The 140281-nt window shown below is 49.7% G+C and overlaps 6 protein-coding genes and 1 pseudogene across 14 annotated transcripts in view; 3 read left to right on the forward strand and 4 right to left on the reverse strand.

Moving 5' to 3' along the window:
- Positions 1-1145: 1145 nt before the first annotated feature.
- On the forward strand, positions 1146-18236 carry RTN4RL2 (reticulon 4 receptor like 2). The gene is made up of 3 exons (XM_016920901.4): positions 1146-1594; positions 8297-8778; positions 16864-18236. The coding sequence occupies exons 1-3, from the start codon at positions 1564-1566 to the stop codon at positions 17611-17613; spliced, it is 1263 nt and encodes a 420-aa protein (XP_016776390.1). The 5' UTR covers positions 1146-1563; the 3' UTR covers positions 17614-18236.
- Positions 18237-25205: 6969 nt separating this feature from the next.
- On the reverse strand, positions 25206-56436 carry SLC43A1 (solute carrier family 43 member 1). Of its 7 annotated transcripts, none has more exons than XM_016920902.4 (16): positions 56093-56422; positions 55756-55850; positions 54607-54773; positions 41818-41995; positions 41654-41709; positions 41445-41521; positions 38419-38511; positions 36697-36830; positions 34625-34803; positions 32405-32551; positions 32280-32315; positions 31913-32051; positions 29930-30071; positions 29595-29668; positions 27771-27894; positions 25206-25922 (listed from the first exon to the last, which is right to left on the reverse strand). In XM_016920902.4, exons 3-16 carry the CDS (start codon positions 54758-54760, stop codon positions 25776-25778), a joined length of 1680 nt encoding a protein of 559 aa, XP_016776391.2. In that variant the 5' UTR covers positions 54761-54773; positions 55756-55850; positions 56093-56422; the 3' UTR covers positions 25206-25775. The 7 variants fall into 7 exon arrangements, with proteins under 7 accessions (XP_016776391.2, XP_063640093.1, XP_016776393.2 ...); XM_063784023.1 differs by having other exon boundaries at positions 41818-42040; positions 56093-56415; XM_016920904.4 differs by lacking the exon at positions 55756-55850 and having other exon boundaries at positions 56093-56436.
- A 12667-nt stretch (positions 56437-69103) lies between these two features.
- On the reverse strand, positions 69104-71386 carry TIMM10 (translocase of inner mitochondrial membrane 10). Of its 2 annotated transcripts, none has more exons than XM_001138330.8 (3): positions 71277-71386; positions 70738-70853; positions 69104-69543 (listed from the first exon to the last, which is right to left on the reverse strand). In XM_001138330.8, the coding sequence occupies exons 2-3, from the start codon at positions 70806-70808 to the stop codon at positions 69342-69344; spliced, it is 273 nt and encodes a 90-aa protein (XP_001138330.1). In that variant the 5' UTR covers positions 70809-70853; positions 71277-71386; the 3' UTR covers positions 69104-69341. The 2 variants fall into 2 exon arrangements, with proteins under 2 accessions (XP_001138330.1, XP_003318032.1); XM_003317984.7 differs by having other exon boundaries at positions 70738-70912; positions 71277-71383.
- Positions 71387-78018: 6632 nt separating this feature from the next.
- On the forward strand, positions 78019-90750 carry SMTNL1 (smoothelin like 1). The gene is made up of 8 exons (XM_508434.6): positions 78019-78128; positions 83120-83853; positions 84103-84235; positions 84348-84399; positions 86364-86519; positions 86716-86830; positions 86984-87135; positions 90449-90750. Exons 2-8 carry the CDS (start codon positions 83122-83124, stop codon positions 90591-90593), a joined length of 1485 nt encoding a protein of 494 aa, XP_508434.3. The 5' UTR covers positions 78019-78128; positions 83120-83121; the 3' UTR covers positions 90594-90750.
- Positions 90751-92111: 1361 nt separating this feature from the next.
- UBE2L6 (ubiquitin conjugating enzyme E2 L6) lies at positions 92112-108807 on the reverse strand. Of its 2 annotated transcripts, none has more exons than XM_003317981.6 (4): positions 108303-108807; positions 100788-100883; positions 94898-95084; positions 92112-92959 (listed from the first exon to the last, which is right to left on the reverse strand). In XM_003317981.6, exons 3-4 carry the CDS (start codon positions 95007-95009, stop codon positions 92808-92810), a joined length of 264 nt encoding a protein of 87 aa, XP_003318029.1. In that variant the 5' UTR covers positions 95010-95084; positions 100788-100883; positions 108303-108807; the 3' UTR covers positions 92112-92807. The 2 variants fall into 2 exon arrangements, with proteins under 2 accessions (XP_003318029.1, XP_521987.3); XM_521987.7 differs by lacking the exon at positions 108303-108807 and adding an exon at positions 108039-108291.
- A 7938-nt stretch (positions 108808-116745) lies between these two features.
- On the reverse strand, positions 116746-117573 carry LOC466589 (small ribosomal subunit protein eS4, X isoform-like; annotated as a pseudogene).
- A 20540-nt stretch (positions 117574-138113) lies between these two features.
- The window catches only part of SERPING1 (serpin family G member 1), a 17233-nt gene continuing 15065 nt past the window's right edge, over positions 138114-140281 (forward strand). Inside the window, exons 1-2 of the mRNA XM_003317978.6 lie at positions 138114-138202; positions 138729-138801. Coding sequence (XP_003318026.3) covers positions 138751-138801 — 51 coding nt within the window. The 5' untranslated portion in view covers positions 138114-138202; positions 138729-138750. The remainder of the gene's footprint in view (positions 138203-138728; positions 138802-140281) is intronic.

Raw genomic sequence — 140281 nt, forward strand, 5'->3', positions numbered from 1 at the left:
GCGGGGCGAGGGGCTTTCGTGCTCGCGGGAGCGGCAGCCCAGGGGGCTCAGCAGCCCCGGCACCGCCGCACCTGCGGCTCCAGCAGCCCCAACCCCGCCAGCGCTGCCTGGCCACCGTACCCGAAGCGGCTCCCCAGAGGGCCCCGAGCCTATCCTACGCCGGGGCGGCTCCGCGGACGCGCCGGGCCGAGTCAAGACCTGGGTCAACCGCCCTGCAGCCTTTGTAGGGAAGTGCCTAGGTGATGGGTCTGCTGATACCGCCTGTGACCAGGCCACGAAGGGCCAGAGGGGCTCCAGTGAGACCATAATCCGCCCCTCTTTAAAAGGGGGTAGAGGAAGTTCACGCGAAGCCAACAGTCTTCTCCCCAGCTTTGGGTCCTTTCCTGCACCCCCGCGGGAGATAAGGTCTCCCCTCCCGGACACATCATACATACACAAAAAAACGCACACACTCGCACGCGCGCCCATCTCGCACCCGCTTGTAAATGCACTAAGGGGCATACACACACCGGGCACATATTTCTTTCCACCCATCCCCAAGATCGCAAGCGCAAAACCTCGCACAGCCTCACGTTTCCCACCAGCTCAGACATGCACGCTGGCGGACTTTCAGCGGCTCACCCGTGTGCACACTCACGTGCCCCCCCGCTTCCCCAAGCCCGTACAAAGGGTAACGGGCAAGCATCCTGAGTCACACCTGCACAAGCATCCTTGCGCGCACGTGCACGCTCATATGCACTCGATCTTGCACGCACAAACTCTTGCATATACTATTCTTATAGTCGCACACTGGGCTTGAGGTCTGGGAGTGGAAGGAAAAGTGGAATCTTGGAGCTGTCCCAGGGGACAGAAATGCTGGAGGCTGGGACACTGGCGCGAGGGACGCGGCTGGGGGCGGGGGAGGGGGTGACCCAGAAGCTCATCTTCTCCTGGAAAGTTGGGAGGGGGGAACAGGACAAGTCCACGGGGTTCCCCTAAACTACCGCATTCCCCCAAGAAGGGATTTCTCTAGAAGAGTGGCGCCGAGAGGACGATCGAACACAGTCCTCCGGGTCGCTTAAGCGGGGGGGGGGGGGGGGGGGGGGCGGGGTGGAGGGGGTTAGAAAGCCGCTCCCGCCTCCTAGTGGTGGAGAAAGGGTTAAGTCGGCAAGCCAGCAAACGAGGGAGGAGCCAGCGAGTGCGGGAAGGAGTGGGGGTGGTTGGGAAGAGCTTCCTCGCTGTCCCCACTCTCCCTCGGCTAGCAGCCTGGGCACACGGACCGACAGACTGACGGACTCTCGAGCGGACAGCGCAGCTAGCGGGGCGCGGGCGCTGGGCGTCGACGGCCAGCCCCAGCCTTCCCCGCCCCGTCGCGCCCCGCCCCGTCCCGTCGGGGCCGATGGCTCCTCCCGAGGCCCGCAGCCCGGGCGGCGCAGGGTAGAGCGCCGCGGCCCGGCCACGCAGCCCGGGGACTCCCGGGCCCTCCCGGAGCCCCGCGGGGTCCCCGCCGTGCATCCGGCGGGCTCAGGGAGCGAGTGGGAGCGCCCTCCCCCCGCTGCCCCCTCCCCCGAGCATCGAGACAAGATGCTGCCCGGGCTCAGGCGCCTGCTGCAAGGTAAGAACGCCAGCGGCGGGAGAGCGGAGGGCATCCTGGGGAGAGAAGCAGGGCGTCCCCTCTTTCAGGGATTGAGGGTGGGGCAGTTGGGGAGGTGGGGTAACCTGGGGAAGGGGAAAAGCTCAGCGCTGGGGCCGCGCCCCCGCCGCCAGGGCTGTTCTCAGCAGGAGGGCACTTGGCTGGGAGCCCGCGGGCGCGTGCGAGGAGCTCGTGACCGAGGTGGGACGCAGGGGGCAGGGGGACCCGGCCCGGAGCGGGGAGGGAGGCTCAGGTTCCGCTGTCCCCGCTCCACCTGCTCCGGGGGACGCTGAGGACTCGGGCCGGCTGGGGAAGCGCCGACTCAGCAACTCCTCCTGCCCGGTGCCTCAGCACTTTCTGGCCACCTGGGAAGACAGGAGATGTGGGTAGGGGGCTGTCTGGGGAGGTAGGAGGCGCAGAGGGAAATCCAAGTGGCCCTCTCTGGTAGGAGAGATGGAGGGCGCTAGAAAGAGGATAGTTCTACTGATTGAGTGACAGATAAGGGTGTGGGCCAGAGATTGGGGGTGGGGTGGGGAGGGGTCAGGGGGAGAGGGATAGGAAGGAGAACTCAAAGATGGAGAAAGTGGTGAGGGAAGCTCAAAGGAGGAGGGAGATGGAGCGGGGGAGGGGGAGAAGGAATAAAGGTTAGACGGGAAAAGCGTGGAGGGAAGTGGGAAGAGGGAAGGAGAGGAAAGACCAGATCAGGGGAGGGATGGGAAGAAGACTATGGACAGGGACCCAGAATCCTGGGATGGAGGTAGCGGGAAAGAGAATCAGGACTGGGACCCTGGGGACTGGAATGGAAAAGGAGAATGGAAAGATCAGAAACCAGAGAAGGATGGGGATGGTGACTAGAGAAGGGGTATCAGGAACCGGAGAAGAGGGTTGGAGACAGGGAACCATGGATGGGAGAGGGGCTGGAGAGGAGGGAAGAGGAGGAGGAAGAGAAAGGCTGAGAGAGAGGGACTGGGGATTGGGGGTGCTGCCCAGGGATGAGACAAAGAGGCTTCTGGTAACCACTTCCACGTGGGAAGCCCTCCATTCCCAAAGCGCCTGCCTGCCACATTTCTTCTCTCAGGGAGTGGCTTGTGGGCCAGATGGGGGGTGCTTTGAGCTCAGGGCCCTGGGGGTGGCTGTGAGGGACAGAGGGTGAGGACTTTGGAAGGGGAGTGACAGCCTCCGAGGGTGGGCAACCAGGCTGGCTCCTGTGCTGCCATTTATTTATCCAGCCCGGACGTTGGATTCTGCAGCCGCCGCCGCCACCACGGTGGCTGCTTATTTTGGGGTGTTACATTCTGGCAGAGTGAGAAGCTGTTTGCAGCAGCTCTAAACCTCCGTCACCCGCGTCAGTGCCTCCCCAGGCCCCTGCGTCACTGGCATCACCACCACCTCCATCCCACTCCTCAGCTCCCACCTCCTCAGCCCCTGCCCCCTCAGCATCTGCCCGCAGGCCCCAGCCCTTCCCTGAAGCAGCCCGTTGGGTGTGGAGCCCTTGCTTCTCGTCTGGGACCCTGTGCCCCTCCTTCCAGAGCGAGAGGCCTCTGCTGCCTTTCCAGGGAGCATCCTTTCCTGGGACCACTCTGCACCAGCGACTCTGCCCTGTGGGTGGGTAGCCTGGATCCTGCCCCCTACTTTGGGTCCAGTTTTCTTCTCCTCAAGTTCCTTCTTCTACAGGGGCCTCCGGCCCAAAGAGTGGCCTGTGGGCTGAGAACTTTGTTTCTGAGCCTTGGTACTCCAAGGTTTGATAGCCAGAGTCCTGGACAGTGGTCCCTCAGTGAACAGATACTTTTGGCTCTGGACACTTCAGCCTTCTGGGATCAATACCATGTTCTGGCCTCTCTTGGCTCCCTCCCCTGGTCAGTTCTGGCCATATCTTCTGGACAGGGGTCATCTCTTCTTGACTCCCAAATGTAATCACTACTCTAGAGCAACCGCAAGCCTAGGAGGTGAAAGTTGCAGAGAGAGCTGGAGTCCCTTCCTTGCCTTGACCCTGAATAGCCAAACAGACTCAGCATTGTGGCTGGCCCAGCCCTAGGCACCTGGGTGCAATTTCTCTCCTGTCTTTACCTCAAGGGCAGTGTCTCACACATTCAGGCGTGGTTTCTGCGGAGGATGTGGCCACCTCTTAAAGAAAGATCAGAGTGTCTCTCTGACATGGGCTTGATGTCCCTCTTTTCCAATCTGGGTTCCACTTTGTACTAGCTGCATGACCTGAGGCCACTGTGTCATGTTTCTGGGGCTCCCTTCCTTCATCTGCAAATTGGGGGCCACAATATTGACCTCCAGGGGATTATGTGTGTTGTGTTCAATGTATAAAGAAGTTAACCTGTACAAATGCAGTGCCTAGGACAAAATAGGTGCTTCTTGGTTTCCTCCTACCCTGCTGTACTCTCCCCTGCAGCTCTAGCCATCCCCTGCTGACTTTAGAGGAGGGGGTGAGCAGAGAGGGTGGGGGAGGCTGCTACAAAGGGCTTTCCTCTGTCCATGAAGTAGTGGAGGGATGAAATGAAGGCTTCTGAGAAAGACAATGAAGGCGAGCTGTAGAGACCTGGTCAGGAGGCCTGGGGTGCTCAGAAACTCACACTTCCCCTCCCCAGCCCTCAACGGTGTTACCTATGATGTGAGGGGTTGGCTCTAGGTGGCCACCGAGGTATCCCCCTTTCCAGCTCTGATACTCTGTGCATCTTGCCCCAGTCTCCACCCGGAATTCACAAAATGAAGGCCAGGAGTGGAGCCGTGGTCCTCGGGAGAGACAGGAGGCCTGGGCCTGGAGGGAAGGAGTGGTGCTGAGGAGGCGTGAGAACAGGGGGTGGGGAAGGGACTTGGCAAGAAAGAAAAGGGCACACACTGCGCAGGGCAGGGACTGAGGGCGGGGGAGAGAGAGAAAGGCACAGCTCTCTAGTCCCCCAACCCCCCAGTCCCACCACCTCTGCCCTGGAGTGCTCGCTCCAGCCCCAGCAGGCCTGGGGCAGTGAAGCCCAGAGCCCCCGACCCTCCCCTCCTCCTTGCCTCCAGTGAGAGCCGCTGCGTGAATTATGGATGAGCTCCTTGGGTTACAGCTGCTTTGCACGGCAGTGGCAAGGGCCAGAAATGGCAACAGAGTCACTGTTATGCAGCAGCTGTTATGGAGGAGCCCCCAGCACGGGGTCGCTCTTCAGAGAGCCTGCAGGGACCACTATCATGGGCTGGGGGAGGTGAGCCCTGGTTGGGGGAGACATGGGAACAAGACGGAAGGAGAGTGGGGAAAGAGAAGAGAAGTAGTCTAATGTGGGCAGGTGGGGAGCAGGAGAGTCTAGGGAGAGAAAGAGGAGTAGGCACCCTTGCCAGCTCCTGCAGAGTTTACCTTCAAGGCCGGAAGGAACCCTGATGCCAGGGGAATGGGCCTTGCCTCTGGGGCAAGGCCTTGCCTCTGAGATTGCACATCCTTCCCTCTGTCTCTCCTGGGGCAGCGGTCAGTCCGGAGGCTGGGGGAAAGCTCTGTAATCCTCCAGGGGCTAGCGGCCATCAGGGCTCACACTCTGGTGAGCTTGTGGATAAGGGGTAGGATTAAGGGATCAGAGAAGGATTTGGCTTCTTTTGGTGTCAAGTCCTTAGGGAAGTGGAGATCAGAGGGTGACTCTGACAGGAAGGGAAGTGCCCTGGCTGGGCATCAAGAGACTTTTCTGGCCCTTTCCCTGCCAACACTTTGCTGTGTGACCTTGGGTAAGTCGCTTGCTCTCTCTGAGCTCCAATCATCACCTCAGTAGAACAGATGCTTGAACCAGAGGAATCGAGGGGACCTTTCCGGCTTTGAAATCTCCAGTTCTAAGCCCCAAACCTCAACCCTCATGAAACCCACTCAGGGTCCCCACTGTGCTTCCACACTCCACCTCTGCCTGGTTCAGATGAGGGGTGAGAGACATTGCTCCTCCACCCCACGTGGGTCTGAGAAACTCGGGAGGAGAAAGTAATCGTGAAACGCCGCACGGGGGAGGGGTGAGAAGGGCCGAGAAACGCGGAGGTGGTGTGAACGAATGGAACAGCAGCCGCTGTGTCACTGAGTATTACATCACGCCCAGCCTACACACGCACGGGGCCCGGCGCTCACACACACGCGGAGGACAGCCAGCACGCACCGACGCAGCACCGACGCAGCGCCAGGAGGGGCCGGGGACACTCACGGTGGGGCCCAAAAGCGAGGAGCGGCACACTGGGAGTGTGGATCTTCCACCCGGCACCTGTGTGCTCCCCCCTCTGGAGGAGGAACACCAGGGCAGCTGGGATGCCAGCGCCACACTCGGGGCCTGTCAGTCCCATGCGTGCACACCTGGCTCAGCAGCACTGCATTTGGTGAGCACCTGGCTCACGCCACTACCCAAAATCACAGATACATACACACATTCACACACACGGCAACCTCAGGAGCGTGACACATCACACACAAAACCACCACTAAGCATGTGCAATTCGTAGCCTTGGAGACCCCACACTCAAAATCACCAACCCCTCAGTCTCTCCCAGGGTCTCTGAACCCCAAGGAGCCCCAGGATGTCAGAGTGCAGAAACAAGTCTTCCTCCCCTCTGCCTTCAAAAGCCTAGGACGTTGCTTGAAGCAGAAGGTGTTCAGTCACTGTGTGCCCAGGGAATGACTGCCTGGCTTTGGGGGTGCAGGCTCCCTTTTTCCCCAGGCAAAACTGCCAGAAGAAAATCCCAGGAGTCACCTGGAAATCATAAGAAAGTGTAGAGGTCAAGCTAGTTCCGGCCTAGAACTTTATCAGCTATAGTGACGGCAAAGGCCAGGGATGATGGGAGGCCCTGCACCCCTATTAAAATATGAGTACAGACACCTGCACTCCACTCTCTAGCCCCCAGGCTCTCTGGGCCTGCTTTTCCATCAGTATCATAATAAGGATGGATCATATCCAACCTTCAAAAGTTACTTTGGGGGGAAAAAAAAAAAAGCTTTGGCTGGATGCGGTAGCTTATGCCTGAAATCCCAACACTTTGGGAGGCCAAGGTGGGAGGATTGTTTGAGACCAGGAGTTTGAGACCAGACTGAGCAACATAGCAAGACCCCATGCCTACAATTTTTTTTTTTTTTTTTTTTTTTTTTTTTGAGACAGAGTCTCGCTGTGTCACCCAGGCTGGAGTGCAGTGGTGCGATCTCGGCTCACTGCAAGCTCCGCCTCCCGGGTTCACACCATTATCGTGTCTCAGCCTCCCAAGTAGCTGGGACTACAGGCGCCCGCCACCATGCCCGGCTAAATTTTTTTTTGTATTTTTAGTAGAGACGGGGTTTCACTGTGTTAGCCAGGATGGTCTCGATCTCCTGACCTCATGATCCACCCGCCTCAGACTCCCAAAGTGCTGGGATTACAGGCTTGAGCCACCGCGCCCGGCCAAAAATTTTTTTAAAATTAGCTGGGTGCAGTGGCACGGGCCTGTGGTCCCAGCTCCTCAGGAAGCTGAGGCAGGAGGATTGCTTGAGCCCAAGTGATCCAAGTTGCAATAAGCTGTGATCGTACCACTGCACTCCAGCCTGGGCGATGGAGCAAGACCCTGTCTCCAGAAGAAAAAAAGAAAAAAGTTTTTAAGTAACTGCGAATGAGGAGAGCCTGGGGTGTAAAATGCAGATTCCCAGGCTGTCCCCCCAGGAATTCTGCATAGTTCCTAGGACTGGCTGGTGGCCTCACTTAGAGACCCAACCCTTAAGGCCCCTCCCGGCACAAAGAGGCTCTGACTCTGCAAGGGCGAAAAGTACAGGAAAGTAAGGGCACTGGGCACCAGTGGGCTGGCAAGACCAGACCCCAGAGTGAGTCCATTTCACATGGGCCTCAGATCTCCAAAGGGTCCCAAGTTACTTCCAGTCATTCTCCAATGGGGTGACTTTGCCCCCCAGGGGACATTTGGCAATGTCTGGAGACATTTTGGTTGTCACAACTGGAGGCAGGGTGCTGCTGGCATCTAGTGGGTAGAAGACAGAGATGCTGCTAAATGCCTTATATAGGGCTGCCCCCACAACGAGGAACTATCCGGCCCAACTGTCAATACTGAGGCAGAGAAACCCTGACGTTAGTCTTTTGACATTAATCTCTAGACAAGGTCAAACATGCAATAGTGAAAACAGGAATGAAGAGATGATCATTCTTCAACCAATTTGCAGTGCTTTCTACAATGGCCTTTTGGCGTTATTTTTTAATATATGAGAAGCCTCAGAAAGTGGAAGTGGCCAGGCCACTTCAGGCTATAACGTTGTCCCCTGAGCCCCCAGACATGGGAGCACCAGGGCTCTAGGCCTTTATTTTTATTTTTTAATTTTTCCCCTGAAACAGGGTCTTGTTGTGTTGCCCAGGCTGGAGTGCAAGGGTGTGATCATTGCTCACTACAGCCTCAAACTCCTGGGTTCAAGCGATCCTCCTGCCTCAGCCTCCCAAGTAGTTGGGACTACAGGCACATGCCACCATGCCTGGCTAATTTTTTTTTTTTTTTTGTAAAGACAGGGATCTCCCTATGTTGCCCAGAATAGTCTCAAACTCCTGGCCTCAAGCAATCCTCCTGCCTTGGCCTCCCAAAGTGCTGGGATTACAGGTGTGAGCCACCATATTCAGCCGGGTCTAGGCCTTTTACCAAGTTGGGCGGCTGGCCCCCAGCTGGCACTCCTGCCCTGGAAGCCCACCTAGTAAGTTCTGCTTCCCCTCCCCACAGCTCCCGCCTCGGCCTGCCTCCTGCTGATGCTCCTGGCCCTGCCCCTGGCGGCCCCCAGCTGCCCCATGCTCTGCACCTGCTACTCATCCCCGCCCACCGTGAGCTGCCAGGCCAACAACTTCTCCTCTGTGCCGCTGTCCCTGCCACCCAGCACTCAGCGACTCTTCCTGCAGAACAACCTCATCCGCACGCTGCGGCCAGGCACCTTTGGGTCCAACCTGCTCACCCTGTGGCTCTTCTCCAACAACCTCTCCACCATCTACCCGGGCACTTTCCGCCACTTGCAAGCACTGGAGGAGCTGGACCTCGGTGACAACCGGCACCTGCGCTCGCTGGAGCCCGACACCTTCCAGGGCCTGGAGCGGCTGCAGTCGCTGCATTTGTACCGCTGCCAGCTCAGCAGCCTGCCCGGCAACATCTTCCGAGGCCTGGTCAGCCTGCAGTACCTCTACCTCCAGGAGAACAGCCTGCTCCACCTACAGGTGAGCCTGCCCTGCCCCCACCCTCAGCCCCTTTCTGGTTTCCTCTCTCTGTGGGCCCCTCTGCTCCCCGACCCTGGCGTGCGTCCCTCCTCTCTCCCCAGGCCACCCTTCCTGCCTCAGCATCTCCATTTCTCTCTGTCTCTGTCTCTTTTCTCTCTTACATTCTCCAGGGGCTTTACTTTTTCCCTTCTGTCTCTCTACCTGTTTAGGTCCCTTGCTGTTCCTCTCTCTCTCTCTCCCTCTAACTCCACAACCTTCACCTCTCTGCCTCTGCCTGTCTGTCTGTCTATCCCTTTCCATCCATCACTGCCTCTCTCACTAACTTGCCTCCCCCATCTGTCTTCTGCCTCTTCTGTCTGTCTCCCTTCACACACCCACTCCGCATACACCCCCATGTCTGTCTGCGTGTGTGTATCTGTCTCTTTCTGTGATCTCACGTGTTTGCCTTCAGGGCACTCTGCCTTCCCCCAGGGTCCCCTGCCCAAAGGCCTTTGCAGCTGTTTTTCTCACCCACCCTCAAGTCTGCCCACATCACGGGGAAGTAGAGAGAGAAGGCAGAGCCACAGCCACTGGCATCCCACAGAAAGTTGCGCTTCTCTCCAATTCACTGGGCAATGGGACGGGAGAAGCCCACACCCCTTCTAGATTCCCGTTTTCCAAACCTGTCATCTCAATGCAGGGGAAGAAAGAAAAGGGTAAATCTCTGTTATGCAGCTGGAGAATGGATGCTCTGAAAATGGAAGGAATACCAGTAATTGTTATTCATTGTTATTATTATTGATCTAATTATTGTTTATTGTTGTTATGCTGACTGTTTGACACGCAAATCATCCCACTCCATTTCCCCAGGAAGCAATAACACACCCTCCAAACCACCCTGAGAGAAAATCTTCCCTTGGCTACAGAGCCTCCGGCTGGAAGGGGGTGAGAATATCCAAATTCTGCCCTCTCCCTACTTGAACCTAGAACGTGCTTCCTCTGCCTCATCCAGGGCTAGTGCCTAACTAGTTATCAATCTGCTAGTTGGAAAATCAGGTCAGTGCTGATGATGCTAATGATAATAACAATAGCCATAACAACCTAACAAACATACTGAGCACCCACTACGAGCTAGATGCTAAGAATACAGTAGTGAACAGAACAGACCAAACCCCCTGCCTTCACAGAGATACCATTCCCATGAGGAGGGAAAGAAGTAAAATGCATGGTATATTGGAAAAAAATATGTCTTATATTATTCTTATTGTTGCCTAAATAGTGACAGTAATAGCAGTAGCCGCCACCACTTAGTGGGTACACAGGGTCAGCCACAGTGCCAAGCACTTTATAGGTATCCACTCTGCCATTTACAAGCGTGTGACATTTTTTTTTTTTAACCTCCTCAGACCTCAGTTTTCTCATCTGTACAATGGGGTAGCAAGAGCACCCATCTCCTAGGGATTTTGAAAGCATTAAATGCATGAATAATTTGTAAAGCACTTAGAATAGTGCTTGGCATACGGTAAGTGCTATATAAATGCTTGTTAAAATACTATTTTAAAAAAAGAAACGAGCCTTATTTAACATTGGTTTCAGTGAAGTGGCCCAACTTGGACTCCATCCTGAAGATGTGGGTCAACTTCAAGGATTATACTAAGGTCATGAGTGAGTCCCAGAAATTGCACCTCACAGTTTATGAAGTGCACTCAGCCACCTCATCTCATTTCTACAGCCCAGTTGGGAGATTATTTTCACCTCCTTGTTAACAATGGAGAAGCTGAGGCTGGGGGCCCTGAAGACCCTATAGAGATATAGTCACCTCCAATCATAAATCTTTTCAACCATTGTCGGTGTGACCGGAGGCTTATGTCTTCTCACCATCATGTAGAGCCTCACAACAACCTGGTGATAGGGACAGTTAGGGGCACTAGGGACATGGGATGAATGTTCCTGAGGCCACACACCCAGGAAGAGCTGGCGCTTGAACCTCATGGTCTGGCTACAAGGGGACAGTACTCTGGAGTACAATTGAGCAGGCTCATTTTTGAAAGCACACAGTTTGGACTCAGCAAGACCTAGGTTCAAATCCTGGCTCCTATATATATGACTTTGGACAAATTACTTAACCTCTCTCAGTCTCCATTTCCTCATCTCTAAAATGGCAATCAGGATAGTACTTAATAATAATCTTTTTTTGTTGTTTTTTTTTTTTTTTTTTTGAGACAACGTCCTGCTCTATCGCCCAGGCTGGAGTGCGGTAGTGCGATCTCAGCTCACTGCAACCTCTGCCTCCCAGGCTCAAGTGATTTTCCTGCCTCAGCCTCCTGAGTAACTAAGATTACAGGCATGTGTCACTACACCCAGCTATTTTTTGTATTTTTAGTAGAGACGGGTTTCACCATGTTGGCCAGGCTGGTCTTGAACTCCTGACCTCAGGTGATCCACTCACCTCGGCCTCCCAAAGTGCTGGGATTACAGGTGTGAGCCACCATGCCCAGCCAATAATAATCCTTATTTAAGAAGTTTTGTAAGGATTAAAATGTAAGGCATTTAGCACAAGGATTAAAATGTAAGGCATTTAGCACATATGGGCACTATAATAATAATTACTACTACTACTACTACTACTAATACTGAGATCAAATACTACTACAAATTGATCATGCATTTAATGCTTTCAAAATCTCCTTATCAATATATATTAGTTATTTAGGAGGAATTTGGAGTCAGAGGGCCTGAGCTTGAATCCCCAATCTACTATTTTCTGACTTATTTAACTTTAGGCAGGTTGCTAACCCTCTCTGAACCTCACTTACTTTATCTGCAAACTGGGAATAATGAAAATAATACCTTCCACCAAGAATAGCTGTAAATAGGAAACGAGTTAGTGTATAGAAAGCCCATAGTTCAGGCCTGGTGTGGTGGCTCATGTCTGCAATCCCAGCACTTCGGGAGGCCAAGGTGGGTGGATCACTTGAAGTCAGGAGTTTGAGACCAGCATGGCCAACATGGTGAAACCCCGTTTCTACTAAAAATACAAAAATTAGGCAGGCGGGGTGGCAGGTGTCAGTAATCCCAGCCACTAGGGAGGCTAAGGCAGGAGAATCACTTGAACCTGGGAGGTGGAGGTTGCAGTGAGCTGAGATCATGCTACTATACTCCAGCCTGGGTGACAGAGCAAGACTCTGTCTCAAAAAAGAAAAAAAAAAAAGCCCATAGTTCAGTGCTGAAGAAATCATGTTATTATGACCCCATCCTCCATTGACTCTCAGGCCAAGAACAGCAATCAGGACCTGAGGTCAGCAAAGGCTTGGGCAGAGGGGACCTCAGGTGGACATTGGGGTCTTCTGAAATGGGAAGTGTTTGTTCTCTACGCCCCTGGCATGAATGGTACCAGGCATCATGGGAAGGAAGCAACTTCACACCTGGCCTTTTATAGAGGAGATGGAAAACACAGCCTCTGCCTGTGAACTGCCTGGTAGGGCTGGGCTGGGAGATGCCACAGGCAGGTGAGGAAACGTGGGCTGGGGTGAGATCCGCAGGGTGCAGGTGTGACCCAAGATGGAGCCAGGCCTGCCCCGAAGGGGAGCTTTGGAGGAAACTCCACCAGAGGACCACAGCTTTTCAGAATGGGGAAGGGCCAGGCACTGTGCCAGGTGAGTTCATTCATCAACAGATATTTACTGAGTACCTACCACATGCCAGACAATGTTCCAGGTGCCAGGGATTCAGGAGAGAACAGAAACAGTGGCCCTGTTCTCCCAGAGCATATTCCCTACTCAAGTGTAGCCAGATGATAAAGACACTTGTTTTCTTTCTTTTTTTTTTTTTTGAGATGAAGTCTTGCTCTCTTGCTCAGGCTGGAGTGCAGTGGCACGATCTCGGCTCACTGCAACTTCTGCCTCCCAGGTTCAAGCGATTCTCCTGCCTCAGCCTCCCAAGTAGCTGGGATTACAGGCGTGTGCTACCATGCCTGGCTAATTTTTGTATTTTTAGTAGAGACGGGGTTTCACCATGTCGGCCAGGCTGGTCTTGAACTCCTGACCACAGGTGATCTGCCCACCTCGGCCTCCCAAAGTGTTGGATTACAGGTGTGAGCCACCGCACCTGCCGACACTTGTTTTCTCTTTCAATCATTACAGTGGCCTGCATGGTTTTTGTTTTGTTTTGTTTTGTTTTTGTTTTTGAGACAGTCTCACTATGTCACCCAGCTGGAGTGCAGTGGTGCAATTTTGGCTCACTGCAGCCTCACCTCCTGGGGTCAAACAATTCCCCCATCTTAGCCTCCCCAGTAGCTGGAACTACAGACATGTGCCACCATGTCCAGCTAATTTTTCTATTTTATAGAGACGGGGTTTCACCATGTTGCCCAGGCTGGTCTTGAACTCCTGAACGCAAGCAATCCACCCGCCTCGGCCTCCCAAAGTGCTGGGATTACAGGCATGAGCCACCGTACACAGCTGGCCTGAATGGTTTAAAAATAGTCTTTATGCTCAAGCAGATCAGATCTCAGTTTGAATCCCAGCCACACCTCTAATTTGCTCTATGGCTTTGTGCAAGTTATTTAACCACTCTGAGCCTCGATGGACCCATCTGTGAAATGGGGATAACCTGTACCTTGGCGAGCAGGGGTTGTGAGGATTAAAGGAGATACTACTGAGCTCACAGCCCAATGTCTGGTACGAAGTGAGTATCCAATGAATGGTAGCTATCCATTAACACCAGGGAGGACACCAACTGAAGCTCAGCAAAATAAAAGCACAGTCCAAGGTCACCCAGCTAGTAAGGAACATGACCTAGAAGTGGCCCAGGTCTGTCTGACTCCAGAGTGCAGTTGTTCAGAGGTCTCTGGAGTTGGAAGCCACGTTCCACTGCATATTAGCTGTTGGACCCTAGGCGAGTCACTTCACTTCTCTGAGGCTCCATCTCCTAATCTCTGAAATGGAGATAATAATAGTATCCACCTCATAGGGTTGTGACAATTAAGTTACTATATAGGATCTGTGTAGCACAGAGCTTGGCACATGGTAAGAGCTCAATCAGTTACCTGCTTGACAATGCTGACGCCGATGATGACGATGATACCCATCCTAGACTGATGAGCTCTGTGAGCGGGGGTGCCTGGCACAGAGTAGACACTCCGTACAGCTCTGTGGAATGAATGAGGCACATCCCAGAACTCACCAATTCATAAAAATCAGATGCAGATGGGATCTTAAAGATCACCTATCCTAAGTCCCTTGTTTCACAGATGAAAAGACCCAGGCCCAGAGAGGTGCTTGGAGCTGCGCAAGGTCACACAGCCAAGCAGCTCATTTGATTAGTGTCAGAGCCAAGAGCTGGGAGTTTGGAGGGAGGCAAGGTTAAGAACAGGATGCTGTCAGGGAAGCGGGCAGGGATGCTGTGTTAAGATTCCAAATGGATGCAGAGAGCTGTGAACCGGCCAGTGGGGAGGCAAGGGAAATGTGGTTTTTGAAATGGAAGAGGATGACTTTAGCAGAGGCTCTCAGCCCAGAGGGAGGGGAGATAGGGAGGGGAGATAGGGAGGGGCGGGGGGAGGGCTAGGGCTGTGAAAGTCAAGAGCTTATTAATGCATAGAGAACGGTTTTAACAGTGGAGAGAGGAAGGACTGGATTTGAAAGCTACATTCAAGGAAGTGGCAACGGGATTTGGCAACAGCTTGGATGGGGGGAGGAGGCAATGGACCCCAAGGCAGAGGCTCAGAGAAGGGAGGGGCAGGACTTTTTGCAGAGAAACAAAAGGAGAGGAGAGGAGGTTAGAATCAAGAAATTCTGTGGGCCAAAACCTGGGGCTGTGGGTCAAAGGCACCTGAATTCCCTAGGATCTCTGGAGCTTTGGTCTACTCTTCTGACCTCCCGAGGTCCCCCAAAATGTGGATTACCCCTGCTCACTCTCCCCCAACCCCCGGCCCCTTATCGATCCTCTGACCATACATCTCTGGGTGTGTCCTACTCTTGCTGACACTTCATAAAAAGAGGAACCCCATTTAGGTGTTTTGAGTGGCAGGGATTCCAAGCCTACCCCCTGGATGGGCCTGGAAGAGAACAAGAGTACCAGGCCATGGTGAGTCAGGCTGAGGCCAGGGAGGTGCAAGGAGCCAGCTGGAGGCCTGAGCCAGGATTTGGGGTGGTGGCAGCAGGGGGCGGAGAATGGTGGTGTCAGAGGCAGCCGAGAAGGTTGAGGGGGACGGATCTCAATGTGGCCAAGAGGAGGGCTCTTGGCACGCTCAGTTCCTGTAGCGAAGAGGGCGGAAGCCAGATGGGAGGGGGCGAGAACAGGCAGGAGCACAGGAAGGTGGAGGCTGTGGGTGTGGGCTGGGAGTCAATGCCCTCCCCCAACCTGAGGCCTCCGACCAGGCTCCTGGGTGGCAGGCATGGGGAGGGAAGCGTCTCCCCAGGCAGTGAGGGAGGGAGAGCCACAGTCAGGGAACAGGCCCCCTGGGTGAACTGGCCTGAGCAGAGTGGATGCTCCTGTTCTGAGACCCAGACCTCCTGGAACCTGCTGACCACAGTGATGCCCTGCACAAGAGGGGAGGACCTCAAGGCAGTGAGGTCAGGGAGCTGAAGTCCTGCTTCCCTCTCTGGCAAGCCCTTATCTCTTTGAGCCCCAGTGCTCTCCTCTAAAAAAGTGAGCTGGGCTGATGGGTGCCAAGGCATTAGCTCCCAAGTCAGCTGATCATCAGAATCCCCTGGTGAGCTGGTTATAATGCAGAGTCCAGGAATCCCCACTGGCCGTGGGCCACACACACCCGCCGCCCCCCGCTGTTAATTCTGAACCATAGTTCCAAGGTCCTTTCTGCACTAATGTGGCCTGATTAGGTGACTCCCTAGCACCAGGCAGGTGGGACAGCGCCTCTAAGGGGAGTAGTAATGCAATGTGGCTTCCTTCCTCTCCTCCCCTGCCGCCTCTGGGGGTGGAGCTGATGCCCCTCACCCCAATACCCAGCCTAGTAGCAGTACTTTGGTTCCCCCAGGGAGCTCCTCTTTTAAAGAAAAGGGACAGGACCCAATTGTTACTGAGCCCCTATTGTCATAATAGCCACCATTTATTGATGGTTGACTATGCACCTGCCAGATACTGTACCCTTAACAGCATTTATCATCCAACCCTCCTTTAGCCTGCTGACGGGGTTATACATAATAAGGAATATTGTACATACTGAGGAACCTGAGACTCCATGAGGTTAAAACTTGCCTAAAATAACACAGCTAGGGAAAAGGCAAGCTGGATTTTGAACCAGGGCTCTAAGTGCTGAGCCTGTGGGCTTCATCATTGGACCAAATCCCTGTGTGCTGGGCACGTGTCCAGCACTTCCCTCATATGATCTTTATGTGAACCATCCTCTGGAATCCTCAGAACAAACCCAGGAAGTAGGTATACTCATCCCCATTTTACAGATGAGGAAACAGGCACAGAGAGATGACTGGCTTGGCCAAGTTAAGAATAACGGCTAACAAACAAAAACAAAAATTAAAAAAAAAAAAGAATAATGGCTAACTCATGGAACTCATAGAACTCCACAAGGAAAGGTGTTGTAAGCACCTTCATACATGCTGCTTCATTTAATCTCTACATTATACAGATGAGGAAACTGAGTCACAGATATCCTGAGTGACTTGCCCAAGGTGGCATCAGTTAATGACAGATCCAAGATTTGAAATCAGAAAGGCTGGCTCCCCAGTCTCCATACTTCACCAAACCAGAAGTTCTGAAACTCAAACTGTGGTCCTGCCAATGGCCACACTGGCTTCCCTGGGGAACCTGTAGACATGGGGATTCCTAGGCTCCACCCCAAACCTCCTGAATTAGAAACTCTGCCCCCCGCCCCACCCCGCTCAGAGATCCGCAGGGGATCCTAATACACCCGAAAGTTTAGGAACCACTGACCTCACCAATACCACTTTTTCCACAGCAAATAGGTTAGAGGAGGCAGAATCCAAATCCAGGATGCTATGAATCAAAAGGTCAACCCTTTCTCTTCTGCCACGGTGCACCCCCTTCCCTCCCCCGGCCAAGGCCCCAGCGGGGTCTGCACCCTGCCTCAGGCCCATTCTCTTCTTCTGTGCCCCACTCCACCCCACCCAGGATGACCTGTTCGCGGACCTGGCCAACCTGAGCCACCTCTTCCTCCACGGGAACCGCCTGCGGCTGCTCACAGAGCACGTGTTTCGCGGCCTGGGCAGTCTGGACCGGCTGCTGCTGCACGGGAACCGGCTGCAGGGCGTGCACCGCGCGGCCTTCCGCGGCCTCAGCCGCCTCACCATCCTCTACCTGTTCAACAACAGCCTGGCCTCGCTGCCCGGCGAGGCGCTCGCCGACCTGCCCTCGCTCGAGTTCCTGCGGCTCAACGCTAACCCCTGGGCGTGCGACTGCCGCGCGCGGCCGCTCTGGGCCTGGTTCCAGCGCGCGCGCGTGTCCAGCTCCGACGTGACCTGCGCCACCCCCCCGGAGCGCCAGGGCCGAGACCTGCGCGCGCTCCGCGAGGCCGACTTCCAGGCGTGTCCGCCCGCGGCACCCACGCGGCCGGGCAGCCGCGCCCGCGGCAACAGCTCCTCCAACCACCTGTACGGGGTGGCCGAGGCCGGGGCGCCCCCAGCCGATCCCTCCACCCTCTACCGAGATCTGCCTGCCGAAGACTCGCGGGGGCGCCAGGGCGGGGACGCGCCTACTGAGGACGACTACTGGGGGGGCTACGGGGGTGAGGACCAGCGAGGGGAGCAGACGTGCCCCGGCGCTGCCTGCCAGGCGCCCCCGGACTCCCGAGGCCCTGCGCTCTCGGCCGGGCTCCCCAGCCCTCTGCTTTGCCTCCTGCTCCTGGTGCCCCACCACCTCTGACTGCGGTGCTGAGATCGAAGAGGCCAGTGTCCGATCCCCGCTTCCCGTCCACCCGGGGCTGCGGCTCCGGCCCCAGTCGCCCCACCTTCCCTGGCCTTGCTGCCTCCCTTTCCCCTCCCAGCTCCTCTCCTCCCCGGGGAGCAGGCCGCCTCTCCTTGCCTGCCCCCTGGGCTGTCCTGACTTGTGGCAGCCCCAAGAGGGCGTGTGTGGTGGCTCAGCCCTGCCCTCCCCAGTTCTGGCCATTAACTCTTCCCCATCCCAAGGCTGGGGTGGGGCCCCCCAGGCAGCCGCTGACCCGCACTCCGAAGGGCCCACAGCGGACACCAGAGGGGCTTTTGTCTGCAGAGCGTCTTCCACCAGCAGAGCCTTTGGAAGCTCCCCCAGGGAGCCCCACCCAGGACCCTTTGGGGGATGCCTCAGTCAGGGCCAGGCTGACCCTGACCCCTGCTTACCCTAGTCCCCTCAACCTCCTGACACTGGAGGAATACTTTTCTCCTAAGTCTACCCTGGACACTTTTTAGGGCACCTGGAGAGAACTTTCCTCTCCACTGTGGCCCCTGCGTGGTGAAGATCAAAAGAAGTTGTTTGGGAAAAAAAATTTATTAAAAAATTCTATTATTTTATCTACTGTAAGATTTGTTGACTTGGGACCCCGAAAGCGGGATGAGGTCTCAGAATGTAAGGATTGCAGGGCCAGGAGGGTTGGAGAAGGGGAGCCGTCCCCCGCCATCAAAGAGCTTCCTGGTGGCTGGAGGTGGTGTGCGCTCCCCCGCCATGAGGAGGAGCTGAAGCCCTGCATTCTAGGTGAGGCGCAGTGTGGCAGCCAAGAGTGGGTGCTGGTGGCACCTCTTCTCTTCATTTGTCCAGGGGAAGAGCTGCAGCCAACCCTGAGTGGTCTGGCGCCTGAGGAACTAAGCCTGGGGAAGACCTGCTGTCTGGTTAACAGCCCTCTTCCAGACCCTGTTCCTTCAGGAAACAAGAGCAGTTCTCCTGCAAGGAGGAGTCACATACACACTCCTGGTCACAGACAGCCCCAATATGGCTTTGGGTAAATGTGAACAAGGCACTGCTCCCTCAGGGAAACACAGCCCCATGCCAGAGCAAACACCTTGGCAAACAGAGACCAAGGCTGGGTTTCCGCGTACACTTGCCTCCTTGGCTAAGTGCCCTTGTGCAGTGCACAGCGTACACACCTGCACACAGCAACCCTGTGGGTATGTGGTCTCTCTCTCGGCTCCTGTGAGGTAGAAGCCATCAGGGATGAACCAGGTCAGAGAAGCAGGTTTCCAAACAGGCTAGAAGAGGGACCGAGGAACTCGGGTGATCAGAGGGACAGGAATCCCAAATTGTGATGCATTACTGGCTTGAGGTACAATCAGAACCTTCATCTTTCTGGCATGTGGAAGAGAGGCTGGGGACTGGGAAGAGCTCAGGCTAAGAAGGACTTGGGTTGGGATTTAGGGGTGAGTCTCATCAGACTGAGCACTTGGAGGGAAGTTTGGTAGTTTGAATTTGGAGCTAAGAATCTAGCTTGGGCAGGGTGTGGTCGCTTGCACCTGTAATCCCAGCTAATTGGGAGGCTGACGTGGGAGGATCACTTGAGGCCAAGAATTTGAGACTAGCCTGGACAACATATCGAGACTGAGTCTCTTAAAAATGTTTTTTTAAGAATCTAGTTTGGAGTGGGGTGTGATGTCTCAACGTCTGTAATCCCAGCACTCTGGGAGGCTGAGGTGGACAGATCACTTGAGGTCAGGAGTTCAAGACCAGCCTGGCCAACATGGCAGAAACCCCGTCTCTACTAAAAATTCAAAAAAATTAGCCAGGCGTGATGGCGGGTGCCTATAGTCCCAGGTACTCAGGAGGCTGAGGCACAAGAATCACTCCAGCCTGGGTGACAGAGACTCTGTCTAAAAAAAAAAAAAAAAAAAAAAAAATCTAGCTTGGGAGGTGGGAACAGAAAGATAGAGGGGGCCTAGATGCTAGGGCTTGAGGAGGCAGGCTGAGGTTCTGTGATTCTGGCTGGGGAGGTCAAATGATCTTGAGAAGAAGAGAAGAAAGGAGAAGAAATCAGCATCTAAGCCTGAGGCAGGTAGACTCCGGTTAAGGGTGTGGGGTGGGTTGGGGGAGAGTGAGAGCAGCTGGTCAGAAACCCAGGGAGCTCGGAGTCTGGGGTCTTGCAGGGGCTTGTGTCAGGCTGGCTGTGAGGAGGTTAATGGGTTGGATTGGAGGGACAGCCAGGCAAGAGCTCTGGTGGAGGAGGGGCTGCTGGGGCCTGGGCAGGGGGAGGGGGGCTGCTGGTAAATTAGAGGCAGGCTGTCCAGGTCATAGAATTATCATTGTGAAATATTCATGGGCCTTCGGTCCAGATGCTATTTCAGAACAGTGAAAGCAGGAGGAGTGTGTGAGCCTCAGGAAGAAGCCTGAAGCAAAGCCACTCTCCACCAACCCCCACCCCTCCCACCACCAGCCCAGACAGACCCACGGACGCCCATCACGTGCACACCCACACTCCCGAGCTCTCACACACACTCGCACCAAGCAGAGCCATGTAGCACGTGCAAGCACACCAACCACCCACGGGTCCCACAAACAGGCAGGTGTCCCCTAAATTCTGACATGCACACTGACATGCACACCCACTCAATCAGGACCCAGCAGAGATCACCTCCAGCGATCTCACATGCACAGACCCCCAAACTCTCCAAACAACCCAGATTCACCACCTTGACCCACACACCCTGAAATAGGAGGGATGTTCAAGGCCATCCAGCCCAACCCCCACCAACGCTCTGATGGGGAAACTGAGGCCATAGAAAGGAAGGGATTTGTCTGAGATTCCTCTATCCCCTGAAAAAAGCAAAATTCATTCACCTCCCACATTCTGAGTGTACCCCCATTCTGCATTTTCGTCTGCCAGACACCCAGCCTAGTTGTAATTAACTCCTCCCTTTCTCTAATTTCCTGTATCTATTCAGTTACCCAGTCCCCCACCCAGCCATAGTCTATCCCTTCCTTCCCATTCTCCCCACCACCTCCCTGCTCCAGCTACTCATTACCTCATGCCTGGAATATAAAAGAAAACTGCGATAACCTCCTCGCTGGTTTCCTACATGGAATCTCTCCCTCCCTCCCACCCAGCCATACCATGGTGACCAGATTCATCTGATCAAAATTTGCATATGTTATGATGTCACTCAGGAGCCTGTAATGGCTTCCTAATGCCTATAGGGTAAAGGTAAAACACCTTAGCAGAGCATCAAAGATCCCTCAGAGTCTGGTACCAACTGCTTTTCTAGCCTTTTCTCTCACAATCTCATCCCAAACCTTCACTCCAGCTAGAACGTTTGTATCATACCGGCCACCAGTTATCATGTATGTGAAACCCACCAACCGACTTTGAGTGCCCCCCTAAAATTTCTCAGTCTCTCCTGAAGTAGGAAACCTCTTCCCCCTCCTCAGATCTCAGACTCCAGAGCCCTTTCCCAAGGCCAAGACTGCACCTCTCTGACCATATACAGGGGTTCTTCAAAGCAGCAGACAGAGGCTCAGGCTCTGGCTCCCTCCAAGCAGACGGCTGCCCCCAACTGGCCACCTTGGGAAGCACAGCCAGGCTTCAGTCGTCTAGAACAGAGAATGAGCATCTAACCGCCTGGGGAGAGGAATAGAAGGACACCAGATGATAAGGTTTATAAGCCCTTAAGCCTCTAAGGTTCTTACACCCAGAGTAGAGGGGGGACGGTTCTCAGCCCTGTTTTCCTAGCTGCGGGCTCCCAATTTTCGATCCCTAATCCGAGAGGAACTCCTCTCCAGTGAAATACAGACTTGGGACTCTCAGGACACTGTGGAAGGGAAATTTCCCAACAGACTCTGGGAGTCCAGGAGGCCAGGGATAGACCAGGTGGCAGGCCCAAGGTCCAGCTGGGGTCAGGTTTCTATATGAATTTTTAATGCTTCCAGATAGACTTGTCAGATGTTCTGAAAACTGAGCATCTCCTTTCACCTCTGTACATGATGCCCTTCTCCAACCCCATTGCCCCTGCAGGAGGGCAGGCCTGGGACAGATATTCAGTGGCCTCTGGAGAAACGGTTTTGGGACAGTAGAAGGGTAAATGACCTAGTTATGTTCCCACTAGTAAGCTGTGTGACCTTGGGCAAGTTACTTAACCTCTCTGAACATTAGAGTTCTGTGGGTTTGTTTTTGTTTTTGTTTTTGTTTTGTAAGCTGGGGACAATAGTGCCAGCCTAAATCAATTTGTTGTGGGGACTCAGTGCAGTAGCCCATGGCAAGGTGACCTACATGCTTGCTGTTATTATTCTCTTTCCTCAAGTTCTGCCTCCCTCTTCCAGCTTTTCTTCCAACCCCAAAGATGTCTCTGGCTATTGCTTCGAAGGTAGGAGCTTTGGTTGGTTCTCCCCTTTCTCTTCAGGCCCAAACTCCCCACCTCAAGATCCTTTGGCCTTTGTAGAAACTTCAGGTGAGGAGGTGGCAGAGAAATAAGAAAGTGTGCAAGGCTGGTGGAGTGAGAGAGGAGGATAGATGGTAAAGCCCTAGCAGAGGGGAGGGAAGTGGGCAGTGGAGAGAGGAAGGGAAGACCCTGCTCAGAGAGAGAAGAGCCAGGCACAGACTCCTTCCTTCCTTCCTTCCTTCCTTCCTTCCCTCCCTCCATCTTCTCCACGCCTGGTATCATCATACAGAAGCAGAGAGGACTGCACTTGGTGAAAGTTTCAATTCTCCTGTGTGGAGAGGTGAGCACTGAGGAAGGGGTGGGGGCTGTCAAAGGAGACTTACCCAATCTTTCCAGCCCACCAATCCCTTGCCCAGTGTTTCTATAAAATAAGGGCCTTTTGCATCTGATTTAAGTAGGAAGCTGATTCCTGAGCCCCTCAGATCTGCTGAATCAGACAGCTAAGGGGGCCCTGGAATCTGCATTTTAGCAAGTGGAGGTGGGTTATGAAGCACTCCAAAGTTTGAGACACGCCTCAAAGGTGGAGTGGTTCTGTGGGGGGCAGAAAGGAAAATGCAAAGGGGGAAGGGGTCACACTTGGGGAAGGTTTCAGACAATACCGAGTGGAAAGGGTGATGCCAGGTGTGGGGAATAACAGATAGAGGAGGCAAAGTGAGTGGAGACCAAGCCAGACTGGGGAGGAGGGGGCCACAGCCAAGGTGAGACAGGTCAGCAGCCAGAAACCGAAGCAGACACTTGCAGGGTGCACCCCGCCCTCTCTTCGTGGCAATCTGAGACCGAGGACGTGGAGACCCTGGAGAGCCCCCCACCTTGTTTCTGGGGCGGGGGTCAGAGAGGAAGCCTCTCATCCCCGGGCACCAGCGGCCTTCCCGGGAGGCTCAACACGCAGATACCTGGATAGGCGTCCATCATTCCCCCGGCCAGAGCCCACCAACGCTCCTCGAGGTCCGACCTTGTCCCTCCTTCTACCCCACAGTCCCCAGTCCTAGCTCATCTGCATAAAGCTCCAATTAACATGTTTTTCCTTTGCTATTTGCGATCCCAGAACTCGTTCCCCACACCGAGCCCGTTTCCCGCCGCCTCCTCGCCCCTGGGAGGGCGGCCCCATTAACCCTCGCGACCCGGGCCGCTCCTGGCGGTCCTGACCCCGCCACCCCGTCCCGCGGTGGGGGTTTGGGGGTGAGGGGCGCGCCCTGGGGCAGAGGATTGCGCGGCAGGGTCTGCCACAGGGCAGAGGCCAGGGCTCTCCGGGAAAAAGGCAGGCGCATATATGCCCCCCTTTCTGGGAAAAGACGGGGAGGGGGGCTTCTCCTGGGAGACTCCAGGCTTCGAAATTCCTCGTTCCCTATCCTCCGGCCCCCGCACCCCTCCTCCTCCCCGCCACGCACCCTCTCCCCTCCCCAGCCATCTGTTCCACTCCGCAGCGCCGCGACAAACACGGCTCCAGCTCGCTTCCGCCCCTGCCCAGCCCCCTCCCCAAGCCCCGGGGAGTGGGGGAGTGAGCAGACGCCCTTCTCCTAGGAGGCCGGAATTTCTGCCTCCATCTCCCACCGGGGTCCGGCTGGCCAGAGGCAAGTTTCGAAACCCCCCACCAACCACCACCACCGTTGCGAGGGCCGGTGAGGCTGCAGATAACGCTTGCAAGGACGGGAGTCGGGGAGGGTGTAGGGCGAGTTTAAAGGACGGGCAGAGCAAGCCCCGGGTAGGGGCTCTGCAGCCCAAGACCCGGGAAGAGGCAGGGGTTTTCCCTCCCGGGTCGCCGCCCCCCGCACCCTCGGAGCCAGCCGCAGCCACGCAGCGCCGCCTGCCGGGCACACCAAGGACCTGGCGCGCACGTGGCGCTTCCCCCCACCCCCGGGTCCGCTCCTGGCTCGCGCTCAGCCTCCCCAGACTATTCGCAAACTGAGGATCCCGGACACAGAGTGCAGAGACCCCGGCAAGCCTACTGAAAGCCAGCCGAACCCGCTGGTGGGTGCTAGCCAATTCTGATTTTGTACTTTGCAAAAACAAAAAAAGTCAGTGTTGGAAGTCGGGAGTCTGGGCTCAGAGCAGCAGGGATCTGCGATGTGACTTTGCCAAGTCTCCAGACCCCTGAGGACAGGTTTTCCTATCTGAAAACGGAGGGGTCAGTCTCTCTTATTAACTTCTCAAGAGAAACAAAGACAAAGGGAGGGAAAATGGCTTAGCTGGAATGCTGTCTTACAGAGCCAACCTTTGGAGGTGGGGGGGATGGCCAAGGCCTCTGAGGTCACTCTTGGCCCCAGGAGCAGCTGAGAACCGGAAAGAAGCTTGGGACCTCCTTTCTGCAGAGCTATCCTTTCCACGGACTGCCGAGGTTCCAAATTGAGCTCCACCACCTAACACTGTGTGCCCTTGGGTGTGTGCCTTAACCTCTCTGGGCTTGTTTCCTACAGCGACAAGAAAGAATGACAACACCAACCTCTTAGGCTATAGTTTGGATAAAATGAGATAGCTGTGTAGAACAGACAGATCCTAAACCAATGTTAGTTTTCCCTTCATTTGGGGACTTGCTCTAACCTCCAGGGCTTATGTCCCAGAGGCACAAGCAGGTGCAGGGCTGGATAAATAAGGTATGTCTTTCTGCAGGATCTCTTGTCCTCACTGATGGTGTCTTCTCTTGATATAGATAATTTTAAAGCTTCACGTTATTTATTTATTTACTTTAAAGCCTCACTTTAATGTTAAAGGTAAATGTAAATATAGTATAACAAGGAAGCTCAAAATTTGCATAAGGTTTTAAGATAAAATAGGAGACTCCAAAAAAGTGTTACTTTCGGCAGGCCCTAGGGATGCTATGGTGGGAAGTTTGAGTCATACCTTAGCATTCTTTCTAAAGCATTCTGTCCTAATCCTCTGTATGGAGAAAAGCCAGCTTCCTGGATGTACCCCAAATCCTGGGAAGTAGGGGGCAGGAGCTGGACTCCCTCCAAGCACTAAGGGCAGGGCATGGTTGGGAACAGGGAGGTGAGCCAGACAGCCAGAGGCGAACGGGCTGGCATGCCAAGCGTCCTAGTTAATGCCCAGCTGAGCCTGGGTGAAGAAGGATGGGGGTGTGGGAAGACACCCCCCACCAACCGCCAAAGACAGGCGCACACCAGCCAGTCTCTCACTTCCCTTTTTATTTCCTCTAAGACTTGCAAGCAGCAGCACCAGAGAGGGAACCTGCCCTCCTGGCCCTGGAAGGGGCCGACCCCCAACCCCTAACCCAGGACACAGCTGGCACCTCAGGCCCCTTTCCTTCTGAAAGGAGGGCTGTGTCTCTCTCACATTCACACATACAGAGACACATGCATGTGTGCACACTCATGGCACATGGGACCTTAAGGGTAGCCTGTTTGCCGATCCCCCCAAGAGGTACCAGGAGGCAGACCCCTAGAAGGAGATAAGAGGCAGCTCCACACCCTGGTCTCCTCCAACCCAAGGAGGAAGAAGGCTCAACCCCTCTAGGATAGGGACTGTCTTCAGTCAATGGAGCGTTGCTTTAGGGGGCGTTTTTGAAGGTTTTTTTTTCTCCTTTTTGCAGTCTTTACAAAAATAGAACTTCTCTTGGTATTTATAAATCTACGGCCATGGCTCTATGTGCATGTTACAGGTAGAAAAGCCATATGGGGCACTCCTTTTGGTTGCTCAGGCCTTGATTGCCTGTCATCCAGGTCCCTTGGTCTCAGAAGTCTATGCGGTCACCTCAGAGCCGCTAAGCACCTTCAGTGGGCCCATCCCATTGGCGGTGTACTCCTTCTGGAGCCGGGCACGGTAATAGAAGAGGTAGGAAGGCAACAGGAATCCCAGGAGTGAGAATAGCAGGAGGCCCAGATTCACCTTTAGGGCAAGGAGAGAGAAACAGAGTCAAGTAGGTAGTCATCTGCCCTTAGCCTCCCACAGGGAGGAGAAGGCGGCCATTTTTCTCCAGGTCCTGAGCCAGAATAAATACAGCTAGTACTTATTATGTGTAGTCATTGTTCCACCAGTATCTCACTTAATGTTCAGCAATTCTGCAAAGTGGCTGAGATGAGACTTCTCGGGTATAACAAGTGGCAGGGCCTGGTGGGTGCCCACACCATATGGCACTCTCTAGGTAGGTATGAGGAAGGCACAGCACTGTAGGAGTCTGGGCTGGTCAGGCTGCTCCCGAAATGGGGCCTTCTGGGCTCACCCCTCTGACCTTTGGAGATGTTAACCAATGGGATCCCGTTCAGGGTGGCGAGAGGAGGCTCTCAGACACAGTTCAAGGAACTGGGATGCACAGCCTGGTGGACAGAAGGCTTGGAAGGCCCAGGACACGCGGGCTCTGACTCGGTTCACATCCCACTCTGCATTACTCACTGTGTGACTTTGGGCAAATAATGGCAATTCTTACTGAGTGCCTCCTTCTCAGGGCTGTTGTGGCGAAGATGTAAGTTAAAAAAAAGTATGCATCATGCTTAGCACATAGCAAGTGCTTGGTAAATAGAAGCAGTTATTTCATCACAATTCTTTGGGAGGAGGGTTTACGTGTGGGTGGCCCCACAGGGCAGATGAAAGATCAGCGTCAGGGAGGCAGATGAGTTCAATGTAAGGAAAAGACTTTCTAACAGCAGCAGGGCTGCCTCGTGCAGGAGTGGGTGCCCTACCACTGAGGGTATCTAAGCTAAGAGGGAAGGGTCCCCTTTCAGGGGTGCTGGAGACAGGATCCCACACTAGGTAGAACTGGATTGGACCAATGGTGCCTGAACACAGGCCCAAGAGTCAGGACTGGCCACTTCACAAAGCACCTGGAGTTTACTAAAAACAGACTCCTAGGAGGTCAGGCACTGTGACTCACGCCTGTAACCCCAGCACTCTGGGAGGCCAAGGTGAGAAGATCATTTGAGGCCAGGAGTTTAAGACTAGCCTGTGCAACATGGCAAGACCCTGTTTATCTGTACAAAATTTTTTTTAAAAAAATTAGCCAGGTATGGTAGCCATCACCTGTGGTTCCAGCTACTCAGAAGGCTGGGGCCGGAGGATCACTTGAGCCCAGGAATCAGAGGCTGCAGTGAGCTGTGATTTTACCACTGCACTCCAGACTGGGCAACAGAACAAGACACCTTCTCTACAAAAAAAAAAAAAACAATAGGGCCGGCTAACGCATGTAATCCCAGCACTTTGGGAGGCCGAGGAGGGCAGATCACGAGGTCGGGAGATCGAGGCCATCCTGGCTAGCACGGTGAAACCCCGTCTCTACTAAAAATCCAAAAAAAAAAAAAAAAAATTAGCTGGGCGTGGTGGTGGGCGCCTGTGGTCCCAGCTACTTGAGAGGCTGAGGCAGGAGAATGGCGTGAACCCGGGAGGCGGAGCTTGCAGTGAGCCGAGATCGCACCACTGCACTCCAGCCTGGGCAACAGAGTGAGACTCCGTCTCAAAAAATAAAAATAAAAATAAATAAATAAATAAAATAAAACAATAAATTAAAAACAAAAACAGACTCCTACGGTCAGGCTGAGATATCCTGATTCAGGGGACTGGGGAATCTGTATTTTTAACACTCCGTGAGGGGTTCTAAAAGGCAGACAACTTGGAAACCTGCAGATTAGAGACCTCTGAGGTGCCTCTGGCTGAGATGAGTGAGGGATGGCACCACATACAAGGCCCTACCCCTGCCCCCAGGAGAGTGGCTCCTGCTCCCCCCACACCAACCCTCGCTCTCACCCAGAAGGGCTCTCCTTTCAGGGGTCCCACCATCGCCATGAAAAGTGGCTGCTGAAGCAAGGCGAACACAGCACTGATGAGGGACTGCAGGCCTGTCAGCGTCCCAAAGTGGTTGGATGGGAACCTGTCCATGAGACGGGGAGTATCAGGGGTGTGTGGCCCTCTCCAGCCCAGGCCAGCACCTCTCCTATCCCCTCCCCACCATGGTCCCCGCTGGCCAGGCAGGGTGGTGCTTAAGCGTTCGGGCTCTTTGCATGGGCTCTTTGGTCCCCATCCTTGAGGGCAAATGCTCCAACTTCAGGGCCACTGAGCTGGGTTCTCACACCTCCTGTATGTGTGATATTGGCAAGTGGCTCAACCTCCCTGAGCCCCACTTCCTCCACTAATAACAGGGATGGCATTGACCTCTCAGGACTGTCCACTGTATTCTGTCAACAAACATTTAGCTGAGAACCTACTATGTGCCAGGCACTGCTCTAGGTGCTGGAGATACCACGATCAAGCAAGTCAACAGATTCCTGCCGTCGAGGAGGTGGCATTCCCATGGAGCAGGTGGCAGTCAGACAATAAGCAAGAGATAGGCAGAGTGTTAGTGATAAACGCTAAGGAGAAAAACCAAGCAGAGAAGCGGGCAGTAGGGAGGTTGCAATTGTACATGGGACAGCCAAGGGAGGCCTCACTGAGAAGAGGACAGTCAGGGAAAGACCTGAAGAAGGAGAGAAGGTAAGATTGGGCGCCTTGCAGATATCTGGAGAAGAATGTTCTAGAAACAGGGACTAGTACATGCAAAGATGCCAAGCAGGGAACACACTTGAGACTTCCGGAGCACTAGGAAGCACTGTGGCTGTGGCAGAGTGAACAATGGAGGAGGGGGAGCTAGAGGGGAGTGAAGTGCTGGGGCCAGAGCTTGCAGGGCTTTTTAGGCCATAGTAAAGCCTTTGGCTTTTACTCTGAGACAGATGAGACAGGACACCACAGAGTGATGTGAAGAGACTTATGTCCTGACAGGTGACTGCAGCCCCTGTGTTAAAAATAGACTGAGACGGCGGGGCCAGGGCAGATGTGGGAGACTAAAGGCTGCCACAATAATCCAGGCTAGAGATGTTGGTGGCTAGGACTGGAGAGGCAGCAGTGGAAGTGACAAGAAGGGTCAGATTTGGGGTGTGTAGAAGCTGCTGCTGGCTGTACTGAGGACGGAGTGAACAGGGAGGGTGAGGGAGAGAAACATCAAGGAAACTCCAGGGTTCTGGCTTGAGCAGATGAAGGAAACAGAGCTGCCCTCTGCCGAGACCGCTGCAGTGAGGCTGAACTCAGGGAGTGATGGTCAAGGATCCTGCCTGCTGCCTGCACCAATGGAGCACTTGATAATGGTTGTCATTTTGTCATCATTATTGTAATGTCCTGTTACTCCATCACATACACAGGGGAGAATCCCTCAGCAGCGCCCAGCAGGGGAAACCAGGAGAGAGATGCAAGTGGGGACTGTCCAACATGAAGAGGAAAATTATAAGGCAAATGGCTGCCCTTGGGAAATTTCTTCAGGGTGGGCATGGAGGGGAGGCCATTCTAGGGGGCGTTTCAAACAGCAGACATAGAACCAAAGTGTCATCAAGCCAGGTATTTCAGCTTCCTCTAAGGGAAGACTCCAACAGGGGGAGTCAATTACAGCAGGATAGGCTGCCTTTAAGGAAGTGAGCTCCCTGCCATCAGAGGGGCTCAGAGAGAGGTGCATTAGGGGATGCCTGGGGCCCTCCCAACCCTTCCCTGGGGTTCTCTGATCACGGTTGCAAAGCTCAGGAAGGCATTTCAGCCCAACAGACTCACACTGCAGCATAGAGACTCCCACAGGCTGAGTGGAAGAAACCTCGAACAATGGTGTGCAGGACAAAGGTCACAAACTAAAACCAAAAAGAGAGAGTGAAGAGGTTAGGAGAGTGTGTGGAGGCTGGAGGAAGGAGGGGTAGGGTGAAGAGGCGAACTGGGCCTCAATTCCCACCCCCTCGCCAACCCAATCTACTAGAAACACTTCCTGGAGAACCCGGAAAATAGATCCAGATCAGAAGACCAGAACTGCGCTTCCTGGAAGGCAGGTGCTGGATGGACCATCCCTTTGGAGGAGCCTCGGGAGGCAGGGAGAGGGGAAGGATGGAGGTGGGTACCTGGAGGTGTAAGTTGTTGATGAGACAGGTGATGCCAAAACCCACAAGCAGCAGGTTGGTCAGGGTGAAGGCATTGATGGCATTGGTGAGCTTTTGGATCTTGCAGTAGCGTGGTCTGATGGATTTGGTAGCAACCCCGTCCCTGAGGAGTACGGGAAGTCACTGGCTGCTGCCTCTACGTTCCCAGGACTCCCTGGTTCTTGGCCTGGCCCCTCCCCCTTCAGATGTGCCTTCGATGTCAGGGCAGCAGAAAACACAGAAATCCATGTTTCTATGGGAAACCCATAGAAACCCACGTTCTCTAGCTCCATGTTTCTCAAAGTGTTGCTCCCCTACCCAATGACACACGCATCAAAGGGGGTGCTTTCTTAACATGCAGATTCACAGGCCTCATCTTGGCCCTCGGAATCTCAGCGGGGATATCTGCAAATCTGCATTTGGACAAATATCCCCCACTAAGTGATTCTCATGCACACTTGAAGGTTTGAGAACCAAGGATGGGAAGGAAGGTGGGAAGTGGGAAGCTCTCACACCGTCTCTCATCAGAAGTCCTCAGGAAGGTGTCCCTGCCCTAGACAAAAGCAGATGCCCTCCTGGGGACAGCAGCTTGGCCTGACTGTCCAGCGCTTCCTCTCTCTGGCACAATCAAGGGCTCTGAGGCCAGCCCAGGAGAGAGGTCAGTAGGCTGGGGTGAGGACAGGCGGCCCATGTGTCCTGGACAGAAGGGCCCTGCTAGGGGACCCTCACCATTAGGAGCAGAGGGTAGAGGAGGAAGGCTCAGTGCCAGGGCCAGGCTCTGCTAGCAGGGAGGGAAGCCACTGGATTTCCTTCTCTCCCAGTCTCTTTCTCCCATCCTCTTAGGATAAACAGGGACTGTTTGGATGAACACAAAAAGAGCAAAAGCAGTCACAGAATCTGGGTTCAAGACTCCATGGTGAATCCCAGCTACTCGGGAGGCTGAGGCAGGAGAATCGCTTGAACCTGGGAGGCAGAGGTTGCAGTGAGCTGAGATCGTGCCACTGCACTCCAGCCTGGGCGACAGAGCAAGACTGTCTCAATAAAAAAAAAAAAAAAAAAACAAAAAACCCTCAATGGTGGTCTCCAGCCAACAAGACAGCCCTCAAGGATCCTGCCTCCTGGTATTCCCCTGCTTTGTCCAGTCTCCTTCCACAGTATATCAGGGTTGCTCTGTGCCTATAATAGAACGTAACAGAAGTGATGGTATGCTACGTCTGAGATTATGTGAGAGAAGATATGGGGTCTCTGTCGCTTAGCCCTCTTGCTCAAGGGGAAAGCAGGTGCTGTGTCCTGAGCAGCCCTATGGAGAGGCCATGGGGGTAACTGAACTGACATAGATTCTCCAACCCCAGTCAGCCCTTCAGATGACTGCAGCCCTGGCTGACAGCCTGACTATGTCTTCATGAGAGACTGTGACTCAGAATCAGCCGGCTGAGTCTCTCCCTGATTTCTGACTGTCAGAAACTGTATGAGATGAGAAGTGTTTGTTGTTTTAAAATGCCAAGCCTTGGGGTGATTTGTTATACAGCAATAAATATCTAATATACCAACTCTACCTATTCTAGCCCTAACAAGACTTTAGCGTGTACCCTTATAACACAGGTTCTGGAGGCTGCCACTGAAAGCTGTGTGATCTTGGGTGAATGACTTAACTGTGCAACCCTGTACCTCGGTTTCCTCAACTGCAAAATGAAGATATTAACGCATCTACCTCAAAGAGGTGTTGTAGGACTAAACAAGGCAAGGTGCCAAGTGCACAGTCAGCACTCTGCATTAGCTATTCTTATTATTAAGCAAGCCAGGTCCCTTCCTAGCCTCAGTTTCCTCATCTGTAAAATGGGGAGGTACCCCTGATCTCCTAGGGTTCTTGGGAGAAAGCAACAAGCTGCTGGATGTAAACGCGCAGAGAAAATGAAAAGCACTGCCTGACCACTTGCTGTCACCATCCCTGTACAGGCAGGTCACCTGGCATCTCCGAGGACAGTGCCCTGAGTTGGGGCGTCCACGCAGTCCTTGATCCGCCAGTCCATGATGTAGCCAATGAGGGGGCAGGTGAGAAGGCACAACAGCTGCATGGCCCCGAAGACGGAGGAGTAGAACCCAACTGGGCAGGATGGGAAGGGCAGTGGGGTCAGGAACTGGCGCTCAGTGGACACTATCACCCCTTCCAGCAGAGGCCAGAGAGCAGCAAAATAGCCTTCCTCTGAACCCAGACTCTTACATCCCACAAAAGGGTTACCTGGGTGGGCCCAGGCCTAGAGGAGTCCCGCCCCCTGAGAAGCGGGTTGCAGTGGGGTGGGCGTGAGCCAGGGCCCTGCTTTCATTGCCCTACCTGTCTCTGCCACCTTTTGTTGCTGTTCATTCGTCTCTGTGGGTAGGGAAAGGTATGGTGAGGGGAGCTCAGCCAGGGTGACCCTCCTGTGCCCCCAACCCCCAGGGGCCTCAGCGGTGCCTCACCATGCTCCTGGCCACCAGTCACAAGGTACTCCAGCATCTTGTTCACGGCAGCCATGTAGAAGATGATCCGCAGCTGGGTCATGCCCATGGTGAGGAGGCTCCACAGGAAAGTGGGGGAGCAGAGGCTCTTGCGTAAGGGGACAGACCCTGGGGAGACAGCAGGGGGCGCCCCTGAGCCCCAGACCTTCCACTGCCCTCTGATTGTTCCAGCTCATGCAGTTCTTGGGGGGAGTGACACTAACTATGTGACTTTGGAGAGAGACTGGTTTCTTCAAAGACGGGAAAGTTCAGATTCACTTGCCTCCAGGCTCTTGCTCAGCTCAGAACATTTTTGGATGTATGTCCTATGCTTCGTGTGGTAAAAATAACTCAGTTAGGTGCCATGGCTCACGCCTGTAATCCCAACACTTTGAAAGGTAGGAGGATCACTTGAGCCCAGGAGTTCAAGACCTGGTGGTCAACATAGCAAGACCCTATCTCTAAAAATATATATATTTATTTATTTATATACAGAAATTATATATATATTTATATATAAATATACATATATAAAATATATATATATATATATAAAATAAGCCAGGCATGGTGGTGCACACCTGTATTCCCAGCTACTCAGGAGGCTGAGGCAGGAGGATTGCTTGAGCCCAGGAGTTCAAGACCAGCCTGGTGGTCAACATAGCAAGACCCTATCTCTAAAAAATATATATATATAAAATATAATATAAATATATATATAATTTATATATAAAAATAATATATAATATAATATATATATAATTTTATATATATATATATATAAAATAAGCCAGGCATGGTTGTGCACACCTGTATTCCCAGCTACTCAGGAGGCTGAGGCAGGAGGATCACTTGAGCCCAGGAGGTCAAGGCTGCAGTGAACTATGATTGCACTACTGCACTCCAGCCCAGGCAACAGCAATACACTGTCTCTATTTTACAAAAAAAAAAAAAAAAACCTGGCAGGGCACGGTGGCTCACACTTGTAATCCCAAAACTTTCGGAGGCTGAGGCAGGATCATCATGAGGTCAGGAGTTCGAGACCAGCCTGGCCAACATGGTGAAACCCCGTCTCTACTAAAGATACAAAAATTAGCCGAGCATGGTGGTGCACGCCTGTAGTCCCAGCTATTTGGGAGGCTGAGGCAGGAGAATTGCTTGAACCCGGGAGGCGGAGGTTGCAGTGAGCCAAGATCATGCCACTGCGCTCCAGCCTGGGCAACAGAGTGAGGCTCCATCTCGGGGCAGGGGGGAAAGAAAAAAAAGAAAAAAACTCTGAAGCACTCACTATGGGCTACATACTTGACATTTATTACCCCATTTAATAAAATCTTACAACAACCCTATCCTTATCACATTTTACTGATGAGGAAACTGCAGCTCAGGAAGTTAAATGACTTGCTCAAGCTCACAGGGCTGGAAGCAACAGGTCAGCCTAACTCCAGCTCATGCCCTTAGCCATGTTGCCCTCTGAGAATCGGCACTGGGGGTAACCACCCTCAAACTGCACACCGTTTTGCACTTTACAACGAGCTTCCACACCCATGGTGTCATTCAATCATCACAACTAACTTTATAGTTTGTGGGGTGCTTTTAGTGCTAGTTTAAGAGGTAAGGAAATCAAGAGCAAGGTTAGGTGATCTACCCAAGTCACATAGCCTATAACTGGAGAGCAGGACTCAAACTCCTCAACTCCCGCTCCTGACTCCAACTCCAACTCCAGCTCCTTCCACTTATCATGGAGCTGGCGGTCCTGGGATCTTCATGTACCCTCCTGAGAAGCAGCCCAGGAAGGTGCTGCAGCTCCTCCTGTGACCAGCAGGGGGCAAAAGACAGCCAGGTGTGGAGGACCCCTGCCAGGAGGCTCACGGGCCTGGCTGCACCTGATGCAATAAGCTCAGAGGTTGCAAGGGGCCCTGAGGAAACCAGCTACCTGACAGGCCCAGAGACCTTGTCCCCATTTTGGAAGCTCCTCCCTCCCCAATCCCAGGAATCCAGCAGGGTAACCCTGAATCTGAACTTCCCAGCGTTAGCTGAGCTTTGATGTGCCCATCTGTAAATGAGGAGCATGCCCCACCTACATCATGGGGTGTTGTAAGGACTGAAGAGGGGTGCGAATAAATACTCAACCATGAGTGCTCACTGAATATGAGGACCCACCACCACTATCCCCCAAGGCCGGCACCTTGACCAGACACTCACTCTCAGGAAGGTTTTCTGAGGTGCCCCGAACATCCTGGGGTGACATGAAGGCATCCGAACCGTCCTCCAGGCTGGGGGCCTTCTGGCTGAGCCTCTGGCCCATGGTGGTCACATGGGTGTAGAAGAGGTCACCTGTCACCTTGTGGTCCAGGGCCAGCCCACTCAACTTGATCTTCTTCCTGCAGGCAGCCAGGCCAGAGTGTAGAGGAACCAGTCACACAGAGCCCACCTTCAATGGCCTAGTGCTCGGCGGCCATCCCAGCGGTTTCCAGCACTCCTTTACCCGGCACTGACATGCTCACAAGCTCCTAATGCAGAGCTTCTGTTTCTGTTGCTCAGAGCTTGGCTCAGGGACCAGCTTAGCACAGATGCCAAGTAAATGAAGAGTGGATCAGCTGTTTTTCACTTGGGCTGTTCCCATGGAGGAGGCAGCATTAACACCTCAGACTCCAGAGTCAGACAGCCTGCGTCCAACCTAAGATTCACCCTCCTTTGAATGGCATGACCTTTGGAAAGTCACTTTGTTCCCTGTACTTTTGTTATTAATGGGGTTAATACCCAATCTACATCATACAGCTGTTTGAGGATGGTATAGGGGCTAAGTACAGTGCCTGGCATAACTGTCAGTTCTGTAATGTCACCTTATGTGCTTGGTGTGGAGTATCACCTCTTGCCTCTGCTGAACTGACAGGGGGCTGGAAAAAGTTGGCATTCAGGTGGCTCCACAAAAGATGGGGTGCTTGATTCTTTTATGTCCCTCTTTTTGGGACCACATGGCATCGAGTGCCATTGCTGAGGTGCCTCCTACTCAGATCTCCTCCTCCAAACCCAGAAAGGATGAAAACAGTATTTGTCATTACTTTTTTTTTTTTTTGAGACGGAGTTTTTGATCTTGTTGCCCAGGCTGGAGTGCAATGGCACGATCTCGGCTCACCGCAACCTCAGCCTCTAGGGTTCAAGTGATTCTCCTGCCTCAGCCTCCTGACTAGCTGGGATTACAGGCATGCACCACCACACCCAGCTAATTTTGTATTTTTAGTAGAGACGGTGTTTCTCCATGTTGGTCAGGCTGGTCTAGAACTCCTGACCTCAGGCGATCCACCCTCTTCAGCCTCCCAAAGTGCTGGGATTACAGGCATGACCCACTGCGCCTGGCCCATTACTTTTAATGGCAAAAACCACAATTACTTTTGCACCCACATAAATAGTTACCATGGGCTGAGCATGGTGGCTCACGCCTGCAATCCCAGCACTTTGGGAGGCTGAGCCAGGCGGATCACTTGAGGCCAGGAGTTCAAGACCAGCCTGGCCAACATGGTGAAACCCCGTCTCCACTAAAAAATACAAAAATTAGCTGGGTGTGGTCGCGCGTGCCTGTAATCCCAGCTATTCAGGAGGCTGAAGCAGGAGAATCGCTTGAACTCAGGAGGCAGAGGTTGCAGTTCACTGAGATCACGCCACTGCACTCCAGCCTGGGCGACAGAATGAGACTCTGTCTCAAAAATAAATAAATAAATAAATAAATATTTACCATGTTTTGACCACCTGTTATGTGCCAACTGTATTACTTAAAAACACCCATGGGAGGCTGGGCACAGTGGCTCACGCCTGTAATCGGGCACTTTGGGAGGGCAAGGGGGGAGGATCCCTTAAGGCCAGGAGTTCAAAACCAGCCTAGGTAACACAGTAAGCCCTGTCTCTACAAAAAATAAAAAAATTAACTGGGCATGGTGGTGTGTGCCTGTAACCCCAGAACCTCGGGAGGCAGAGGGAGAGGTTCGCTTGAGCCCAGCAGTTTTAGGTTGCAGTGAGCCAGGACCAAGACACTACACTCCAGCCTGAGTGACAGAGCAAGACACTGCCTCTAAAAAAACAAACAAACAAAAGCGACCTGTGGGTAGGTAGGAACAGGCTCGTAGTACAGATGAGAAAGCAGAGCTTGGAGGGCTCAAGCGATTTGCCAAGCAGAGGTCCAAGCCGAGGTCTCTCTGAATCCAAAGTTAATTCCGTCTATCATATCACCACAGCCCTCTCTGCCCCAGGGAGAGTCTCTGCCCACTCCAGCCACTCACGTGTAATTGACTTCCTCAGGGGCAGGAAAGGCTTCGATGGGCCAGTTGAGGGTGCAGTTCAGAAAGATAAGGCAGGCCAGGCCAGACCAGGTGAACATGATGACCACGAAGGCCACACCGGCATCGTAGATCAGCTGTGAGAGGAGGGGGCAGGCCCATGGGGGAGACTGCCTGGCCCCAGACCCCACCAAGGTAGATCCCAGGCCTCAGAGGGCTTAAAGAAGTTCTCTTCTCCCCTTGTCCTTGTGCCCAATTTGCAGATGAGGAAACCAAGACCAGAAGTTTAGAGTCAGACTCAGAAGACCCATCATTCCTTTTTCTTTTTCACTTGAGGCCCCCTAGAGAGCTATGAAATAGTCTCCACAAAGCCTGAAGTTGCTGGCCACTGGCTCAAAATATCTCTGAAATTTCCATTATCTTAAAAAAATACATACATTTTTGCCTATGACTCCACAAACATTCATGTTCATGTTCACACAAAAATGTCCGTTTCATAGTATGTACAAAGGAAACTTAGTGCTCTAGGTTTACCGGGCCTAATCGTGTTTATCCTGCCCCTTCCTGGCACATTCCCCAGGGGAAAAGGCAAACCCAGACTGCTCATGCTCAGCCTTTTCTCACCTTTCCCAGGTCCTCCCACGTGCAACAACTGGGGGGGTTGGGGAGAGGGAGGTGCAAGTGCTCTGCCCAAGGGCTCTCAACCCCAGGGCAGGTAAGTTCTCAATTGAATGAGATTCTGTGCAAATGTGTCAGCCCCTCTTATGGAAGAAGCTGGTGCACCATCTGTCCTCTTGTCCTCCCCATACCATCTGACCAGGATAATTAATGTCTGCTCTCCCCTCAGGCTCCTGCTCAAACCTTTTTCTCTGCAGTCTTGGACCTTGGTGCCTTTTCCTCCCTAGGGGCAGGACAGAGCTTCAAAGGGCCACACCCCCAAATGTGTGGAGGTAAGATCTGGCTCTTCAAACACTACTTCAGTTGAAAAGAAGGGAGAACTGCCCACCCTCCATGCCTGCCCACCAGAACAACTGCTGGCCCCCCCACCCATGCGCTCTCTCAAACTCCTTTGGAGACACTGAGCAAAAGTACCTTCTTTAGTACTCTTTGTAAAGTGCAAAACGGTATGCAGTTTGGTACTGCCCACCGTGGAGGTTGAGGAGCATGGCATGGCTCAGTCAAAGGGTCCTTTGATATTTGACAGAGGAAATAGAGGCCCCCATCTTGCACTGAGCTAAAACTTTGGTCTCCTGGCTTCCAGGTACACCAGGTTGACCTGTCCAGGATCCAGCCTGGCATAAACTCACTTTGTGACCTTGGACCAAACCACCCATCCTCTCTGGAAGGTGTGGAAAAATGTGGCCCCAAAGGCTGAATAAAGCCAGAGAGTCAGGGACCTTGAACGCATGTGAAGGGGCTGGACTTGATTCTGTAGGTGAAGCTAAACCACTGAAGGTTTTTCAGCAGTGTGTGAGCCAGTTCCCCATCTGAGAGCTTTCTGGAAGTCACGTGAGTGACAGAGTACAGAGAAAAAGAATCAGAGGCAGGGAGACCAGCTGAGAAAGCTTGCTGTGGCCCAGGAGAGAGGGGGAAGGCCTGCATTGGGATGATGACAGAGAAAGGAGAGCGGAGAAGTCAGACCCGTGGGTCAGCACTAGCTGCTGCTCACTCGGCCCCACCCGGTTCTTGTGTCAAGACAAAAAGAAAACCCAGGTGGCCTCATACCTTGATTCCTGGGAACGTAATGGCAGAAGAGGCGTAAGAGCCAATCATGAGGGCCATTAACGTGGAGCGCAGGTTCCCAAACATGTTGGGCAGCTGAGGAGGGAAAGCAGCACCCATGAGGTGGGGAACCGTGACCCTTGCCCAGCATTCCCATCCCTGCTCCATACAATAGCCCCAGGAGACGCTGCAGAAAAGCCCCAAGGTAAAACAAACAGAAAAATCAATGTGGGAAACTGTACTCTGCCCCCTGCCTACACAGTCACAGTGCCCTTTAGCTTCAAAAAGGCTCCCAGACACCCCTCAGAGAGACATTTTGTTAATTTTGTTTAATTCCAGGTTTCCCAAGTTTGTTACGTAACACCTCTGAAAAACACATGGAATAGGTGCTTAAGAAACACTGATCTTGGCTGGGCGCGGTGGCTCATGCCTGTAATCCCAGCACTTTGGGAAGCCGAAGCTAGTGGGAAGCTTGAGGTCAGGAGTTCAAGACCAGCCTGGACAACATGGTGAAACCCCATCTCCACCAAAAATACAAAAATTAGCTAGGCATGGTGGCATGCGCCTGTAATCCCACCTACTCCAGAGGCTGAGGCAGGAGAATCGCTTGAACCTGGGAGGTGGAGGTTGCAGTGAGCCGAGATCGCACCACTGCACTTTAGCCTGGGTGACAGAGTGAGACTATGTCCCCACCCCCCCCAAAAAAAGAAAAGAAAAGAAAGAAACAGTGATCTTGTCCAACCCATTTGAGATGAGACAATTGAGACCCAGGGAGGAAAAGTGTACTCAAGTTCACAGAGCACATTAATGGCTTTCTCCCCATTGTCGCTGTCCCAGCCCTAACCCAAAGCTGTGACCATGGCTGTGTCCCGGTAATAGGCGGTGCCTCTTAACCCTCTCGGTTGACGTCCCAGCCCAGTTTCTGCTTAATCAGGACAAATCACATCCTGGGAGGTGAGGGTGGAAATAAGGGAGGGAACTGAGCCAGGGCAGACAGTCTCCAGAGGAGGTGGCTCTGACGCAGAGCAGGGTCAGAACCCACACCAGGAGAGAATTTAATTGATCATGTGTTCCACTCACCTGCCTCAGCCAAGCCCTCAGGGCAGGGGAAGGCAAAGTCAGGATGCCCTTCGCACACACCCTCCTCTGGCCCCACCATCCTCCCCAAGTCACTAGATCCCACAGCTGAGAAGGACCTTAGGATCCGTACAAAGCCTAAACACACTCCACAGAGGGGGAAACTGGGACTCTGAAGGGAGGCCTCAATAGCTCTGGTAAAAAAGGCGTTTAGGCCGGGCACGGTGGCTCACACCTGTAATCCCAGCACTTTGGGAGGCCGAGGCGGGTGGATTGCCTGAGCTCAGGAGTTCGCGACCAGCCTGACCAACACGGTGAAACCCCGTCTCCACTAAAATACGAAAAAATTAGCCGGGCGTGGCGGCGTGCACCTGTAGTCCCAGCTACTCGGGAGGCTGAGGCAGGAGAATTGCTTGAACCTAGGAGGCAGAGGTTGCAGTGAGCTGAGATCGCGCCACTGCACTCCAGCCTGGGCGACACTGCGAGATTCCGTCTCAAAAAAAAAAAAAAAAAATGGTGTTTAAACACATATAACTAAATTATCCTTCCCCATTCCCCTGAAGTGGCTGGCTCAGGAAAAACCTCTACCCACTCAGGCATAGGTTTTCCTGCACCCTGCATCCGTGAGGCACCACTGCCAAGGACGCCAGGGAAGGCTACCAGGCCTGGAGAGGGGCAGGGCCCTCTCCCCTCCAAGGGGCCACAAACGCTGTCTGCGCCCAGTACCGTGGGTAGGGCGAGGCCGGCCGGCTAACCCCGGGCTGGCGGCCTTGCAGCGCGCGTGGCAACAGCAGCTGGGCCCGCAAGACTCAGCACGGGACGTCCTGGTCCAAGTCTGGGCCAAGAGCAGCCGCCCAGGGGGCGGGGCCGGCCAGAGGGAGCGGGGAGAGGCTGAGGGGCGGTGCCAGCGCCGGACCCTGCCATTGGCTGGAGATTACAGGAGGCGGGGATATAGCAGGCAGGAGCCGCTGGGCAAGCCCCACCCGGCTGCCAGGGAGGGTCTGAGGTCAAGCGCCGGAGAGAAGGGATTTAGGGCCCTGGGCCAAGTTGCACAGCAGGGAGAAGGGGCTGCGCAGAGGGGCGGGGAGAAAGGGATCCGCTTCCTTCCTTTAGAGCTGTGAAATGTCCCCGGTTGGAATTAAAGGCGGCTGCTGGTGAGAGGTGAAATTCAGCCAAAACCACCCAGTCAGGCAGCCCTTCTCAGAGATAAACAGTCCGAGCCAGCCCGGCCAGGAACCTTCCCCTCCAACCTCCCTAAGCCTTTAACACTCCTAAGCCTTTAACGCGTTTACACACTCACATAAATAAACACACTTTGAGCAACACACATACACCACTCACCACATGTAATAGGTCAAGCCATGTGCACGACGAGGTGTCGACAATTTCATATGGTTCAACCTAGAACACTCACAAACACACCTACCAACTCATGGCTTTCACAGGAACGGGGTCACACACCCACTCTCCCACGACATGGCAAGCGTGCACACGCTATCTCAAGCTGCTGCCTCCCCCTCAAGATCATGTTACCCAGTTTTATTTTCTTCCCAGCACCTATGACAACTGACATAATTTATTAGTTTACTTGTTTATTGGGTTATCTGTGCCCCTCACCCCCAAAATGTAACCTCCAGCAGGGAGGATGACTTGGTCAGTCCTGATTGTGCTGTAGTCCAGGACCTAGAACAGAGCTCCATGGACATTCATGGGCTCTGTACACACAAACACACACATTAACATACACCCCGACACACAGCCTCATCCACACACACACAGCCTCACACCTGCCCTTTGCAGCCACCTGCACAGTTTCTCACACACTCACTTGATCTAGTGATCTGCGTCCACAGGCCCCTCCCCCAGCCCACTCATACTGCCCTCACCCCACTCACTCTGCCCTCACCCCACTCGGGGGAACTCTGCTGCCAGGCCAGGCCTGTGACACTCACCGTGAGTGAAGTGAACGTTAGGCAGATGCCACCAAAGCCATTCAGGGACAGCGCCAGGAATATCAACGGAGACAGAGCTGGAAAGGGGAAAGCAGCAGATGAGGGCATTTGGGGAGCTGTGGGAAGCCAAGGGCGGGAGCTGGGGTAAACATCCGCCTTCATCCCACCTATTCTTTTCTTGTGGGGCCACAAGAGGACAGACAACTCACCTTCCACGTCCCGGGAGGCCAGGGCCATGAGGGTGCAAGACGCAGTGAAGCAGGCACTGTGGAGACACAGGGAAGGGCGAGGGGTTGGCCTGTGAGCACCCCCCCTCCCCTCCCCCTGCAGCACGGTCCCTGTCCTCCCGTTCCCCATAGCCCAGCCACCTCACCTGCCAACCAGCCGCACGGGTCGGGGGCCAAAGCGGTCCATGAGGATCCCCAGTGGCAGGGTGGTGGCGCTGAGCACAAAGGAACCGATGGTGAAGCCCAGGTTGAGCATCTCGTCCTGCTGGTCACAGCCTGGCCACCTGCGCTGCTCATCCTGAGTGGTGTTGGTGCTGCTCTCAGCTGAGGAGGGGGAAGGGAGGGCTCAGCACATGACAGCAGGAACAGCTGGGCACAGGAGACAGCAGCCCACAGTCAGGCGGCCTGCTTTCAAATCCCATGCCAAGTGCCTTTGGGGGTACCCTAGAGTCACATCTCCTCTGATGGGGCTGCTCCAGAAATGGCAGCCATTAGTACCTGACCCTGGGAGAGTCTTGTGCACACACAGCCTGAGGCTTCAACTAGCTCAAATGAAATACTGGACATAAAAGTATTTACTAAGTTGTAATATGCACTCAGTGTCCAAGCTTAGGGGGTTGTGGACCCCCAACAAGAAGTGCCCCCATATCTAGAGGCAAAGGCAAAGGCAGTGAGTGGTACTCTATAACAAGAATTCATTAAAATGGCCCGGCGTGGTAGTTCATGCCTGTAATCCCACCACTGTGGGAGGCTGAGACAGGCAGATCGCTTGAGCCTACAAGTTTGAGACCAGCCTGGGCAACATGGTAAAACCCCATCTCTAAATAAAAAAAAGAAATTTAGAAAGAACACTAAAACTTAGAGGAAGCTTTCCCGATAAATGATAGTCTGATAAAATAATAGCTAATACTTATTGAGCACTTAACTATGCTCCAGGCACTGTTCTAAACACAACAGCCCCATAAGTCAGTTAATAAAGTATCCCGTTCCCCAGGTGATGAAGCTGAGGCACAGAATGAGAACCAGGCACTGCCCTCCAGTCCCCTCTAGAAGTCCACTTGGAGGACTTGTCCTTAATGGTAAACTGCCAACTTGGAGTTGTGACAAGTTAAGGAGAAAAGCTAGTGATAGGAGACAAAGGGTTGCTTCGCTTTACTCAATGCTCAGTGAGTCATGAGGTGGCTGCCCCCAGGCCTCCAAGTTGTCACTTGGCAGCACTGCCAAGGGCAAACTCAGGGTGCACCTGGAGCAGGCAGACAGACCAGGGTCTGAATTCCCACCACCAGCCTTACTAGCTGTGCACCTTGACCAAGTAACTTTCTTCTTGTCTGTAAACCGGACCAAAGAATGCCTAACCCACGACCTCCTTAGGAGGATTAAGTTGGAGACAGTAAACAAAGAGCTTTGCACAGTGCCTGGCCCAGAGAAAGTGCTCCTGAAGGATCTGAGGAAGGGGTAGCTGACCCTCCTGGTGGGTCATGTGGTAAGCACGTACTCTAGGAGCTGGGCATCCACACTACATGAGACAGGAAGTTCTCAGCTCTAGAGTGACAGGTGCTGCTAAAAGAACAAACCAGGCCAGGTGCAGTAGCTCACACCTGTAATCTCAGGACTTTGGGAGGCCAAGGTGGGTGCATCTCTTGAGCCCAGGAGTTCAAGACCAGCCTGAGCAACACTGGGAAACCTTGTCTTTACAAAACAAATTTTAAAAATCAGCCGAGCATGGCGATGCATGTCTGTAGTTCCAGCTACCTGGGAGGCTGAGGTGGGAGGATTGCTTGAGCCCGGGAGGTCGAGGCTGCAGTGAGCCATGATCACACCATTGCACTCCAGTCTGGGTGACAGAGCAAGGCCCTGTCTCAAAAAAAAAAAAAAAGAAAAAGGAAACAAAAAAACCAACAAGGGGACAAGGGGATGTGATAATGCCTGGATACTAGGGGGTGGTAGAGGACATCTGCCCTCAGTAGTGAAAATGACCCCTGACTTTACATATCCAAAGGGCATGCAGGCGGCAGAAGAGTAAAGATAAAGGAATCTGTGTGTTGACATAAGGAAGAACACAAAGGCCTGGCAGATCCTGAGTGTTGACCAGCCATGGAAGGAACTGTCCTGGACAACAGAGAGTCTTCTTCAGTACCAGCTGCCAAGGAGGTGGGGAAAGTGCTCAGACACCTCCAGGAAGCACTTAGGGGGTTGGACCACACAGCCTTTGGGGATCAGGCTAGCCCTATAATTTAGTGATCTTTATGATCACTGTCATTTCTCTACAGGTTTTTTTTTTTGTTTTTTTTTTTTGAGACAGGGTCTCACTCTGTCGCCCAGGCTGGAGTGCAGTGGTGCAATTATAGCTCACTGCACCTTTGACTTCCCAGCTCACTGTAGCCTTGACCTCCCGAGTTCAAGTGATACCCCCACCTCAGCCTCCTGAGTAGGTGTGTCTACAGGTGCATGCCACCACACCTGGCTACTTTTTGTATTTTTTGTAGAGATGAGGTTTCAACTGTTGCCCAGGCTGGTCTCGAACTCCTGGGCCCAAGTGATCTGCCTGCCTGGGCCTCCCAAAGTGCTGAGATTACAGACATGAGCAACTGTGCCCGGCCTCTCTACAGGTTTATCTGCATTGGTTTATTCATTCTACACCCACTTACTGGATATTTACTATACAACAGCACTGTGTTGGGACAATGCGTAAAGCAAGAAGAAATACAAAGATGATTTTAGACCAGAGGCTGCACACCAGTGACCAGCAGTTGCCCCCACCCATGTTTTGCTTTGCTGGCAATGTTGACCCTTATAGTGTTGTAAATTATAATTGGGTGCCAGTTTAAAATCAGGAGTTATCACATAAAAATCCAGATGTCTTGCTTCTCTTTAAAAAGTTAGAAGATCGGCCAGGTGTGGTGGCTCAAGCCTGTAATCCCAGCACTTTGGGAGGCCGAGGAGGGTAAATCACAAAGTCAGGAGATCGAGACCATCCTGGCTAACACGGTGAAACCCCATCTTACTAAAAATACAAAAAAAAAATTAGCCGGGCATGGTGGTGGGCGCCTGTAGTCCCAGCTACTTGGGAGGCTGAGGCAGGAGAATGGCGTGAACCCGGGAGGCGGAGCTTGCAGTGAGCCGAGATCGCGCCACTGCACTCCAGCCTGGGTGACAGAGCAAGACTCCGTCTCAAAAAATAAAAATAAAAATAAAAAGTTAGAAGATCTGGGCATGACTGTAGCTGAGTGGAAGCCATCCCCTTTTGCCAGGGCTTGCCTTCTCAAGGTCATACACGTCCTCACCTCTCTTTTAATTCCCAGACATTGCTATTCTACACCTGCCCTGCTTTACCCAATTATTAGCAAATGCCTGGCCTCAGCTGGTATTTCCATTTGCCGTCCCTGAATTAGACACTGTTCCTGCTCCTAAGTCTTTGATAATCAAATGACAATTTCCCTCACAAACAATCCCACTAGCGTGCAAATTTACACCTACTTTATGCCAATATTTTCTATAGAGAATCCCATTTAATCCATGCAATAACCCTAAAAGGTGAGTACAATGGTCCCCATTTTATAAATGGTAAGGGTCCAAGAACCAAAGCAATTCAGTTAGCCAGCTTCTTACAGGCAGGCTCAGATTCAAACTCAAGATAATCTCCAAAGTCAACAGTTTTCCACTGCACCAAAGGGCCTCTGTGTTACATGGGCCAGTTAGCTCAGTAAGTTTCCCAAGCACACATCAGTGCCAGAAAGGACATGTGCTCTTCCACTAACGGAGAATCCATTCCCGTGAAATGCTAATGACTTAGTGTCAATTCATACATTCATTCCTGTTTTATCGATCAGCCTTTTATGAGTTTGACCAACGAGTTCATTCATAAGGAAGGCTTGATCACTCTGAGTAGTTGGATAAAAATCCAAATTCTGAACTAAAAGGAGAGCCAGCCCAAGATGCCAAGACCTCTTAGAGCTGTGTCCATGTTAATGACAACAGAAAAGGTCTTTGGCATCAACCCCCAACCCCAACATTTATAGACAAATAAAGCAAAGCATAGGATGGGACAGTGATTAAGCTGGGCTTGGAAGCCAGGGAAAGCAGTGTTTCCCAATATGTGGTATGCACAGCATGTGGGCACTCAAGATGGGTTCAGGAAGTAACATGGAGCAGTTTTTCAGGTTTCATAGTTATTCGTTATTTGAATGTGTATTAAAAACATATATTGGCCAGCCACAGTAGCTCACACCTATAATCCCAGCACTTTGGGAAGCCAAGGCAGGTGGATCACTTGAGATCAGGAGTTCAAGACCCACCTGGCCAACATGGTGAAACCCTGTCTCTACTAAAAATACAAACATTAGCTGGGTGTAGTGGTGGGTGCCTGTAATCCCAGCTACTCCAGAGGCTGAGGCAGGAGAATCGCTTGAACCCAGGAGGCAGAGGTTCTAGTAAGCCGAGATCACACCACTGCACTCCAGCCTGGGCTACAGACAGAGACTCCATCTAAAAAAAAACTAACAACAACAACAAAAATAACAAAAAACGATACACGTATATATGTACATATATATGTATTAGAAACATACATGTATATGTATAATGTGTGGGGGTGGGTAACAGCAAACCCGATATTCCAAGAATATTACACTTTAGAATGAAGCTATTTTTTTTTAAGCAGACTGATTCAAAAGGAATTATTAAGTAAATAACACTAGCTATGGCAAAGGGAAATGGTAAAATCATGAAGGTAAACTGCAAATGACTAGGTTTGGGATGGTTGTGAAGCACCTGGAGTCTGGAAGAGCCGGGTTCAAATTCTAATTCCACTAGCTGTGCTGCAGAAACTCTCTGAGGCTCCATTATCTCATCTGGGAAATGGGGACTGTGGTCTCAACCACCTGAGAGGCTGGCTCTGAGAACTGTCACACATACACACACAGCGAACACTCACAAAATGATCCCATTTTCTTTGTCTCCCTGCTCAGCGTTCCTTTCCTAACCCCATGATGCTTCCCTTTCCTGCCTCTGACATGGTCACATTCAGCAAAAACACCTTAGGGGTTGGGTGTGGTGGTTTATGCCTGTAATCCCGGCACTTTGGGAGGCCAAGACAGGAGGATCGCTTGAGTCCAAGAGTTTGAGACTAGCCCTGGCAACATAGTGAGACCCCATCTATACAAAAAATAAAAACATTAGCTGAGCATAGTGGCGCACACCTGCAGTCCCTGCGACTCCAGAGGCTGAGGTGGGAGGATCACTTGAACCTGGGAGGTGGAGGACGCAATGAGCTGAGACCACACCATTGCACTCCAGCTTGGGTGACAAAGTGATACCCTGTCTCAAAAAATAATAAGTAATTAATTAGATAAAATTTTAAAATTAGTCAGGTGTGGTGGTGTGCACCTGTAGTCCAAGCTACTGAGGAGGCTGAGGTGGGAGGATTGCTTGAGCCTGGGAGATCAAGGTTGCAGTGAGCATTGATCATGCCACTGCACTCCAGTCTGGTGACAGAGTGAGACCTTGTCTCAAAAACAAACAAACAAAATCTTAGGATTGGGCTCTCGCTGGTGTCTTGTCTATGGCTGGATTCCCCCAGGAGAGCCCTGGGCCACTGAAGGTCAGGGACATCCACACTATTCCCATGAGTCCCAGTAGAAAGGTTCTGGAGTCCAATGTGAAACTAAATCTTTACTCTGCCCTTTATTTACTAGCTGTGTGACCTTGCACAAGTTACTTAGCATCTCTGAGCTTCAGGTTTCTCTTCTATAAAATGGGGTTAATAAAAATAATACCTGTATCACAGATTTGTAGTGAGGACTAAATATCTAACTAACAAATAGTAAATGCCTAAAGAACTTTAGCAATTGTTTTATTTGGGCACTTATGCTGGATATAGAGTAGTTTGTGATAAATTGAACTGCTTCTGCCTAAATTCTGAGAAACAGAGGCTCCGTTAGCTGTGATACCCTTATAGGTAGGTCAGAGGATGTGGCCAGGTAACCCCAAAGTTGATACTAGTGAATGCTTCAATAATGAGTTCCAGGCCAGGCACAGTGGCTCACATCTGTAATCTCAGCACTTTGGGAGGCTGAGGTGGGAAGATCACTTGAGCCCAGGAGTTCAAGACCAGCCCTGGCAACATAGTGAGAACCTGTCTCTACAAAAAATAAAAAATTAGCCGAGGCCAGGTGCAGAGGCTTACGCCTGTAATCCTAGCACTTTAGGAGGCCAAGAAAGGGGGATCACTTGAGGCCAGGAGTTCTAGACCAGCCTGGGCAACATGGCGAAACCCCGTCTTTACCAAAAATACAAAAAAATTAGCCGGGCATGGTGGCACAGGCCTGTAATCCCAGCTACTTGGGAGGTTGAGGCAGCAGAATCACTTGAACCCGGGAGGCGGAGGTTGCAGTGAGCAGTGATTGCGCTGCTGCACTCCAGCCTGGGCGACAAAGCAAGACTGTCTCAAAAAATAAAAATAAAAAATAAAAAATTAGCCATGCGTGGTGGTACATGCCTGTGGTCCCAGCTACTTAGGGGGATGAGACATGAGGATCACTTGTATCCAGGAGGCTGAAGATGCATTGAGCTGTGTTTATACCACTGGACTCCAGCCTAGGCAAGAGAATAAGACCCTATTTCTAAAATAATAATAATTGTAATAATAATAATGAGTTCCTCATTTGTTGAGCTCTTCATATTTTTGTTAAATGACATCATTTGATCCTTAAATCATTGCTCTTTGGAAGAAAGGTTGACAATTGTCCACTTTCTTTTATAGACTTGGAAAGAATGGAGATCCAGAGAAGATAAGGTCACATAGCAAATAACAGCAAAGCCAGGTTCACAATGTAGTAACAATCCCATCCGTAGTCTGAAATTTTATCTGCTTACCCTCATTTCATTTTCACAACAGCGCTATAAGGTATGGATTACTAGTCCCATTTTACCATATGGGGTAATTGAGGTATTAAGAAAATTAAGTGCCAGGCACGGTGGCTCACGCCTGTAATCCCGACACTTTGGGAGGCCAAGGCGTGTGGATCACCTGAGGTGAGGAGGTCGAGACCAGCCTGACCAATATAGTGAAACACTGTTTCTACTAAAATTACACAAATTAGCCAGGCATGGTGGCGTGCACCTGTAATCCCAGCTACTCAGGAGGCTGAGGCAGGAGAATCGCTTGAACCTGGGAGGCGGAAGTTGCAGTGAGGTGAGATCGCACCACTGCACTCCAGCCTGGGCAACAGAGCAAGATTCCATCTCCAAAAAAAAGAAAAGAAAAGAAAAGAAAGAAAGATAGAAAGAAAATTAAGTAACTGGCTTCAATCACCCAACAGCACATAGCGGAGTTGGAAGCCTGCCTCTTTCCACACACTATGGCAACACAGATTCCTGGTCTGATTCTGTGTTCTTGGGACACTGCAGAGGAAGACTGACACCCAAAGTGAATAAAGTTCCAAGAAGCAGAAAACGGACACTTTTGATCATGCAGCATGACTGAGGCAGATCAGGCAACAGCACCCACAGTCAGCCCGACAGCCTCAAGGATTTTGGCTGGAGTCCCTTGAAGGGAAGAGAGGTAGGTAGAGATAGGCATGTTGTACCCTGCTTGGCAAGAATGGACAAATAAGTCCTGGAAAATTAAAAAATTAGCCAGGTGTGGAAGCACATGCCTGTAATCCTAGCTACTCAGGAGGCTGAGGTGGGAAGATCACGTGAGTCCAGAAGTTCAAGGCTGCAGCAATGATCACACCACTGAACTCCTGCCTAGCTGACAGAGTGAGACCCTATCTCAAAAATGAAACAAAACAAAAAAAAACAAATAAATTCTGAGAAAAGGACTGGGCACGGTGGCTCCCACCTGTAATCCCAGCACTTTGGGAGGTAGAGGCAGATGGATCACTTGAGGCCGGGAGTTCCAGAAAAGCCTGGCCAAAAGGTGAAACCGCATCTTTACTAAAAATACAAAAATTAGCCAAGCATGGTGGTACACGCCTGTAATACCAGCCACTCAGGAGTCTGAGGCAGGAGAACTGCTTGAAACCAGAAGGCAGAGGTTGCACTGAGCCAAGATGAAGCCATTGCACTCCAGCCTGGGTGACAGAGACTCTGTCTCCAAAAAAAAAAAGAAACAAAGAAAAAATTCACTTTGGTCACCTCTAGTAATCCCTAAGAGCCAGATTTAGAAGCATACCCACTTCTGGGCAATTTACACCACCAGGTGGATATCTCACACTATATACAAAATCAACTCAAAATGGATCAAGGATCTAACCGTAAGAGCTAAAACTACAAAACTCTAAGAAAACACAGGCCGGGCATGGTGGCTCACACCTGCAATTCCAGCACTTTGGGAGGCCGAGGCGGGTGGATCACGAGGTCAGGAGATCGAAACCAACCTGGCCAATGTGGTGAAACCCCGTCTCTACTAAAAATACAAAAATTAGCTGGGCATGGTGGTGTGTGCCTGTAGTCCCAGCTACTCAGGAGGCTGAGGCAGGAGAATTGCTTGAACCCATGAGGCAGAGGTTTCAGTGAGCCAAGATCGTGCCACTACACTCCAGCCTGGGTGACAGAGCAAGATTCCGTCAGAAGGACAAAGGAAGGAAGGAAGGAAGGAAGGAAGGAAGGAAGGAAGGAAGGAAGGAAGGAAGGAGGGAGGGAGGGAGGGAGGGAGGGAGGCAGGCAGGGAGGGAGGGAGGGAGGGAGGGAGGGAGGGAGGGAAAGAAGGAAGGAAGGAAGGAAGGAAAGAAGGAAACACAGGTGTAAATCTTTGTGACCTGAGATTAGGCAATAGTTCCTCAAACATGACACCAAGATACAAGTGGCAAAAGAGAAAAATAGAAAATTGGACTTCAATATGAAAAACTGTTGTGCACTAAAGGACACCAAAAGAAAGTGAAAGACAACCCAACAATAGAAGGAAAATTTTTACAAATCATATGTAGGAGACTTATATCTAGAACATAAAGAACTCTTACATCTCAGTAATAGAAAGATAACCTAATTTTAAAGTGGGCAAAGGACCTGAATAGACCTTTCTCCAAAGATATACCAAAAGCCAATAAGCACAGGAAAAGATGCTCAACATCATTGGTCAGTAGGGAAACACAAATCAAAATCACAAAAAAACTTTACATCCACTAGGATGGCTATAATAAAAAAAAGACGGGCAGGCCAGGCGCGGTGGCTCATGCCTGTAATCCTAGCACTTTGGGAGGCCGAGGTGGGCGGATCACTTGAGGTCAGGAGTTCGAAACCAACCTGGCCAACATGGTGAAACCCCATCTCTACTGAAAATACAGAAAATTAGCCGGGCGTGGTGGTGGACGCCTGTAATCCCATCTACTCAGGAGGCTGAGACACAAGAATCGCTTGAACCCGGGAGGCGGAGGTTGCAGTGAGCTGAGATCATGCCATTGCATTCCAGCCTAGGCAACAGAGTGAGACTCCATCTCAAAAAAAAAAAACAAACAAACAAAAAGATGGGCAACGACACATATTGTTGAGGCTACAAAGAAAGTGAACCCTCATCACTGCTAACAGGAATGTAAAATAGGCTGGTCCCAGTGCAGTGGTGTTTACACCTATTGATCAAAACCAGTTCCTTTTCCACTCCCACTGCTTCACTTGGCTAGTCTTAAAAATATATACATATGAGAAATTAAAAATTAAAAAATTAAAATTAAATTTAAAAAAATGTAAAGGAGGCCAGGCACAGTGGCTCACGCCTGTAAATTCCAGCACTTTGGGAGGCCGAGGGGGGTGGATCACCTGAGGCAGGATTTCAAGACCAGCCTGGACAACATGGTGAAACCCCATCTCTACTAAAAATACAAAAATTAGCCGAGCATGGTGGCGGGCGCCTGTACCTGGCAGGCTAAGGCAGGAGAATCGCTTGAACCCAGGAGGTGGAGGTTGCCCTGAGCTGAGATAGCGCCATTGCACTCCAGCCTGGGCAACAAGAGAGAAATTCTGTCTCAAAAATAAAAAAAAATTTTTTTTAAGAATATGAAATAGTGTAGCCACTTTGGAAAACAATTTGGTAGCTCCTCAAAATGTTAAACATAGTTACCCTTGCAACTGACTAGCAATTCCTAAGAAAAATGAAAGCATACCTCGACATTAAAAACTTTACAAGGGCTAGGCGGGGTGGCTCACACCTATAATCCCAACACTTTGGGAGGCCCAGGAGGGAGGATCACTTGAGCCCAGGAGTTCGAGACCAGTCTCAGCAACATAGCATGACCCAGTCTCTACAAAAAAAAAATTTTTTAATTAGCTGGATGTGTTGATGCGGGCCTGTAGTCCCAACTATTCTGGAGGCTGAGGTGGGAGGATCATTTGAGCCCAGGAGGTTGAAGCTGCAGTGAACTGTGATTGTGCCTCTGCACTCCAGCCTGGGTCACTGAGTGAGAGACCCTGTCTCAAAAAAATTTAAAAAAAAAAGTCCAGAAGAACATTTGGGTCTCACTCTGTGGCCCAGGCTGGAGTATAGTGGCACAATCATAGCTCACTGCAGATTCAAACTCCTGGCCTCAAGTGATCCTCCTGCCTTAGCCTTGAAATAAGCGTGGATTACAGATGAGCCACCACACCCAGCCAGACCATTATTCATAATAGCCAAAATGTGAAAACAACCCAAATCTCCATCAACTGACAATGGATAAATAGAATGGTGGTTGATCCATACAATGGAGTATTACACAGCAATAAAAAGAAGTCCTGATACATGCTACAAGGATGAACCTCGAAAACATTATGCTAAGTGAAAGCAGCCAATCACAAAAGGCTACATATTACAAGATTCCATTTAAATGAAATGTTCAGAATAGGTAAATCTAACTTTTATCACAGGCAAAGCTATGACAGGAAATAGATGAGTGGTTGCCTAGTGCTTGGGGGCGGAGGTGGGGGTGAGGCGAGTGAGTACTGCTAATGGTACAGAGTTACTTTTGGGGATAAAGAAACTGTTCCGAAATGGACTCTGGTGATGGTTGCACTACTCTGAACATACTAAAACTGTTAAATTATATACTTGAAATGGGTGACTTGTGAGGCATGGAAATTATATCTTAATAAAGCTGTTTTACATATTTTACATATTTAAAAATGCAGGTGGAGGGATGAGCCCTCTAAAGAGAAGCAGGAGTTTGAGGAGGTTCTAAATATTGTGTGGTGGGTACTGAGGCATATAAATTTGTCAGACCTCATCAAAATGTATGGTGTAATCTTCAAGAAAGTTGATTTTAAAGAAACACCACCAGCACCAGGTGGAGAAGGCAGGAAGAAGTTACACAAGGGGTAGGCCAAGAGTGATGGCTCATGTCTATAATCCCAGCACTGCGGGAGGCCGAGCCGGGTGGGTGACTTGAGGTCAGGTGTTCGAGACCAGCCTGGCCAACATGGTGAAAGCCCGTTTCTACTAAAAATACAAAAATTAGCCAGACGTGCTCGCTTGAACCCAGGGGGAGAAGGTTGCAGTGAGCCAAGATCATGCCAATGCACTCCAGCCTGGGTGACAGAGTGAGACTCTGTCTCAAAAAAAAAAAAAAGTTACATAGGGGACAGCGGCAGGTGTCAAGGGCAGGCAGGGTCTCTCCTATCTCCAGGATAAACTCATAGGGGACTTAGATGCCATGTGGGTCCCTAATAGCCCTCCACTTGGTTCTTGCAGCCACCCTTATGTGTATCATTTCATGTCAGGCCTCTTCTTCCCGACCCACCCAGCCATCCCAGCCTGGCTGCCAACCCCACCTCCTCCAGCCCCTGTCACCCCATAATTGGGGCCAGGAGGCATGGGAGAGTCGCCATCTCTCGGTGCCATCTGTTGCATCTTTACAGATAACCATGGCTGGATGCGGCAGATCCTGGGGTGGAGCAGCCCCTGTTCAGAGCAGTGATCAAGACCTCCCCATCTCCACCCCTCAAGGAATCGGTTTTCTCCCATAGCCACATCAGGTGCTGTGCAGGAAGGAGTTGAAACGAGAAGCCAGGAGCAACCAGAAGGACACTAACATTTATTAAGCACTGCGGACTCTCACAGCACTCCCACGGAATCGATATTATTATCCCCATTCTGAAGACCAGGCAACTGAGGCTCAATGTTTAAGGAACTCACCGAAGTCACCAACTGATAAAAGTGATGGAAGCTGGGATTCAAATCCAAGCTAAACTTCCTTCCAAGCTTACTCCACAACACAGAGGTTGGGGAAAGGGGATAAAAAGAGAGAGGAGCCCAATTCCATTTCCACCCAGCTCCTTAGGCGGAGCTTGTCAGCACAGCTCTCTCCTTCCCAGAATAGGAAGATACCCATCAGAGGCAAGTCCTAGACACCAGCAGTGGTAACTCCCTGCCCCAAGGCAGCTGCAGACAGCCTATGGCTGTAGTTATTGCTCCCAAAGAGTGTTAGAATTCCCACTCCCAGCTTCGGGGCCACTCACACAAGGTGATTGAAGTGGAAACCAGAGACCCTCCACAATGCCCTCCTAGAGGAAATGAGGCTATGTAACTTTGTCCAAATGAGTAATTTGAAAACCTGGGGGCTCCCAGGTCCTGAAAAGGGAAGAATGTGGGGCCCTTTACATTCATACTCCACTTTGTGCAGCTCTCCCTTGTCTTATGATAGCCCTATTAAGAAATTCCTCTCCCAGCACGTCTCCTTCAAAGAGCTCTAGACCTGAGGCTGTCAGAGGCTTAGGACTCTGCCTATTAGTCCCAGGGTCTGGATGACCAGCAGGACACCTGGCATTCAGTGACCACTGGATTAGATAAATGAAACAGTGGGCAGAGTGCCACCCATTCTCCCCCTGAAGTCTGAAGAGGTCGAGAAGTGAGGCTGTCCAACTGCTGACCCTGCTTTCTGTTCACCTGGCCACCTAACCTTTTCTGGCTTCCACCTGCCCCTTTGCCATCCCTCCCCCCAGCCCACCCAGCCCATTTTCAGGCATACCTGGGCACATGCTGGAATAGAAGCCCTCGTTCTTCAGAATGATCAACAGGGAGCCCCAGCCCAGGAGTACAGCAGAGAAGAAGAGGTTCTCCAGCACAGCCGTGCAGGCCATCCACCAGCGCCTCCGGTACGCCTGTTGCAGCGTGGGGGCCATGCTGGCCCCGAGCCTGCACAGAAACAGAGCGCTGGGTGAAGGGCCCCCCAGTGGCCCCAGGGAAGGGTCCTGCATCATGGTGGCACCCGAGACCCCTCGGGCCAGCCCGCGAGGAGCCCCTCATGGAGGCCCCATAGAGCCCTGGGCTTCCCAGCCGGTGCCAAGGAGCTGGCTCCGCGCGCACTAGCAGTGCCAGAGGTGCACGCGGCACGGGGCTCCCGCTGAGCCACTATCGGAAACAAGGAAGGTCCTGTCTGCGCGCTGCAGCTTCCTAGCAGGCTGCCGGGTTCTCCCACCCAGGCCAGGGCGCTCAGGGCCGGGCTGCTGGGGAGAAAGTCCGCATCTGCCCAGGTCCCCAGAGGACAGCAAGGGGCAGAGCGCGCTCTGAAGCACCGCGGGCCCATGTCCGGACTCTCGCGCCAGGAAAGACCCCTAGAAGCTGGCAGGAAGAAGGGCAAGTTCAAGGCTACCCTACGACCCCATCTTCCAGTTGCCCCTCCAAGACCTCTCCTTCCCTCTGGGGCCGGGCGACAGCAAGCCCTCCCCCTTTCCGTATCAGGTGACCCACGACCCTACAGTCTCTCGGGCCAAGCCAACAGCTGCCACGTGGAGGGAGACCCAGGACGGGCTCTCCTCGGTTCCCTCCTCCCCCGCGCGCCCCTCACTCACTCCGCAGGGCTCGGGGCACCAGGCTTTGCACCTCGGAACCCGCTTGCCCCCCTCCAGCCCCGGGAGGGGGCTCGGACTTCGGCAGGAAGTCTGGCGGCTGCTGACTTTATAAGGGCAGCGGTGGCGGATGGGCTGGCGGGCGGGTGTGTTTACCAAAGGGAGGGAAAGAGCCCCAGCTCCCCCCGCCGCGGCCGCTGCAGCCTCGGCGGGAGGAGAGGGAACGCGGGCGGCGCGGGGGCGGGGAGCGACAACTGGGATGAGACCGAGGAAAGCGGAGAGGAGAAGGGCAAGAAAGACCCAGAGAGAGGGGAGGAAGTACCACTCACTTCTTCCAGGGGGACTCGGTATTCTCATCTGTGAAATGGGGCTTTGGATTCAAGCGCTCCAGGAGGTCCGCTGGAACTCTGGCAAACGCGCAGCTCTAAGCAGAGGAAGTGCAGCGAGCGGGGACCCGGGAGGAAGAGAAGAGTCGGAGGGGTCAGAGAAAAGAAAAGGGAAGGACGCGCTTGGCGAGATGGGACACTGTGCCGCGGGACCGCGGGCGCAAGTAACGGTCTTTCCTTGGGAAGCCTGGCAGTGTCGGCGGGAGCCGGCCTCGGTGTCTCTCAGCCGACCCACAGCCGGAGACCCTACGCGCGCCCCCTCCCCGCCCACGCTGCTCACCTCCGGTCACCGGCAAATGAGCAGCCAGCAGCTGCGGACGCCTCCGGGAGCGCAACGCTTTCGCGGCGCGTCCGGAGTCCCGTGGGCCCAGCCCTGAGCCGCGCCCGCGCTAGGGTCTTCTCTGCGTGCAGGACCCGGCGGCCACGGAGCTTCAGCCTGACAGCCCGGTGGCCTCGCCTCCGCTGTCTCCTCGGAAGAAGCGGGGGAACTGGGAACCCGCCGGGCGCCAGAGGTCTGCGAAGCTGGGCTTGGATGAAGTGGATCTGCGGAGTTGATAGTTGTATTTACACGCGTCCGGAGCTGCGCCCCGAGGTGGGGGCGGGGGCTCCCTTCTTTTCCCCTCCCCTTAGGTCGAGTTTCACGCGCACGTGACTCGCCCGCTGGTCCCGGACACTCTCCCTCTGGCACGGCCCCAGCACCTACATTTCCACCCTGGACCCCCATCTTCTCCCCCAAGCCCCCAGACTAACATCAGGCAGCGCCCTCTGTATCCTTGTTCAAAACAAAGTGCGATTCGGCTGAAGCCGACTGACCGCGATTCAGGGCCGCCTTGGGTGGGGTTTTGAACTGTGCAGCTGGAAGCAGTGTTTTCCGAGAGGCAGAGTGGCACGGGTTTCTTTGGAGTTAGTCAGATCGAGGTCTGAGTCTTGACTTTTTAACTGACTACCCTGGGTTACCTAGGGCAAGTTACCTCTCTGAGCCCCAGCTTCCTCCTCTTTAAATTCGGTTAAAATGGAACCTACCTAACTGCCCAAAGGAATCGGGATTGTGATGCAGGTAAAATGCTAAGCATAGCATTTGGCATAGTAAGCATAATGTTAATTGTTGCTGCTGTCATTATTTCAGAAGACCTGGTGATCGGATGCTTCCAGATCAACAATTGATTGACTCCAGGTAAATTTCTCAGCCTCCCTGAGCCTCAGTATCCTCATCTGTAAAATAGACTACTATGGTGTGGAGTAATGAGAAGTAATCTCATTACATGTGAGTTTAATTGTGTGTTAAGAGTGCTGCTAATGCATGCTGAGCTTAATACCTAGGTGATGGGTTGATAGGTGCAATAAACCACCATGGCACACATTTACCTACGTAACAAACCTGCACATTCTGCACATGTACCCCAGAACTTAAAATAAAAATAAAAATTTTTTAAAAAAAGAGTGATACTGGTGGCCAGGTGTGGTGGTTCATGCCTGTAATCCCAGAACTTTGGGAGGCCAAGGCAGGAGGATCGCTTGAGCTCGGAGTTCGAGACCAACCTGGACAACATGGTGAAACCCCGTCTCTACAAAAAAGAAAAAAAAAATAGCCAGGCATGGTGGCGTGCACCTGCAGTCTCAGCTACCCAGCAGGCTGAAGTGGGAGGATCACTGAGCTGGAGAGATGGAGGCTGCAGTGAGCCAAGATCATGCCACTACACTCCAGCCTGGGTGACAGAGTGAGACTCTGTCTCAAAAACAAAACAAGAATGACTACAGAAAGCTCCAAGAAGACCTCAGATAAAAGGGAACCCCTGAACAGATGAGCCACCAAGCCAAGAGAGGAACTAATGGCTACCATAGACAGGGCACTTTCCAAAATAAAAATACTGTTATTAATTCCTCAAGACATCATGGTCCCATTTAAACCTCATAGCTTTTCACAGAGGGAGAAACTGCAGGCTTGAAGCTGGAGCAAGGTTAGAGGTAGGATGCAGAGTCAGGTCGGCCTGGCATTTAAGTACGGCTCCTTCCATTCCTCCCAGAAGGAGAATGGCAAGAGCAAAGGCTTAGCTGTGGGAATGGCACAAGGAGTTCTCGCCGGCCAAAGCACGTCAGGCTCTGATGGTTTAACTTCTTAAAATGCAATACTGCCTCCCAGAACTTCCAGATCAAGGTCAAACTCCTCAGCTCTGCACAGGGGGACCTAGAGTCAACTTTCTAAGCTAGGAGAGTCATGGATCCCTTTGAGAATACAAAAGACAGTGGGCGCGGTGGCAGTGGCTCATGCCTGTAATCCCAACATTTTGGGAGGCTGAGGCAGGAGGATCACTTGAGCCCAGGAGTTCAAGACCTGCTTGGTCAACATAGTGAGACCCCTATTTCTACAAAAAATTCAGCTGAGCATGGTGGCATGTGCCTGTAGTCTCAGTTACTGGGGAGGCTGAAGTAGGATGATCCCTGAGCCCGGGAGGTCCAGGAAGCTGGAGTGAGCCGACATCTCGCCACTGCACTCCAGCCTGGGTGACAGAGACCCTGTCTCAAAAAAAAAAAAAAAAAGAATAAATATGTTATTGATCTACTCTTGACAAAAATGCTTGTGTGAACATGGACACACACACTCATCAACATTCACATTTCAAGGTTTTCATGAACCCTTTCCATGAGACTCTAGTGGTCCATGGACCCCCATGGCTGGAACACTTGCTGTTCCTCATCTCAACCCACATTTCCATGGAGTTGGACTGTCTGCTGCATGAGGACACAGGCCTCATTTGGTGTGTTCATTCACTGCTGTGTATCCCAGCACCCAGAACAGCACCTCACCTAAGGGGCACTCAGCACATGTGCAGTGAAGAGTCAGTCAGCTGGTTTCACACCTCCCAGTCTTTGCACCTGCTATTCCTTCTTGTGGGAATGACAGATTTCCTTCATTTCTTTTTTTTTTTTTGACAGATTCCAGCTCTGTTGCCCGGGTTGGAGTACAGTGGCACGATCTCAGCTCACTGCAACCTCTGCCTCCCAGGTTCAAGCAATTCTCATGCCTCAGCCTCCCAAGTAGCTGGGATTACAGGTGCACACCACCACCTGTGGGCTGATATTTTTTTCTTTTCTTTTCTTTTTTCCTGAGACAGAGTCTCACTCTGTTGCCCAGGCTGGAGTGCAGTGGCGTGATCTCGGCTCACTGCAAGCTCCACCTCCCGGGTTCAAGTGATTCTCCTGCCTCAGCCTCCTGAGTAGCTGAGACTACAGGCACGCACCACCATGCCTGGCTAATTTTTGTATTTTTTAGTAGAGGCGGGGTTTCACCATATTGGACAGGCTGGTCTCAAACTCCTGACCTCGTGATCCGCCCACGTTGGCCTCCCAAGGTGCTGGGATTACAGGTGTGAGCCACTGCACTCGGCCATTTTTTGTATTTTTTTAGTAGAGATGGGGTTTCACCATGTTGGCCAGGCTGGTCTTGAACTCTTGGCCTCACGTGATCCACCCACCTTGGCCACCCAAAGTGTTGGGATTACAGGCATGAACCACTGCGCTCAGCCTCCTTCTTCATTTCTAATGTACTCATCCTTCACAACTCAGCTCAAGTTTCACTTCTCTCTGGAAGCTCTACTCTAGGCTGGATTCAGGGCCTTGTCCACATACCCACCAAATACTCTGCTTACCTCTATGGAAGTCCCCACACTGATCTACAATAATCAGCTTAGTTTTCTGCCCCCATCCCGCCCCATGAGATGTACATCTTGTGGGGGCAGGAACCACCACGTGGTAGGTGATTTGTGTGCCTGCTGCCTATCACAGGGCCTGACGCCTAATAAGCTTGCGGCCAACATTTGTTGAATAAATGAAAAGGGAATGGTGGGAAAGGAAGCTGAAAAGGTAGGCTAAAATCAGTTTGGAATTACCTCTGGGAGGCCAAGGACTTTCAATCTTGCAGGGTAGGTAACAGGAAACTCCTGGATTTTGTTTTCTTTTGGTTTTGTTTGTTTTTAATGAAGGGTAGCGTTATTGTCAGGTTTTTGTGTTTAATTAATGGAGCATATATTGGAAAGGACAGAGACCTTAAAGCAGTTAGGAGACCACCATAATAGTTCACATTTTGCAGCCATAAAAAGGAATGAGGCCAGGCATGGTGGCTCACTCCTGTAATCTTATCACTTCGGGAGGTCGAGGCAGGCGGATCACCTGAGGTCAGGAGTTTGAGACCAGCCTCACCAACATGGAGAAACCCCGTCTCTACTAAAAATACAAAATTATCCGGGCGTGGTGGTACATGCCTGTAATCCCAGCTACTCAGGAGGCTGAGGCAGGAGAATAGCTTGAATCTGGGAGGCAGAGGTTGCGGTGAGCCGAGATCGTGCCATTGCATTGCAGGTACATGGATGAAGCTGGAAGCCATCATCCTCAGCAAACTAACACAGGAACAGAACACCAAACACCGCATGTTCTCACTCATAAGTAGGAGCTGAACATTGAAAACACATGGACACAGAGGGGAACATCACACACTAGGGCCCGTTGGGGAGTGGGGGTTGGGGGGTAAGGGGAGGGAACTTAGAGGACGGGACAATAGGTGCAGCAAACCACCATGACACACGTATACATATGTGACAAACCTGCACATTCTGCACATGGATCCTGTTTTGTTTTAAGAAGAAATAAAGAAAAAAAACAAGAAGAAACAAACAAACAAAAATAATTCCCATTTAAAATAATAAAAAATAGGCCAGGCATGGTGACTCAGGTCTATAATCCCAACACTTTGGGAGGCCAACGCGGGCAGATCTCTTGAGCCCAGGAGTTCAAGGCCAGCCTGGGCAACATGGCAAAACCCTGTCTCTACAAAAAATATAAAACAAACAAACAAAATAGCCAGGAGTGGTGGTGCATGCCTGTCATCCCAGCTACTCAGGTGGCTGAGGTGGGAGAATCACTTAAGCCTGGGAGGCAGAGGTAGCAGTGAGCTGAGATCGTGCCACTGCACTCCACCTGGAGCAACAGAGCAAGATTTTGTCTCTAAATAAATAAATAAAATAATAAAAAACAGAGAAGAGGAAAGAGACCTAAGATATATTTCCATATCTGAATCAATAGGATTTATCAACGTTCTCCTCTACCCCCAAAACTAATTCCTTCCTAAACTCTGTTCTCCTGACACTACTCATAGGTTAAGTATAACAGCATTATCACATTGGCTGTCATGTGGGCTCCTGGCTAGAGGCTGCTTCACAGCTTAATGGACAAGAGCACTGAGACAGGGTGGGTCTAAATCCTGGCTCTGCAGCTGATTATTTGTGTGATTTTGTCCAAATCACTCCATCTCATGAGCCTCACTCTTCTAGTCTGTTAAGTGCTGAAAATAAAAGTATCCAATTCAATTCATTATTTAATGAATTATTTAGCCTAACAAATAGCTATTATAAATATTTAGGCTGGGCACAGTGGCTCACGCCTGTAATCCCAGCACTTTGGGAGGCCAAGGTGGGCAGATCACCTGAGGTCAGGAGTTTGAGACCAGCCTGACCAACGTGGTGAAACCCCGTCTCTACTAAAAATACAAAAATTAGCTGGGTGTGGTGGCATGTGCCTGTAATCCCAGCTACTCAGGAGGCTGAGGCAGGAGAAACGCTTGAACCCAGGAGACAGGCTGCAGTGAGCCAAGATCGTGCCACTGCACTCTAGCCTGAGCAACAGAGCAAGACTCTGTCTCAAAAAAAAAAAAAAAAATCTCTGCATGAAGAATGTACATAAAATGGTGCAGCCATTTCGGAAAACAGTTTGGCAGGTCCTCAAATAGTTAAACATAGAGTTACCACTATAGCCCAGCAATTCCACTCCTAAATATACTACACCCAAGAGAATTGAGAATATTTGTTAACACAAAAATGTGTATACAAGTGTTTATAGCTGTGTTATTCATTACAGCTAAAAAGTGCAAACATCCCAGCAGTCCATCAGCTGATGAACGGAGAAACAAAATGTGGTATACCCATACAATGTCATATTATTTGGCCATAAAAAGGAAGTACTGATACATGCTACAACATGGATGAACCTTGATAATGTTATGCTAAGTGAAAGAAACCAGACACAAAAGACCACATATTGTATGACTGCATTTATATGAAGTGCCCAGAATAGGCAAATCCACAGAGACAGAAAGTAGATTAGTGGTTGCCAGAGACTGGAGGGAGGAGATAATGGGAAATGTGGAATGACTGCTAATGGTATGGGGTTTCTTCTTGGGGTAATGAAAATGTTGTACAATTAGATAATGGTGATCATTGTAAAACTTTGTGAATATACAACACGCTGAATTGTATACTTTATTATATTTTATTTTTTTTGAGACAAGGTCTCGCTCTGTCACCCAGGCTGGAGTGCAGTGGCACAATCTCAGCTCACTGCAACCTCCACCTCCCAGGCTCAAGCAATCCTCCTGCCTCAGCCTCCCGAGTACCTGACACTACAGGCATGTGCTACCATGCCTGGAAAATTTTTGTATTTTTAGTAGAGACAGGGTTTCGCTATGTTGCCCAGGCTGATTTTGAACTCCTGGACTCAAGTGCTCCGCCCACCTCAGCCTCCCAAAGTGCTAGGATTACAGGTGTGAGCCACCACTCCCGGCCTAAATTGTATTCTTTAAAAGACTGAATTGTATGGTGTGCGAATTATATCTCAATTAAAAAAAAAAAAAACCTTTGCGTGTGTCAGGCACTAGGGATTCAATGCTGAATAAGACACAGACCCTATCCTCAGAGAACACAGAGCCCAGCAGGAGAGAGTCACAGATGAATCAAGTGTTACATCATCTATAGGAAGCGCCATGGAAGAAAGACATGGTGCCATGAGAACATACGCTTAGAGAAGGGAATTTCATCTAGACTGGGGCTCAGGGAGGAATCTTTCAGGGTGATGCTTGTGCTCAGAGTTTTCCATGTCAGAATCAGTAGAATTTATCAATCCTCCAGAGGAGGAAAGAGCAAATGAAAAATCTTACAACAGGAGGATGCAGAGACATTCCGAGAGCTGATCAAGGGCTGGTGTGAACAAAGCACATAGGATGCAGAGCCTGTGGTGTGAGGTTGCAGCTGGAAAGGTAAAACACTAATTACATTGGATCTTCTGAGACAATAAAGAGTATGCAATAATCTCAAACGACCGAAACTGACCTTCCTCCTCCCTAACTTGCTTGCTTCCACTGTTGCCCGTATCATAAAAGCACCACCCTCTTCTACCCAGTGGCTTAAGACACGAAACTCAAGTCATCCCAGGCTTTCTCCCCACCTCACTCTCCACATCCAGCCTATCAGCGAGCTTGTGGGTCCTACCACGTAAAGACTTCTCATCTCCAGCTACTACCATCCCCCAAGCCCAGATCACCATCAGCTCAGGCCTGGACTCCTGCAACCCTTCTAACCGGGTCTTCCCAATCCTACCCCCTGCACATGACCCCACTAGCCCATCAGAATGGACTAATCGAGATGTAGATTTGATCAGGCCACATCCCTTGAAAGGCTTCCTGTGACCCTCGGGGAAATGCACAAACTCCCAATGATGGCCCCTGAGTCCTGTGCCATCTGGGTCTGCCCTCTGCCCTCTGTGTTTTTGCCATGGTAACCTCCTTCACACCCATTAACACTCCATGCTCTCTCCTACCTCAAGTTCTTCCTGGGCTGGAACATTCTCTGCACTAGCCTAGCCAACTAACCCTTCAGATCTTTTGTTTGTTTGTTTGTTTGTTTTTGAGGCAGTCTTGCTCTGTTGCCAGGCTGGAGTGCAATGGTGCAATCTATCTCAGCTCACTGCAACCTCTGCCTGCCGGGTTCAAGCAATTCTTCTGCCTTAGAGTCCTGAGTAGCTGAGACTATAGGCATCTACCATCACGCCCGGCTAATTTTTGTATTTTCAGTGGAGGTGGGTTTTCACCATGTTGACCAGGCTGGTCTCGAACTCCTGGCCTCAAATGACCACCCTCCTCGGCCTCCTAAAGTGCTGGGATTACAAGCATGAGCCACTGTGCCCAGGCAACACTTCAGATCTTAATGATCATTTCCTTTAAGTGCCTGACTTCTTGTAGTAACTAGCCTGACTCCAGCAATGAATCCTTTTGCAATGTAACCTATATAACATCTGAGTTTCCCTTTGATAAAACTCATCATATATTTGTTCCTCTGACAGTTCAGAGGGCAAGGGCCTTTGCCCACCTTCCTCACCACTATCCTCTCACCACTTAACACAGAACTCACCACCCACCATGCCTCCTACCTGACAAATTCCTAACCATCCTTCAAATCTCACTCACCTATTACTTTCTGGAAGGCAGTCTTCCCTGAGCACCAAGACAATGGGACACATTCCTTTATACACCCTGCTGAACATCTCTTTTTTGAGGGGCGGGTAGAGATGAGTGTCTCACTATGCTGCCCAGGCTGACCTCAAACTCCTGGCCTCAAGTGATCCTCCTGCCTTGGCCTCCCAAGCTGGGATTACAGGCGTGAGCCACTGTACCTGACTGCAATTGGTTTAGATTTTCTATCTTCTTTGCCCCAGCACCTATGACACCTTGTGTGACAACACAACTTGTCACAAGACTCCTCTTAGGTCAGCCCACAAGAGCTCTTATGAAAATCTCTAAAATTGTGGCTGGGCACAGTGGCTCACGCTTGTAATCCCCGCACTTTGGGAGGCTAAGGCGGGTGGATCATCTGAGGTCAGGAGTTTGAGACCAGCCTGACCAATAAGGTGAAACCCCATCTCTACTAAAAATACAAAAATTAGCTGGGCATGGTGGCAGGCACCTGTAATACTAGCTACTTGGAAGGCTGGGACAGGAGAACTGCTTGAACCCAGGAGGTGGAGGATGCAGTAAGCTGAGATTGTACCACTGCACTCCAGCCTGGGTGACAGAGCAAGACTCTGTCTCAAAACAGAAAAGAAAAAAAAAAAAGAAAATCTCTAAAATTGCATGCAAAATTCTATGTGCATTCAGGAGACAGGCTGTGACTTTTGTCAGATTTTCAAAGAGGCCTAAGATCTGAAAGAAGAACCTTTTCCCCAGATGCTGAAGGAGCTTTAAACAGCGCTGTCAACACAGACTTCTACTATGAAAAACCATCCCCCTCTAGAATACAAGTTCCAAGAGGGCAAGAATCAAGGATCTTTACCTATTTTTTTCTTTCTTTCCTTTTCTTTTTTTTTTTTTTTAATCGAGACAGGGTCTTGTTCTGTTGCTCAGGCTAGAGTGCAGTTTTGTGACGGGGGCTCACTGGAGCTTCAAACTCCCGGGCTCAAGCGATCTTCCCACCTCAGCCTCCTGAGCAGCTGGCACCACAGGCACGTGCCACTATGCCCAACTAATTTTTTTTTTTTTTAGTTGAGACAGTGTCTCACTATTTTACCCAGGCTGGTCTCAACTCCTGGGCTCAAGCAGTCCTCCCACCTGGGCCTCCCAAAGTGCTGGGATTATAGATGTGAGCCCTATGCCTGGCCTCTTTACCTATTCTGTTAATTGATGTATTCCAAGTACCTGGAATGGTGCCTGACACATTCTTGATGTAGGTGTAAAATGACTAAATATAGTCTCAGACAACTGAAACAGTTATGTAGATGGTATATGTATTGGTTATCTATTGCTGAGTAACAAATTATCCCAAAACATAGTATCTTAAAACTACATGTATTATACTCTATCTCAGGAGATAGGGTATAGCTTAGCTGAGTGTTCTGTCTCAGGGTCTCTCACAAGCCTGCAAAGCATCGGCCAGGGCTGCCGTCATCTGAAAGCTCAAGTGGGGAAGGATTTGTCTCCAAGCTCACCCATATGATGAGTGACTCAGTTCCTTGCTGGGTGGAGGCTGCCCTCAGTTCCTTACCACCACATGGGCCTCTTCATAGGTCAGCTCACAACATGGATGCTTGCTAGCTTGCTTCATCAGAGTAAACAAAGGGAAGGACAAGACAGTAAGAAAGTGAGAGAGAGGGAGAGAGAGAGAATGAGAGGAAGATCAAGAGAGGGAAACAAACAAGACAGACTTTACACTCTTGTAATTTAACCTTAGAAGTAGCATCCCATTACCCTTGCTGTGTTCTGTTTATTAGAAGCAAGTATCCAGGTGTAGTACACACTCAAGGGAGAGGATTATACACAGGCATGAATACCAGGAAGGAGGGATCATTGGAGGCCCCAGTGATCTTTGAGGTTGCCTACCACAAGACATTTACAGAATGTTTTCTCATATAGCATCCAATTCATCTGGGCACCCAGAGCAGAAGGCACACACCAAATGCCCACATGTCAAGCAGATGATGACAGCGAGGAAAGACATCAGTGACGGGAGGTTTGGCAGACAACTGAGCCTCTGCCCATCCACCATCAGGCTGATGCCAAGCAGGAATGCAGGTCAACTGTTGTCAGAGCTTCCAAATTTTCTTTTTCTTTTTTTCGAGGCAGGGTCTTGCTCTGTCTCCCAGGCTAGAGTGCAGTGGCGCAATCTCATTTCACTGTAACCCCTGCCTCCCGGGTTCAAGTGATTCTCATGCCTCAGCATCCTGAGTAGCTGGAATTAAAGGCATGCACCACCAGCCCAGCTAATTTTTGTATTTTTTAGTAGATACGGGGTTTTGCCATGTTGGTCAGGCTGGTCTCCAACTCCTGACCTCGGGTGATCTACCCACCTCAGCCTCCCAAAGTGCTGGGATTACAGGCGTGAGCCACCGCTTCTGGCCCAAATTTTCAAAAGAAGCTGACATCCTAATTCTTTGAGACATTCTCTGATTTTTAAAACTGATAAGCAAAAATGCACCGGAGGACTAGCAGTTTATGACTCCTCCCTATGGCAGAAAGTACCTACTTCATTGTTTTGTTTTCTTTTTTTGAGACAAGGTCACACTCTGTCTCCCAGGCTGGAGTACAGTGGTGCAATCTCAGTTCACTGTAATCTCTGCCTCCTGGGTTCAAGTGATTCTCATGCCTCAGCCTCCCAAGTAGCTGGGATTACAGGCGTGCACCACCAGCCCAGCTAATTTTTGCATTTTTAGTAGAGATGGGGTTTTACCATGTTGGCCGGGCTGGTCTCAAACTCCTGGCCTCAAGTGATCCACCCTCCTCGGCCTCCCAAAGTGCTGGGATTAAAGGCGTGAGCCACCACCCCTGGCCGGCCTAATTGTTATTTCTTATACCCTTTTATGTGTGTTCCAGCCCTCCTACTGTCCACTCCACCCCCATCCCACTTGCTCACAGGGATCTAACTCACTTTGGGCACTTTCCACAGCTCTTCGCATGTAGCAGGCCAACAATATTGTTGAATGAAATATGAAACTCGACACATATCTCACTAGGGACCATTTCCCCCAGTCCTAGAGGAGTGGTTAAAAGTGGCCTCTGGTGTCTAAGTTAGAATCCTGGCTGGACAACTTGCATGCTGCATGAACTTAGGCAAGTTACTAGCTTTTGAGAGCCTCAGCTTCTTCAGCTGGGAACAATTGTACCTGCCTTACAGAGTTGTTAGATGGATTAGCTGAAATAATACACGTGAAGAATTTAGCACAGAGCTTAGCACACAATAGCAACCCAACAAATGATTTACTGTCACTCACATCGTCCCCTTTCTCTCCTCACTGGCTTCCTGCCTCATCACCCTTTAGTGCTTTATCTTCCATCTTCTGCCACTGTCTACCTGGCTGGCAGCTCGAGTGAGCCACCAAAACGCAAACGTGTCATTGTCACTGAACGATTTAAACTCTTCAATAGTTTGCTGTTGTCCTTAGTAGGAGAAAATCCAAACTCCTTATCACCGCTCACCAAGCTCTTTTGGAGTGAAATCTGCCCAGCCTCCAAGCCTCATCTTCACCTCTCTTCACACCCAGCACTCCAGCCACACTGAAGCTGAAGCTCTCCTTTCCTGAATGCTCCACCTCCACACTTACCGCCACTTCAACAAAGCCTTTGCAAGTGCCATTGCCTCCAGCTGGAACCTCTAATCCCCACTCCTACCACCCCTTCTAGATGTTCTGGCTATGTGCTAACAGAGAATTCTTGATGTTTCTTGCTAAACCTGAGGGCATGCACAATATCGATTTTCCTCACCTGTCCTCTCTTTCAAGAACAAGGCCAGCAAAGAATAGGCAAATGATAAAATGTGCGGAATTGTCCACAGCAGTGCTGACCATGAGCAGACGGCGCCACCTGTTGACCAAAATCTGCACTTCAGTACCTGGAAAGGAGCTTTATTTCTTTCTACCCTAAAGACTAGTAATGGCTTTGAAGTTTTCCAGTACATCCGGTATCTTCACCTCCCACCAAACTTAGCAATGAAAAAAGGTAATGTTATTGGATACTCAGTGTATGCTAGGCACTCTCCTAAGTGCTTTGGTTATTAACACGTTTAATTTTTGCAACTACCTAATGAGGTGGGTAACCTTACTACCATTTTATGATGGGGTAATTGAGGCACAGAGCAGTTAAAATGCCTTACTCAAGATCACACTGCTAGAAAATTTCAGTAGAAACTCAAAGTTAAGCAGTCTGGCTTGAACCTGCACTCACAAGCCCCAAACCCACTGCCTCTATTCTGTCTCCTTTACTCCAATGACCTAGTTACATCCCAGACACTTCTACCAGGAAGGCCCACTTTGAAGGTACTGCTGTCACAGTGGCACTGGTGTCAACCACAGTCCCATCTGGAGACAGCAAACGCAGCAGTCGGGTCTGGCCTCCATGTTATTGTTCTGCTTGTGTGACCTCCAGCAAGCTTGCTCCAGCAAGCAACTTACCTCTTAAATCCTCAGCTTGCTCATCTGTAAAACAGGATTAGTCAGGGGGCTAACCCTATTTTACAGATGCGGAAGCTAAAGCACACAAAAGTGACAGGTGCAGGGCCACACAAAAAGCAGCAGACAGCAGGCAAACCTAAGCTGTCTTACTTTTTTTTGAGATGAGTCTCACTCTGTTGCCCAGGCTGGAGTACAGTGGCACAATCTCAGCTCATGCAACCTCTGCCTCCTGGGTTCAAGCGATTCTCCTGCCTCAGCCTCCTGAGTAGCTGGGATTACAGGCACCCGCCACTACACCCAGCTAATTTTTGTATTTTTAGTAGAGACGGGGTTTTGCCATGTTGGCCAGGCTGGTCTTGAACTCCTGACCTCAAGTGATCCACCCACCTCAGCCTCCCAAAGTGCTAAGATTACAGGCATGAGCCACCTTGCCCGGCCTGTCTTACTCTTAAACACTACATTAGTCTCCCTCTGCTGGTAGGGGCTGTGTCTGTTTTCTTTACTCTCAAATGCCAAGCACACTGCTTTGCACATAGTAGGTGTCAACAAACTTGTTTTTATATATATATATATACACATACATACACACACAGTCACATTCCAGTGTGACAAATACTCCTTCACCAGGAGACAGTGCTACCACTCCGGGACCTTGAAGACTCTCTACAGAGAGCCTAGGCCTGGCAGTCTTCACAGATGACACCCAACAGGGAGCACGTTTATTAAAGTGGGAAGGGGTGGGGTACACCCCAGGGTGTATACTGACAGGGACCTCATGCAGGCCCAGAGCTCTGCTGCACCCTCTTCATCAGCTCTTCATCCTGCATAGACAACTCTGTCAACTTTTTGCCCATCCGCTCATGGATGTCCAGGTACTTAGAGACACATCGGTCCAGGCACACAGACTCGCCCTTGGAGAGCTCTGCTTCCTTGTAGTGAGGAGGCACACACTTCCGGTGGCAGGCACTGGTCATTCTGGAGGGAGGGAGGGGCAAGGTCATGTCAGCAGCATCCTGTGACATCCCAGGAACCTTGACCATTCCAGCCCGGCTATACTGATTTCACCTTCCCCAAGAAAGCAGTGTAAATTCTCAGTTTACACCTCAACCACTGGAAGGTCCTTGCAAGTAGGAAACTTGTCTAAGTCCATGTATATGACTAACTAAGTAGAAACCATTTGTTGAGGACTATGTGCCAGGCATCATGCTAAGTGCTTTACCTGCATTGTTATGCAATGCTTACAATAACCCTAGGAGATATGTATCCCCATTTTACAGATGAGGAAATTAAGGCAAACAGAGGCTCAGTAATTTTCTAAGGATCACACAGAGCTGGGTTATGAACCCAGGTCATCTGACCTCACAGTCTACACTTAAAAATCCTTCTAATTTATAGCCTTCAGGATAAACCAACCAATCAAGAGAGCTTAAGCCAATAAAAATAGCAGACATTTCACTAAGTGTTGGGCTTGAGGCTAAGAGCTTTCATATATTTTTAGATTTAATATTTATGATGTCCTATGAGGTAGGTATCATTATGTCTTTTTCATAATGAGGAATCCAATTGTCAAACAGTGCAAGTAACATGTCCAATTATACTGCTGGTGATTGGTGGAGCCAGGATTTGTTCCCAAATTTGCCAAATGGTTATGAGCACTAGTTGCAGAATCAGACTGAGGTGCTAGTTCTGGCATTGTTACTGACCAGCTGCGGACCCTAAGGAAGTTACTTAACTTCTAGAAGCATCAGTTTCCTCATTTTAAGACGGGACTAATAAAATTAACCCACTGGATTATTTTGAAGATTAACAAGTGCCTGACACAGAATAAAGGGTTTTAAAATGTTAACTACTAAATGGGCTGGCTATGTGCTATTTGTCAAGAGGCAAATACTCAGCTTTTCTTGGAACCTAACCAGAGCCTGGATTGGAGTTTCTCTTCCTGCTTGGCTCCTGCATTGCCAGTTCCATCCCCACCTACATGCCCAACTCATTCTAGTGACCCTTTACTGCATCTACATTAGGATCAACCTTGAAGGTGGGTGTGGGGAGGGTAAGCATGGGCCTCAGGCTCCCCTACATTCAGGAAGGAATTTGTCATAAGTCATTCACCTTCGATAAGGGCTACCAAGACTTATTTTCCAAGACAGGGTAGCACATAGTTCTCTTTACCTGTTGTACATATCGGCCATCATCTCCACCTCCAGCTCCGCAGCCAGCTGTTGGGCCCTGAGAGGATCCATCTCAGCCTAGCACCGTGGAAGGGATCTCCTTCTGGCCTCCTAATCCTGGGAGCAGACATCACCATCAGCACCCACCGCCGCCGTTCACTCTCAGACCCCTGGGGCTAGAGGATACAGAGGACTCACAAGGCGCCAGACCACCAAGGGCCACTAACCTCAGTGAGCTTAACCACCCCATTTCACGGATGTGGAAACTGAGGCCTAGCCCAAGGTCGCACAGGACGTCCATGGCGAGCCTGGAAATCGAGCCCCGGATCTCTGATGCCCCAGTCCCTGGAGGTCACCTCTATTAAGGAGATCGAGGACCGGAGGAGAACGCTCTAACCCACGAACCTGAACCTCCAGGGCTCTGGGAATGGGATCATACGCTGAACAGAGGCGACCAGGACCCAGCCCAAAGGCTACACCTCTGAAATGGCGACGCCATCATCAGGGCCACATTGAATTCAGAGGTCATGTGTCACTTACCACTGCCTGGGACGGATCACAATGCCCACGGAGACCCCAACTTCTGACAAATACTATAACGTTACCCGCCTCCCGAGAGGCTCCAGCGGAAGCACGTGAGTTACTTCCGGGAGGAAAGTCCCGCCTCTTCTTTGATTCAAACTCGCTTCCGGAATTAAATACCAACGAGACGGCGCCGGGAACTCGGCGATCATAGAGAGGGAGCGGCTGGCGCCGGGCGAAGAGGAAGGCGACTTGCCAGTGCTAGAGAGGACACCAAAGTACCATAGAGGCTTGGGCGGGGTGCAGAGCGTCTGCAACCCGATCAGAATTCAAGTCCTTTGGGATGTCCCCGAGCGGCTTCAGTTTATTGGTTCTGTAGGAAGAGGCGTGGCGACAGACACCTGTGAACCTCACCCCCGTTCCAGACAGCCGACTCCTGAGCGCAAATCAGGCGTGGAGAAGGAAGAACGCCCCCAAACAGCGGTTCTGTTTTTGTTTCGCGTTAAAATCACCTGGAACGTTTTTAAACATCCCAGTACCCAGGACTCACCTCATTTCAATTAAATCAGAATCTCTGGGAGTACAGTTTAAAATTCCTCAGGCAGCAATACAATTTAAAATTCCCCAGGTGATTCGTATGTACAGCCAAATTTGAGAAGCAGTGCTCCACGGGACGTTGTGCGATTACTGCTGTGTGTAGGTCACACTAAGCCCCGTGTGGGGTTGCAAAGATAAGCTAGATAGGCTTCCTGCTCGCAGAAAGACAAGACGTGTAAAATATGTTTTCTTCAACAGTTAGAGGTCCTGAGCCACAAAGAGATTAATAAAAGCAATTTCGGCTGCCACCAGGGCTAATATTGGGTGAGGAAAAGAAGGGTACTGGTGAACTTTCCAACTTTCAAGACTTAATGTGTTCTTCAAACTGCACCATGCACTCATTCCCCACTAAAAAGAAGGAAACAAGGAAACAATACTCAGTCCCTTGATTTGTCACACAATTTCCTGGTAAAATAAATTTACAAGATGTAAATTAATGACGCAAGGGCACATTGCCCATTGGAAAAGATGGGCTAGACATTTTATGTGTGGCCATCATAAGCTTCCCTAATTGTCCAAGACCATCCTAATTTTAAACAATTGACCTTTCTACTGCTTTGAAGACTCATCTTTGCCAAACTTGTGCCCTGATTTTTAAAGATTGGGGTATAACATTCATAAAGTGCATAAAATACACGAATGTTAAGCTTAATTAAATATATATGTATGTATATGTACATTTGTATAACCGCCATCCAGATCAAGATATAAAATACTTCCTGCACCCCAAAAAGTTATCTTGTGTTCCTTCTCCATCAATACCCCCTCTCGAAGTTAACCACTATTCTGACCTCTATCACCATCAATTAGTTTTCCTTGTTCTTGAACTTCGTGTAAATGGAATTATACATTATTTTCTATTTTGTGCCTGACTTCTTTAGCTCAATGTACCTGTAAGATTTCCTCCATATTGTTGTGTGCATCTGTTATTCCTTCTGTTTTATTGCTGTCTAGTGTTTGATTGTATGAGTATGCCACAATTCATCTATCCATTCTCCTGTTGATGGATGTTTGGATTGTTTCCAGTTTTTGCCTATTATGCAATAATGCTGCTATGATACTCTTGTACAGATGGACATATCTTGCCTTGGTTTTTGCCTTTGAAAATATAGTCAACATTGGCCGGGTGCAGTGGCTCACGCCTGTAATCCCAGCACTTTGGGAGGCTGAGGTGGGTGGATCACCTGAGGTCAGGAGTTCGAGACCAGCCTGGCCAACTTGGTGAAACCCCATCTCTACTAAAAATACAAAAAAGTAGCCCGGTGTGGTGGCGGGTGCTTGTAATCCCAGCTACTCAGGAGGCTAAGCAGGAGGCTAAGGCAGGAGAATCACTTGAACCCAGGAGGCAGAGGTTGCAGTGAGCCAAGATCGCACCATTGCACTCCAGCCGGGGCAACAAGAGTGAAACTCCGACCCCCCACTCCCCGCAAAAAAGAAACATTATGGAAAGTTAAGAAACTGCGTGGGAAAAGGAGATGGTTTCTTACAAGAGGAATCTTGCAATATCTACTGGGCCTGATGAAAGTTTGCATACTGTATGATTTCATTTAAGTAACATTCTCAAAATCACAAAATTATAGAGATGGAGAAGAGATTTCTGATTGTCTAGTGTTAGGGTTGATGGGGAGATAGAAGTGTACCTGTAAAGGGTAGCACAAGAGAGATCTTTGTGTTGATGGATAATTCTGTATCCTGATTGTGGTGGTGGTTACAAGAATCTACACAGGTGATAAGATGTCATAGAACTGGCAGGGTGCGGTGGCTCACGCCTGTAATCCCAGCACTGTGGGAGGCCCAGGCGGGCGAATCACAAGGGTAGGAGTTCGAGACCAGCCTTGTTGGTGAAACTCCGTCTCTACTAAAAATACAAAAAATTAGCTGGGTGTAGTGGTGGGCACCTGTAACCCCAGCTACTCGGGAGTCTGAGGCAGGAGAATCGCTTGAACCCGGGAGGTGGAGGTTGCAGTGAGCCGAGATCGTGCCACTGCACTCCAGCCCAGGCGACAGAGTGAGACTCCGTCTCAAAAAAAAAAAAAAAAAAAAGCCAGGCGCGGTGGCTCACGCCTGTAATCCCAACACTTTGGGAGGCCGAGGCGGGTGGATCACGAGGTCAGGAGATCGAGATCATCCTGGTTAACATGGTGAATCCCCGTCTCTACTAAAATAAAAAAAATCAGCCGGGTGTGGTGGCATGCGCCTATAGTCCCAGCTACTCAGGAGGGCGAGACAGGAGAATCGCTTGAACCCGGGAGGAGGGAGGCAGAAGTTGCAGTGAGCCGAGATTGCGCCACTGCACTCCAGCTTGGGCGACAGAGCAAGACTCAGTCTTAAAAAAAAAAAAAAAAAAGTCGTAGAACTACTACACACACACATTGTACCAATATAAATTATCTGGCTTTGATATTGAATATACTTATGTTAGATTTAACCTTTAGTGGAAGTTGGTAAAGGGTGTACAGGACCTCTCTGTACTATTAATGCAACTTCCTGTGAACCTATAATTATTTCTAAATAAAAAGTTTTAAAAATCTCTACAAAAAAGAAAACAAATAAGATTATACAAGTATGAGTAAGAGCTGGCCATAAAGAAAGAAAGAAAAATATTTGTATAAAAGATTGTGTAAGTAAAGTACCTAGTCCATGGTAGATGCTCAATAAAAATAAATCATTGTTTTCATTCTTTTTCATTTTTAGACTTTCATTGGGGCAAATTTATTTTTATTTTTACTTAGGATTTTTGAGGCAGGATCTTGCCTTGTCACCCAGCCTTGAGTGCAGTGGTATGATCAGTGCTCACTGCAATCGCGAACTCCTTGGCTCAAGCAATCCTCTTACCTCAGCCTCCTAAGTAGCTGGAACTAGAGGCGTGAGCCACCATGCCTGGCTAATTTTTTTTTTTTTAAGAGATAGGGTCTCATTATGTTTCCCAGGCTGGTTTCAAACTCCTGGGCTCAAACAATCCTCCTGTCTTGGCCTCTCAAAGTGCTGGGATTACAGGCATGAGCCACCCCATGCCCAGATGGAATATTTAAAACATACAGAAAAGCAGAGAGAACAAGACATTGAGCTTCCATATATTCATCACCAGGACTTAGGAATTGTTAACATTTGTCCATATTTTCTTCATCTATTTTTATCTCTAACAGATAAAGCCCTATTATTTATTTATTTTTTCCTTGAGACAGGGTCTCACTCTGTCACTCAGGCTGGAGTGCAGAGACCCAATCATAGCTCACTGTTACCTTAAACTCCTGGGCTCAAGCAATCCTCCCATCTCAGCATCCTGAATAGCTAGGACTACAGGCACGAGCCACCATGCCTGAGTGGTTTTTAAAATTTTTTGTAGAGATAGGGTCTTGCTATGTTGTCCAGGCTGGTTTCAAACTCCTGGCCTCAAGCGATCCTCCTGCCTCAGCCTCCCAAAGCACTGGCATTACAGGCATGAGTCACTGCACTGGGCCCTGCTTAACAAATTTTTTTTTTAAACGGAGTCTTGCTCTGTCACCAGACTGGAGGATAGTGGCACGATCTCCGCTCACTACAGCCTCTGCCTCCCAGGTTCAAGGGATTCTCCTGACTCAGCCTCCCAAGTAGCTGGGACTACAGGCGCATGCCACCACACCCAGCTAATTTTTGTGTTTTTAGTAGAGATGGGGTTTCACCATGTTGGCCAGGATGGTCTCAGTCTCCTGACCTCATGATCCACCTGCCTTGGCCTCCCAAAGTGCTTTATACACCGCGCCCGGCCAACAAATTTTTAAGTGCACAAAATAGTATTGTTAACTATATGTACCATATTGTACACAGATTTCTAGAACTTATTCATCTTATATAACTGAAATTTTATACCCATTGAACAGCAACTCTCCATCTCCCCAGCTGCTCAGCCTCTGGAAAACCATTGCTCTTATTGATGATGATGCTATTGTTATTATGATTATTTACTATGAGACTGTGTCTTTCCTCTATATGGGGACCTACAGGTAGGAATCTCCAATGGTCCCAGTTGAATTGCTTCTTGTAGAAGACAGTTTAGATAGCCTCAGACTTTGAAGATATCCTTAGACTCCAGATATGTCATCCAAAGCTACTGATCTCTGTCAACACCATGCTGAAACTCTGGCTCTTCATTCTACCCTGCATTCTACCCCTTCCCAACCTTGCAAAGGCGAGTTGTATATTTGTCATTCATCGTGGGTCAGTATTGTCCTCTTGGGTGGGACCCCAGCCCCAGAAGAAGAGATGCAGAGTTTTCATCTAGAATCACTTCAAGTGGTCCCTGACCACTCATGAGAGGTGCAGAGAATACAAAAACAGAGGTTTCCTGTAACCTCCCTTGTGATGAAATGGCTTACGTCATTCTATTCACTTGAAGAAAAAGCTGGCCCTGGCTTATTCACTGTCTGCACTATTACTGTTTCCCATCACTTCTTCTTACCTCCATGGCTGATACTGTGGTCCAAGCCACCACCATCCTGCACCAGGGTCACTGAGTTTGTCTCCTGACTGCTCTCCCCACTTCTATCCATGCTTCTTCACTTTATTCTCAAAACAGCACCCATCCAGAGTATATCTGCCCAAGATTGGCGAGTTTTTCCACATCTCTCTCTGGCTTGCTGGTTTTTTGTTTAAATTCATTTCTCTTATCCTACTGTCATTAGATATTGAAAAGAGCAAAATACTCTGGGCATGGTGGCTCATGCCTATAATCCCAGCCGGCTTTCAAGTATTACTAGAGCTGGCTGGCAACCATTAATATTGGACTATTTCATGACTAGTACCCAAACCTAGATGCACAGAAAGATCTCTCTTTCAGATCATCCCGGGCAAGACCTCCAAGTTCCTGTCATATTTCTGTTAATTAATTAGTTATTTCATTCAGTATGTATTTATCAAGTACCTAATATGAGCCAGGCAATTCTGCTAGGCTCTAGGCATACAGCCATGAGTATAGTAGATAAAATCCCTGCCCTCATGGAGCTTAAAGCCTAGTAAGAGAGTCAGATAATAAGGAAATGAATAAGGTAATTTTAGATTTAGTATTATGAGGACAATAAAAACTGCTGAAATGATGGAGAGGAATTGAAGGTCATGGAAAACCTCTCTGAGGGAATGAAATTTCAGCTAAGTCCAGAAGAATGAGAGGGAGGCAGTCTTACAAAGAGTAGAAGGAAAAACCAGTCCTGAGTCTGAAAAGGGATGGATTTATTTAAGGAATAGGAAGGAGGCCAGTGTGGCCCAGTGGTGGGGCTTGGGGTAGGAGGACTGGGGGGGGTCCCAAGCTTCATAGGAGTGTCCTCTGCACCCATTCTCCAAAAGTAGTGCCTTTCTTAGATTGTAAAACACACAGAGAAAGTGAAGACTTTTTTTTGAGATGGAGTCTCTGTCACCCAAGCTGGAGTGCAGTGACTTGCTGCAACCTCTGCCTCCCAGGTTCAAGCGGTTCTCGTGCCTCAGCCTCCCAAGTAGCTGAGATTACAGGCAGGAGCCACCATGCCCAGGCTTGTTTTGTTTTTTTCTTAGCAAAATGTCAGTTCAGTATAAAAATGTGTTCAGAGCCTACTGTGTACCTGTCACTTCCGCTCAAAATAGAACTCAGGAGTTTTGTATTTTCCAGGCTCCGTCCAGTGATCCGTCAGCTTGTCCCATCACTTTTGCCCTCTCTGCCCCTCCCCCTCCAAATCTCTCAGTCAACTGTGAGCCCCAAGACACATCCCCTGTGTTGGCAGCTGCCCTACTCGCCCCCTCCTTAGCCCAGCCTTAAGCAGCTGCTTTTGTCTGAGGACGAGGGAAAGGGGCTATGTAAGGAACGTGGCGGGGCGGGTGTGAAGGGAGCACAAGAGGCCTCGCCTGGGCTCTGGATGAGCAGCGGAGGCCAGGGCCATGCTCCAAATGGGTCCTGAAGATGGTTGTCAAGGTCCCTAGGGTTAGGAGAGTCCACTGGGGAGAAAGATGACCACAGGACGGATGCTGCCAGGCTCAGGGTGGGAGGGACGTGCCGTGATTGAAAGGTGCCACCTGTCAGATCTTCCACGGGAAATCCGAGCCTCCCAGTCTAGGGTAAAGTGTTGTACCAACAGGCCAGTAAACAATGCTCTTCAGGCAGCCCAAGCCTCTTGAAGTGGGGGTGGGGTGGAAGAGGGAGAGGAAGGGGGGAGGCGGGACCAAAGAGCTGGGGGCTAGAGGCCACTGGGGCTTAAAGGCAGCCTGGGAGTGAGGCCACTCAGCTGGAGGAAAGAGACAGCTCCCGAGCCACAGGCAGAAGCCCCACAGGTAGGAGAAGCCCTGGGACCCTTTCTAAGGGTCCCTCCCCATCTGCCAATTCTCACTCCCACTGTCCAAGGGCCAGAGCCTCCCAGGAGGGCCCCCCACTTGGAGAAATCCAGGCTCCTTTCTAATTCTCTCCACCACAATGTCTACTGTCTTTAGATGCCTGGGGTCTCAGCCCTGCACCAGAGCACCCACAGAGCAGACTGCAAGTGGCCATCCACAAGGAGGCCACAGAGCAGGGGAGGGGACCTTGGGAGTCTCAAGAGTCAAACTGGGTTGGGGGGTAGACTGTCTAAGCCAAGCCTGTCCAGCCCACAGGCTACCTGTGGCCCAGGATGGCTTTGAATGTGGCCCAACATGAATTCATAAACTTTCTTAAAACATTATGAGATTTTTTTTTTTTTTTTTTGCAATTTTTGTTTTAGCTCATCCACTATCATTAGTGTCAACGTATTTTACATGTGGCCCAAGACACTTCTACTTCTACCAGTGTGGCCCAAGGAAGCCAAAAGATTGGATACCCCTAGTCTAAGCAATTGAGGTCGGCCTCTCCAAGGGAGGGCCCCTGGCTGAGTGGGGAAGGTGGAAGCCTTAGGACAACCAGATGACAGATGAGGCTGCAGTGGGTGGCAGACGCATCACAGAACATCCAGTGTTTATACTACTGGGGTTTGGATCTTGGGCTCCTGGGTCCCTTTCCTCCTGGTCTGCCAGAAGAAACAGGAAGAGAGAGGGAGGGGAGATATCTGCAGTGCTGCTTTGGATACAAAACAGGGATGGTTTGGAGACTTCCTGGGGAAGGAAGGAGGAAGGAAAGGAGAGAGTAAGAAAGGAAGGTGGGGGCAGAGAAACTTTCATGAAGGGCCTACTGTGCACCTAGAAGAAAGAGGGAGGAACTCCTCGGCTGAATCTGACTGCCCTTCCCAACTGGTGGGGTGCCCCCACTCTGGGCCAGGGCCTTTGGAGGGACACTGGGCTGAGGAGCTAGTGGGAGCATATATTTGGTGTGAGCTCTGGAGTGGAAGTTGGGATACTTGGATTCTAGATAGGGCCAGGCCATTTGTCCTATAACTTTAGTCAAGGGACTTCAACTCCCTGAGCCTGAAATTCCCATTGGCTCTCTAATGGGGCCAATAACCTATTCTGAAGGGTCGGAGCAAGAAATGACCAAGAGAAAGCAGGGCCCCCGCAGCATAAGCTGTAAACTGCTGTAGGGCTGTGAATGCTGGCGGTGGGTGGTGGCGTCCTGGTTTCTCAGCATTCTGAGCATCTTCACTCCTTTTCTATTTGTGACAAGCCTGGAGGGTGGAAAGCTGAGGTGATAAACACGCAGGATAGCCGAGGTGTGTGTGCGTGTGCGTGCACCTACCCTTCCCCTCCACCACCCTAAGTATGCAGCGTGTAGACAGAAGGAAAGATGGTTAGAGCGGCCAGTCTCAGTGGCTCATACCTATAAACCCAGCACTTTAGGAGGCCGAGGCAGGAGGCTCACTTGAGGCCAAGAGTTTGAGACCAGCCTGGGAAACATAGCGAGACCCCATCTCTGTAAAAAAAAAAACAAACAAAAAATTAGCCAGGTGTGATGGCGCACACCTGTGGTCACAGCTCCACAGGAGGCTGAGGTGGGAAGATCCGTTGAGTCCAGGAGGTAGAGGTCACAGTGAGCTATGATTGAGCCACTGCACTCCAGCCTGGGCAACAGAGTAAGACCCTGTCTCTTAAAAATAAAAGATGACTGGAGCACTCAGCTATGTCTTAGCCAAATACTGTCATACTTTGAGGTATAAAAAGGGCTTGTTATCATCCTACTGGCATTCAGTTCTCTCTGCCTTGACTCACTGATAAATGCCCTGAAGTCTGGGTCAGGACCTTGCCCTGGCACAGGGCTGGGCACAGCCAAACCACACCATACGAGCTGATGGGTGCTGAGTACTCATTCATGCCAAGCATGCCTCTGAATCCTGTTTTGTTTTGTTTTTTTAAGAGCTGAGGTCTCACTTTGTTGCCCAGGCTGGAGTGTAGTGGCTATTCATAGGCATCATTATAGTGCACTGCTTGACCTCCTGGCCTCAGGTGATCCTCCTGCCTCAGCCTCTTGAGTAGCTGGGACCACAGGCATGTGCCTCCACGTCTGGCTCCAGATATTTTCTAAGCATGGGCTTTCTTAATCCTCCACCATCCCTGTGGGATGGGACCTATTGTTGTCTGCAGAAATCAAAACACAGAGAGGATGGATAGCTTGCTCAAGGTTAACACAGTTAGTAACCCATGGGAGCTGAGATCCCATCACAGGAAGACACCAGAATCAATGATTTTCACCGCTAGTCCATGTCACCTTCCAAACAAGAGCAGAGAGAAAGAGGGGAAGGGATTGTGTTAGACCAGCATTTGCCATGCTTTCTTCTGCTGCTAGAGAGAGTGGTAGATGCTCCTCAGGAAAAACAAAGCAAAAAGAAAAGAAAACAAAGGGAGGAAAAAAAAAGTCATGGTCAAATAGGTTTGGAAAAAAGTGAGTTAAATGAAGTTTAAGCAAGGTTTAGGTTTCTTGACTATCTGGTTTCTAAAATCTATTTAAATGCTAATGAAGTTATATATCTGTTTTTGTTTTGTTTTGTTTTGTTTAATTTTACTTTCTTTACTATAGAGACAGAATTTAATATGTTGCCTAGGCTGGTCTTGAACTCTTGGGCCGAAGTAATCCTCCCACCTAGGCTTCCCAAAATGCTAAGATTATAGGCATGAGCCACTGCGCCTGGCTGAAACTGTATATCTCTAAGAGGGTAAAGAGTAGGCTTTTTTGTGGAGCAACCTTAGCCAGAGAATATCCTTTCTCCCAACCCCACAGAAAACCCTATCCATGTCACAGGAGACCCTAGTTTTCCACAGAACACAGTGTGGAGAACCTGATCCAGATGAACCCCATCATTGTCAGTGGAAACTGAGGCCCAGAGAGGGAAAACGACTTGCTCAGTTCTCAGTGGGGACTGGAAGATGCAGGTCACAGCCAGCTCCACAACTTCACAGCTCCCGGCATCTCTGCTGATGTGCGTCCATCCCCCTGGCTCATCTTCCCTCTTTTTTTTTTTGAGACGGGGTCTCGCTTTGTTGCCCAGGCTGGAGTGCAGTGACGCGATCTCTGCTCACTGCAACCTCCACCTCCCGGGTTCAAGCAATTCTCCTGCCTCAGGCTCCCAAGTAGCTGGGATTACAGGCGTCTGCCACCACACCCAGCTAATTTTTGTATTTGTAGTAGAGATGAGGTTTCACCATATTGGCCAGGCTGGTCTCGAACTCCTGACCTTCTGATCTGCCCGCTACGGGCTCCCAAAGTGCTGGGATTACAGGTGTGAGCCACCATGCCCGGCGTCATCTTCCCTCCTACTTTAAGACATTGCTGGAGCCGCTGAACCAGGAAGGGGCTCTAGCAGGAATCAGAGGACAATGTGAGCATCTGTACAAATCCCAGCCTACTTTTACGAAATAGTGAGGGCATCGAATTCAGGAACCCCAGGACTCTGGGTAAGACCCCAGTGGGTGGGGGGAACAGAGCCCTGTCCCTTTCTTCTTGCCTCCTGTCCTCTGCCCAATTACCCAGGTGCCCTCGGTACTATCACTGAGAAAGATGGTACTGCCAAGGGCAGGGGGTATTTTTAGTGTGTGACAGGAGTGTCCACTTTTCTTACTGCCTGAGTCATGCCCTGAGCCCTATTTGGGGATTGTTTTCTTTGTAACTACACCCCCCAAGAAGGGCAGGAGCATGAAGGAGCTAACCCGGGGCCTCCACACTCCTGTTTTTGTAGATCCTCCAGTATATACAGTACTTAAATAGGAAACTCCGAGTTAAGATGTCATAATCTACCCCCATGCTCCCGGGGGCAGTTGGAGAGTCAGATTGCCCAGCAGAGGCCAGGGAGAGTACGGCTCCATTCTTCACTCAAGGAAACGCTTCCTTGCCTAGGCCCACCTTTTCCAAAAACCACAGGCTGGCAGAGCTGGCAAAGCTCCAGAGACCAGTTGGCCCTGGGGTTCCCAAATTTCAGCCATTTTTATACACCACCTCTATAATTTTGCTACATCTGCACCGCCTATATTCCAGTTTCCTGAATTACTTCCTTTGAATCAACTTATTTTTAAGTTCAGTAAATGTATTTTTAAAAGACACTGTATCACTGTTGGAAATGGAAACTCAATATCACTTACCAGAGATAGAAAGTAACTGTAAAAATAAATACAATGGAAACAAAATGGTGTTATTCAATTCTATCTAGATACTTCTGCTTGCCTAGGCTCTCAGGGGAGAGTAGCAATTGTTCCATAGGTGTTCTAGGATGCCAGTATAAAATTGTGACCAGGCGCTGCTCATGCCTGCAATCCCAGAACCTTGGGAGGCCGAGGCAGGTGGATTGCTTGAGCTCAGGAGTTTGAGACCAGCCTGGGCAACATGGCAAAACCCCATCTCTACAAAAAAAAAAAAAAAAAAAAAAAAACCACACACACACACACACAAATTAGCCAGGTGTGGTGGTGAGCACCTGTAGTCCCAGCTACTCAGGAGGCTGAGGTTGGAGGATCACCTGACCCCAGGAGGCAGAGGTTGCAGTGACCTGAGATTGTGCTCCTGCACTCCAGCCTGGATGACAGAGCGAGACCCTGTCTCAAAAAATAAATAATACAATAAAATTGTGAGCACCTCAGTGGCTTAATCAAAAAGAGGCAACATGACTGAAAAGGCATTATGTGATTCAATGTTCTTTAAAGCCAAAGCCAGAACCTACCGAGGGGCATCAGGTGAACACCATCCAACATCATGTAGCCCAACCATCCCAGCTTTGGGGAAGCACTTCTCTCTCCTTCGTGATTGGGCCCCATGTCCAAGTAGGAGCCAAGACTGAACCACGGACTTCCTGACTCCCAGGCCAGAGCTCTCTGAGGGTGGGGTCTTCACCTCATGCTGGGCTGGGGCATGACCAGGTCTGCTTGTCTTCTCTTTCCAGAGATGGAGCAGAAGGAAGGGAAGCCCTCTGAGGATGGGACCACCGTCTCCCCAGCTGCGGACAACCCTGAGATGTCAGAAGGTGGAGCCCCTGCAGAGGAGACCAAAGGCACAGCTGGAAAGGCCATCAATGAGGGGCCTCCCACTGAGTCAGGAAAGCAGGAAAAGGCACCAGCCGAGGATGGCATGTCAGCGGAACTCCAGGGGGAAGCAAATGGATTAGATGAGGTCAAAGTGGAATCTCAGAGGGAGGCTGGTGGGAAAGAGGATGCTGAGGCTGAACTTAAAAAGGAGGATGGTGAGAAGGAAGAGACCACTGTGGGTTCTCAGGAGATGACTGGCAGGAAAGAAGAGACCAAATCTGAACCCAAAGAGGCTGAGGAAAAGGAGAGCACGCTGGCCTCTGAGAAGCAGAAGGCTGAGGAGAAAGAGGCCAAACCCGAATCTGGGCAGAAAGCCGATGCCAATGACAGAGACAAGCCTGAACCTAAGGCAACAGTTGAGGAGGAGGAGGCCAAGACATCCTCTCAGGAGGAGACAGGCCAGAGGAAAGAGTGCAGCACTGAACCCAAGGAGAAGGCTACTGATGAAGAGGCCAAGGCTGAATCGCGGAAGGCTGTTGTGGAGGATGAGGCTAAGGCTGAACCCAAGGAGCCCGATGGGAAAGAGGAGGCCAAACATGGTGCAAAAGAGGAGGCTGATGCAAAAGAGGAGGTGGAGGAGGCGGAGGAGGCAGTGAGTGAGGCAGGAAAGGAGCAAGGAGGCTCTGTCGTCTCCTGCTTCTGGAAGCAAGCCCCCTCTGCTTCAGTCAGTTGGGAAAGTCCAGTCTTCCTCCTGATGATTTCCAGAGCCCAGGGTGGGGGAGGGGGGACAAGGAGTGCAGCACCGTAGTCCCAGGCTGCCTTTCAGAACTTTCTGAAGTCCTCATGAAGCCAGGGCAGGTGCTGTGTGACCATGAGCTCACGCAGATCATGCTCATTCCAGGAGCCAGGCAGTCCCAGCGAAGAGCAGGAGCAGGACGTGGAAAAAGAGCCAGAGGGAGGGGCAGGGGTGATTCCCAGCTCCCCAGAGGAGTGGCCTGAGAGCCCCACTGGGGAGGGGCACAACCTCAGCACAGGTGAGTGAGAGCCCAGGGCCCATGGGATGCTGCAGAGGCCACCTGGGGGAGGGGCGCAAGAAGCATATCATGGATAGCCCCAGCTTCCCTCCCTCCTTTCACTTTCCTCCAGATGGGCTGGGTCCAGACTCTGTAGCTTCCGGACAGACCAGTCCTTCAGCCAGGTAATGTCAAACTCTGGGGCTCCAGCTCCAATTCCCCCTACCTCCTGCTTCCCTCAGCGTCCACCATCAACTCAGTCTGGGCTCCCCCAGCACCTGATTTCAAGATATTCGAGGATTCCTGGCATTCAGCTTCCTATCCCAGGGCAGAGCCCAGGAAACAAAAGAAGCCAGAGGCATGGTCGGCTGCAGTGGCTCACGCCTGTAATCCCGGCACTCTTGGAGGCCGAGGTGGGTGGATTACCTGAGGTCATGAGTTTGAGACCAGCCTGGCCAACATGGTGAAACCCCGTCTCTACCAAAAATACAAAAATTAGCTGAGCGTGGTGGTGGGCACCTGTAATCCCATCTACTCGGGAGGCTGAGGCAGGATAATTACTTGAACCCGGGAGGTGGAGGTTGCAGTGAGCCGAGATCGCGCCATTGCACTGCAGCCTGGGCGACAGAGCAAGACTCCCTCTCAAAACAACAACAACAACAGCAACAACAAAAAACCAGAGGCAGAAAGGAGCGCGAAGGATACCTGGTCCACTTCCCATGCCATGGCTGAAGTCTGCCCTATGGCATCCCTGACACTTCACAGGAGCTCCTTATCTTTCAGCTGAACATGTTTCCATGGTGCCAGTCTTCCAAAAAGCATGATCAGAAAGCCTGAGTTGGGACAATGGTTCTGCCATGTACCAGCTGTGTGACCTTGGCCATGTCACTGAACCTCTTCTCATCTGTGAAGTGGGCATAGCAATTGTATCTACCTCGTAGGATTATTCTCAGGCTTCAATGAGTAACAAGTGCAAAGCACTTTAGCCCAGTGCCTGGTCCGTGGCAGGTGCTGGATAAAATAAGAGGCTTATGCTTGCCATTGCACAACTTCAGTCATTAGAAGGATTATCTGGAACTGAAATCTGCCTCCTTGTCCTCCCCCCATTTTTTTTTTTTTTTTTTTTGAGATGGAGTCTTGCTCTGTCGCCCAGGCTGGAGTGCAATAGTGTGATCTCAGGTCACTGCAACCTCTGCCTCCCGGGTTCAAGCGATTCTCCTGCCTCAGCCTTCCAAGTAGCTGGGATTATATGTGTGTGCCACCACGCCTGGCTAATTTTTGTATTTTTACTAGAGGCGGGGTTTCACCATGTTGGCCAGGCTGGTTTTGAACTCCTGACCTCAGGTGATCCACCCACCTTGGCCTCCCAAAGTGCTGGGATTACAGGCATGAGCCACTGTGCCCGGCCTCCTTGTCCCTTTCTTAGGGAAAGATAACCAGTGAATAGTCACCCAGCAGGCACAGCTGGATGCTTTACATTCACCTTCTTACGTAGGGCAGGTAGGTATTCTTGTCCTCATTTTACAGATGAGGAAGCTAAGGCTCAAACAATGTGACAGTCCCAAGATCACACAGCAAATAAGAGGCAAAGCCATGCCAAGCACAGTGGCTCACACCTATAATCCCAGCACTTTGGGAGGCTGAGGCGGGTAGATCACCTGAGGTCAGGAGTTTGAGACCAGCCTGGCCAACATGGTGCAATCCCATCTCTACTAATAATACAAAAATTAGCTGTGTGTGGTGGCGGGTGCCTGTAATCCCAGCTACTCAGGAGGCTGAGGCAGGAGAATCGCTTGAACCCGGGAGGCGGAGGTTGCGATGAGCCAAGATCACGCCACTGCACTCCAGCCTGGGCAGCAAGAGCAAAGCTCCATCTCAAAAAAAAAAAGAGAAGCAAAGCCAGGTTCCAAACTCAGGTCAGACCTCAGAGGTGTCCTAGCTCTACCCACATGTCCTCACCAGACCACATTCTCCCCCAAGTTAGACTGAGACTCACGATTCCTTCTCAATGTCCTCCCAGTGCTGGGCACAGCTGCACACACCCCCTTAGACTGCAGTGCCGCCCACCCTCCAGCCCCACAGCCCCCTCCCTGTGTCCTGCAGTGCTAGTCCCAGCCTCTCTCACACGTCTTTGGACTTCTCCACATAGTGAGTCTTCACCCAGCGACGTGCCCCAGAGTCCCCCTGAGTCCCCTCCCTCAGGGGAGAAGAAGGAGAAGGCACCAGAGCGCAGGGTATCAGCCCCTGCTCGGCCCCGGGGGCCCCGGGCACAGAACCGCAAAGCCATCGTGGACAAGTTTGGCGGGTAGGACACAGGCCAGGGGCTGGGCTGGGCTTTCCCGTAAGAACTCTGGGTTGGTGGGAGGGTGGCCTCAGGGGCAGTGGGAACAGCCCAGGCCAAGGCAGGAGGACTGACACCTGGGGGCTGGGGATCCTCCCAGTGGGGCCCTTCATGGCCTCCTGCCTCTCTGGCTTGGCCTTGCACCCCTCTCCCCTCACAGGGCAGCTTCCGGCCCCACGGCCTTGTTCCGGAACACTAAGGCAGCCGGGGCAGCCATTGGTGGTGTCAAGAACATGCTGTTGGAATGGTGCCGAGCCATGACAAAAAAATACGAGGTGGGCATGGGGCAGAGCTGCGTGGGTGGGGCAGGGGTCCAGGGAGGGTCCAAGTGGTGCAAACCCCAAAGGGTGGGAGGGTGGGAAGGGGGCCAAGTCCAGGCCATCTGGCTGAGCCTCACTGAGGCCTCCTCTGTGCCCTGCCTGCCATAGCACGTGGACATCCAGAACTTCTCCTCGAGCTGGAGCAGTGGTATGGCCTTCTGTGCCCTCATCCACAAGTTCTTCCCTGACGCCTTTGACTACGCAGAGCTGGATCCCGCAAAGCGCCGGCACAACTTCACCCTGGCCTTCTCCACAGCAGAGTAAGCTACAGCCATGGGCTGGCAGAGCTGAATGGGAGCCTAGGCGAGGACTGGATTCACAGGGGTTGAGTAGTGAGGCAGTTACACCGATGCTGGTGCCACACATTCATGTATCCAACAGACATTTTTTGAGGGCCAGGCACTGTTTCAGGCCCTGGGGATACAGCAGTGGGTGAAAAAGACAAAAATCTCTGCTTGAGTCAAGCGCAGTGGCTCACTTGTATAATCCCAGCACTCTGGCAGGCCGAGGCAGGAGAATCGCTTGAGGCCAGGAGTTCAAGACCAGCCTGGGCAACATAGTGAGACCCCCATCTCTACAAAAAACCAAAAAATTAGCTGGGCATGGTGGTGGATACCTGTGGTCCCAGCTATTGGGGAGGCTGAGATGGGAGGATCACTTGGGCTCAGGAAGTCAAGGCTGCAGTGAGCCATGACTGAGTCACTGCACTCCAGCTTGGGTGACAGAGCAAAACTTTGTCTTTAAAAAAAAAAAATTACAATTTTAAAAAATGAAAGGGAAACTTGCAGTCTGGACTTACAGCTCTAAGTGAATATCAGAAGGGCAAGCAGCTCTGCTCTCACCAAGTGCTCCTGACCTGCAGGCTGTGAACCAACTGTCCTGCTCCTGCAGCTGCCTGGACTCTGGTTCTGAGTCAGGCAGAGCCACTGGAAGGTGGGAGGAGTCATCAGATGACAAAGACAGGCCGACAGGAGGCATCAGGCAGCTGAAAGCCCAGGAGGTCGTGGGGATGTGTGGAGAAGGAGAGAGGAGAATAGAAGCTGAGGTGCCTGGGTTTGAATCCTGCTTGCTTCTCCCTAGCTCTGTGACCCTCGCCAGCTGGCTTAACCTCTCTAGAGGCCCCACATCACAGGGCTTGTTGTGAAGATTAAGTGTGAAGAGGAAAGAGTGTCTGCCACAGCCATCACACCCCACTGCCCGTTCCAGAACTCTCCTCCGATTCCCATGGAGTCCGGGGATGAGGGGAGGGAGTGGCCAATGCTGAAGCCCCCAGTGGCGGAGCCCTTCCCCACCCACTCCCCAGGCTCAATAGGAATGAAGGTTTTGCCTCTCCCACGTAGAGGGACAGCACCCTAACCCAAAACCATGGGGCACTGCATTGGTTGCAGGGAGCTTGTCCCATTCTCCAAAATCCTCCAGTGTGTGTCCTTCCCACAGCTCCCAGTCTGGCGTGGATTTTGGCCCTGCAGTCTCAGCCCCAAGGGAGGATTTCCTCTGGGGCCCTGGTTTCTCCTATGCCAGCACCTATGGCTGGCTTTGGTAGGCAGGGACTGCTGAGACCCAGCTTCAGAGTAAGGGTGCCAGAGGTGTCAGACAGGCCCCCGGGGTTGTGTTGCTCACTTTGGCCTTGGGCAAACCACCAAAACACTCTGAGTCTCCGCTTCCTCTTCTGCTGGCTGAGGATGGAGGGGAGGAGTCTATGAGAATGTCCAAGGGGAAGCACCTGATAAAGCATGAGGTGGGCATGAGGTCCCAATACTGATTAGCTCAGATTATCGGCCTCAGCAAAGCCAGTGGTGTCACAGAGCCCCAAAGGGCAGCTGCGAAGTTAGAAAAAGAGGACTTGTTGCTAAGTGCCAGGAGCTCCTGAAACACACCAAGCATTCCTGCCTCGGGACCCTTGCACCTGCTGTTTCCTCTGCCTGGACTCCTTTCCCCAGATGTGCACATGACTTACTCTAAGAGGCCTACCCTGAGCACCTTATTAAAAAATACCACAGCTGGGTGCAGTAGCTCACACCTGTAATCCTAGCACTTTAGGAGACCGAGGCGTAGGGATCACTTGAGGTCAGGAGTTCAAGATCAGCCTGGCCAACATGGCGAAACCTTGTCTCTACTAAAAATACAAAAATTAGCTGGGCGTGGTGGCACACACCTGTAATCCCAGCTACTTGGAAGGCTGAGGCAGGAGAATCGCTTGAATCCAGGAAGCAGAGGTTGCAGTGAGCCGAAATCATGCCACTGCATTCCAGCCTGGGCAACAGAGCAAGACTCCATCTCAAAAACAAATAAATAAATACATTAAAAATAAATAAAAAATACCAGATCTCCTCCAACATAAGAACATACCCTGTCTCCCTTCCTGCCTTATTTTCCTCCTTAGCACCTCTCACCATCTGATGTACCATCTACTTTGTGTGTTGCTTACTGTCTCCTGCCACAAGAATTTCCATGCCATGAGAGTGCAGAAGTTTTGGTTTTATTCACTGATGAATTCTCAGAGCCTGGAAGAGGGCCTGGCACATAATAGGCTCCTGATAAGTACATAGAGACTGAATGAGTGATGACCCTGGAGATGCTGCAGCTGCAAGCCAGGACTCTGGCTAGGATTTGGTTTCTGTCCTTTATCTTTTTTTTTCTTTTTTTTTTGAGACAGAGTGTCACTCTGTTGCCCAGGCAGGAGTGCAGTGGTATGATCTCAGCTCACTGCAACCTCCACCTCCTGGGTTCGAGTGATTCTCATGCCTCAGCCTCCCGAGTAACTGGGAATACAGGTGCCTGCCACTATGCCCAGCTAATTTTTGTATTTTTAGTAGAGATGGAATTTCACCATGTTAGCCAGGCTGGTCTCAAACTCCTGACCTCAGGTGATCCAGCTGCTTCAGCCTCCCAAAGTGCCGGGACTACAGGCATGAGCCACCGCACCTGGCCCCTTTAAATTCTTCCTGAGGGGCCTGGTCTAACAGAAGCTCCCCGGTTCCAGAGGACAGATACATACGCATGTGAAAGTGGTGGGTTAATGTAGAACTAGAGACCAGAGGGTCCTGCTCCCATGTGAGGACAATAAGTGCAATGAAAATGTGGGCTTGGAATCAGACCCAGCTGGGTTTGATTCTTTTTTTATTTTAATTTTTGTTTTTATTTTTTGGAGAAGCTCCCATTCTCTGAAAAGGTCTCACTAGGTTGTCCAGGCTGGTCTTGAACTACTGAGCTCAAGGGATCCTCCCGCCTTGGCCTCCCAAAGTGCTGGGATTATAGGTGTGAGCCACTGTGCCTGGCCTAAAACTCATTATTGAATTATTCACTGGTGTTGGCTTTGGGGTTACCTGTCTACATCCTGTGACCTACCTAAAGGAAGCCACAGCACCTGGCCTGGGTTTGTCTTAACTCTGTTGGGGCCTCAGTTATCTCATCTAGATATATAATGGGATGATTGGCTTAGATGATCTCCCAGCCCCAACATCCCAGCCCATCCTATGGGCTTCGTCATTGCTGGGCTGCCTGCACCCATCCGCTTGGCTCCCATATCCCTCACCTTTGCCCTTCTGCTCCTCATTCCACCCCATTCCTCAGGAAACTGGCTGACTGTGCTCAGCTGCTGGACGTGGATGACATGGTGCGGTTGGCTGTGCCCGACTCCAAGTGCGTCTACACATACATCCAGGAACTGTACCGCAGCCTCGTGCAGAAAGGACTGGTGAAGACCAAGAAGAAGTGAGGAGGTGACTGGTTCTGTGGGCAGAGATGGGCAGGGTGCCCAGCTCACCAGCCACGGCCCGGGGGCTCCCTTCTGCTCCATGGAGGCACCAGAGCCAGGGGCTTAGGCAAGGGTGTGTGGCGTTGGTTTTAACTGCATTAAAAGTACTTTTGTAAAATCCTGTCTGGCCCCTCAGTGCTCTCTCCATACTTGGCCCAGGAACCTCTGCACTCTGGGATAATAAACTCTGGCCATAGGGGATTCCTCACCTGCTGAGGTCTCAATAACTGCGCAAGGTGTTTGGGAAAGGACAATGGCCTGGGTCCCACCACTAACCAGCTGTGTGACACATACAGTTAACCTCTCTGGGCCCCAGTTTACAGTCTGAAAGGGGATAATGAGAGTTCCAACCTTATGAAGGTGTTGCGAGAGTTAAACGAGATAATGAAATGGGCAAAAAGCTTTGCCCAGTACTGCCACTCAAGTGTTCAGTAAGTGGTCGCCAAAAATAAAAAACTTACATTTTGACTCTGGTGGCACTTCTTCTGGTTATCTTCCCCTCTTTTCACACTTCTTCTCAGGTTAGGGGACTCCAGGGCAGGAGCTGGAGAAGATTCTCTAGAAACTAGTGGGATCTGGGTGACTTCCTTGACTCAAATCACCCCATATTCTATCTCTGAAAAGCCAGCAGTATTCCAGGAGCTTACAACAATTGCAACCAGAAAGGTTTTCTTCTGGGTTAAGTTAATCCCTCTATCTGGCTGAAGTTTTGGCTTGTTTTTGTTTTTCCATTGCTCATGAGATACAAACCCCTGAGCTGATTACAATTTCCTGCTATCTAGTCTGGCTTTATCAGCCATTTGGGGCATGTGTGCTGATGAAAGCAGCTCATGAAAAATACAGAAAACAAAACACACCCCAGCCATAACCCTGGCTCACCTGCAGGGGTGTGGATTGGCAGAGTGGACTCCAGCAATCCACTGAAGTGCTCTGTGCCTCAATTGCCTCATCTTTAAAATGGGGGTGTTGGCCGGGCATGGTGGCTCACACCTATAATCCCAGCACTTTGAGAGGCTGAGGCGGGTGGATCACCTGAGGTCAGGAGTTCGAGACCAGCCTGGCCAATGTGGTGAAACCCCATCTTTACTAAAAATACAAAAATTAGCCAGGCGTGGTGGTGGGCATCTGTAATCCCAGCTACTCAAGAGACTGAGGCAGGAGAATCGCTTGAACTCAGGAGGCGGAGGTTGCAGTGAGCCGAGATTGCACTGCTGCACTCTAGCCTGGGCGACGGAGTGAGATTCTGTCTTAAATAAATAAATAAATAAAATAAAATAAAACGGGGATGTCATCCCTGTGGACCTTCTGAAAGCTCCTCTGTCCAAGGATGGCCTATTTTTCCATGGCCAACATTCCTTATGATGTTTAGGGAACATTCAAGGGAAGCAAGGTCAGAAATTTATGCTTAAATCCCTAGTCCTCTATGGCCCTGATGAAACCACCCCATCCCCTCATCAAAGACTCAGCTGCACTCCAGAATTCATCTCTGACTTTAATGGCTTAAGCAAGAACATGGTTTCCGTGGCTCCCCCTGGACTGAATGCTGGAGGATATATACTTCACAGTCTGAGGCCTGGTCCCAGGAGCTGGCAATCTAACAGGATGGCAAGTGGTTTTGAAACATATGGATTTTCAGGATGGAAGTTTGATTCTTCAGATTGTGACTCATCCGTGGAAAATAAACGGTTTAGCACCTAAATCTGTATATTCCCATCAGTGGCTTGGCTGACTCAGTTGTAAATAGGGTACCCTCCATCTGTCTCCCACCCATATGCTCCACTGTCCCCAGGCCCTCAGTGCCTGAGCCCTAGGGGGATTCGAGTTGGCTGCTGGATTCATTTCCTGCAAGCAGGCCTGCAAGGTGACCTGTATCTCTAAGATGGAGAGCTGGAGAACTGGCCTGTAACTGCAAACTTAAACTCCCTTGGCTCTGGGGAATGTAAAGGGTGTGGGAAGGGTGCACCTGTGGCCAGGTGAACCTGAGAGTGAGTCCATACACAACACACACACTCACAGCTCCCTTCCCTCCACCACACACACACACAAACTAATGACTAACAACCTAAGAAGGGAAAAATGAATGGGGAATGGGCCACAGGGGGCTCTGGCCTCAGTCCATGAGGTGTGTCCGTCCGCTATGCCGAGGATCCAGTGCACAGAGGGTCAGAACATGAGTTAGGAGGGCCGGTCCACTCCGAATCGGAGGGTGAACTCTTCAGCATTCTTTCTGAACAGCTCCGGATTCTGTGTCAGCAGGTCAGCGAGGTCCATCCGCAGGGGCTCCCTGATATTCGGTCTATTCACCAGCACATTGAGGGCCTCCAGGACTGGGGAGAGACAGGCCAGATCAGGACATCAGGGCAGACGGAAGGGAGTCATGGCTGCCCGCTCCCAATGTCCTGACACTCCACACCCACTCCTTGGGGGAAAGGTTACATCGCTTAGGATTACTCTACGACCAGATCAAACGCCCCGCTCATTCTTGGTTGGTGACACCTAAGGCCTTGACTGATTACATCAGTGGTTTTCAAACAACTACATTCCATGGCTTCAGAGAAGCTCCTCATCACGGGGACCACTGAGATAAGTGAGGTTTCTGGGTCTTATCCCCATTTCAACAAAAACTGCTCTGTTTTCCTCCATTATATTGGTAGTCCAAATAAACTTTTCCTTGGGCAAAAGGGGTCTAAGGCTAAAGACTGAAAACCACCACTGCCCCTGGCTCTTCATCTTTCACAGATGCCTTTGGGAACCTAGTGAAGGCAGCAGCCCATCTCCCGAGACAGATGTGCACATCCACATGCAAAACAGACAGTTCCCAGACCCCCTGAAGCTCATCCAAGGACCACTCCTCTCCCTGCTCCCACTCCCACCAACCTAAGGACTTTCGTTTCCTGAGTTAAAAACTCCTGAGCTGGTCCAGGTGGAGGATTGCACACTGATTCAGCCACAGGCTCTAGAGCTGTGTTGTTCAATATGGTAGCCATTAGCCACATGCAGGCATCTAAATTTAAATGAATTAAAATCAGGCTGGGCATGGTGGCTCACGCCTGTAATCCCACCACTTTGGGAGGCCAAGATGGGTGGATGGCTTGAACTCACGAGTTTGAGACCAGCCTGGGCAATATGGCAAAACCTGGTCTCTACAAAGCATGCAAAAATTAGCCAGGTATAGTGGCATGCTCCTGTAGTCCCAGTTACTTGGGAGGCTGAGGTGGGAGGATGGCTTGAGCCCAGGAGGTGGAGGTTGCAGTGAGCCAAGATTGCACCACTGAACTAACTGCCTGGGCAATAGAGACAGACCGTGTCTCAATAGAAAAAACAAAAAAGATTAAAAGTAAGTACAATTAAGAATTGAGTTCTGGCCAGGCGCAGTGACTCACACCTGTAATCCCAGCACTCTGGGAGGCCGAGGCAGGCGGATCGCCTGAGGTCAGGAGTTCGAGACCAGCCTGGCTAACATGGCAAAACCCCTCTCTATTAAAAATACAAAATAGCTGGGTGTGGTGTCATACGCCTGTAATTCCAGCTATTCAAGAAGCTGAGGCCGGAGAATCGCTTGAACCTGGGAGGTGGAGGTTGCAGTGAGCCAAGATCGCGCCACTGCACTCCAGCCTAGGCGACAGAGCGAGACTCTGTCTTAAAAAAGAAAAAGAATTGAGTTCCTCAGTTGCAACAGCCACATGTGGCTTGCGAGTCAGCCAAGTGCTGCCGTTTGTCATCTGTATGACCTTAGGCAACCACTTCACCTCTCATATGCCTCAGATGTCCGGGTCTACTAAACAAGGCTAATAACAACACTACCTCACGGGCTTGTGGAGGAAATAAAAATGAAGTCGGCATGTGATGTTTTTAGCACAGTGCCGAAAGTGCTCAGTCAAGTGACAGGTATTATCATTATGAGGCCAGTTCCCTCCACTGTCATTTAGGACACTGAGTCCCAGAAAGGAACGAAAACTTGCCCAAAGTCCACAGAGGGAACAGCGGGCTTTCTTTTCCCGAGCCCTTCCCTGTGCAGCCAAGCTGCCTCTCCCATGAACCGCAGCAACGTTCCTCTGTCACAACTGCACAGGTATAAGAAGAGAGGCAGGAGGAGGTCAGTCTGTCCAGGAAGCATCCCTTCTATCTCATAGTAAGTTCAGCCAAGACTCACAATTTTTATCTCCTCTCTTTGGGGCTTTTCAAGCTCAGAATAAGCTGTGAACCCCCTCTCCAGTAATCTCTACCCAGTATCAGTCGCTCCTCCAGGCAAAGCCCAGCCCCACCTTGGCAAGTCTTGGTGCAAGGCTTCCAGTTCTCACTGCTGATGATGGGCAGGCAAATCTGTCCGTTCTCGTCCACGTTGGGGTGGTAGATCTTGGTTGTGAATTTGATCATGGGAGGCTTGAACGGATACTCCGGCGGGAAGCTGATGCGCAGGTTGAAGGCTTTCAGGTGGTAGGGAGGTTGGTCCTGTGCAGAGAGAAAAGGGGTCAAGCTCCAGTCTGGTTTTCCTCCCTTCCTGCCCCAATCCGAGGGTCCTAGGCATCCTCTGCTTCACTCCCAGGAGGAATCATGAGCCAGGACACACACAGCACCTGCATTCATTTGACAATTGAGTCATGGATTAGTGAAAATGTGAAATCACCAAAGGGCACTGGCCTGGGAGGCAGAGAAGTCTGATCCTGGCTTTTGCTGTGTGACCACGGGTGAGCCACTTCCCACCTCTAGGCCTCAGTTTCCTCATTTGAAAAGTGGATAAAGATGGACTAGATGAGCTCTAAGGACCATCTCAGCTTTCAAGACTTTCTGAGATTATGGAAGAAAAGGATGGAACATCCTTTCTTAAAACATTAGAATGGGGGTGAGGAAATGGAGAAAATGAGGAAATCCTAAGAACTCAGGAGCTTAGGAAAATAAAATGGTGCAGCTGTGATGGAAAACAGTATGGCCATTTCTCAAAAGATTAGACGCAGAATTACCATATGATCCAGCAGTTCTACTTCTGGGTAGACACCCAAAGAACTGAAAGCAAACAGGTATTTGTATACCAATGTTTCTAGCAGCCAAAAGGTGAAAGCAAACCAAGTGTCTATCAATGGATCAATCAACAAAACGTGGCATATACACACAATGGAGTATTATTTAGCCTTAAAAGGAATGAAATTCTGATATATGCTACAACATGGATGAACCTTGAAGACACTATGCTACAGGAAATAAGCTAGACAAGAAAAGGACAGATTTGCAAGATACCACTTATGTGCAGTACCCAGAATAGTCAAATTCATAGAAACAAAATACAAAAGTGGGCACCAGGTGCTGGGGAAAGAAAGGAATGGGGAGTTACTGAAGGGGTACAGAGTTTCAGTACAGGTAGACAAAAAGTTCTAGAGATGAACGGTGGTGATGGTTGTGCAACAATGTGTGTTTGTTTGTTTACTGAAGCAGGGTCTCGCTCTGTCACCCAGGCTGGAGTGCACTGGCATTATCATTGCTCACTGTAATCTCAAACTTCTGGGCTCAAGTGATCCTCCCACCTCAGCCTCCTGAGTAGCTGGTACTACAGGGGCCCACCACCATACCTGGCTAATTAAAAAAATTTTTTTGATAGGGTCTCACTATGTTGCCAGGGCTGGTCTTGAACTCCTGGCCTTGAGCAATCCTTTTGCTCTGGCCTCCAGATTACTGGGATTACAAGCGTGAGCCACCATGCCCAGCTGTAATCCTATTTAATCCTATTTAATGACACTGAACTATATACTTAAAAATGGTTAAGATAGTAAATTTTGTTATGTGTATTTTACTATGATTAAAAACAAACAAACTCAGGGGCTGGAGTGACCTAGGGGTTGGGAGCTGCAAGGAGCCAGCAGAAGACCCTCTAGACTTTGAGCCACCTGAACACTTTTCTGAGCACCTGTCTGTGCTGTCCTGTGCTAAGGGCTTGACATGCATTAGCCTGTGCAACAGAGTATGGGGGTCACACAGACTCCGGAGCCACCCTGCCTGGGTGTGATTCAACTCTGACACTCACTAGCCATGTGATCTAACTAGGTCAGGCGCGGTGGCTCACGTTTGTAATCCCAGCACTTGGAGCCACCCTGCCTGGGTGTGATTCGGCTCTGACACTCACTAGCCATGTGATCTAACTAGGCCGGGCACGGTGGCACACGTTTGTAATCCCAGCACTTTGGGAGTCCAAAGTGGGCAGATCACCTGAGGTTGGGAGTTCAAGACAAACCTGACCAACATGGAGAAACCCTGTCTCTATTAAAAATGCAAAATTAGCCGGGCGTGGTGGCGCATGCCTGTAATATCCGCTACACGGGAGGCTGAGGCAAGAACCGAGAGGCAGAAGTTGAACCTGGGAGGCTGACGTTGTGGTGAGCAGAGATCACACCCTTGCACTCCAGCCTGGGCAACAAGAGCAAAACTCCATCTCAAAAAAAAAAAAAAAAAAAAAAGAGAGATGGAGTAAAAAAAAGTAGGAAGATAAAGAAAATATCTAATTTTTTATGGTCTCAGTAAGGAGAAAAGGCTGCACCTATCAGTCAGAGAAGGCCAGCGGCTGAGGCCTCAGAGCAGGATGGGAGGGTGCTGTGGTTGGATGTTTGTCTCCTCAAATCGCAGGTTGAAATTTGATCCCCAAGACCTGCGCGGCGGTGGCTCGCGCCTGTAATCCTAGCACTTTGGGAGGCTGAGGCAGATGGATTGCCTGGGCTCAGGAGTTTGAGATCAGCCTGGGCAACATGATGAAACCCCGCCTCCACTAAAATACAAAAAAGTAGCTGGGCGTGGTAGCGTGCGCCTGTAGTCCCAGCTACTCAGGAGGCTGAGGCATGAGAATTGCTTGAATCCAGGAGGCAGAGGTTGCAGTGAGTCTTGCTCTGCACTCGAGTGAGACTCTGTCACCAAAAAAAAAAAAAAAGGAAAGAAAAGAAAAGAATTTGATCCCCAATGTTGGAGGTGGGGCCTACCAGGAGGCGTATGGGTCCTGGGGGCAGACCTCCCACGAATGGCTCCGTGCCAACCTCACAGTCATAAGAGAGTTCTTACTCTATTACTTACTGAAAAAGCTGGTTGTTTAGAAGATCCTGGCACCTGCTCACTCTCTCTCTCTTTCACTTCTTCTCTTGCATGTGATCTGTACACGTGGCTCCCCTTTGCCTTCCACCATGAGAGGAAGCTTCCTGAGGCCTCATCAGAAGGAGATGCTGGTGCCATGCTTCTTTTTTTTTTTTTTTTTGAGATGGAGTTTCACTTTGTTGCCCAGGCTGGAGTGCAATGGCGTGATCTCGGCTCACCACAACCTCTGCCTCCTAGGTTCAAGCGATTCTCCTGCCTCAGCCTCCCAACTAGTTGGGATTATAGGCATGCGCCACCACACCCAGCTAATTTTGTATTTTTAGTAGAGACAGGGTTTCTCCATGTTGGTCAGGCTGGTCTTGAACTTCTGACCTCAGGTGATCCGCCCTCCTCGGCCTCCCAAAGAGATGGGATTATAGACGTGAGCCACTACGCCCAGCGCCATGCTTCTTGTACAGCCTGCAGAAGCTTGAGCCAAATTAACCTCTTTTCTTTATATATTACTCAGCCTCGGGTATTCCTTTACAGCAACACTAATGGACTAAGACAGGGGTATCAGTGTGTCCTGCCTGAAGGGGCTTCTTTCTGGGCTTCGTAGGACTTAACAGAGGAAGGAGGTAGCAGAGTCATGGAGCTGAGAGCTCCGGGGACCTGTCCCAGCTCTGCCTCGGGCTTGCTGTATGACTGAGCTTTCTCTGAGGATCAGTTTCCTCGTTTGTAAAATGGAGAAGCTGGACCAGAGGATTCCATGCTGTATCTTACAGTCAGTTGAGAAAGTCCCACTACCTTCTAAGTTCTAGGTTAAATAAAGTATTTTGCTACTTTATTTTGTTTTGTTTTTTTGAGACAGAGTTTTGCTCTTGTCATCCAGGCTGGAGTGCGATGGCCCAATCTCAGCTCACTACAACCTCCAACTCCCGGGTTCAAGTGATTCTCGTGCCTCAGCCTCCTGAGTAGCTGGGATTATAGGTGCCCACAACCATGCCCAGCTAATTTTTGTATTTTTACTAGAGACAGGGTTTCACCATGTTGGCCAGGCTGGTCTCAAACTTCTGACCTCCAGTGATCCACCCACCTCAGCCTCTCAAAGTGCTGGGATTACAGGTGTAAGCCACCGTGCTCGGCCTGCTACTTTTTAAAAAATTTTGAAAACTATTCATTTTTCATGGAGTGGTTAAAAGAGAAGACCCTGGAGTCCGCTGAATTCCACTCCTGCCACCTTATTCTGAGTGACCCCAGACCAGTTACTTAACCTCCTTGGTTTCCATCTCTGCAATTTTAAGAGGAAGACAACCTTCCTCACTGGATGGTTGAGAGGATTCAATATGACCTCATATGTCGTGTGCTTAAAACAGCACTTGGTCCACAGGAAACTCTCAAGGAATGAGAATTTTACTATTAGCTTCGAAAGACTCATCGAGCTGAATCCTTCCATGACCAAGATGTGACAAGTGGGGCCACTTTGGTGAACACATAAACTGAGACTGAGCCTTTGAGGAGGAATTTGTGTGCTATTCCAAAAGACCTTTCCTGGTTCTCCTTCCTCTGCCAGTCAACCATCCCCTCCTTTACGGCCTCACCAGGCACCTTCAGGCCCCCTTAGCTGATGACTTACATCAAGCTTTGGTCCCCCAGCTCTGGGATTCCTCCCAAGTATCATGTTTCTTCAGGACTCCTATATGGCTGGAAGGTCTGTGGCCAGTTCCTGGGGCACACTTAACCACCTTGGTCTTGCCAACTATTGAGGTCCTCTGATTTCATAGTACTCTGCCAAACGAGACCTTCCCTAGGTTTTCCTATCACCCCTGCTTTCATCATCTCAAAGTTGGTCTCCTTGGAGATATAATCAGTCCCTGGAGCTCCTTTGAGCATCTTCTCCCGGCACCTGAGGCCTAGAACAGGTGTCCTCACTCTAAGCCAGGTAAGTGGATCGTTTCAACACAGTAACCCAAGGGACTTGACAGAGGTTCCCAGGTTGACCTGACTCAGGCCTTTCTCTACTTTTCTGGACTATAGGTCAGTTTAAAGAGAAGACGACACAACCTAGGCCACTGCATTGTCAATAAAAAGTAAATCCTGCCGGGTGTGGTGGCTCCACCTGTAATCCCAGCACTTTGGGAGGCCGAGGTGGGCAGATCACTTGAGGCCAGGAGTTTGAGACCAGCCTGGCCAACATGGCAAAATCCTGTCTCCACTAAAAATACAAAAATTAGCCAGGCATAGTGGCACGTGCCTGTAGTCGCAGCTACTCAGGAGGCTGAGGCAGGAGAATCGCTTGAACCCCAGAGTGGAGGTTGCAGGAAACGAACATCGTATTACTGCACTCCAGCCTGGGTGACACAGTAAGACTCCGTCTCAAAAAAAAAAAAAAAAAGTCCAAATCCTAAATGATAAGATGAATTGTTCCTTTGATATTCCAAAGAGCTTTGACTAACAAAAAGTTCAATGTCTTAAATTTTATTTCCAAGTAATGAAAAATGTAGATTAATTTCTCAAAGTATCTTTAGTCACTAATAATCGGATGAAAAAAAGAGAGATCTTGCACTCTGAAAACTATTTTGGAATACTGCTTTCAGAGAGACTTTATCAAGAAAATACCAAATAATAAACAGAGAAAAATAAGAACAGTAGAAATGAGCTATTTGTGTTTTCATATGTAACAATTTTCTGAAATAAGACTACAGAAAAACAAAATACAATTTAGGTTTGCGGGAGCAAATTCTACCAACTGTGAGAGCCTGGAAGTTTATCCCTATCCCTTGACAAAGGTCCAAGAAATCTTTATTTCTTCTTCTTTTTGATGCTGTTTGTCTCCTGAAGTTCTGTGGTGGGCTTGGTGGCTACTGGTTTAAGGAGGGGGTCTCCTACTGAGTCAAAAGTCCTTTGGCATCTTTATCAGAAGATGAACCTCAGAAGTATCTGGATCTCAGAAGCAATCAATTCAGAGAGAAGCCCCCTCCAGCAATGATAACCTCCAGTAAAAGGATCTCAAGCAGGGAAAATTCTTGCCTAGTCCTAACCCTCCCTGCCCATGTCCCTGGCCTAAGTTGGCCCCAATCCAAAGCCATGGTCCCCATGGATACTCACGGGTAGGAGGAGAGCATGCCACACCAGGACATTGGCATCATCGCTGGACAGGTTCCGCAGGTACGGGGGAGGCTTCTTCTGAAGATCCTCCAGCTCCTGCAGGGGACACAAGTGAGTGGGCAGTTGGCCTAGTCCTCCTTCTTTCAGCTCCCTCCCCCTGCCCCAGCAGCAAGCTGCCCCAAGTTCAAAACTGGCCATCTTAGGGGCAGAAGCCGGTAAAGTCAGAGCCTACATTTACTGAGCACTTAGTATGTATCAGGCATGGTGCTGGTGCTTTTTCTTTTTTCTTTTTTTTTTTGAGACAGAGTCTCGCTCTGTTGCCCAGGCTGGAATGCAGTGGCGCAATCTCGGCTCCCTGCAAGCTCCGCCTCCTGGGTTCACGCCATTCTCCTGCCTCAGCCTCCCGAGTAGCTGGGACTACAGGCGCCCGCCACCACGCCCCGCTAATTTTTTGTATTTTTAGTAGAGACGGGGTTTCACCGTGTTATCCAGGATGGTCTTGATCTCCTGACCTCGCGATCTGCCCGCCTCAGCCTCCCAAAGTGCTGGGATTACAGACGTGAGCCACCGCGCCCAGCCGGTGCTGGTGCTTTAAGTGAATTTTCTGACTGTGGCCTCACCACAACTCTGGTACACCTAGGTACTAGGTGCAGGGAAAAATAGATCACTTCTCCCAGATATTAAAACTTGGGAGTAAGTGCTCTTAGGAGGCTTTTCTCCTGAAAGCAGGGTACTTAACCTCTGCTCTCTAGCCTTCTTCCTAGAAAGTCACTAGGTTCTAATTCCCTTCCTCTCTTCCTTTCTTCCTTCCATAAGCATCGACTGAGCATCTACAGCAAAGACATGACCCCACCGCTTCAAACTCTGCCAGATCAGGGCTGGAGAAGGGAAATGACTCCGGAAGACCATAGCAGAGAAGAACTCTACACACCAAGCAGGGAAACAAGGGGGCAAGGAGTGACTCATCTTCCCAAAACTGTGGCCCAAACACCTGAATATCCCTTTTGAATTCTCCCAACAGCCATTACTGAGCATCTTCTACTGACATTTAACTGAGACAGGACCCAGTCCTCAAGAATTTCAATAGAGTAATGGACAAAACATGGATGTGATTATGTGAATGTGTATGGATATCCAGTAGGGAAGGAGATGAGAGGGGAGAAGGAAGGCTTCACAGAGGGTGCACTCTGTGAGCTGGGCCATGCAGAATGAACAGGAATCCATAAAGCAGAGAAGGGGAGAAGCACCAGGGCAGAGGGCCCAGATGGGGCACGTAAGTACAGTATGTCCTGCAGAAGGTTAATAGGTAGTACAGGAAAAGAGTTCCAAGGTCAAGTACATTTGGGAAATCTCAGCTAAAGAGGTTTCTTCACTGGAGAACTTCCCACAGCCTTTAATATGCTATTGTGTATGGTGATTGACCAAGCTGTGGTCCCACGGCATGCAGTACTTCTCAAATGTATTTGACAAAGGAATGCTGCCCCTCTTTTAGGGTCCATCTTGTGGGACTACAGGCCTTTTCTTGTTGGGGAAGATAAAAAGACACTCAAGGGCAGGTCACATTTCTCTGGAACAATGAATTGGTACAAACCAGTGGTTCTCAACCAGGGGCGATTTTACCCAGCCAGGGACATTCGGTAATATCTGGGAACATTGTTCCATTGTCATAAATCGGGAGAGTGGATAGAGGCCAGAGATGCTGATAAACATCCTAACAGAGAATTATCTGGCCGAACAAGAGGGGAGACCGCTGCCCTGCAGGGTGAGTCTCAGGCCTGGTCACATTCATCACAAGCTGACTGAAGGGCCTTTGGGCCTTAGGCGAACATCAGCAGTAGTACCCTAGCAGTACTCCTCATAGACCCGTGGTGGTGGTGGACAAGGGGAGAGACTCCTATATCTGGGGAAAAGGGAGGGAAGAGTGGGAAGGACTGTGTCCTGTGGTTTCAGTGCCAGCTTAGCTGCAGTAGCACAGAGCACTAGAGAGATTTCTAAGGTTTCTGACTCCAGGCCCTGGCCCATGGACAGCAACTGTGGACCTCTCTGGGGCCCAGCAGTGAACTAACCACCCTAAAGGGAAGAACACAAGCCTGGCTGGCTTCACCACCTGCTGATTGCAGAGCCCTAGGGCCTTGAGCGAACGTAGGGCATAGCCAGGTAGTGATTACAGCGGGCCTTGAGCAAAACCCAGCCTTGTGCTGGCTTCAGGCCTGACCCAGTGCAGTCCCAATTCTGGTGACCATGGGGATGCTTGTGTCACACCTCACCCAGCTCCAGGGAGCTCAGCACGGAGAGTAAGACTCCATTTGTTTGGGAGAAAGTAAGGGAAGAAAATGAGAGTCTCTACCTGGTAATCCAGAGAATTCTTCCTGATGTTATCCAAAACCACAAAGGTAGTAACCTCTAAGAGTCTGCAAGAACTACAGTGTTACTAGGCTTGGAGTGCCCCCTTATGTAGACATGGCTGCAGTGACCAAAACTTAGATCACAACAGCCAAGCCCCTTCCAATACCTCGAAAGCCTTCCCAAGAAGGATGAGTACAAACAAGCCCAGACTACAAAGACTATAATAAATACCTAACTCCTTAGTGCCCAGACACCAACAAACATCCACAAGCTTCAAGACGATCCAGGAAAACATAGCCTCACCAAACGAACTAAATAAGGCACACGGGGCCAATTCCAGAGAAAGAGAGATATGTGACCTTTCAGACAGAGAAATCAAAATAGCTGTTTTGAGGAAACTCAAAGAAATTCAATATTTCCTCCACAGAGAAGGAATTCAGAATCCCATCAACAAATTTAACAAATAAATTGAAATAATTAAAAAGAATCAAGCAGAAATTCCGGAGTCGAAAAATGCAATTGAGGCCGGGTGCAGTGGCTCATGCCTGTAATCCCAGCACTTTGGGAGGCCGAGGCAGTCAGATCACCTGAGGTTAGGAGTGCAAGACCAGCCTGGCCAACGTGGTGAGGCCCTGTTTCTACTAAAAATACAAAAATTAGCTGGGCATGGTGGTGCAGGCCTGTAATCCCAGCTACTTGGGAGGCTCAGGCAGGAGAATTGGAGAGGCAGAGGTTGCAGTGAGCTGAGAGCATGCCATTGCACTCCAGCCTGGGCAACAAGAGTGGAACTCTGTCTCAAAAAAAAAAAGAAAGAAAGAAAGAAAGAAAAAAATGCAATTAACATACTGAAACGCATCAGTCTTTTAACAGCAGAATTGATCAAGCAGAAGAACTAGAGTGTTTAAAGACAGGGTATTTGAAAATACAGTCAGATGAAGCAAAAGAATAAAAGAATAAACAAAGACTTTGGGAGGCCGAGGCGGGTGGATCACGAGATCAGGAGATCGAGACCATCCTGGCTAACACGGTGAAACCTCATCTCTACTAAAAATACAAAAAAAAATTAGCCGGGCGTGGTGGTGGGCGCCTGTAGTCCCAGCTACTCAGGAGGTTGAGGCAGGAGAATGGTATGAACCCAGGAGGCAGAGCTTGCAGTGAGCCAAGATTGTGCCACTGCACTCCATCCTGGGCAACAGAGCGAGACTCCGTCTCAAAAATAAAAAAAAAGAATAAACAAAGAATGAAGTATGCCTACAGGATCTAGACAATGGCCTCAAAAGGGCAAATCTAAGAGTTACTGGCCTTAAATAGGAGGTAGGGAGAGAGACAGGGCTAGAAAGTTTATTCAAACGGATAGTAGCAGAGAATTTCCCAAATCTAGAGAAAGATATCAATATCCAAACATGAGAAGGTTATAGAACACCAAGCAGACTTAACCCAAAGAAGACTACCTCAAGGCATTTAATAATCAATCTCCCAGATGTCAGGGATTAAAGAAAGGGTCCTAACAGCAGCAAGAGAAAATAAACACATAACATACAATGGAGCTCCAATATGTCCAGCAGCGACTTTTCAGTGGAAATCTTACAGGCCAAGAGAGAGTGGCATGACATATTTAAATGAAATACGGCTGAGGGAAAAAATCTTTTACCCTAGAATAGTATATCCAGTGAAAATATCCTTCAAACATGAAGGAGAAATAAAGACTTTCCCAGACAAACAAAAGCTGAGAGATACCATCGACACCAGACCTGTCCTACAAGAAATGCTAAAAAGGAGTTCTTCAATCAGAAATTTAAAAAAATTTTAATGAGCAATAAAAAATCATCTGGGCTGGGCATGGTGACTCACGCCTGTAATCCCAGCACTTTGGGAGGCCAAAGCCGGTGGATCACCTGAGGTCAGGAGTTCGAGACCAGCCTGGCTAACATGGTGAAACCACATCTCTACTAAAAATACAAAAATTAGCTGGGCGTGGTGGCAGGTGCCTGTAACCCCAGCTACTCGGGAGGCTGAGGTAAGAGAATCACTTGAACCCAGGAGGCGGAGGTTGCAGTGAGCTGAGATCGAGCCATTGCTCTCCAGCCTGGGCAACAAGAGCGAAACTCCGTCTCAAAAAAAAAAAAGAAAGAAAAACACAGATTAGTATAACACTGTATTTATGGTGTATACACTACTCATATCTTAAGTAGAAAGAGGAAAAGATGACCAATTAAATATAATAACTACAACAATTTTTCAAGAGGTGTAGACAGTACAATAAGAAAGAAATAGAAATGGCCGGGCACAGTGGCTCATGTAATCCCAGCACTTTGGGAGGCTGAGGTGGGTGGATCACCTGAGGTCAGGAGTTCGAGACTAGCCTGACCAACATGGAGAAACCCCGTCTCTACTAAAAATACAACATTAGCCAGGCGTGATGGTGCCTGCCTGTGATCCCAGCTACTCAGGAGGCTGAGGCAGGAGAATCACTTGAACCTGGGAGGCGGAGGTTGCGGTGAGCTGAGATGGCACCATTGCACTCCAGCCTGGGCAACAAGAGTGAAACTCCATCTTAAGGAAGGAAGGAAGGAAAGAAAGGGAGAGAGAGAAAGAAAGAAGGAAAGAAATAGAAACAACAAAAAGTTAGTAAGCGGAAAGACGAAGTTAAAGTATACAGTTTGTATTAGTTGGGTTTTTTTTTGTTTTTTTTTTTTTTGAGACAATGTCTTACTCTGTCACCCAGATTGGAGTCCAGTGGCACAATCACAGCTCACTGCAGCCTCAACCTCCCGGGCTCAGGTGATCCTGCTACCTCAGCCTCCCAAGTAGCTAGGACTACAGCAGTGTGCTACCATGCCCGGCTAATTTTGGTACTTTTTGTAGAGATGGGGTTTGGCTGTGTTACCCAGGCTGGTCTCGAACTCCTAGGCTCAAGCAGTCCGCGAACCTCAGCCTCCCAAAGTGCTGATATTACAGGAGTGGGACACCACGCCTGGCCTTCATTAGTTTTCATTTTGCTTGTTTGTTTATGTAATCAGTGTTAACTTGTCATCAGTTTAAAATAACAGGTTATAAGATATTATTTACAAACCTTGTAGTAACCTCAAATCTAAAAACATACAATGGATACATAACAGTTATGTGACCCAAAATGTCAGTAGTGATGAGGTTGAGAAACTGAAGCTCTCCAAACCCAGTCCACAAGTGGGGAGGGGTCCTTTAACACTGTGGACCATTTGAACTTTCTCTGCCTTACCCCCACCCCCAACATATAATATAAACACATCCCATGCCCCCCTCCTATCTCTCAGCCTATGTTCTATTTCTGTTCAACCAATAAGCTGCTTCTGGTGCCTTCCACCCAGAGCCAATGGCCCTTCATTTATCTTTACCCCAAACTAGAAGCATCTGCACTTGTAAGAGTTTCTCTATTATCTGTGACTCTTTGGCAAGAACAAAGCCCAGGGCTGACCGGAGAAGATCTGGAATAGACATTTTCCAGGTCCTGGAAAGATAAAGACACTTGGACTTTATCTGTTTAGGATGAGTTCTGCCAAAACTTTCCCAAAGCCTGAGGAAGTTGAAACCCAACCTAAAACACACAGTTCTTTCCTACTGCCTACTAGGAAATCACCTGACTCAGAGGAACAGAAAATGAAAGTAGAAAGGCCATTAAGAGAGCCTGCAGGCTGGAGGCCTGTGGACCTGGTTTCATATTCCAGTCCCATTGCTCCTTACTGAAAGACTCTGGACAAGCAAGTTATTTCCTCTGTGCCTCAATTTCCTCATTTGTAAAATGCGGGTATATATTACTTATCTCACAGAACTGCTGTGCGAATTAGATGAAATAACCATGTAAACCGTTTGGCATGTAATGGTTCCAATGCAATAAATTCTGGCTCCCATCTCTCTTCCACTTGGCTGGAAAGACCCTCTGCCTCATTTTGCTGCCAACCTCCAGATTTAGTATCTAGGCCAAGCCTGCTCTGGGCATCCCAGTCTGAGGCCATTTTCTTCTCAGAGGCTGAGGGTAGCAGGCACCCTCTTCCTAGAGCCTGCCCCTCCACCCTGCAGACTGGAAGGGGCACTTCTGAAAGACTTGGGATGCCAGACTCACTTCACCAGGATCACCTTCCTCCCTAATCCATCTCCAAACACCCTGGGTTTTCCCACCTTCTGGAGGAAACTGCCCCCTCCCCATCCTTCCAGATCTTATTTCAAATTGTGTCCCTGATAGGAATAAAATTCAACAAGGGCCGGATTTGTGTTCATCTCTGCCCGCCCCACCCCCCCCCCCCTCCTAGAACAGGGCCAGCACATGTAGGCATTCAACACTTGTAGAACTCACGAACGCAAGCCACCTACTCCAGGAGGCCTTCCAGGTCCACCTCCGCATCTTTTCCTCCAGAGAATACCCAGGGAACTTTGTCCCAAATTCTAATCAGCATTCCGTGTTTCTCAGGACTCTAGTAATACAGGCATCAAATTATGGGATGGGCTATGGGCTTATTCCAAGGCAAGGACTTCATCCTGGTCATCTGTGTTCATAACCCACCACCAGCAGTAGCAGAATGCCTGGCACCAAGATGCCAAGGACTTTTCCTGCACTGGAGATGCACCCAGTTGTTATCACAAGTTTCAGGCAGGAAAAGCGAAATTGAAACCAGTTTTGGGGGAGCCGGCTCATCTTCACCACGCGAACGGCTCAAGCAGAGGCCTCCAAACCCCCAAAACCCCAGCTCTGGCCACTCTTGCAGGCCAGTCCTCCTCTGAGTAGAGGGCGGGGAGGACAGGGATTCAGCCAGCCCTGGTGCCCAGACAAATAAATAAATGTGCTCGGAGAGCCGCGGAGGGGATGGAGGGAGGAGGGAATGCGGGGGGCGAGGGGAGCCAAGAGAAAGGGGTCATCCTATACGCGGTTACCTTCACCACTCGCATGCTCGCCATCATGTCGGGACCGAGTGTGTGGCACCCGTGGCCTCCAGCAGGACCGAGCTCCGACCCGCGACACAGCGCGCCCCGCCCCGCCCCGGGGACCCCACCCCCGGCAGCCCCGCCCACCCCTCCTCCCGCCGTCGCTGCGTGGGCCTCCCCGCACCCGCTCCGGCGAGGCCAGGAGGCCGCCGAAGGACGACCCGCCGGGCAACCGCCCGATCCCCGCGCGGAAGGCTCGGACCCGGGACTCACGGTCTTTGTGCGGAGACGGGGGCGGGCCTCGGGGCGCACGGCTTTGCTGATCCCTGCCTCCCGCGGGGTGCGCCGTGCACCGGCGGCGAGCGCTCAGGGGCGCTGGGGGGCGCTCATACGGGTTCCAGTCTTCGCTCCGCCGGCGGCCGCACCGGGAGCTCTCCGGTCTTTGTCAGCCCCCTGCACGCCGCCCCAAATACACACTCGCCCTGAATAAATAAGGGATGCTCGCTGTACAGACGCAGCTCCGTGACAGTTCTCAGCGGCCTCCACTATCGGACTGCCGCCTTGAGCCCCTGCCCCAGCGAGCTTCCGGAGCCGCCGAGCCTGCCGCCTTCCCTCCATGGGCCCAGCGCTCCATCTCCGAAACTGCGTGGGGGATGGCGTAGACCTGTGCCCTCCGAGCACCGCTCCCCGGCAGTCGGGGATCCTTTGTGCTGCCCGGCGTTCGGCGCGGGCTGCAACGTTTCTCCCCGTGGCTTGGGGCACAGCACCGCAAGGAGGCGCTGTTGGACCCTTTCTCTTTTGCTTTGGGGGTTCGGTCTACCATCATTCAGTCCTTTACTAGGTTTAGTATTTACTAAGTGCCTACTGTATGCTGGTTTGGGAAACAGTTGGTGGGGGAAGCCCCAAGACGGACTCAGGAGCCTCCTTTCCAAGAGAGAGTCTGCTTCCCCTCCCTTACTTTACTACTGGTCCATTACAAGCTGTGGGCCTAATGTGTGCCCCCATGCACAGCTGAAGTCCCCAACCCTCTGTGCAAGGACAGAGTACTTGCAGCCCCTGAGCACCAAGCCGCATCTGGGGAAGATGAGACTTGTTGGGAGGGCCGATCCCCTCCTTCTCACCCTTCCCTACCCCCGTTTAGTCCAGACGAGAAAGGAAATCAGTATATTTTGAGCACCAGTTTGTGATCTCAGTACCTCACAGTTTTTTTGTTTCTTGTTTTTCTGACAGAGTTTCACTGTCGCCCTGACTGGAGTTCAGTGGTGATATCGGCTCACTGCAACCTCCGCCTCCCGGTTCAAGCTGTTCTCGTGCCTCAGCCTCCTGAGTAGCTGAGATTTACAGGCGCGCGCCACCACGACCGGCTCATTTTTGTATTTTTAGTAGAGTCAGGGTCTCGAGCTCCTGGTTTCAAGTAATCCACCCGCCTCGACCTCCCAAAGTGTTGGAATTACAGGCGTGAGCCACCGTAATGTTTTTATCCAAGTATTTTGAAACCAAATGACTTCTCTGCTCAGATTTTGCAGAACGATTAATTGTTTCATTCAATTCAATGAACTTTAACAGCATTTTCTATATGCCCGAAATGAATAGGACACTCCGTAATCCCTTAACAGGGGTAGAGATGAGGGAACAAAGACATTCGAACATGCCTGTGATCAATAGTCTCAGTCAACAAGCGCCTACTACTGAGTGGCAGGCATTGCCAATAGGAAACACCAGGATGAGAAAGGGGAGTCCCTGCCCCTGAGGAGTTAGTTCCCAGACTACTGGGACAGAGGGAGAGAATGCAGCCCCTGATTTTTAATGATAATGCTATAGAGAATCACCTGGTACTCTGGGAGTATGAGGAGGGTCACTTTATCCCTCTTCAGGGAGGGGCAGAGGTTTCCCGGAAGAGAGAAAAATCCAAGTGTATTGTGAAACATGATGAGTCAGCGAGAAGTAAGAGCGTGGGATGAAGATGTTCTAACAAGAGGGAACAGCATGAGCAAACGGGGCAGTGTCTATGGAAACTGGAGCAAAAGCCTCTGTCCACGTATCGTAGCTCTCCTTTTCTTTTCTTACAGGAACGCTGCATCCCGAGGTGAATTCACAGTCATGGATATAGCTGGGTCCTAAGTCCCCACACAGTGGGGCAGCCCACTGGTGTGCCTTTCATGTCCTTTCACAATGCAGACCTTTGTGTGTCAGAACAAGCCCCAGGGAGACCTGGGTTCTAGTTCCACATCTGCCCCCACGTGCAGTTATGGCCTTGGGTGGTCGGCGGAAACTCCTATCTGCTTGCCAGGACCATTGTGAGGCTAAGCTGAGGGAAGTGGAGGAACTTTGAATATTGTAAGTCGCCGGGCGCAGTGGCTCACGCGTGTAATCCCAGCACTTTGGGAGGCCGAGGCAGGCGGATCACCTGAGATCAGGAGTTCGAGACCAGCCTGACCAATATGGTGAAACCTCGTCTCTACTAAAAATACAAAAATTAGCCGGGCATGGTTGTGGGTGCCTGTAATCTCAGCTAGTCAGGAGGCTGAGGCAGGAGAATCACTTGAACCCAGGAGGCAGAGGTTGCAGTGAGCCAAGATCACGCCATTGCACTCCAGCCTGGGGGACAGAGCAAGACTCCGCTCAAAGAAAAAAAGAAAAGAAAATTCTAAGTCCAAGGCCGGGCATGGTGGCTCATGCCTATAATCCCAGCACTCTGGGAGGCCGAGGCAGGCGGATTACCTGAGGTCAGGAGTTCGAGACCAGCCTGGCTAACATGGCGATACCTCATCTCTACTAAAAATACAAAAATGAGCCGGGTGTAATGGCGTGCGCCTGTAATCCCAGCTACTGGGGAGGCTGAGGCAGGAGAATCACTTGAACCTGGGAGGCAGAGGTTGCAGTGAGCCGAGACCGGGCCATTGCACTCCAGCCTGGGCGACAAGAGCGAAACTCCGTCTCAAAAAGCAAAACAAGAAAATTGTAAGTCCAGGATATAAACAATCAGGTTTGAATCCCAGCTCCACTACTTTTGGCTAAATAACCTTGGGCACATTACTTAACCTGTCTGTGCCTCCATTTCCTCATCTGTTAAATGGAGCTCATAATAGTGGATGTGAGAAACAATGAGTTGATATTTGCAAAGAAATTAACTTTGAATGGTGGACAATAAGTGACAGTTATGATAATGATAACATAATAAATATTAAAATGATGTCAGGTGCCTGCCTAGGAGTGAATGTACCAGGCTGTAGGAACAGATGCCTGAGCTTGCTCCCTTAGAACAACAGCAACACTATCTTCTCCAATAGGAGACCCTGTTTTACTTCTCCCTGATCTGGTCACTGGCATTTATTCATCCATCTACAAAATTTATTGAGCACCTACTTATACAAGGCCCTGTATGGGGTACTCGATGGGATTCAGGCATTGGTTAGGCTGGCTCGTCTTCACCATTGAGAGGAAGAGACACACATCTGTGTGATGACAAAAGGTGGTAGGAGAAAGGCGTCTTAAGTGACGTGCACATATGAGGTATGTCTCTTCCAAGACTGAGCTCTGCCAGCTGTAAGGCTTGCCAGTCTCTTATGAGGATAAAATGAGATGGTGTATGTGAGGAGACACCTTGTAGGTGTGAAAGTATGTTATCTATTTATAATGCCTCTAGAGTTCTGGGCAAGAGGTTCAGATTTTTCAAATGTCTCCAAGAACCTTCAGTGCGTCTTCAAGGGAAGAACTTGGATCAGGAAGGATCAGTTGATTTCCTTCCATGCCCATTCCTTGGGCTTGTTCCTATTTGGAGTAGGGACGGTTAATCTCAGAACTACCCCAGCTCTCCTCATCTTCCTAGAGCTTAAAGAAGTTCCTGGGCCAGGTGCGGTGGCTCGTGCCTATAATCCCAGCACTTTGGGAGGCCAAGGCAGGCGGATCATCTGAGGTGGGGAGTTCGAGACCAGCCTGACCAATATGGAGAAACCCCTGTCTCTACTAAAAATACAAAATTAGCTAGGTGTGGTGGTGCATGCATGTGATCCCAGCTACTCGGGAGGCTGAGGCAGGAGAATCACTTGAACCTGGGAGGTGGAGGTTGCAGTGAGCTGAGATTGAGCCATTGCACTCCAGCCTGGGCAACAAGAGCAGGCAAAAAAAAAAAAAAAGAAGTTCCCAGGAACCAGAGACAGAAGAGAATTTCCTGCTTCTTTTGATCAGGGAAGGAAACTCCTCCTGCTTACCCCACAGCCCCCCTTCCTCTGGGTTAGTCTCTCACACACACACGCGCACACACACACACACACACACACCACTCCTGTACCATGAGCCCTGCCCTTGTGGTTGAGGTGGAGGGATGGATACAGGCAATCATGGAGTCAGGGAGTCCCAGGAGGGGAGCTGGGGGTATTCTTGCCACAAGAGCAGGAAGGTGGCCTGATGAGTGAAGGACCTGCTTCCTCAGTGGGGCTCAACCACTCACTGACTTCCTTGTTGTGGGACTTTGGACATGAGAAATAACAGTTAACAACAGATAACAACAATAACTAATGTATATTGGATGTGCAAGAATGTATCAGCAGCTTGGGCTGCCATCACAAAATACCACAGGCCAAATGGCTTTAACAACAGGTTTTATTTTCTCACAGTTCTGGAGGCTGGAAGTCCAAGATTAAGATTCTAACTGATTTGATTTCTGATGAGGGCTCTCTTCCCAGCTTGTGGACGGCTGCCTTCTTGCTATGTCCTCACATGGCCTTTCCTCAGGTGCTTGTGCAGGCAATGTGGGTATTAGAGAAAGTGAGCTCTCCAGTGTCGCTTCTCACATGGACATGAATTCTGTTCGATTGGGGCCCCACCCTGATGACTTCATTTAATCTTAATTACCCTTTAGAGGCCCCATGTCCAAATACAACCACACTGGAGGTTACAGCTTCAACATGTGAATTTTGAGGGACACAAACATTTATTCCATAACATAGGTTTGTGCTAAGTGCTTGACATGCAGTATCATAATTGATCCATTCAATAATGCTTGCTTAATTTTCTCTCTAACTTCCTAAAATAGGTTCTTTTATTGTTACCAGATTTTTTTTTTTTTTGAAACAGAATCTTACTCTGTCACCCAGGCTGGAGTGCAGTGACATGATCACTACTCTCCACAGCCTCAACCTCACAGGCTTAAGCAATCCTTCCAGCTCAGTCCCCCAAGTAGCTGGGACTACAGGCATGTACCACCATGCCTGGCTAATTTTTGTATTTTTGTAGGCACAGTTTCACCGTGTTGCTCAGGCTGTTCTCAAACCCCTGGACTCGATTGATCCTCCTGCCTTGGCCTCCCAAAGTGCTGGGATTACAGGCATGAGCCACTGTACCCAGCCTTGTCTCCATTTTATAGGTAAAGAAACTGAGGCTAGGTGACTACTGGCCCAAGGTCACACACTCTCTAAGATGGAACTTAAACCCAGAACTACTGACTTCCTGCTTATTAACTGCCACGTCTGTCTGGGCCTTAAGTTCTTCATGTTAAAAATGAGGGTGAGAAGGCCGGACGCAGTGGCTCACACCTGTAATCCCAGCATTTTGGGAGGCCAAGGCGGGCAGATCATCTGAGGTCAAGAGTTTGAGACCAGCCTGGCCAACATGGTGAAACCCTGTTTCTACTAAAAATATAAAAAAATTAGCCAGTCGTGGGGGTGCCTACCTGTAGTCCTAGCTACTTGGGAGGCTGAGGCAGGAGAATCGCCTGAACCTGGGAGATGGAGGTTGCAGCGAGCCAAGATTGCACCATTTCACTCATGCTTGGGCAACAAGAATGAAACTGCATCTCAAAAAAAAAAAAAAAAAAAAAAACTGGTGAGAATCTCTGCCCTGTCTACTTCTGTCTACTTCATGTGGGGTTTTACCTGGAAGACTTTGATTCCTGCAAAGTGAGATGTGCACATATAAGTTGTTTTCCTTAAGCAGAAAATATCCAATGATAGAAGTGTTCTAAAATGTGGCTGTCCCAGGACATTCAAATTAGCCCCCCTTAATCTCAGAACTGGAAGGGAGCTTTGAGATCATCTACAGTTGATGCTTGAACAATGCAGGGGTTAGGGGCATTGACCCCCGTGCTCAGTTAAAAATCCACAGATAACTTTTCACTCCCCCAGAACTTAACTACTAATAGCCTACTGTTGAACAGAAGCCTTACTGAGAACAGAAAGTTGATTGACATATATTTTGTATGTTATAGAGATTATATACTGTATTCTTAAAGTAAGCTGGAGAAAAGAAAATGTTATTAAGGAAATCACAGGGAAGATGAAATACATTTACTATTCATTAAGTGGAAATGGATCATCATGTTTTCCATGTTTGTTGTCTTCATGCTGAGAAGGTTCAGGAGGAGGCGGAAAAGGAAGGGTTGGTCTTGCAGTCTCAGGAGTGGCAGAGGCAGAAGGAAATCTACCTGTAAGTGAACCTGCACAGTTCGAGCCCATGTTCAAGGGTCAACTGTAGTGTTATATAACCACTCCCCACTCATCCCACCGGGTGGGATAAGAAAACAGGTGCCCAGATAGGGGAAATGCCTTGCCCCAGGTCGTGGATTAGAACTCAGGGGAGCTTAGTCCTGGTCTACTTACTGCTCTACAGGTTCTTCCCAACAGGCTCAGCCTCAGTCTCGTCCATGAATTTTTCCAAATTGGGCCATTTGGTGGGAGCAGCGGGGTTCCACCTCACTGCTGGATTGCCATCAGGAACAGCTGGTATTCAGGAAGCATCCCCTTGTCCTGAACCAGGATATGGTGAGTTCCATGGTCACAGCTGCATGACTCTGGCCCATGCAATTTATAGCCTCCCTACCTTGGTTTTCCCATCCATTTTCCTGCGATTAGCAAGTACAGGTGGCAAACTGGTGGCTCAGAAACAAGTTTGATTTTGCAGGCTCTATGTGGCTTATACATGTTTTAAAATATGATGTCATAGGGGAACAAAAGTACCTTTTTCACTACCCATGATCGTTCTTATTTGGGGCAGACCCCTGTAACAAAAGACAGATTAAGAGAAAAACAAGTTTATTAACATATACACCTTATGAATACATGGGAGATACTGAGGGAAATGAGTAAATCTCCAAGAGGTGCCCTAAATACCTTTGCCTGCTGAAGCAAAGAAGAAAAGTGAGGTGGCCAGGAAAAACAACATAAACAAGGGTAAGATTTGTTATGCAGATTTGAGTCCCTGCTTATTCTCTTCATGAGAGTTTCCAGTGATAGAAGCGTATTTTGGGATGACATATTCTGGTCATATTAGAGTAGCATATCCTTAACCCCATAAATGCAACATTTTTAAAAATGAGGGAACTGGTCAGGCATAGCGGCTCATGCTTGTAATCCTAGCTCTACAAAAATTTCTTTTAAAAATTTGGCCAGGTGCAGCAGCTCATGCCTGTAATCCCAGCACTTTGGGAGGCCGAGGTGGGTGGATCACTTAAGGTCAGGAATTCGAGACCAGCCTGGGCAACACGGTGAAACCCCATCTCTACTGAAAATACAAAAATTAGCCGGGCATGCTGGCAAACACCTGTAATCCCAGCTACTCAAGAGGCTGAGGCACGAAACTCGCTTGAACCCAGGAGGCAGAGGTTGCAGCGAGCCGAGATCATGCCTCTGCACTCCAGCCTGGGCAACAGAGTGAGACTCCATCTCAAAAAAAAAAAAAAAAAAAAAAAAAAAAAAAAAAAAATTAGCCATGAGCAGTGGTGCATACCTGTAGTCCTAGCTATTCTAGAGGCTAACATGGGAGGATCGCTTGAGCCTGGGAGGTTGAGACTGCAGTGAGCCATGATCATGCTACCTCACTCTAACCTCAGTGACAAAGTGAAACCACATCTCTTTAAAAAAAAAAAAAAAAAAGCAACTGAAGTACCAAACTAGGAAACTTATTCCAAGCAAAGGATTAATCTCCGTAATATATAAAGAGCACCTACAAATGAATAAAAATATCAACATCTCTTGGGAGGCCAAGGTGGGTGGATCATCTGAGGTCAGGAGTTTGAAACCAGCTTGGCCAATATGGTGAAACCCCATCTCTACTAAAAATACAAAAATTAGCTGGGTGTGGTGGCACATGCCTGTAGTCCCACCTACTCAGGAGGCTGAGGCAGGGGAATTGCTTGAAACCAGAAGGCAGAGGTTGCAGTGAGCCGAAATCACGCCACTGCACTCCAGCCTGTAGACAGAGCAAGACTCTGTCTCAAAAAAAAAAAAAAAAAAAAAAAAAAAGAAGGGCTGCGGGTGGTGGCTCACGCCTGTAATCCCAGCACTTTGGGAGGCCGAGGTGGGCAGATCACCTGAGGTCAGGAGTTCAAGACCAGCCTGGCCAACATGGCGAAACCCCATCTCTACTAAAAATACAAAAATTAGCTGGGTGTGGTAGCACATGCCTGTAATCCCAGCTACTTGGGAGGCTGAGGCAGGAGAATTGCTTGAACCCAGGGGGTAGAGGTTGCACTGAGCTGAGATCACACCACTGCACTCCAGCCTGGACAACAGAGCAAGACTCCATCTCAAAAAAAAAAAAAAAATAGAAAACAAAGCATGTAAAAGATAATTCAATGAAAAGAACATATTAATTGTTCCTAAATGTGTGAAAAGATCAACTATGCTCATAATAGGAGAAATACACATGAAAAACACACCAAAGTACCATTTTTCACCAGAATGACAAAAAAATGTTAATTCATCATGCCACATTATTTTTAATTACATACAAAGATCTAACATGTCACCCAGGGACCATTTCACCCACTGCTCTGTTTGGCCACCAGTCTCTTGTCTCTCTCTTCAGCAATGGTGAGGCGGATACCCTTTCCGCAGGGAAGAGAAATCCATGGTTTGTTGCCCTTGCCAATAACAAAAATGTTGAAAGGTCGAGTGGCAAAGCTGTTGCCACTGGCATCTTTCACATGAACCACGTCAAAAGATCCAGGGTGCCTCTCTCTGTTGGTGATCACACCAACTCTTCATACACAGGTTAGCACCTCCAGTCACCATACACAGGTTACCAGTGTTGAACTTGATGAAATCAGTAATCTTGCCAGTCTCCAAATCAATCTGAATGGTATCATTCACCTTGATGAGGGGATCAGGGTAGCAGATGGTGCGAGCATCATGAGTCCCCAGATGAGGGATTCCTTTGGTGTCCACAAAGATTTTTCTCACTTTGCACCACTTGTACTTGGCCTCCTCAGGTGTAATGTGATGTACAGCAAAGCAACCCTTGGTGTCATAGATAAGACAGAAATTCCCTCCTGTCTTGCCAATGCTGATGACATCCATGAATCCAGCAGGGTAGGTTATATCAGTTCTGACCTTGCCATCGATCTTAATGAACGGCTGCATGCAAATCTTTACTTCATCTCCTGTCAGGGCATACTTAAGTCTGTTCTTAAATGATGATGGGGAGACACTCTCTCAACTTGTGGACACTGGTGGATAGACAAGGAGCAAACACACTGGTCAATTTATGCAGCATCCAATGTTTTGGAGTTGCTGTCGTGGTTCAGATGCTTCTTGGGACCATGAGCCATGGCTGCATTAGGCACGGAAAGAAGAAAAAGAATTTTTTTTTAAGTTTGATAATGCATGTCTTTGGGAGAGTGTGGGAAAACAGTCACTCTCATATATTACTGACAGAAATGTAAATGAGATTGCGCCATTGCACTCCAGCCTGGGTGACAGAGCCAGACTCCGTCTCAAAAAAAACAAAAGAAAGAAAGAAATGTAAATGTGTACAATCTCTATCATGAGTAAATTGTATCTATCAAAATCATAAAATGAATTCCTTTGACCTATCAGTTTTGCCTCTAGGCATTTTATCCAATAGATATATTATCAATGTGTGAAATACTATAAATATAGGCTTGTTTATTATGGCAAAACTTTGGAAGCAATCTCTACGTCTAACAAAAAGGGTCTGGCTAAATAATGATGGTACGTTCATACAAAGAAATATCAGGCATGCCAGCGGTGGCTCAAGCCTGTAATTCCAGCACTTTGGGAGTCCGAGGCAAGAGGATCCCTTGAGCCCAGGAGTTCAAGGCCAGCTTGAGCAACATAGTGAGACCCTGTGTCTATTTATTTTATTTTTATTTTTTCTATTTTTTTAAATAAAATAAATAAATATCAGGCAGCTGTAAGCAAGAATGAGGAATCTGTTTACGTATTGATAGAGAAGGCTCTTAAGATAAATTTTAAGGGGAAAAGACAAAATATATTATCCTGTGAAAAGTATGTGATAATCTGTGTGAATAAAGGAAAAATAACATTTGCCTCATATGCTTAGAACATTTCTGGAAGAATACAAGATACTAGGGACAGTGATGGTCCCTGGAGAGGGTAACGTGCTGATCAGTTGGAGAAGATATAGGGGATTTTTTACTTTATATCCTATTTCCTTTCATTTTTGGAATGATGTGAATGAACTACCTCTTTAAAAATGAATAACATTTCAGTCAGGCACGGTGGCTCACGCCTGTAATCCCAGCACTTTGAGAGGCCAAGGCGGATGGATTATTTAAGGTCAGATGTTCGAGACCAGACTGACCAACATGGTGAAACCCCGTCTCTACTAAAAATACAAAAATTAGCCAGGTGGTAGTGGTGCGTGACTGTAATTCCAACTACTCGGGAGGCTGAGGCAGGAGAGTCTCTTGAGCCTGGGAGGCAGAGGTTGCAGTGAGCAGAGATCATGCTGAGCGAGAGACTGAGACTCTGTCTCAAAAAAAAAAAAAAAGATAACATTTCAATTAAATAATATTCTCTCTTTTTTAACCCAAAAGATTTTTGCATTAAAATGTTTATTTCTTTGCTATCCTAAAAAGAAAAACATTTTTTAAAAGAAAGTAAAATATTTATTTCTGGCTTCTCTTGCAAAATTAAGTCCAGGTGTGGTGGTTCATGCCAATCTATATTCCCAGTGCTTTGGGAGGCCAAGCCAGGAAGATGGCTTGAGGCTAGGAGTTCGAGACCAGCCTGGGTAATATAGGGAGACCCTGTCTCTACAAAATTAATTAAAAAATTAGCCAGGCATGGAGGCACATGCCTATATTTCTAGCTACTTGGGAGGCTGAGGTGGGAGGATTGCTTGAGCCCAGGAGTTGCAGGTTGCAGTAAGCCACGATTGTGCCACTGCACACCAGCCTGGAGAACAGATCAAAATCCTGTGTCAAAAACATACAAACAAACAAACAAACAAAAAAACATGAGGCTCTTGGCAATACAAGGCTAACATTCCCTCAGGGCAGAGCTTGGCTGGAGCTCAGCAGGGCTGCCCCTCTACACCAGGAATGCATACCCCTGTATGCCACAGTCTTCATCACCTCCTATTTTTCCTAGCCTGGCCAGCATCACCTGCTTTTTTTAGTCATTTGGCCTTGTAAGGTAACAGGTGTTCTGGAGTCTCTTTTCACTTGTTAACCTCCTACCTCTGATTCTTTCCTTTCGTTAGGGTCAGGGTTTCTTATGCTCCACAACATCTGTGGCCTTTGCAGGCATAGTTGTGCACCTGTCCTAGAAGGTGTGGCAGTGCCTGGTTGCTGCTCAAGTCTCTCTCAGGTACTTCATGGCGGAGAATTATTGTCATCTACCACCCTTGAATGAGACAAACTTTTTTTTTGAGGTGGGGTCTCACTGTGTTGCCCAGGCTGGAGTGCAGCAGCTATTCACAGGCACACAGGCATAACCAAAGCACCCTACAGCCTTGAACTCTTGGCCTCAAGCAATCCTCCTGCCTTAGCCTCCAGGGTAACTGGGACTACAAGTGTGGGCCACTGTGCCTGGCTATAAACATCTTTTTTGACAGCCCTGTCTGGGTTGGAGGAGGCTCAGTTACAGAGTTGGAGAGGATCTTAGAGACTTTCTAACAAAGTCAAGAAATATATTAATAAATGGGGGAAAAAGGCTTTTCAGACACTGTAGATGGCATGGCACCATACCTGTGTATTTAAAGACAACAGCATAGGCTGGGCACAATGGCTCATACCTATAATCCCAGCACTTTGAGAGGTCAAGGCGGGAGGATTGCTTGAGGCCAAGAGTTCCAGACCAGCCTAGGCAACACAGTGAGACCCTAGCTCTAAAAAAAATTTAAAATTTAGCCAGGTACAGTGGCACGTGCTTATAGTCCCAGCTATTTGAGAGGCTGAGGTGAGAGGATCACTTGATCCTGGGAGGTTGAGGCTGCAGTCTGCCGTAATCGTGTCACCATACTCCAGCCTGGGTGACAGAGCAGGACCTTGTCTCAAAAAACAGAACAAGGCTGGGCGCAGTGGCTCACGCTTGTAATCCCAGCACTTTGGGAGGCCGAGGTGGGCAGATCATGAGTTCAGGAGTTCAAGACCAGCCTGGCCAACATGGTGAAACCCATCTCTACTAAAAATACAAAAATTAGCTGGGTGTGGTGGCACGTGCCTGTAATCCCAGCTACTCAGGAGGCTGAGGCAGGAGAACTGCTTGAACCGGGACCCAGGAGGTAGAGGTTGCAGTGAGCCGAGATTGCCCCACTGCACTCCAGCCTGGCGACAGAGCGAGACTCCATCTCAAAAAAACAAAAAACAAGCAACAACAACAACAACAAAAACCCTACCATATATACATTTATGTTTGCATGTTAGAGACTAACCTGGAAAGATACCTAAACATCTGATAGAGTGGTTATCGATTTGGGAGGAAAACAGTTTTGTCTACATATAACATATCCTTTCACTTTGTCTGCCTTTCACTGTCTTTGAGTTATTACAGAGGCTTCATTGACTTCCTTCCCCTCACTCCATGGAAGAACCAGTTTGCCTTTATTTATGTATTCATTTCAATACTCTTGATCTATAAATCTGTCTGTTTTCAGAATCTCTTTTGATTCTAACATCTCTTTGATTCTAACATTTGTCTGGTTCTCTCATTGATAAAAGAGTAGAATGAAATCTTTAACGCGTGTCCATATTGTATCTATATGAGAGTCATTATTTTACCTTTTTCTGAAACTTATCTTTGAACAATTATAGTCTAACTTGGAAGGATGCTTGAGAAATGGATAAGAGTGATTTATCAGTTTGAAGAGGTGTCTAGGGATGGAGTAGAAAGGAGACTTACTTTCTACTGTAAATTTTTCATACTACAAAATTTAAATAGAAATTTTTTTTTTCTTTTCTTTTCTTTTTTTTTTTTTTTTTTGAGAAGGAGTCTCGATCTGTCACCCAGGCTGGAAGGCAGTGGTGCCATCTCAGCTCACCGCAACTTCTGCCTCCCAGATTCAAGTGATTCAAGCAATTGTCCCACCTCAGCCTCCTGAGTAGCTGGGATTAGAGGCTCATGCCACTACGCCCAGCTAATTTTTGTATTTTCAGTAGAGACAGGGTTTTACCACGTTGGCCAGGCTGATCTCAAACTCCTGAGCTCAAATGATCTGCCTGCCTTGGCCTCCCAAAGTGCTGGGATTACAGGTGTAAGCCACCCCGCCAGGCAAAAATTTGAATAGAAATTTTCAATAGAATAAGTATCCATTCAAAACTATAAACAAGTACAATTTTTGTATTCTTTTTTTCAAAGAAGTAATTGAAAAGAAAACTAATTGAAAAGAGGAAACTAAAAATAGGAATTATAACCTAGTGAGTAAAAACATGGGATTTAAGGTCAACCAAAGTTGGATTTAAGGTTCTGACATTTTCTTTCTTTTTTGGTGGGGGACAGAGTTTTGCTCTTGTTGCCCAGGCTGCAGTGCAGTGGGCAATCTCAGCTCACTGCAACCTCCACCTCCCAGGTTCAAGCAGTTCTCCTGCCTCAGCCTCCCAGGTAACAGGGATTACAGGCACCCACCACCACGGCAGGCTAATTTTTTTATTTTTAGTAGAGATGGGGTTTCATCATGTTGTCCAGGCTGGTCTCAAACTCCTAACCTCAGGTGATCCACCTGCCTTGGCCTCCCAAAGTGCTGGGATTACAGGTGTGAGCCATCGTGCCTGGCCCTAAAGGTCTGACATTCTCTAAGTGACTTCGGGCAAGTTACTTAACCTCTTTAAGCTGTAGTTTATTTGTTAAGTAGAGATAATGGTACCTTGTTTCCAGTGTCACTGTGAGGATAAAATGAGATTTGCATATTAAATTTTTCAACCCAGGGCCTGGCATATAGTAAACACTCACATCAAACCTGGACCACAATTATATGATAGACATAATTGTCTATTATTATGTCAACATCATCAAATCCTGTGTCTCCCAAGTACGGGATGGATCCACCAAAGGGGTGTCAAGCAATTTTAGGTGGTATTAAATAACAACGAAATCAAAGATTGAGAACATTTTTTCTTTTTCAGTTTCTTTTGATCCTCTTTGATTTCTCAAGGACTAAGTGTCAGTTTAATGCTCTTCATTCTTTAATACTTAAGACATGCTAACTCCATTTTTAACATGGAAGGAGGAAGCTTTACTACAGAGATGTCAGCAGGCAGAATCAGCTAGGATTTAGTAACACCATTCTGTTTTCGCTGCGTTTATTTTACAGGTGCATTCATTCCAGGGCTGCATTTGGACTTTCATGGGCCCTAAGCACTTTCGCCTTGGTGTATCTCTTTCTCCATAGTGAGACCCTATCTCAAAAAAAAAAAATTTAAAAACTAACCGTGTGTGGTGGCATGTGCCTGTAGTCTCAGCTATTCAGGAGGCTGAGGCAAGAGGATTGCTTGAGCCCAGGAGGTCGAGGCTGCAGTAAGCTGTGATTGTGCTACTGCACTCCAGCCTGAGCAACAGAGTGAGACCCTGCCTAAAAAGAAAAAATTTTTTTTGAGATGGAGTCTCACTCTGTTGCCCAGTCTGGAGTGCAGTGGTGTGATCTCAGCTTGCTGCAACCTCCGTCTCCTGGGTCCAAGCGATTCTCCTGCCTCAGCCAACTATCCTGAGTAGCTGAGATTACAGGCGTGCATCACCACCCTCAGCTAATTTTTGTATTTTTAGTAGAGACGAGGTTTCACCATATTGGCCAGGCTGGTCTCAAACTCCTGACCTCAGGTGACCCGCCCGCCTCGGCCTCCCAAAGTGCTGGGATTACAGGCATAAACCACCGTGCCCAGCCAAAAAACTTTTTTTAAATTATACCTTATGATTGCATTGGTATAAATAAGAATATAATCCTGGCTAGATTCATTATTATTATTATCATTACTATTTTAGACAGAGTCTCGCTCTGTCACCCAGGCTGGAGTGCAGTGGTGCGATCTCAGGTCACTGCAACCTCCGCCTCCTGGGTTCAAGCGATTCTCCTGCCTCAGCCTCCCGAGTAGCTGAGATTACAGGCGTCCACCATCACGCCCGGCTAATTTTTTGTATTTTTAGTAGAGACGGGGCTTCACCATGTTGGCCAGGCTGGTTTTGAACTCCTGACTTCAAGTGATCCACCCGCCTCAGCCTCCCAAAGTGCTAGGATTACAGGCGTGAGCCACCATGCCCGGCGTTTTTTTGTTGTTTTGTTTTATTTTGTTTTGAGACAAAGTCTCACTCTGTTGCCCAGGCTGGAGTGCAGCGGCATGATCTCGGCTCACTGCGACCTTCACCTCCCAGGTCCAAGCAATTCTCATGCCTCAGCCTCCCGAGTAGCTGAGATTACAGGTGCCCACCACAATGTCTGGCTAATTTTTGTATTTTTAATAGAGACAGGGTTTCACCATGTTGGCCAGGCTGATCTCAAACTCCTGACCTCAAGTGATCCATGCCCTTGGCCTCCCAAAGTGCTGGGATTACAGGTGTGAGCCACCACACCAGGCCTTATTATTTATGTATTGCTATTATATTTATTTTTTTCCTCCTAATTTGAAAAGAAATTACAATTATAACATTTCCATTGGTCCCCGAAAAGCCAACAGACTCAAGGTCCTGTGCCTGGTTGGCCCTGATCCATTCTATTTACGGAGAGTGCTGCCATTTCTCCATTTATAGAGGAGACGTCATTTCCTTTTTATGTGTATTCAAGTAAACAAAAATGAGTCCATTAGACAACATGAAACCAAATAATAGTACATGGGGTGGTAATAATATGGCAAAAATGAAAGCCCTTCATTTTACAGAGGAGAAGAGACTGAGGTCTAGGGATATAACACCTTGTGGAGGTGGGACAGAAATTCCTAGGCTGTCCAGACCCTTCAGGACACTTTGCAGCTCCCCCCAGCACATTCCTGGGAAGGAGATGATCCCTCCCTAGCAGCCAGGGACCAACTCCACAGTGATATGGGAAGCTCCCAAGTTACCCCACAGCCTGCCCTTGCCAAGACCTAGGCCTAGGCAGTCGGCTTCCCAGAAGATTCTTGGAGAAAACTACTTCAGAATTGGGTTTTGCTTCCATCAGATCATGCTTTGAAACCATTCAAAGGCCAACAAAGGACAAAGTCCCTTTAAATCCAAGCTGACTCACCTTGTTAAAAAAAAAAAAAAAAAAAAAAAGAGGCTGAGCGCAGTGGCTCACGCTTGTAATCCCAGCACTTTGGGAGGCCGAGGTGAGCGGCTCACGAGGTCAGGAGATCGAGACCATCCTGGCTAACACGGTGAAACCCCATCTCTACTAAAAATACAAAAAATTAGCCAGGCGTGATGGCGGGAGCCTGTAGTCCCATCTACTCGGGAGGCTGAGGCAGGAGAATGGTGTGAAACCGGGAAGCGGAGGTTGCAGTGAGCCAAGATCATGCCACTGCACTCCAGCCTGGGCGACAGAGCGAGACTCCGTCTCAAAAAAAAAAAAAGAAAAAGAAAAAAAATGAGGGAGCTTTGAAGAAGCATAAATTAGCATTCAAACTAGGGGGCTTCTTCAAAGGCCTGAAGACTGACTCCTGTCACCCAGGTAACCACGTCCTGATCAGAGGACACATCCCTGAGATAGAAAGCAGGGCCCCTGACTTCCCCATCCCCCTGGGCTTTTTGTTCTGTCTACTCTTCTTTTTTAACCTAACGGAGAAGAGGCTGAAGAGAAAGTCCAGAGGCCTAGCGGGAGAGCTGGAATCCACCAATGGGTACGCTTTCCGGGTCAGCTTTCCAGGTCAGCTATCTGGATGGCAAATTAGAATGGCAGTGGCAGATGAAAGTGTCCCCTGTGAAAATGCGGACACAGAAAGAGTCCTGTGAGTTAAGAGCTTTGCCACTAGTCTAAGCTGTTCTGTGGCCTGAAGCGGAACCCAGAAAGGCCCTACGAAGCTTCTGACTACATGAAAAGACCCAGCCAGGTTGGAATCCTAAATGAACACTAAACCGAGCAAGTAAACCTGGGATGAAGTTAAGCAATGACAGAATACAACTAGGGGCTGGAGAGAAAGCATCGGTCTGGTTCTGTGTGTTATGGTGGTTTTTAAAGCAATTTTTGCCAGAAGATCATTTTGTTGTTGCACGTAAATGTAGGCAACTCATGTGTTTACATTTTCTGTATCTATTTGATAAACTGGTGTGGAAAATGAAAATAACCCAAGACAAGAAGTCATAATGATCAGATGACTGAAGTACACTGGGGTGGGGGCCGTGGAGTCCAAAACATGCCTTCAAACTGAAGTGTTAATATTCTCCTGGCGCAGCTGTTTCTCTGGAATTTGGGGGAGATCCTGCTCTCCCCACTCCATCCCCATCTCCATGCAACATCTTTGTGTCTCTTCTCTCTCTTTCTAATCAGTTACCTAGAGGAGGTAACAAGCACCACCAGTCTCCTGGCAGCAGCTGCTAGAAGAGGCTGTAGAAATGGGTAGTGTATAGGCGATAATAACTGCTAGAAGGCACAGTTGGACCATTTAATCTGTGTCCTTGATAGCCAATATCAAAGGACCTTGCTTATTCAATCATTCAACAAATATCTATTGAGTTTCTGCTGTGTGCCAGGTGGTGGGCTGAAAGGAAGTTGCACAGACCAGAAATGGAATCTGAGCCTCCCACAAGGCAGGCAAGAATTCTGACCCTGAACCACAATGGACATCCCCATGAGTGCCCCACAGTAGCCCCCAGCCACAGCAGAAATTAGCAGGTGGCACCAGTGTGCAAACAGTCTGCTTCTTTTAACACCCCACTCTTCCTGTTTTTTGGTATTCTTCTTCCTTTCACTTATTCAGATGACGGAGGGAGACATATCAGAAAGATGGAATTGTTAGGGGGCCAACAGATGGGCCTCTCAAGTGGCCTCTAACTAGGTGAAGAACTTTTTTGTGCTGGGTTGATTCTCAATTAATTCACCCATTCCCCTCTCCCAGACATACATGTCATCATTACTAATCATTATGCACAATCACTTGAGCCTCTCGGAAGATTTCTTGTGGCCTTTGTCAGGGATCCCTGTGCTCCAACTTCTGTCTTCTGGCTTAGGCAAGGTGTATACATTCATTTAACAGACATTCATGAAATATCTTATAGAGCGGGCGCAGTGACTCATGCCTGTAATTCCAGCACTTCGGGAGGCCAAGGCGGGTGGATCACTTGAGCTCAGGAGTTTGAGACCAGCCTGGGCAACATGGCGAAACCTTGTCTCTAGAAAAAATACAAATATTAGCCAGGTGTGGTGGTGTGTGCCTGTAGTCCCAGCTACTCAGAAGGCTGAGGTGGGAGGCTCATTTGAGCCTGGGAGGTTGAGGCTGCAGTGATCTGAGATTGCACCATTGCACTCCAGCCTGGGTGACAGAGCAAGACCCTGTCTAATATATATGTGTGTGTGTGTGTGTGTGTGTGTGTGTGTGTGTGTGTATACTTTCTACATGGTAAGCACAGTACCATGTGCCAAAGATACAATGGTGAATAAGACAGACAGGGTCCCTGCTCTTCGGTGGTTCACAGTCTGGTAAAGAAGACAATAATCTAGCAAACAAAGAGCAATGAAATGATTGTCCCTCTTGTGGTAAATGTGATTTGGAAAACCAAAGAGACACGATGGTAGAGAATAAGGAGAGTTGTCAGAAAGGTTTCCCTGCAGATAAACTTTTAAAGATCTCAACCTGTGGACGGGAAATGTGGGGTTGGAGCCCCCACACAGAGTCCCCACTGGCACAGTGGCTCATGCCTGTAATCCCAACACTTCGAGAGGCTGAGGCAGGTGTATTGCTTGAGCCCAGAAGTTTGAGAGCAGCCTGGGCAACATGGTGAAACCCTGTCTCTACAAAAAAATTTAAAAAATTAGCCAGGCATGAGGGTACACACCTGTAGTCCCGGCTACTCAGGGGGCTGAGGCGGGAGGATTGCTTGAGCCTGGGAAGCGGAGGCTGCAGTAAGCCTAGGTGGTGCCACTGCACTCCAACCTGGGGGACAGAGGAGACCCTGTCTCAAAAAAAAAAAAAAAAAAAAAATCCCAACCTGAAGGATGAAGCAACTATGTAGAAAGTTGCTGAAAGAGCAGTCCTGGCACAGAGAACAGCAAAGGTATTGATGTGGTTTGGCTCTGTGTCCCCACCCAAATCTCGTGTTGAACTGTAATACTCTATGTTGAGGGAGGGACCTGGTGGGAGGTAATTGGATCATGGGGGCAGATTTCCCCTTTGCTGGTCTCATGATAGTGAGTAAGTCCTCACAAGATCTGATAGTTTAAAAGTGTGTGGCACTTCCCCCTTGTCTAGCTTTATCTCCTGCCACCATGTGAAAACAGGCTTGCCTCCCCTTTGCCCTTCTGCCATGAAGGGCTTTAGCTCAGGCCACTGCTTCAGAGGGTGCAAGCCCCAAGCCTTGGCAGCTTCCATGTTGTGCTGGGCCTGTGGATGCGCAGAAGGCAAGAGTTGCAGTTTGGGAACCTCCACTTAGATTTCAGAGGATGTATGGAAATGCCTGGTGTCCAGGGAGAAGTCTGCTGTAAGGGCACAGCCCTCCTGGAGACCCTCTACTAGGGCAGTGTGGAGAGGAAATGTGGAGTTGGAGCCCTTACACAGAGTCCCCACTAGGGCACTGCCTAGTGGAGCTGTGAGAAGAGGGCCACTGTCCTCCAGACTCCAGAATGGTAGACCACCCAACAGCTTGCACTGTGCACCTAGAAAAGCCACAGGCGCTCAACGTCAGCCTGTGAAAGCAGCCACAGGGGCTGTACCCTGCAGGGCCAGAGGGGAGGAGCTGCCCAAGGCCTTGGGAGCCCACCCCTTGCACCAGCATTCCCTGGATGTGAGACATGGAGTCAAAGGAGATTATTTTGGAGCTTTAAGATTTAATAACTGCCTGCTGGATTTTGGATGTGCATGGGGCCTGTAGCCTCTTTGTTTTGGCCAATTTCTCTCATTTGGAATGGAAGCATTTACACAATGCCTGTACCCCCATTGTACCTTGGAAGTAACTAACTTGTTTTTGATTTTACAGGCTCTTAGGTGGAAGGGACTTGCCTTGTCTCAGATGAGACTTTGGACTGAGACTTTTTTGTTTTGTTTTGTTTTTTATTTGAATTCTCTCAACCCCTGCAGAGGACTTGGACATTTGAGTTAATGCCAGAATGAGTTAAGACTTTGGGGAACCACTGGGAAGACATGATTGTATTTTGAACTATGAGAAGGACATGAGATTTGGGAGGGGTCGGGGCAGAATGATATGCTTTGACTCTGTGTCTCCACCCAAATCTCCTGTTGAATATAATCCCCAGTGTTGGGGGAAGGACCTGGTGAGGTGATTGGATCACGGAGGCAGATTTCCCCCTTGCTGTTCTCATGATAGTGAGTGAGTTCTTATGAGATCTGATGGTTTAAAAGTGTGTAGTACTTCCCCCTTCACTTGCTCTCTCTCCTGCTGCAATGTGAAGACACAATTGCCTCCCCTTTGCCCTTCTGCCATGACTGTAAGTTTTTTGAGGCCTCCCCAGTCAATGCCTCCTGTACAGCCTGTGGAACTGTGAGTCAGTTAAACCTCTTTTCTTTATAAATTACCCAGTCTCAGGTAGTTCTTTATAGCAATGTGAGAATGGACTAATACAGATATTCTAGAAACTTTCAGAAGGCCAGGCACTAGATGTAATAAGAGGAGTTGAGTAATACAGGCAGAGGTTGGACAGGGAGGCAGAGGTCAGCTTGGACCTAGTCTTGTAGGCCAGGGTCAAAAGTTTAGATTTTATTACAAGAGTGAAGAGAAAGGCTCATAAGTGACTTCTTATAAGAATGGTCTCCTGGCTGGGTGCGGTAGCTCGCCTGTAATCCCAGCAGTTTGGGAGGCTGAGGTGAGTGGATCACCTGAAGTCGGGAGTGCGAGACCAGCCTGGCCAACCCCGTCTCTACTAAAAAATAAAAATAAAAAATAAAAAATTATCCTGGCATGGTGGTGGGCACCTGTAATCCCAGCTACTTGGGAGGCTGAGGCATGAGAATCTCTTGAACCCAGGAGGCAGAAGTTGCAGTGAGCTGAGATTGTTCCACCGCACTCCAGCCTGGGCAATTGAGCGAGACCCTGTCTCAAAAAAAAAAAAAAATGGTCTCCCATGGAAAACCAATTTATATTGGTTATCATGTATTATATTATATTAGTTATTATAATTCTGTCTGTGGATTGAAGGATATCTGGAAAGGACAGAGTGGAAGCATGGAAACCAGGCAGGAGGCTATTCAGTGGCCCAGGTGAGAGATGGTTGTGGCTAGATTGGGTTCGTGGCCTCAGTGATGGAGAGAACTGAGTGGATTCAGGATACATTTTGAAGATACTACCAAAAGGTCTGATGATGGGCTGGATGTAGGGAAAGATCAAGCTCCTCTAATCCCTCTGGGTGAGAGGCTATTTCAACTTCTACCACCTCCTATAGTGACCTGAGGTGGAGATAAAGGGCTCAAATTAGGACCCAAGATTAAAGACCTAAACCCAATCCAGTTCAAGGAACCTGGAACTGAAAAGTAAATACAAAATCTGAGACTTTTAGGCCAGTGATAAAACTAGGCCTTGTTACATAAAGGAGAGAGAAAATGAGGCCCAGAAATTATTGCTTCTTTTTTCGAGATGGAGTCTTGCTCTGTTGCCCAGGCTGGAGTGCAGTGGCATTATCTCAGCTCACTGCAACCTCTGCCTCCCAGGTTCAAGCAATTCTCCTTCCTCAGCCTCCTGAGTAGCTGGGATTACAGGCACACACCACCATCCCTGGCTAATTTTTGTATTTTTAGTAGAAACGGGGTTTCACCATGTTGGCCAGGCTAGTCTCAAACTCCTGACCTCGTGATCTGCCTGCCTCAGCCTCCCAAAGTGCTGGGATTACAGTCATGAGCCACCATGCCCTGCCACAAAAATGATTTTTTAATGACATAGATTGAACTAAAATATGCACTGTGTTCAATAGCAGAAAAAAAAAAATCAAGATCCTGGAAATAAACAGAAATAGGTGGAATACATCTTCAGAGCAAATTATATAACTGTATTAGTCTGTTTTCACACTGCTATAAAGAACTGCTCAAGACTGGGTAATTTCGAAAGGAAAGAGGTTTAGTTGACTCACAGTTGTGCATGGCTGGGGAGGCCTCAGGAGACTTACAATCATGGCAGAAGGTGAAGGGGAAGCAAGAAACCCTCTTCACAAGGTGGCAGGAAGAAGTGCTGAGCAAAGAGGGAAGAGCCCCTTATAAAACCATCAGATCTCGTGAGAACTCACTCACTATCAAGAGAACAGCATGTGGGAAACCGCCCCTAGGATTCAATTGCTTCCACCTGGTCTCTCCTTTGACACATGGGGATTATGAGGATTACAATTCAAGATGAGATTTGGGTGGGGACACAAAGCCTAAACATATCAACAACTATATTGAGAAACAGGCCAGGCGTGGTTGCTCCCACCTGTAATCCCAGCAGAGAAACATTAAGGAAGAGCCAAATAGTTGGAAAGCTATAACATGTTCATGGATTAGAAGACTTACTGTTATAAAGATGTCAATTCACTCCCAAAATGATCTATAAATGTAAGGTAATACCAGTCAAAATCCCAACATATTTTTCCCTTTTATTTTGTGGAGCCTGGTAAGCTGATTCTAAGTATATATGGAAATTCAGGGATCAAGAATAGCAGAGATCTTCTTGAAGAAGAATAAAATGTGAGGACTTGGTCTACTGAATATCAGAACTTAAACATGGTGCCGTCACAATTTTTTGTTGTTGTTGTTGTTGTTGTTTTTGAGACGGAGTTTCGCTCTTGTTGCCCAGGCTCAACCTCTACCTCCCTGGTTCAAGTAATTCTCCCGCCTCAGCCTCTCAAGTAGCTGGGATTACAGGCATGCACCACCACACCTGGCTAATTTTGTATTTTTAGTAGAGACAGGGTTTCTGTCTCTGCTAACACGTGAAACCCCGTCTCTACTAAATATACAAAAAAAAAAAAAATTAGCTGCACGTGGTGGCAGACACCTGTAGTCCCAGCTACTTGTGAGGCTGAGGCAGGAGAATGGCATGAACCTGGGAGGTGGAGCTTGCAGTGAGCCGAGATCATGCCACTGCACTCCAGCCTGGGCAACAGAGCAAGACTCTGTTTCCAAAAAAAAGAAAAGAAAAGAAAAGAAAAGAAAAGTCTGTAACTGGAGAAGTGACCATGGGGGCTTCATGTTCAAGTTGGGCAGAACAAGGAGGGTGGCTCCCTGTTCCTCATCAGGCATTGAGGAGTGCAAGGTGAATTTTGGCTTTTCTGGAAGTGGAGCAGGCATTTTTACCCTCAGGAGAGGTGCATGGAAGCAGAAACAGCGGTCAAAGCAAGGGGCCACAATCTGAATGGAGCCAAATTCACAGCTGAGTCAATAGTCCAAACCTAGCGCTTCCATCTACAGAGCTGGCAACGGAGAATTGGAAACAAAGGTTAGAAATAGAAAGGTAGCAGAGAAAGCAGGTATGCTGCTGTGCAAGAAGTGGAAAAGATAGTAAGTGAGAGGGAAACTTCTGGAACCAGCATGTAGTTAAGGGGATTGGTTTGGGAATCAATCCAAATGTCTCTCTCAGGGTGAGATCAAAGAAATAGTTTGTAATACACCCATACAATGGAATACCGTGCGGCTGTAAGAAAGAATGAGATAGAGCTGCCTGCAATGACATGGAACAATGCCCATGCTACTTTATTAAGAAAAGAAATTAGGCCGGGCACAGTGGCTCATGCCTGTAATCCCAGCACTTTGGGAGGCCGAGGCGGGGGGATCACGAGGTCAGGAGATCGAGACCCATCCTGGCTAACACGGTGAAACCCCCTCTCTACTAAAAACACAAAAGAAATTAGCCGGGAGTGGTGACGGGTGCCTGAAGTCCCAGCTACTCGGGAAGCTGAGGCAGGAGAATGGCGTGAACCCTGGAGACAGAGCTTGCAGTGAGCCGAGATAGTGCCACTGCACTCCAGCCTGGGAGACAGAGCAAGACTCCCGTCTCAAAAAAAAGAAAAGAAATTATGGAGGAGTAATAATTATGTGTGTGGGGAGAGATGAAGTAGATATGATTTTATAAATAGGCAAATCTAAAAGCATACACTCAGAATTATTAACAGCAGTTTTGTCTGTGGTAACTTGTAATTTTATAAGTGTCTGAATTGTTAGAAAAGTTTTGTTTTGTTTTGTTAGACAGAGTTTTGCTCTTGTTGCCCAGGTTGGAGTGCAATGGCACGATCTCGGCTCACTGCAAACTCCACCTCCTGGGTTCAAGCGATTCTCTTGCCTCAGCCTCCCGAGTAGTTGGGATTACAGGCGTGTGCCACCATGTCCATCTAATTTTTGTATTTTTGGTAGACACGGGGTTTCACCATGTTGGCCAGGCTGGTCTTGAACTCCTGACCTCAGGTGATCTATCCACCTGGGTCTCCCAAAGTGCTGGGATTACAGGCGTGAGCCACCACGCCTGGCCAGAAAAGTTTTACAAAGCACATATATGACATTGTAGCAATAACTTTGAAAGAATCATTTAATTTTTTTTAAGACAGGGTCTCGTTCTGTCGCCCAGGCTGGAGTGCAGTGGTGTGATCACGGCTCACTTCAGCCTCGAACTCCTAGGCTCAAGCAATCCTCCCACCTCAGCCTCTTGAGTAGCTGGGACTGCAGGCATGAGCCACCAAGCCTGGCTAATTTTTTTATTTTTTGTGGAAACGGGGTTTTACCATGTTGTCCAGGCTGCTCTCAAACTCCTGGGCTCAAACAATCACCCTGTCTCAGCCTCCCAAAGTGCTGGGATTACAGGCATGAGCCACTGCACCCAGGAAAAGAATAATTTTAAAGATCCTTAGAAAAATGATTGAATGGACCAATTTAGAACATCTATGAGGACTCATCAAATGTTTCTATTCTACTCGAAAAAGCTTTGTATTCCTCAGCCTGCCAGGGTCTGCAAATAGGGTGTGAGCCTGAGGTTTGGGGATTTTGTGTCTCAACACTTATTTGGATCTCATCCCTGTCTTCATCTCTGATCCCCATCCACCTCCTCATACCAGTTAAAGACTGAAGGGAAGAGGAAGAGAAGAGGGTTGTTAGTGGAAGGGTACTGTGCATGAGGACTCTCTAGTGAGGTTCCTGGGAAGGTCCAGTCCCTGGAGAGTTGGGCAGGAAACAGCCCATGTGAATGAGTCAGGGCTGGTGAGAAAGGGAATCGGTGAAGAAGTTGGGGATACAGTGGGAGCAGGAACCCCCACAGCTCCCTCACTCATGGCTGCCAAACCTGTGCCCTTCTCTGGAGAGGACTACTGTGTTTGTAGGAAATAAGGGACAAAGTTCAGCCTGTGGTCAGTTCTTACTTACAAAGCATCAACAGCCCCACATAAAGGGTGTGCCACAACATAATTCTCAAAATGGCAGAACTGTCATTCTCACACAAATACACAGTGAGAACCTTCACAAGATAACTGTCAGGATGACAAAGTTGGTTCAAAGAATGATTTGAGAACCGGTGTGTGTGTGTGTGTGTGTGTGTGTGTGTGTGTGTGTGTGCTGGAATAACACAGCTAAGTTACCTACAAAACTGGCTACTGCCCTGCAGGCCAACAAGACTGAAATAGGAGGTAGGACTCAACTCCCGAGCTGGGGCTCAGATACCAACCAGATTGAGGACTAGCTAAAACAGGGCCAGGGCAGAAGCAGTTTTCCATAAGATTTGCCAGCTAGTCCGCCATGTCAGTTTACCATTGCCATGGAAACACCTGGGAGTCACTGCCCCTTTCCATGGCAATGACCTGATGATCCAAAAGTTCTTTTCCCTTCCCTAGAAATTTCTGCATAAACTGCTTCTTGTTTGTTTTGTTGTTGTTGTTGTTTTGTTTTGTTTTTTGAGACAGAGATTAGCTCTTGTTGCCCAGACTGGAATGCAACGGTGCAATCTCGGCTCACTGCAACCTCCACCTTCCAGGTTCAAGCGATTCTACTGTCTCAGCCTCCTGAATAGCTGGGATTACAGAAGCCTGCCAGCACGCCCAGCTAATTTTTTGTATTTTTAGTAGAGAGGGGGCTTCACTGTGTTGGCCAGGCTGGTCTCAAACTCCTGATCTCAGGTGATTCACCCAACTTAGCCTCCCAAAGTGCTGGGATTACAGGCAGGAACCACCGCGCCCGGCTCTAAACTGCTTTTTAATCTGCATGTAATGGAAAGTGGGTGTAAATATGACTGCAAAACTGCCCTGAGCTACTGCTACTCTCTGCCTACAGAGTACCCCTCCTTTGCAGGAGCAGTCACTGAGCTGTAACACTGCCTCTTCAATAAAACTGTTTTCTTCTACCTCCGGCTTGCCCTTGAATTCTTTCCTGGGCAAAGCTAAGAACCCTTACCAGCTAAGCCCCACTTTGGGGCTCACCTGCCCTGCATCAAGACCATTACCTTTGGGGTTATCATTATCATCTCATTCACATCTCTACCAGACAAAAACCCTTTGCATCTTATCCATTTTTGACAGGTCAACATCTGACATTACAGACTCTGAGCCCTAATCTAGAAAAATAAGAAGGAGAAAATTCTGTTCCTCTAGAATAGCATTTCTCAACCAAGATTCCAAAGAAAGGACTGAGCCCTAATTTGCCCAGCGCATTCTTTGTTGATCAACTTCTCTCCTCTGAAACTAGAGTGGTGCTAGTTGTGTACTATCTGTGGGAGAGTTGAGAAAATAGTCCCTCCAACCATTTTCTGTGTCCCAAGAACGGAGTGACGCTGATTTCTCAGAATTCTTTTGCCCTGTTTCCAAGTTTTGGATAATTTTTCTTTTTTTCTTTTCTTTTCTTTTCTTTTTTTTTGAGACAGTCTCACTCTGCTGCCCAGGCTGGAGTGTGGTGGCGCAATCTCGGCCCACTGCAACCTCCACCTCCTGGGTTCAAGCAATCCCCCCACCTCAGCCTCCCAAGTAGCTGGTACTACAGTCATGCACAAGCATGCCTGGCTAATTTTTGTATTTTTAGTAGAGATGGGGTTTTGCTATGTTGGCCAGGTTGACCTCGAACTCCTGACCTCAAGTGATCTGCCCACCTCAGCCTCCCAAAGTGCTGGATTACAGGCATGAGCCACCATGCCCAGCCGAAAAATTTCTCTTAAGAAGGAAAACTAAAGGTGTTTAGTTTTTCACACTCTATAATGTGAGAGAGTTCAGCTACAGCAACTTGTACCTTCAGTATTAGAGGACTCAACTAGGAGAAAAACCTGATAAAAATGCTCTGAGTACAGGAAGAGCTTTAGTGAGAACTTGAACCTCGTTCAACATCAGGAAATTCACAGGGGAGAGAAGCCATGTGCACCTACAACATGAGGGAAGAGGGCTTCTGTGGGTTCAACTCTCCTCGGTCACCAGAAGGAAAGGTCCTTGTTACAGAGAAATCCTAGACCTGCTCCCAGTGGGAAGAGAACTGAATTCACAACCTTACACTGATTGAATATCTCAACACCCACACTAGGGAGAAATTCCGCAAACATCCTGATTAAGTCAGTTTCAGCTCCAGCTTCAGCAGGCAGGGGAGACTTCACAAAGCAGACATCATTTAAATGTCCAGAGTGCAGGAATGGCTTTGGCCAGAGAGCTATTGTAGATGGCTGAAGGAGGTAGACCCACAAGCTGGGAAAACCTCTCCACTGGGGCTTTTTCACCCTGGAACTTTGGCCCACAAAGCATCGTACTCTTGCAGCTGTACCCAGAATATTCCCTTTGCTGTCTGCTTCAGGTTAGCCCCTGGTGTGTGTCAATAATTTGTAAGGGTTAATAAAGGACTGTTGGGTCAAACAGACCTGGTCCACATCCTGGCTCTGTCACTTACTGGCTTTGTGATATTAGGTAGATCAATTAATTTCTCTCAGCCTCATTTTAACTTGTTTAAGATGGGATTAATATAGCACCTACTTCATAGGTGATGAGAATTAGTGAGAGGATGAATGTAAATGCATGGTGAGCATCAGTGAATTAGGTTGCTTTCCACCACCTTCTTTTCCTTTGGCTGACCCGTTTCCCAGAATCCAAAAGCTCATAGTCCCTTTGAGCCCACCAGCTTGAGCACTGGGGATGGAGAAGTGTTGTTTTGTGTGCAGCTGTTCAAACGATGGCTCTGATGTTACATAACTTTCCCATGGTTTAGGAGGTTCCCAAGTGGCTTCAGAGAATAAAGCACAAAGCTGGGGAAGACTCTTTCTGGGTCTTGTCCAAGGACCCCCGAGGAGACACACAAATATTCTCCTGTTTCTGTCCTTGGTCAGTCCCTTAGAGTAGCAGTTCTGGTGCTAGCAGCAAACTTTCCTGAATGCTCCAAACACAGCCAGAGGATAGGCCTGCAGTGAGATGACGATAGAACATGATAGCTATATTAGGTCATCAGAGACAACCTGTTTGTTTTGCAGACAAGGCAGAGTTATCAGATTTAGCAAAAATACAAAATGCCAATTATATTTGAATTTCAGATACACAACAATGACAACAAAATTTATTTTACCATAAGTATATTCCAATGTAAGCATTTTTACCATAAGTATATCCCAATGTAAGTTTTTTTTTTTTTTTTTTTTTAGAGACAGCAAGTGTCTTACTCTGTTGCCCAGGCTGGAGTGAGTGGCATGATCAATGCTAACTGCAGCCTTGAACTCCTGGGCTCAAGGGATCGTCCTGCCTCAGTCTCCTAAAAGGCTGGGATTACAGGTATGAACCCCCAGGCCTGCCTACTTCCTGTGTTTTATCTGTCAATGCTGAGAGGACAGCTAGATGTCGAGGACAGCCAGATTTCGAGGACAGCCAGATGTCAAGGGGGAAAGCAACTTGCTGGCTCACACAGCCAGCCAGGTCTATTGTGGAGCCCTAGTCGCAAACACATACACCCCAGCTTTCAAGTTTTTAAATATTTATTTAGTTAGTTATTTGTTTTTTGAGACAGTCTTGCTCTGTCACCCAGGCTGGAGTGCAGTGGTGCAGTTTCAGCTCACTGCAACCTCTGCCTCCCAGATTCAAGTGATTGTGCCTCAGCCTCCCTAGTAGCTGGGACTACATGTGCGCGCCTGCACTGCCCAGCTAATTTTTGTACTTTTAGCGGAAACGGGGTTTCCCCATATTGGCCAGGGTGGTCTCAAACTCCTGACCTCAAGTGATCCACCCACCTCGGCCTCCCAAAGTGCTGGGATTACAGGCGTGAGCCACCGTGCCCGGCTAGTTTTTTTTTTTTTTTTAAATTAGGTTGAATGCTTGTTGAGCTGGGTGCCTCACATCCCTTGTCTGTTATACAAAGAACTACTGATTATGGGTCTCTACGAGCAAAAATGGCAGAACACCTACAGGGTACAGGGGAGATGGGAGCAGGGATTAGGCTTCAGAATACTTCTCCAAATGAGGGTGATCAGGGCCCGACATTTCACTGCTCTAAGGCTCAGTATCTTAACTATCAAATGGGTACAATGGGGCACAAAGGGTTACTTTGAGGAATAACGGAGGTGAGCAATTTCCAAAAAGTTCATTCCTTTAAAAACTGCGGAGCACATTTTGTGTACATGCTGTTTTTATTGTTACTCATGAAGACGCCGGGGAAGCTTTGGTTGTGTAAAGCTGAGAACTGCACCCAAGCTTCCCCGTTCACCCCACCTACCAGGGGATTTGGGCTAAATTCCTGGCCTGGCCCACAAAGAAGACCAAGCGGTCAGTCCCATTCCGTCCCATCCTGATTTACAGGAACTCACACCAGCGATCAATCTTCCTTAATTTGTAACTGGGCAGTGTCCTGGGCCAGCCAATAGCTAAGACTGCCCCCCCCGCACCCCACCCTCCCTGACCCTGGGGGACTCTCTACTCAGTCTGCACTGGAGCTGCCTGGTGACCAGAAGTTTGGAGTAGGTTTGGTGCTGGGCAGGGGTGGGGAGTAGGGTGGAAAGCATGGAGTGAAGAGGTCTAGGGAGGGGGTCTCCTCACCCCCGCCTTCCTGCCCGCCTTGATCTCGGGGGTCTCTATAGGCTTGCTTCCACCTGGGACTTCTGCCTCCTCCTACCCCAGCCCCTCCTGCCTCAGGCCTGTTGTGCTCAGCCCCCCAGGACCTCCCCTCCCCCACGCCTCTGGCCTCATTGTTTGGTTAAAGCAGGACCCCCTCCCCCTCCCACCACCTCCCCTCCGACTGAACAGATGGACAGAGACCCGGGCCCACGGGGAGAGGAAGGGCCAGCCGGTGCCGGGAAAGGGAAGCGGTTTGGGGAAAACAAAACAGAGGGAGGAGCCAGGGAGAAGGTGGCCCCAGGAGGGAGGAGGAGGGAATTCGCTAAGAGGGACTGGGGCCTGGGACGGAATGGGGGCGGGCCCCGGGCGGGGTGGGGGCCCCTGGGCTCCCAGGCTGGGAGCTGGCTCCGAGGCTGGCTGGCTCCGCAGGTCCGCTGACGTCGCCGCCCAGATGGCCTCCAGGCTGACCCTGCTGACCCTCCTGCTGCTGCTGCTGGCTGGGGTATGTGGTCCCTTGTGGGATGGGGGACGGGGGTGGAGACGGGAGGCGGGATGGTGCGGGGTGCGGGCGGTGGCTGAGGATTAACCCTTCAGGCTCCGGGGAATGAGGAGAGCTCCTCTTGGGATCATCGAGTGTGATCCTTGCACACGCACTCGTAGATGGTGGAAAGAGCTCAGGACTCAGACAGATGCAAGTTCTAATCTTGGCGGGCCATGTAGGAGCTGCGCAGCGTGGTCCTGAGGAAGTCACTTTTCTCAGCCTACTCCTCCTGATTTATAAAATGTTGAATAAACAGATCCCACCCTGTCCACCAAGCAGGCTTGGCAGGAGGATCACATAGGGCAAGGAGATGGGAAGCATTTTGTGATATCAAAGCAAGAGTTTGTTGTAGAAAAGAGCTGTGGGGAGGAGGGGTTTGGCTGCTGTGACACAGACGGTGGTCCCAGGCTAGGGCCTGTGAAGACAGGGAAGAATGGTAGCAAACATACCTGGGTCTGGGTGGGGGTCAATAGCAGTGAGAGGTCCCAGTGGTCTGGGAGGTCATGGACTAGAAATAAGGCTAAGAAGTGCAGGATCCCAGGAGAAAGGTAGGTAGGGGTGTGTGTATGTGCATGTGTGTGTGTGTGCACGCGCAAGTTGGTATCACATACTCAGCAGATGATGTAGTTATGAGCAGGGAGTTTGGAATCAGAGACCTTGTTTTGACCCCTAGCTGTTTCTCCCATTTCTGTGAGACCCTGGACTAGTTAATATGTGTCGGTATGAGTTTCTCTACCTGTGAAATGGAGCTAATGCGTGGTTTCTCAGTGGAGGATCTGTTGACATTGGGGCTGGATAATTCATTGCTGAGGGGCTACCCTGTGCATTTTAGGATGTTTTGCAGTATATCTCTAGCCTCTACGCACTAGATTCCGGTAGCATCTTCCCTGCTGTCTCCCTGTGACAACCAAAAATGTCTCCGGACATTGCCAAATATCCCCTGGGAGTCAAAATTGTTTCAGAGCCGCTGGCCTATACTACTTCTCTCTCCCTCCCTTCCTGCCTCCCTTCTTTCCTCCTTCCCTTCGTTCCCTTCCTAATGTGTACTGTTTTTCCACACCCACTAATGGGTTGCAACCCACAGTTTAAAAATTTACTGTTCTAAATCAAGGAGCACAAGTTCAAATGTCTGTACTAGCCAAGCAAGTGAGTCAAACAGGTAGATATTTACAGGAAATTGCAAGAACATAGATAAATGACAACACTCAGCTTCACTGTTTGGAAAACAACTTCCTACAGGGCAGTAATTGGTCAGAGATTACAGAGTCCCTGACTATCCCTCATCTTCTGCAGAGCACATTCCTGTGCACCCCCACCCTCACCCTGTATTGCCCCTTCTCTGAGGAATTAGTGGTGGTGGTTCCAAGACAGATTGCTCATCCGCCGCACTGTCAGAAATTACTCTCTTGTACAGGACATTTTCCACATCCACACCTTCTCT

Source organism: Pan troglodytes, chromosome 9, assembly GCF_028858775.2.
Source record: "Pan troglodytes isolate AG18354 chromosome 9, NHGRI_mPanTro3-v2.0_pri, whole genome shotgun sequence".
Lineage (NCBI taxonomy): Eukaryota > Metazoa > Chordata > Mammalia > Primates > Hominidae > Pan > Pan troglodytes.

Coding starts and splice junctions, on each gene's coding strand:
- TIMM10 (XM_001138330.8), bottom strand. CDS start 70,808: ATGGATCCTCTCAGGGCCCAACAGCTGGCTGCGGAGCTGGAGGTGGAG. Junction 69,544..70,737: donor ATGGCCGATATGTACAACAG/GTAAAGAGAACT, acceptor CCCTCCCTCCAG/AATGACCAGTGCCTGCCACC.
- RTN4RL2 (XM_016920901.4), top strand. CDS start 1,564: ATGCTGCCCGGGCTCAGGCGCCTGCTGCAAG. Junction 1,595..8,296: donor GCTCAGGCGCCTGCTGCAAG/GTAAGAACGCCA, acceptor CCCTCCCCACAG/CTCCCGCCTCGGCCTGCCTC. Junction 8,779..16,863: donor ACAGCCTGCTCCACCTACAG/GTGAGCCTGCCC, acceptor CACCCCACCCAG/GATGACCTGTTCGCGGACCT.
- UBE2L6 (XM_521987.7), bottom strand. CDS start 108,065: ATGATGGCGAGCATGCGAGTGGTGAAG. Junction 95,085..100,787: donor GGCATGCTCTCCTCCTACCC/GTGAGTATCCAT, acceptor CTCTCTGCACAG/GACCAACCTCCCTACCACCT. Junction 92,960..94,897: donor TTGCACCAAGACTTGCCAAG/GTGGGGCTGGGC, acceptor GTCTCTCCCCAG/TCCTGGAGGCCCTCAATGTG.
- SLC43A1 (XM_016920904.4), bottom strand. CDS start 54,760: ATGGCCCCCACGCTGCAACAGGCGTACCGGAGGCGCTGGTGGATGGCC. Junction 38,512..41,444: donor TAACGTTCACTTCACTCACG/GTGAGTGTCACA, acceptor TTCCCTCCTCAG/CTGCCCAACATGTTTGGGAA. Junction 27,895..29,594: donor GGGAGTCTCTATGCTGCAGT/GTGAGTCTGTTG, acceptor TCTCATGGACAG/GTTCCCATCCAACCACTTTG.
- SMTNL1 (XM_508434.6), top strand. CDS start 83,122: ATGGAGCAGAAGGAAGGGAAGCCCTCTGAGGATGGGACCACCGTCTCC. Junction 83,854..84,102: donor TGGAGGAGGCGGAGGAGGCA/GTGAGTGAGGCA, acceptor TGCTCATTCCAG/GAGCCAGGCAGTCCCAGCGA. Junction 86,520..86,715: donor ATCGTGGACAAGTTTGGCGG/GTAGGACACAGG, acceptor CTCCCCTCACAG/GGCAGCTTCCGGCCCCACGG.